Source organism: Bos javanicus, chromosome 12 (assembly GCF_032452875.1).
Source record: "Bos javanicus breed banteng chromosome 12, ARS-OSU_banteng_1.0, whole genome shotgun sequence".
NCBI lineage: Eukaryota > Metazoa > Chordata > Mammalia > Artiodactyla > Bovidae > Bos > Bos javanicus.
The window spans coordinates 17,851,015-17,995,054 of NC_083879.1; the positions used below are offsets into that span (position 1 = coordinate 17,851,015).

Below are 144,040 nucleotides of genomic sequence, written 5' to 3' on the forward strand. Positions count from 1 at the left end.
CCACAGGTAAATAACAGGGAGGGAACACAGCCCCATCCATCAACAGAAACTTGGATTAAAGATTTACTGAGCATGGCCCCTCCCATCAGAACAAGACCCAGTTTCCCCCTCAGTCAGTCTCTCCCATCAGGAAGCTTCTTCCATAAGCCTCTTATCCTTCTCCATCAGAGGGCAGACAGACTGAAAACCAGAATCACAGAAAACTAACCAATCTGATCACATGGACCACAGCCTTGTCTAACTCAATGAAACTATGAGCCATGCCGTGTAGGGCCACCCAAGACGAACGGGTCATGGTGGAGAGTTCTGACAAAACGTGGTCCACTGGAGAAGGGAATGACAAAACCACTTCAGTATTCTTGCCTTGAGAACCCCATGAACAGCATGAAAAGGCAAAAAGTTAGAGGACACTGAAAGAGGAACTCCCCAGGTCAGTAGGTGGCCAATATGCTACTGGAGATCAGTGGAGAAATAACTCCAGAAAGAATGAAGAGATGGAACCAAAACAACAACACCCTGTTTTGGACATGACTGGTGATGGAAGTAAAGTCTGATGCTGTAAAGAGCAATATTGCATAGGAACATGGAATGTTAGGTTAATGAATCAAGGCAAATTGGAAGTGGTCAAACAGGAGATGGCGAGAGTGAACATTGACATTTTAGGAATCAGAGAACTAAAATGGACTGGAATAGGTGAATTTAACTCAGATGACCATTATATCTACTCCTGTGGGCAAGAATCCCTTAGAAGAAATGGAGTAGCCATCATAGTCAACCCTAATTTCAGTACTTGGATGCAATTTCAAAAACAACAGAATGATCTCTGTTCATTTCTAGGGCAAACCATTCAATATCACAGTAATCGAAGTCTATGCCCCAACCAGTAATGCTGAAAAAGCTGAAGTTGAACAGTTCTATGAAGACCTACGAGACCTTCTAGAACTAACACCCAAAAAAGATGTCCTTTTCATTATAGGGGACTGGAATGCAAGAGTAGAAACTCAAGAAATACCTGGAGTAACAGGCAAATTTGGCCTTGGAGTACAGAATGAAGCAGGGCAAAGTCTAATAGAGTTTTGCCAAGAGAACACATTGGTCATAGCAAACACCCTCTTCCAACAACACAAGAGAAGACTCTACACATGGACATCACCAGATGGTCAATACCGAAATAAGATTGATTATATTCTTTGCAGCCAAAGATGGAGAAGCTCTATACAGTCAGCAAACCAAGAACGAGAGCTGACTGTGGCTCAGATCATGAACTCCTTATTGCCAAATTCAGACTCAAATTGAAGAAAATAGGGAAAAGCACTAGACCATTCAGGTATGACCTAAATCAAATCCCTTACAATTATACAGTAAAAGAGAGAAATAGATTCCATGGATTAGATCTGATAGACAGAGTGAAGAAGAACTATGGATGGAGGTTTGTGACACTGTACTGGAGGTTGGGATCAAGACAATCCCCAAGAAAAAGAAATGCAAAAAGGCTAAATGGTTGCCTGAGGAGGCCTTACAAATAGCTGTGAAAACAAGAGAAGAGAAAGGCAAAGGAGAACAGGAAAGATATTCCCATTTGAATGCAGAGTTCCAAAGAATAGCAAGGAGAGATAAGAAAGCCTTCCTCAGAGATCAATGCAAAGAAATAGAAGAAAACAATAGAATGGGAAAGACTAGAGATCACTTCAAGAAAATTAGAGATACCAAGCAAGTATTTCATGTAAAGATGGGCACAATAAAAGACAGAAACAGTACGGACCTAACAGAAGCAGAAGATATTAAGAAGAGGTAGCAAGAATACACAGAAGAACTGTACAAAAAGGATCTTCACGACCCAGATATTCACGATGGTGTGATCACTCACCTAGAGACAGACATCCCAGAATGCGAAGTCAAGCGGGCCTTAGGAAGCATCACTACAAACAAAGCTAGTGGAGGTGATGGAATTCCACTTGAGCTATTTCAAATCCTGAAAGATGATGCTGTGAAAGTGCTGCACTCAATATGCCAGCAAATTTGGAAAACTCAGCAGTGGCCACAGGACTGGAAAGGGTCAGTTTTCATTCCAATCCCAAAGAAAGGCAATGTCAAAGAATGCTCAAACTACTGCACAATTGCACTCATCTCACACGCTAGCAAAGTAATGCTCAAAATTCTCCAAGCCAGGCTTCAACAGTATGTGAACTGTGAACTTCCAGATGTTCAAGCTGGCTTTAGAAAAAGCAGAGGAACCAGAGATCAAATTGCCAACATCCACTGGACAACTGAAAAAGCAAGAGAGTTCCAGAAAAACATCTATTTCTGTTTTACTGACTATGCCAAAGCCTTTGACTGTGTGGATCACAACAAAATGTGGAAAATTCTTCAAGAGGTGGGAATACCAGACCACCTGACCTGCCTCCTGAGAAATCTGTATTCAGGTCAATAAGCAACAGCTAGAAACAGACATGGAACAACAGACCGGTTTCAAATTGGGAAAGGAGTACGCCAAGGCTGTATATTGTCATCCTGCTTATTTAACTTATATGCAGAGTACATCATGAGAAATGCTGGGCTGGATGAAGCACAAGCTAGAATCAAGAATGCCGGGAGAAATATCAATAACCTCAGCTATGCAGATGACACCACCCTTATGGCAGAAAGCAAAGAACTAAAGAGCCTCTTGATGAAAGTGAAAGAGGAGAGTGAAAAAGTTGGCTTAAAACTCAACATTCATAAAACTAAGATCATGGCATCTGGTTCCACCACTTCATGGCAAATAGATGGGGAATCAATGGAAACAGTGAGAGATTTCATTTTGGGGGGCTCCAAAATCACTGCAGATGGTGACTGCAGCCATGAAATTAAAAGACACTTACTCCTCGGAAGGAAAGTTATAACCAACCTAGACAGCATATTAAAAAGCAGAGACATTACTTTGCCAACAAAGCTCTATCTAGTTAAAGCTATGGTTTTTCCAGTAGTCATGTATGGATGTGAGACTTGGATTATAAAGAAAGCTGAAAAAAAAAAAATAATAATAAAGCTGAGTGCCTAAGAATTGATGCTTTTGAACTGTAGTGTTGGAGAAGACTCTTGAGAGTCCCTTGGACTGCAAGGAGATCCAACCAGTTCATCCTAAAGTAAATAAGTCCTGAATATTCATTGGAAGGACTGATGCTGAAGCTGAAATTCCAATACTTTGGCCACTTGTTGCAGAGAATTGACTCATTTGAAAAGACCCTGATGCTGGGAAAAATTGACAGCGGGAGGAGAAGGGGACGACAGAGGATGAGATGGTTGGATGGCATCACTGACTCAATGGAGTTTGAGTAAACTCCGGGAGTTGGTGATAAACAGCGAGGCCTGGTGTGCTACAGTCCATGGGGCTACAAAAAGTCGGACACAACTGAGCAACTGAACTGAACTACTGTGTTAGAGGTACTACTCTAAGTTCTTTATAAGTATTAACTGATTTGATCCTTATGAAAAACTCTGCTGCTGCTGCTACTGCTCATGCTGCTAAAGATGCTGCAGTCATGTCCAACGCTGTGCGACCCCATAGACGGCAGCCCACCAGGCTCCCCCATCCCTGGGATTCTCCAGGCAAGAACACTGGAGTGGGTTGCCATTTCCTTCTCCATTGCATGAAAGTGAAAGTGAAAGTGAAGTCGCTCAGTCGTGTCCAACTCTTCGTGACCCCATGGACTTCAGCCTACCAGGCTCCTCCGTCCATGGGATTTTCCAGGCAAGAGTACTGGAGTGGGGTGTCATTGCCTTCTCCTGAAAAACTCTGAGGTAGGTACTATTACTATTCCCATCTCAGATAAGAGACTCGGACAGACCAAGGTCACAGTCAAGATTGCAACCCAGGTGGTTTGGCCCAGCCACTCCTTAAGGCACTGCAGCATGCTTCTTTCCAGCTCAGCTTCATTTTTTTTTTAACATTTTTTAAAGCAGTTTTTGCTTTTAATTTAAAATGTAAGAATAATAGAAAATAGGTCTACACCACTTGGGGCATATTAGTGGCTGTTTTTAGGCATAAAAACATGTTGCTGTCTGAGTGTTTATGTTTTTAGAACAAAACCCAGAAATGTGAGCTGATTATTTGCCTTTTCAGTGATAGGAATAGTAGAATTTGTTTCAAATTTTGATGCTTACTGAAGTCTAGCTCAAAAGAGCAAGTTGACTTGAAAGAATCTGCTTTTAGAGTCGCACCCATGAGATCCTTAGAGCAAAGCCAGGAGTAGAATTTCTTAGCAAACAAGCTTTCCTCCAATAAGACCCCCACCCCCACTAGCCAGCCAAGAAGCAGATGGGGAGGAAAAGTGAGCAGTAACTGTGTTGGCTATGGATACTCAAGAGTCACGCAAACCTCAGGAATCCCACAGTAATTCCCCTTCCAAGGTGGACACTGAAATTGGTAGAAGTAACTCACACTTTACTCCTCTTGGTGGTTCTGGCATTGACTGCCCAGGGGATTACCACTTGCCAATGTCATTTGCCTGATGACATCACATGTGAAGGTCTGTTAGATGTACTGAGAGATGGGTAAAGAGGCTGTGGATGAAAAAAAGAAAATAGAATTAGCTGGAAAACAAAAAGGAGAGGGGGGCCTCAGTCCAAAGGGTCCCTCAAGATTTGACTAAGGAAGGAAACAACCCCAAGTGAGAGGGCATGAGTGAGGTAAGGCTGGTGGGGAGGGCACCTGAAACTGCCTGGAACTTGGCTGCAAATAGCAAGAACCAGCCCACTGTAGCTAATGGAAGAGGGAGTTGGGGTGGAATGGTAAGGATGGAGAGAAGCCAGTGGCCATTCATAGTCTAGAAAAAGCCAAACTGGAAACTAGAAATCTGAAACCTGGCAAGTCTCCTGGTTGCAGAATTCTTGGACCTGTCAGAGTTTTAGTCGATGGGTAGCCTTCACTCCACATCCATGGCAGACACTGTCTCTATTCGGGCATCTTTCCAGGCTCTTGCCGTGGGTTTCCAAAATCCCCAGAGACAGTTCCAGTATCTACGGCAAGTTGGCGGTGTCCTTGGCTCCCTGGCTGATTTTGCAATCTGCTGCTCACACCTCTCAGCCTCCTTGACAGGAGGAAGGAGAAAGACAGCACTTCCGTTTCTCTGTAAGATGCCAACTTCTTTTCCCTCTCACGTTCATTTTCTTTCTTTCTTTTTCTGTGACATTTCTTTGGCTGGCCAGAAAGTCATTTACAGACTCCCTTATGGCATTTGTTGCCCCAGCCATGAGCCTTTTGTCTGGTACATTTCTGTAATAGTTGAACTGATTGTTTGCAATGGGATTATTTTGCTGTCGGCTTACACAGCAGCAGTGCCCAGGAATCGTGGGCAGTCTAACTGTTCTGCAGAGAGCAAGGGCCAGAGACTTCAGGGTGCTGAGTATGATCACTTTTCACATCAGGAGCTGTCTTCATTTCCACTGAAAACAGAGCCTGAGATGATAACTTGATGCGGATAGTTTATTTGAGAGGTGATTCTAGGAAGTAGGAATGGGTAAGAAGGAATGGGGGTAGGAGGATGAGAGAGAAAGAGAACACTTCAAATTAAGGATATATTCTCATCTCGGCAGGTAACCTGGGATGTATTCTGCTGGGGACCTCTGTCAAGTGCGGTAAATTCTCAGATTCCTCCTAGAATTACCAGCTAAAAGAGTAGGAGCTTGAAATTGGGTCCACAGGTTCTCTCCCCCGCCCCTGTTAAGTTTATCCCCAGGCGTCTGTATGCATCTCCACTTGCTAGTTGCTTCAATTCATTAACCAGGAGGGCCCCCATAATTTTGAAGAAGTCTTTTGAGGCATAAAGAAAAAAACAAGTAAGAGGGAAAAAACACTACAGTTGAGGCCATATGCTGTGGGTAGAAGAACTGAAAGAACTTGCAGGCAAGTGTCTGTGCGATGCAGCCAAATTCAGGAGTGGGTGGAGAGGGTGTGACATAAAGCCCTATCTGGGATATGTCTTTAATTGCTCAAAGTAAGGTGTGCACATGATTTTTTAAAAAATCAAGTAGACAACAGTATATAGTAAAAAGCAGCAATTTCATATTCATTCCTTCCCAGAGTCAACTACTTATAACATTACTGGTTTTTCTGACATTAACTTCTAATTATTACCTCTATTTCTTACTCTTCCTCAAAAGAAATACACTTTAAAATCATTCATTCTTTCTATATCAGTGATTTTTCATGATGCTTTGGGGTTTTCCCTGATCTACTTTTTGCCTATTGAAAGTGTTAGTCGCTCAGTCGTGTCAGACTCTGTAACCTGCCAGGCTCCTCTGTCTATGGAATTCTCCAGGCAAGAATACTAGAGTGGGTAGCCATTCCCTTCTCCAAGAAATCTTCCCAACCCAGGGATCAAACTCAGGTCTCTTGCATTGCAGGCAGATTATTTACCGTCTGAGCCATCAAACTGGTCTCCAAAAAACTTAGATCTTTTCAACAAGTATATGTCTAAATTTCAACCCCAGATTTATCTCACAAACAATAGCTCTTATTTTGTATCTCAGCTTGTATTTAACTTGTATTTGAACACTTTGATGACTTGGTGGTTCAGACAGTAAAGAATCTGCCTGCAATGCAGGAGACCCAGGTTAGATCCCTAGGTCAGGAAGATCCCTGGAGAAGGGAATGGCTACCCACTCCAGTATTCTTGCCTGGAGAATCCCAAGGACAGAGGAGACAGTTGAGCTACAGTCCATGGGGTCCCAAAGAGTCAGACACAGCTGAGTGACTAATACACACACACACAAAAAAAAGAAAATGTTTTCATAAAGATAGGTGAAAGCGAATATTACCCAAACTTTAGCCATATAATTTCGTAACAGTTCTGGAATTACTTGCTTTTGGCATTACAGAGATTCTATATCACCTTGGAAGGCTTAATTATCCCTCAGCTCAATTGAGTCCCCTTAAAACTAAGCCAAACTAACAGGACATATTCTTGAGAACTCATCATATCCTCTGAGGTTTGCACTTGAAAGACCATTGCAGAAACATAATGTATAATTCATACCCCTCAAATATCTGTGAGTATCTTCTGAAACTGTGCTTCATTTCCATAAAATAGTTCTGGAATTCCACAAAGCATGTGATGCTACTGCGCTCAGACAGTTCAGCAAGAGGAAATGAACATAATCTCCAATTACCATCTGTTTAAACCACACGTGAGCCAGTTAGGATGTTTTCAGTAGCTAAGAACAGAAAACTCAACACAGACTGGCTCAGACACTGAATGAGATTTATTGACTCACATAAACCTAAATTCCAGAGCCAGCACAGACCTTAGGCATAATTTCTTTAGGACTCCAGCTCAGTATCTCCACATTTCTCTCAACATTATCATTACGTCTGGGTGAGCTGCTTCACAAAATGACTTCCCAATATGATAGTCATGGCAGCAAGTTCCATCTTTGTATATTCTCCATTATCCAACAGAGGAAAAGAAATACTTTCTGTGTCCCAGAATTCCCAGTAAATTTTCTAAGTATCATATTGATTATGTAACCTCTAAATCAATTCCTGGAACTAAGGGCATGTCATGCACCAAATTACTTAGAACTGGATTATTTGAAGCAATAATTGTACAGACAGAGGAAGCAGGGCAACACCTGAATCATAGCCAATTCCCATAGTTTTAAATACGGTGGAAGCACCATAGCCAGTAAGGTGAGAGAAAGAGAGAGAATTAAAACAACAACAACAACACTAAGAAGAATGCTAGAGATGTTATTAAAGACAAAGAAGGAAGAAATAATTTGAAGGAAATATTTGAAGGCACTGGGGTAGGGCGGGTAGGAGAGGGAATAGTCCCTTTTGTTGATTGTACCTACGAGATAAGTTCATTTGATGAAATGGTTACACATAGAGAGACTGGAATAATAGGCACCACAAATTATAAAGCAATTATCCTTCAATTAAAAATAAATTAAAAAAAATAAGCACCAAGAAATTAACAGTTGTGATTTTTTTGGTGGTAGAATTATGAATAATCTCCTTCATTTTTAAAAAAACATACATATGTATGAATACATGGCATATCATTTTTATAATGGTAAAAAGTAATATGTTCTTAATATTATTTGCCAAAAAAAAGCAAAGCACATCATGGAACAGATGCCAGCACTGAGCATTCCAAATGCAGCATCTTCTTATAATACATAATTATAACTATGTATAATCAATAATCAAACATTCCTTTCATGAAAAGTGATAGAATATTCCTTTAAGTTTAAAGGAATAAATTCTTTAGTAAAGGAAATGACTGCTTTCTACATTATAAATTTTCTTCTACAATCATCACTCAAATATTTATTGATCATCCTCTGTCTACCATGATAGTTTTCACGAATTGCTCCAAAACAATTTTGTTGATGTTCATCTTTGTAATAATATTTCCAAAATTTAATTGGAATAAAAATCATACAAATGAGTGCATGGTTTACAGATTAATCATCTTATTCAGCTATTACTTCGGTGCTTACTTAGAGCTGCAAGTCACAAAAGAGTGGGGAAAAAAATGACGGAGTTGATGGACCAGGAAAATATTAATTATGTAAGGAACTTAAATTATCAAAAACTAAGTAGTTCTTGTGTAAAAAATTACAAGTCTGAGTGGCAGTTGAAATGAAATAAGACAGATTCATCTTTCTTCTTCTGCCCCTCATCCATAAACCTTTCTGTTAATTTCAAAATGGAACATATGAGGAATTTATGAGATTTTTGCTTGAAGCATATCCTTCTAAGCCCATACTATTTAAATTGGAAATTCACCAAAATGGTGTGTGCTTTTTCAGTGATTCTTGAAAAACATTTCAATAGCTTCCAAATAACAGTCTCAACAGGTAATGAAATTATATAAATGTATTTAAGAAACAAGTATCTGAATCTATATTTTTCCCTCTTGAATCTTTTTTTTAAGTTGAAGGGTCCAGATGAAATGTTTTATAAGTCTATTCAAATGTATGCACTTCTTGCATAGCTAGATTAAGATCATATTATTTGTCATATCAGAAAAGCAGCAGTTATAGAACCACTACACTGAAATTCATATGCCACAACACATATGTCCAAAGGATTTATTAATACAGGGGTGTGGCCTTGAGATAGAAGATGATTTCTGTCCCAGGTATATATCTTCCATACTAGATTAGTTACTCCCTGAGGCAAGGGAGAGTTCTTGTGCCATATGCACCTTTGCATATTCAGTTCAGTTCAGTTCAGTCGCTCAATCGTGTCCAATTCTTTGCGACCCCATGAACCGCAGCATGCCAGGCCTCCCTGTCCATCACCAACTCCGGGAGTCCACCCAAACCCATGTCCATCGAGTCAGTGATCCATCCAACCATCTTATCCTCTGTCATCCCCTTCTCCTCCTGACCTCAATCTTTCCCAGCATCAGGATATTTTCCAGTGAGTCAGCCCTTCGCATCAGGTAGCCAAAGTATTGGAGTTTCAGCTTCAATATCAGTCCTTCCAATGAACACCTAGGACTGATCTCCTTTAGGATGGACTGGTTGGATCTCCTTGCAGTCCAAGGGACTCTCAAGAGTCTTCTCCAACACCACAATTCAAAAGCATCAATTCTTTGACACTCAGCTTTCTTTATAGTCCAACTCTCACATCCATACATGACCACTGGAAAACCCACAGCCTTGACTAGATGGACCTTTGTTGACAAAGTATATGCTGTCTAAGTTGGTCATAACTTTCCTTCCAAGGAGTAAGCGTCTTTTAATTTCATGGCTGCAATCACCATCTGCAGTGATTTTGGAGCCCCCAAAAATAAAGTCAGCCACTGTTTCCCCATCTATTTGCTATGAAGTGACGGGACCGGATGCCATGATCTTAGTTTCTGAATGTTGCGCTTTAAGCCAACTTTTTCACTGTCCTCTTTCACTTTCATCAAGAGGCTCTTTAGTTCCTCTTCACTTTCTGACATAAGGGCGGTATCATCTGCATATCTGAGGTTATTCATACTTCTCCCTGCAATCTTAATTCCAGCTTGTGCTTCCTCCAGCCCACCGTTTCTCGTGATGTACTCTGCATATAAGTTAAATAAGCAGGGTGACAATATATAGCCTTGACGTACTTCTTTTCCTATTTGGAACCAGTCTGTTGTTCCATGTTCAGGTCTAACTGTTGCTTCCTGACCTGCATACAGATTTCTCAAGAGGGAGGTCAGGTGGTCTGGTATTCCCATCTCTTTCAGAATTTTCCACAGTTTATTGTGATCCACACAGTCAAAGGCTTTGGCATAGTCAATAAAGCAGAAATAGATGTTTTTCTGGAACTCTCTTGCTTTTTCCATGATCCAGCAGATGTTGGCAATTTGATCTCTGGTTCCTCTGCCTTTTCTAAAACCAGCTTGAACATCTGGAAGTTCACAGTTCACGTATTGCTGAATCCTGGCTTGGAGAATTTTGAGCATTACCTTACTAGTGTGTAAGATGAGTGCGATTGTGCAGTAGTTTGAGCATTCTTTGGCATTGCCTTTCTTTGGGATTGGAATGCAAACTGACCTTTTCCAGTCCTGTGGCCACTGCTGAGTTTTCCAAATTTGCTGGCATATTGAGTGCAGCACTTTCACAGCATCATCTTTCAGGATTTGAAATAGCTCAACTGGAATTCCATAACCTCTACTAGCTTTGTTCGTAGTGATGCTTCCTGAGACCCACTTGACTTCACATTCCAGGATGTCTGGCTCTAGGTCAGTGATCACACCATCATGATTATCTGGGTCATGAAGATCTTTTTTGTACAGTTCTTCTGTGTGTTCTTGCTACCTCTTCTTAATATCTTCTGCTTCTGTTAGGTCCCTACCATTTCTGTCCTTTATTGAGCCCATCTTTGCATGAAATGTTCCCTTGGTATCTCTAATTTTCTTGAAGAGATCTCTAGTCTTTCCCATTCTATTGTTTTCCTCTATTTCTTTGCATTGATCTCTGAGGAAGGCTTTCTTATCTCTCCTTGCTATTCTTTGGAACTCTGCATTCAAATGGGTATATCTTTCCTTTTCTCCTTTGCCTTTCACTTCCCTTTTCACACCTATTTGTAAGGCCTCCTCAGACAGCCATTTTGTTTCTTTGCATTTCTTTTTCTTGGTGATGGTGTTGATCCCTATCTCCTGTACAATGTCACTAACCTCCGTCCATAGTTCATTAGGCACTCTATCTATCAGATCTAGTCCCTTAAATCTATTTCTCACTTCCACTGTATAGTCATAAGGGATTTGATTTAGATCATACCTGAATGGTCTAGGGGTTTTCTCCACTTTCTTCAATTAAAGTCTGAATTTGGCAATAAGGAGTTCATGATCTGAGCCACAGTCAGTTCCCAGTCTTGGTTTTGCTGTCTGTATAGAGCTTCTCCATCTTTGGCTGCAAAAAAAAAAAAAAAAAAACTTTGGCATACAAGTTCATCCATTCTCAAAACCTGAGAGAGAACACCCTGTCAAGGAAGTTATGGCATCTCCACATGATTTACTGGAACCCAATGCCTAATTCAGGCCTTGAGCAGCCCTAATTAAGGCCTGGAGCAGCAAGCGATTAAGATGAATACCAGGGGTCTGATTGGACACTGCATCCTGAGTATGGGTGTCACTTTGTCAGTGAATTCTCAGTACTATGTTCCTCCCCTCCCTGAACTAACATCCTCAAGACCTGCCCTTTACCTGTGTTCCCCCAGTTCCTCCCAGAGCTTTCACAACTCCTATGTGAGAACCATTTCTTCCTGAACAGGACCTCCCCATTTAGACCTGAATCTTGCTCTCAACATGATTGCAATGAGGGATTATGAAAGTTGAGCTTAATGAGGACATGCAAGTTAGTGACTTCACAGGAGGTTTTGCATGGTATCCAGGCAGTGGAGGGTGAGGCAGTAGACAGGGGAATGAATGTTTTACTTCAGAAAGGGTGACGATGTTATGTCGCTGGCTTTTGAAGATAAAGTTGCCACAAGCCACTAGAAGCTTAAAAAGGCAAGGAAACGGATTCTGCTCTGGAGCCTCTGGAAGAATCACAGCCCCATTGACACCTTTATTTTAGCCCAGTGAGACCGAAGTCAGACTTCTAACCTACTGAACTTGAAAATAATAAATTAATACATTTCTGCTGTTTTAGCCCCTAAGATTATGGTAATTAGTCACAACAGCTATAGAAAGCTAATTAGGGATGCCACTGCATGCCAGAGTTATTAACTGTCCATGTGCTGGCAGCAATGGAGTTCCTATGGCTTTCAGACAGCAGGCAATTCAAACTCAAAATCCAGTCCTGAGGGTCTGCTTTCTAGACCCACTCCTGCACCAATTTTCTTCCCTTGAGTTTCTTAAGGGGGAAAAAAAAGGCTCGTGGCAAGATTGACATGCCAAGGCTTTATGGGAAAGTGTAATTCTAGGACAGTAAGAGTAAGACAGAAAGGAGAAAGCATCTGCAGATATAAGGCAGCATACCTTTCATCAAATCATAGCTTCACAAGAAAACACAGCCTGTTGCCTGGCATGGTTTCCAGACAGGCCTTGTGAAACCACTTCACCTCAAAAATTCTGTTGGGGGAAGAAAGGGAGATATATCCTCTGGGGCCCATCTCCCATTTTCCATAGGTTAGAAAATTTCCTTCACACTTCCCAGTGTTTACCCACTAGGGCAGCTACCAGGAAACCCGGATCCCGTGTCCTGTGGTGAGTGCTCCCATGAGGCAAAAGTGGTGGGAAGGCAATGTCCAGGTCACAGAGCCCAGAGACCACAGGCCACAGAGAGCGGGCCCTGTGACATGACCTTGCTGGCTTCAGGAAAGTCCATAAAGTAATGAGTGACAACGAAAGTGTGTTTTTATAGGAGCTATGGAGCTATGCTGTTAAAAGTACTCAAGGACCTAAAGTAGCTTCAGTACTTGATCTTTTAAATAAAATACAGTCAATGGATTTAAATAGATAATAGCCTGTCAGGATTCTTGAAGTAAATGGGGCCTTGGTAGATAAATTATTTTATACGGAAATTACTTCAAAGTCTACTCTAATGCATAGTGTTTTTAAACAATAGAGCAATATTCAATAAAGTTGACTTTAATTGACTGATATCCCATGTTTTCTTAGTGATTCTTAGGTATAGTACACTTCAGGACTGCCTAAGCTACTTGTTCAACATGCCCATTTTAGTTGCCAGCCTCAGAGATTTTGAATCCGTAGGTCTGCATGGGACCTAGATATCTATATTTTTAACAGGTGTCCTCTTCTTTTATATGCTTCTGACACAAGTCATTCCCAAAGAGCTCTTTTAAAATAACCAAGTCTATGACTTGACCCCTACTCTGAAACCTCACCAGTCCTATGACCAGGCAAGGAATACAATGGGGAATTTGGTAGGTTGTAAGCACTGTGGAAAATTCTTCAAGAGATGGGAATACCAGACCACCTGATCTGCCTCTTGAGAAACCTATATGCAAGTCAGGAAGCAACAGTTAGAACTGGACATGGAACAACAGACTGGTTCCAAATAGGAAAAGGAGTATGTCAAGGCTGTATATTGTCACCCTGCTTATTTAACTTCTATGCAGAGTACATCATGAGAAACGCTGGGCTGGAAGAAGCACAAGCTGGAATCAAGATTGCCGGGAGAAATATCAATAACCTCAGATATGCAGATGACACCACCCTTAAGGCAGAAAGTGAAGAGGAACTAAAAAGCCTCTTGATGAAAGTGAAAGAGGAGAGTGAAAAAGTTGGCTTAAAGCTCAACATTCAGAAAATGAAGATCATGGCATCTGGCATTTCCCATCACTTCATGGGAAATAGATGGGGAAACAGTGGAAACAGTGTCAGACTTTATTTTTTGGGGCTCCAAAATCACTGCAGATGGTGACTGCAGCCATGAAATTAAAAGACGCTTACTCCTTGGAAGGAAAGTTATGACCAACCTAGATAGCATATTCAAAAGCAGAGACATTACTTTGCCAACAAAGGTTTGTCTAGTCAAGGCTATGGTTTTTCCTGTGGTCATATATGGATGTGAGAGTTGGACTGTGAAGAAAGCTGAGCGCCAAAGAATTGATGCTTTTGAACTGTGGTGTTGGAGAAGACTCTTGAGAGTCCCTTGGACTGCAAGGAGATCCAACCAGTCCATTCTGAAGGAGATCAGCTCTGGGTGTTCTTTGGAAGAAACGATGCTAAAGCTGAAACTCCAGTACTTTGGCCACCTCATGCGAAGAGTTGACTCCAGTACTTTGGCCACCTCATGCGAAGAAAAGACTCTAATGCTGGGAGGGATTGGTGGCAGGAGGAGAAGGGGACGACAGAGGATGAGATGGCTGGATGGCATCACCGACTGGATGGACGTGAGTTTGAGTGAACTCCAGGAGTTGGTGATGGACAGGGAGGCCTAGAGTGCTGCGACTCATGGGGTCGCAAAGAGTCGGACACGACTGAACAACTGAACTGAACTGAACTGAACTGAAGCACTGTGTATCAGACACCTCTTCCAACACCTCCTACAACCCTCAGATCCTCTCAGGCCTCATCTGTCACCAATACCTTGTCCTAGTAATTGGCGACCTGCTCTGCATGGACTCTGGCCAGCTTCATGGGTTTACAATTCATCAGGACTTCATCTCTATGCCTGTGTCTCCCATTCTTCCCTCCCCCAGGGCTTCATGGTTGAGACATGAGGTATTGTGGGAACCACTGGCACCCACATAAATGTCACCCATAAGTACTTGGGAAATTGAAAAGCAAAACATTAAACCAGAAAAAATGGAAATGACTGACAAATTCTTTATCATCCTCCCCCGCCAAGTGGACAATCAATTATATTACTACAAGAAGTAGTCAATTATATTACCTTCTAGAAGATTGTTCCATGGAGATCAAACAATTATCACATATGATACCTCAGAAACAGCTCTCTCTTGTTCCTGCCTTGTTCCCTGGTCCCTCGCCTGTACTCTGTGGTATAAAATATACTCCTTGATAACATAAGAGAATATAAGCCTTTGCTTCTGGATCCACTTTCTAGAGAACCCAGAATAAGATATATTATAGAATTAAGCTATTTCATTGTAGTTCAGTGAAGAATTATGAATCTGTGGGCTCCTCTGACTTGACACATTCATCCCTCATTGAAGATTGCTGAGGCCGCTGACCTTGGGTAGAACATGCCTATGTGAGACAAAGGAGGTCCTGAGAAGCCACATCCACTTATACCAGCACACATCCCTAGTCTTGTTGTGTATCCTTTGCACTGCTTGCTAAAGAAGCTCAGACAAGCCTCATCTAAATAGTCATTCTCACCAATTCCCAAGTCTGAACTGACCAGTTTTTATAGTCTAGCATGACTCACCTGGGTCACACAAAATTCAATTAGATTAAAAGATTTACCTGTTCAGTGAGAATAAAATTTGGGTTAGAGATTCAGAACTTTATCCCAACAAAGCTGAGTTCCATGTCTCAGATGTATCTTTTTTTAATGACCTATCCTAGGCCATCACATCCACCACATTCTATTAATGAGAAATAAGTCGCCAATTCAGCTCACAATCACATTCACAGAGGGGAGATTAGACTTCAGCTTTTGCACGCAATACTATCAAAGAATCTGCAGACATGAAGAAAACCACCACCCAGTTTTGCCCTGGAAAGGCTTACAGGCATATTCACATTTCAGAGTCCCTAAATGCTCCTTTCTGAGGACACAATTGTGACCACTTCCTAGTGCAAAGCTTGAAGTAGAGTAGACCAAATTGTTGGCTAAGTAAATAAACTCCAAAGAAAAGGATATTATTTTCATGATTCCCTGAACTTTAGTTACTTCAATCATCTTTAAAGCCGGGTATTTACTCACATGAAAGACCTCAACTGACATACCAGGTGGAAAATTAAGGCAGTTAGCTGAATAACTCAAGCAAAAAGCCTTTTCATTTCAATGACGTCAAAAGATGCAGGAATTTTTGCCTGTGATGATATTTTTTTTCTTTCCCCACTAGAGGCAGCCGACTTTCTCCTAAAGAGTTTTCCTCTCTGTCAATTTCTAATTTCTCCCAGATGGCTCTGAGCAACACACAGCTGCAGTGTGTCACACATCCTTCTGCTGCAGGTGTGAGGTGCTACTCCAGCCTAAACGAATCCCAGAGCAGCAGTAAGTTAACGAGCACTAACACCTTCATTAACTTCATACAGACAGTTGTCCCCTGTGACTTCCAAGGGGTGAGAACCACATGGTCTCAAGAATAGAATCAAGAACCCACTTAGGATCTACAACAAAACAAGTATCAAGGGACTTCCCTGGCAGTCCAGTGGTTAACATTCCGTGCTCCCCATGCAGGGCGAAAAGGTTTAATCCCTGGTTGGGGAGCTAAGATCCTGCATGCTGCAAGGCACAGCTAGAAAATTAAAAAACAAGTAAGCATCAAGCCCAAGAAGCCGAAGTATATATGCGTTAAACCCATAGTATCTGAGATCAAAAACAAAGTTGAAAAAGAATAGAGATCCCCCCCCATAGGAAGATACGTATATTCCTAACTATACTTTCTTTAAAAAAGAAACTGCCACCACAATGCTTCCATTTACTCCACTTCCCCAAGATCAACAACAAAAAAAAGTCAATATGTTCTCCAAAAGAAAAGAATGTAGAGCATAATTTATCCAATTGCACTATCTAGTTATATCCAACATTCAAACTGACTTTCAAGCAATAGCAAACCTGTTAGTATTTATGGCAGTGGTCCAAGAATATAAATTCAGGCTTTTCGGAAATACTCTTATTCCCCTTACCATGAACTCATCCCTTACTAAAGAAATAAGCCATTTTAATTACAGAGGCAGTGGCTGTGAAAAGTTAATTTTTGTCTATTTTTGTAAACTGAAACCTCCTAGGACACAAATTGCCAGTGCGGCCCACAAGTGCTGTGCTAACAATAGACCTGGCCGAGCAGCAAGAGAGCGTCACTGAGATGCAAATATAGAGCGAAGATGTTAGTGGTTACTGAGAAACAAAGCCAAAAGCATCTGGCTTTTTTTTTTTTTTTAATCTTACAACTCCCACTACTGTGATAAGAGCTACACACTCATTTATTTTGTTAGCTTTTAAAATGGGTAGGTGACGCATGATTGAATTTACTTGTTAGAATATAGGACGCATCATTATATAAGGTGCCAAGACTTCACTCTAAAGGCAAATGGGTAACCCTGGCTCTTCTGAGCCTTACCTTACATGCTAGGCGTTGAGGCACTAATATAGAGGTGCTCATGCTGGAGGCTGAGGTTAGATACAGATAGAATTCCAAGGCCTAGGAGATAGAGTCGAAGTGGAGCAAGAGGCAGTACAGGAGGAGAGCTGGCTTATAAGTAAAACTTGCTGAGTACAAAAAGGGCCAATGGCCTGGATGAGGCCAGACCCCTTGACTTGATGAGGTGGAAGGAACAGACAATGGGACCAGGAAGCTTATCTGTGAGACCAGATAAATTTGCACTGTTATCATCCTAAGGTGGACAGACTTCTTTTCAGACTTGAGAAGCTGTGTTCTGTGTAGGGGCAGCTGAGAAAACCCATTTTTATAAACTCTAAACTGTCACACATGCTTCAGAGCTCTGCCACTGTGAAGTTTTCTATCCAGGGCTATACAAAATTGCTGTCCCTAGATGTCTTTGAGAATGATAAAAATACCCATCAGTCAAAAAGAAGTGGAAGTGACAAGAAAAATTCTCAGGCCCCTCCAAGTGTCTGCTTTCCAATAGTCTTCAAATGGAATTATCCCCCAAAACATCATATCTGCTCTGTAATCTGAAAGCCTTCTCAACTGCAATAAAGCTGCAGTATCCATTTCTACCCAAGTGAGAAGTAAAGTACAAAGGGTATCAGAGAGATAGATGGAAAGCACAGAATATTAGAACTAGCAGCCTCCAAAATTAAGTCATGAGTATTCAAAGATTCTTAGAAGGTCAATGGGAGATCATGACAGAAGTTCATTCATGCCTTGGGCACCATCCATGTGCCAAAAATCATGTTGAGTATGGAGGAGACAAAGATGAAATTCATCTCCAGGATGAATTCATTTCCAGAATTCATTATGATTCCCAAGAAGGGAAACAGGGTTTGTAAAACACAGCATATTACTTGGTATGCTGAATGCTTAGTCGCTCAGTCGTGTCTGACTCTTTGCGACCCCTACCTAGGACTGTAGCCCACCAGGCTCCTCTGTCTTGCCTAGGATTCTCCATGCAAGAACACTGGAGTGGATTGCCATTTCCTTCTCCAACACTGAGCAAATGCTGAGGTGCATGGAGGAAAGGACAAATAAGTGACTGAAGGATCAGAGGACTTCATGGAGGAGGTGGACACTGAATTACATCTTAACTGTGAAAGAGAAAAGGCGAAATGGACTACCCAGGAAGGACAGCTGATATGTGAGAAATCCATCATGGTGAAAGGCCTCCGACAAAGAAGATCTCCACTCTCTTTACAAAGGGTTGGGAGATGGAGGCCAAGCAAGATGAGTTCCCTTCTTGAACTGCTTTAAAATAAGAAAGAACCTCCAGCCAGGAAATGTTTAAAAAAAAAAAAAGTTTCAGGAGCACAACAAGGGATAAAAGAGATGGTCTCAGCATCTCCAGTCAGTAATGTTAGTGTAATTTGCTTTTCAATTCATTAAAGGCTAAAATTAGTATTTACACATTTGTAAGTGAAAGGCTAATATTCTGTGTTGCTGTAATCATCAGATATGGATAATTGTGTTAATTTAGAATCTTAAAATAAATATGATTAATAATCAACACCAGTAATACTGCTTCACAAAACCACTTCTGAGTGAGTGCTCCCTGCTGAGTTGGGTCTCACAGGAGTGCACTTCCTTGCCAATCTCTAGGAAAGAAAAGCAGTTTCAAGCAGACAACCATCACTTCATCCCCCAGAAAGCTTTTCTCACCACCAAGGTGGGGGTCAAGGAGAACCCTTAGGTCTCAATGCTGGCAGGGCTTCTGATAGGGCCACAAATAAAAAGCAACAGGAAACCCAGAATCTCTGTAGAATGGTTAAGACTCTCTTTTTTGCTATCAGAATTTGCCAGTATGAGAAACAACAGGCATCTGGAATTTGAGTAGAAACTGAACCCCCATCCCATGCCATTTTTTTCCCCTTAAAATCTTATCTGCCATGCAAACCAAATTTAACATGTGATCCTAAGTTGGGTCCTAAACAAGAAAAAAAAATTTTTTTTTTTATATACTAGATTTAGGGACAATTGAAGAAATTTAATCAGGGTATAGACTAATTCTGAATTGATGACAAATTTCTTAATTTTCATTATTGTATTGTGGTTGGGTGAGAGAATATCCTCTTAGTAAATACCCACTGATATATTAAAGGGGAAAGTGACAGGATTTAGGCAACTTATTCTCAAATTGTTCAAAAAAGTAATTATACATAGACAGGAAGAATGAGAGAAAAAGTGAATGTGGTAAAATATTCAGTTCAGTTCAGTTCAGTCGCTCAGTCGCCATCAGTAAATTAGGGTGAAAGGTTTGCTGTTCTTTATACTGTAGTTCCATTTCTCTAAGTTTGGAAATTGAAGGTAAAATTTAAAAGGAGTGTTATCTATACTTCTGAGGAAGTAGAATGCAGAGCACAAAGGAATGTGTCACCTGCTTCCTACCATCACACAGTATTGCTCCCACCGGCCCTCCTGCCACGTGCTTCCGGTTATCACTTGGGGTGCACTTATGCCACAGAGACTGTGCTGAGTACTCGCGGGGAAATAAAGAGCAGTGAGATGCGAGCCCAGTCCAGTGGGGGAGGTTCCAGTGTGGGTGAACATAACTATCCTGGGGACAGAAGCTACTATGTGCAAAGAACAGAAAGAGAGATCAGAAATATTGGGGCCAGTTCAGACTATAGATGGCTTCATGTCAAGGACAATTGAGGTCAGCACAAGGACAGGTAGGAGCCTAACAGCAGAAGGCAGGGGTGCGGGACGAGTGGGTAAACGCAAAGGGTAACTGGAACATCTTGGAGAAGGCGATGGCACCCCACTCCAGTACTCTTGCCTGGAAAATCCCATGGATGGAGGAGCCTGGTGGGCTGCAGTCCATGGGGTCGCTAAGAGTCAGACATGACTGAGCGACTTCACTTTCACTTTTCACTTTCATGCATTGGAGAAGGAAATGGCAACCCACTCCAGTGTTCTTGCCTGGAGAATCCCAGAGATGGGGGAGCCTGGTTGGCTGCCATCTATGGGGTTGCACAGAGTCGGACACGACTGAAGCGACTTAGCAGCAGCAGCAGCAACTGGAACATCTTAATAAGACCCCTGGCACAAGAAGGGAAATGTGGGTTCAATATGAGTGGGTAAATTTGGGAATGTGATGGGCAGGGGTTTGAAATAAGGCTAGGAAGAAAAGACAGGGTGAGATGCTGAGTGGACTTAAATGACAAAAAAAAAAAAAGTATTTTTAATTTTATCTTAGACAATAGGGAATTAAGATTTTTGAGAAAGTGGTTGTTTCCCTCTGAGACTGGGAACCATATCTTGAAGTATCTTTTGTAGAATTTTACTTCACACACAGCTGATGGTCAATAAACAGTGTGATGTTTGTAAAAAATAAACATTTACAACCTAATACAATTTTATACAAACTCAAATCTCAGAGATATACGTCATTAAAATATTACATTTTGAAGGGGGGAAAATTGTTGGGTGCCTTACATATACCTTTTCATACTGTTCATGGGGTTCTCAAGGCAAGAATACTGCAGTGGCTTGCCATTCCATTCTCCAGTGGACCACGTTCTGTCAGACCTCTCCACCATGACCAGTCTGTCTTGGGTGGCCCCATGGGCATGGCTTAGTTTCACTGAGTTAGACAAGGCTGTGGTCCGTGTGATCAGATTGGCTAGTTGTCTGTGATTGTGGTTTCAGTCTGTCTGCCCTCCGATGCCTTCTCTCAGCACCTACCATCTTACTTGGGTTTCTCTTACCTTGGACATGGGTTATCTTTTCACGGCTGCTCCAGCAAGGCACAGCTGCTGCTCCTTACCTTAGACATGAGGTGGCTCCTCTCAGCCACCATCCCTGACCCTGGACGTGGGGTGGCTCCTCTCAGCCACCGCCCCTGATCTTGGACGTGGAGTAGCTCCTCTCAGCCGCTCCTCCCAACAGTTGCCGCGCAGCCGCTGCTCCCTACCAGTCCATCCTAAAGGAGATCAGTCCTGGGTGTTCATTGGAAGGACTGATGTTGAAGCTGAAACTCCAACACTTTGGCCACCTGATACGAAGAGCTGACTCATTTGAAAAAACCCTGATGCTGGGAAAGACTGAGGGCAGGAGGAGAAGGGACAACAGAGGATGAGATGGTTGGATGGCATCACCAACTCAATGGACATGAGTTTGGGTAAACTCCAGGAGTTGGTGATGGACAAGGAGGCCTGGCGTGCTGTGGTTCATTGGGTCGCAAAGAGTCGGACATGACTGAGCGACTAAACTGAACTGAATTACATATACCAAATGTTTCAAATATTCTCTTATTTAACTTTTGCAACACTCACATTTAATTAAGTAGAGCAAAAAGATTAGAAAAACACCCAAAATCAATGTTCATGGGCAAGTTAAAGCAATAAAAATAACATTTTCAACTCAAACAGCAAATAGGAAGTAAATTAAGATTTGAAGGGAAAATTTGGGAACCAGATTCAGAAATTTCAGGGGGGAAAAAGGCAGTAGCTGCTGAGATGAATTCACCTCTGTGGTTTTTAATCTCTTGGTCATTTTACCCAAGATAAAAATTCTAGGCAGACCTCATTCACAGTCATTCCTAGGTACGGAAGGTAATCTGTCTTTCAATATTTTTCGCATCATTCTGTACCCATGAGGCAGTAAAATGTAACTGCACGAGGCTGGTACTGAACCCAAGTTTGGCTGCTTGACACTCAAAAGGCCAATCCTGGAGAGACAAAGGTTGCTGGAAAAGGAAAAGTTGCTTTATTCAGGAAGACTAACTAACGTCCTAGGACTATCTCCAGGTTGCCAGTTAGGAGCCAAAGATTTTAAAGGCAGAGTGAGGCATAGGCTGCAGGATGCATGAGCAGTTTGTGCACACCTCTCGGATTGGTTGGCAACAAGGTGAAGGTTTGAGCATCACTAGCCTTCTGGTTTCAACTAGCCTGGGGTCCACATGCTTGCAGTCAGCCGTTTTCATCTAATGAGTGTCCATGTCCCATAAAAACAACTTAGGAATGTGTGTCAGACTTTCATCTGTATCTTTCAGGGAACTGAGAGTTTGGTGACTGGGCTGGATGGCTAGTTTATAGTTTAAATTGTTACCAGTTTCCCAGCCCAACAAGTATTCTTTGTTTCCACATCTTTACATTTCCCAAGGCTTAACTCCAGCCAGAATTTTGAGACTCAGTGACAGCCTGGGAAACTCAAGCTCTGCTACAAACAAGAGGCAGGTAGGACACTGGGGTCTCTCCCAGGAAGGTCCTCTAGGGTCCTACTTGCTTGCAGCACTCCCTTTTCTTTGATACTACTCAATCATTTTTTAAAGTTTGTTTTGATGTGGACCCTTTTAAAAATTGTTTATGTATTCATGGCTGCCCTGGGGCTTCATTGCTACTCGGGTTTTCTCTGGTTGCAGTAAGCAAGGTAAGCAGTGTGTGGGCTTCTCACGGCAGTGGCTTCTCGTGTTGTGGTGCACAGATTCTAGGCTCTCAGGCTCCAGTAGTTTCTGCATGCAAGTTCAGTAATTGCAGCTCATGGGCACTAGAGCTCAGGCTCAACAGTTGTGGCCCATGGGCTTATTTGCTCCTTGGCATAATGATATGAACCATTTTTAAAGTCTTTATTGAATTTGTTATAATATTGTTTCCATTTTATGTTTTGGAGTTTTGGCTCTGAGGCATGTAGGATCTTAGCTCCCCAACCAGGGTTCAAACCTGCATCCCCTGCATTGGAAGGTGAAGTCTTATCCACTGGACTACCAGGGAAGACCCAATACTCCTCAGTCTTGAGGGAAACAGGTACTGAACGAGAAAGGGAAGAACATTTTGACAGAGAGAGTTACTCACAAACTCAAGAGAGGAAGTCAGTTTCAGGTGGGGAACTCAGTTTGAAAACAGAATGTATTCTCAGAGTCTGTGGTTGCCATGGAAATAATGCTCTCAGATGCCCTGCTATAAGGACATCTAGCCGCCCAGCTGCTGCACTCTGGACCTACCACCATTTTCCCCCAAAGCTGTAACCAAAATCTAAGTCCATGTGCCCAAAGAGCAGTAAGGCCAAAGGATACCAAAACATTGGAGTCTGGAGTAGAGAACGGTTTATTGAGGGCCCCTGCAAAGAGATGGCTGGCTCCTGCCTGAAAAACTCTGAACTCCTAGAAAGCTTTCCGCAAAGCCCTTTTCTAGGAAAGGTGAGAGAGGGGCGTGGGTAGTTGTTGCAAACTTCTTGGGGTCAGATCCTGTGTTCTTGGGATCAGCTCATGATCAGATCACAATATTCCTATAAATCTTCACCAAACAAACGTTATTCTCTGTTCTGACAAGAGAGGGCAAGGTCCCAAGGCACAACTGTCACCCTCCAAGGTCCAGGCCTGGTTGAGAAGGGGGAGGGGAGGGTCCCTGCAGAGGTGGGTTACCTGACCCCAAGCTTTTACCCAACACCCAGTCTGGGTCCTCCCAGCAGTGCCCAGGCCTGGCTGAAGAGGCAGATCTCAGCTGCCGGCTCCCTTAGAGCCAAGGCCCCAGATCCGGTCCAGCTGTCATTGCTGAGGGAGGCAGGCGTCCAAGACCCAGATGGCCCTGAGGCTCCTTAGGCTGTGCTACAGCAGGGACCAGCGCAGACTGTGTCCCTGCAGAGGATCGCTGTCATTAGGTCACAGAGATGGGGATGGGGAGAGGGTCACAGCCGCTTCAAGGCCCAGGCTCGCCCAGTGGAGGTTCTTGGCGAGGGCTGGAGCCCTGCAGGTCACAGCCTCCAGCCTGTTCCCAAGGTTCCCAACTCACCTGCTGGCCCGAGGCTGGCTCCAGGGAGAAGGCCAGGATCCTCCTCTTACCTCACTCTCCTCCTAATGACCACCACTCCGACGACAGTTCACTGAAAAGTCCACTACCGGTCCCTGCTTGACAGTTGGTGTCTTGGGGGAGCAGCTCACTGCAGCACCGACCAATGGCTGAGCACAACGACTAGCCGCTGCTCTAAACATCGTGCACCCCTAGTCTCGCGATAACCCTTCCCGGGTAACGGGCTACGAGGGGTAGGGTGCAAGCTACCCGATCTATTACAAGGCCATAGGTTTCACCACTTCTCCCAGCCAACAACTGAGCACAGGGGGGCTACTGGTTGAAGACTAACTCGGGCTCCTTCCTGCGAGACATGGCACTCCTCCAACAGACACCTGGGCTTGAGGTTCCCCATAAACCTGACCAAACATTTGTATTGACTCTGCAGACTTCCCACACCGCCCTCCTTCCTGATCTCTGTCTCAGGTGTTCAGCTTGCATGCTATATGAAGTCTGCTCTACTCCATGGCCCCTGCTCCCTCCCCCGTTAAATCTCTGTACAGCTATCCAGTCCTGGCTTCAGCTTCTCAACAGAGCAGAATTAAAGCAGGGGAAATGCCAAAAGCCGAACTCCAGTCTATGGCCTCAAATCTGTTTTTTCCCACCCCTCTCACAGGAGTTGCTGTACATAGGCAGAAACAAGTGGTTACCCTAAAATAATTACAGATAATGAGACCCCACTCTCTCTCAGGTGTCAAGATAGAGGACAAGCTTATCCATAACAGAAAAAAAAAAAAAAGCTAGATATGAAATTCATTTATTTATTTTTGGCTGCACCAGGTCTTCATTGCTGTGCACAGGCTTTTCTCTAGTTATGGTGAGGAGGGGCTACTCTAGTTTCAGTACATGGGCTTCTCATTGTGGTGGCATCTCTTGTTGCAGAGCACAGGCTCCAGGGCTCGAGGGCTCAGTAGTTGGGGTGCAAGGGCTTAGTTGCCCTGCAATAAGTGGAATCTTCCTGGACCAGGGATCAAACCAATGTCCCCTGCAATCTGCCCTGCAGGCAGATTCTTAACCACTGGACCACCAGGGAATTCCTGCAATTCATTTTTTAGGGGACCAGTTAAGAGATAATTTTTCTATTTCTCAAATTCTTTGACTCTTGGTGATATTGTTTTAAAGGATTGCTTTCTGCTGGTGTGTCTGAAATAAACAGTGACTTGCTTCTACTCTTCTGGCTTCCTGGTCAGTGGAAACTCTGCTCCTGCACTTGGTAATAGCAGGAGGGAAAGAAGCATCCTGTGATCTCCTTCCCAAGCTCTCCTCCCAAACTAGAAACTGTTGCAATAATCAAGTCCCAGTGTGGACACAGAAAAAAAAAAAAAAAAGGCAGATGTTAGGCATCCTCAGCCCCACTGCCAAAGTGAAAGTGAAAAAAGTGTTAGTCGCTGAGTTGTGTCTGATTCTTTGGGACCCCATGGACTGTAGCTGCCAGGCTCCTCCGTCCATGAAATTCTCCAGGCAAGAATACTGGAGTGGGTTGCCATGCCCTTTTCCAGGGGATCTTCCCAACCTAGCGATAGAACCTGGGTCTCCCACATTGCAGGCAGATTCTTTACCGTCTGAGCCACCAGGGAAGAGGCTCCGCCACTGTCAAGGTGGAGGTTAAAAAGTGTCTTTTAGACAAAGACCATTGGATTGCATCTCCCAACAGTTCAATGTAAGCCTGGTGAGAGCTCAGCTCCAAGAGACTTCAGAGACATAAGCCAGAAAACTCATGACCTTGTCACTTATCTCAGCAGTATGAAAGACCTTAGGATGGAAAAAGAATCTTTTATTGGCCAACTGGCAACTACATTGAAGTGAGACATTTTCACTTGACAGTCCTTTCCGTAACACTCAACCGATAAAAGATATTTCTATATTACTAGGACTGCACGGGAGGCAAACTGAAGGTATTTATAACAAAACATCCATTTTTGAAAAAAAAGAAAAAAAAAACAAAATAAGAATCTAGAAGTCTTAGGAGAAAATCTTGATTGAAATCAAGAAACTTCCATCCATCCATTTTATGTAGCACGTATTTATTGAGTACTTCCTAAGTACGTAGTTGTGTAAATCAAAAACTCTTTTCTTCAAAGAATTTATAACTCAAATAATGTGGGGCATGGTGAATGGAACTAACATTTATTAAATAAATAAGATACGTGTGTCAGACAAGACATATACATGTGAACGTTTCAACAGCAGTACAGCAAGAGAAGTCTCCAATTTTGAGATATTTACAAGCAGTGCAAAACACAAGGTACTGAGATTGAAGTTCCTCGAGTTGTAGTACTAGGCACGGTAGCAGTAGCATAGCTCTTGGAATTTAGAACACAAAATCACCAGCAGCACCCCATATCTCCTCCGTACTCGGAGGGTTAGGGCTCAAAATTCTGTTTTTGCAAACTTCCTGGGTAATTCTGATTCCCAGTAAAGTTTGAAAAACACTGATATAAATAAAAAGAGCTCTGACCCTCCAAGAAGGTGAGGGCAGAAGTGGTCAGAGAATACAACTTAGGATCTAAGTTAGACTTGAGAAATGAATCAGAGAAAAGGACCCCAACTCAAGGTAGAGTCAGAAAGTACACATACTATTGAACCCCCGCCAGTGTTTTCTCCTGGATCTTAGAAAACTTGCTTTATTTTCATAACAAGGCAAATCGTTCATTTTTAGCTGTAAGGGTGGATTTGAGACACTTGAAGTATGGTTTTAAACCTTTTTTTTTTTTTTTTTTTAACTGTGACAGGTCCTAGTTGCTACACACAGGATCTTCACCCGCGTGTAGGATCTTTAGTTGCAAGTATGGTGGGATCTTTCCTTAGCTGAGGCACATGGGATCTAGTTCCCTGACCAGAGATCAAACCAAAGCCCCCTGCATTGGGAGGGCAGAGCATTAGCCACTGGACCCCCAGGGCAATCTCTAAACTGTGGTTTTATTCAGTGGATAACTGTCTAGTCGTGGCCCCTGATACCTGATCCAGTATAATCTCTCAGTGAAAGTAGTTGGAGCACTTCTTAGCATCTTAACAAGATGACATTAATTCCTAACGCTGCAGATGAAAGGCTCTCCCAGCCAGCCCCTTTCAGGCTGGGATTATCTTGATTATCTTCCAAATTCTCTTCAGTCTCTTTTACTCTCCCCAATAGTGATTTTTTTTTAAAGGAAAATACCGTGAAGTACAGAAAACAGAGAGCATGAATTTCAATCTACCATCCCAGGGAGAATTACACATTTCAGAGGATTATTTAAAACTTGGATAGCAACTTGTTCTACAGTTGCAGCTGCAACTTAATAACCAATCACAGCAAGACACTGTATGGGAACTTCCAGCACTTATGCAAATAGTTTTAAGGCTCATCAACCTGCTCCCCCAAAATGCCTCTCTTTTCCCAGCAAAATTTGCATTTCATCTGCCAATGTCCTACCCTCCTCCACACCCATATTTCTTTCTAGTCCTTCTCAAGGTCCCCGGTAGAGTGAGAACAAGTTACAGTTAAAACTATATAGTTAAACTTATACAGTATGACAGGAACATGTTTTCCATTCCAAGTTACCCAGTGAAATGGGACAGAGACCTCCTACATTAAGCAGAGCGCATTATAATTCTGCTTGTTTATTCATTCTATGAACACTTATGAATGCCTCCTGTTGGGAGAGGCTATTCACCCCTAGTCCCAAGCATCCTGTTTGTTCTTGCTGAGTGTGCCAGACCACAGGTCTCTTCCCTCTCCTGACACTGAAGATGATGAAGGGGTAGCCAAGTGTAACTACCATGTAACTACCTATTCCCCCAGGGAAGGGAAGTAGCTTGTTTCTTGCTGCAATGTTCACTGCTTGCTCAAGAAGATGATGAGTCTTTGGCCCTGGGCGCCTCAGTTGTGGTGTGTAGCACCCTTCCTCCTCATCACATGGCACAAGAGCCCTGGAGAACTGGTCCCACCTAGGTAATGCCCCTGCTGTTTCCCCACTATGAGTAATAAACCATATTGCACTGATCCCTGAAGTCTTGTCTACTTTTAGCACCCAGAGAGTGGCAGGAGGTTTCCTCCTTGCCATTCGCTATGAGACTGGGATCCTCTGTGACATCTGCTCTGTGCCAGGACCTGTGATAGTCACTGTTTCTCCACATCCCGGCACAAAAGAACCATGGACCCTGTACTCTCGGCTGCACAAGGCACCGTAAGGGATGTTGGGTGGGACTCAGACTGATGAGAACATCTTCCAGATCTTCTGGCAAGGCCTTATGACAACATGAGTCCAAAAGAAAGAGAATGAGGAGATGCAGTGGGGTCCATCCTTGTGGGAGACATGGAGATGGGTCACCCAGACTCTCCTTCGAGGAAAGAGGGAAGTGCTGTCAGCACAGAGACTCCTGCTGTTTGTTCCTCCAGACCTGCTTTAGCTGCAGAGTCACCACAACCCCATCCCCACCCCCGAGACTATGCCCTCCCCCAGGCAGACCATATCCAGTGACTGAGCAGCACAGGGGTATAAATGACAAGCAATTGTAACCCAGTGTGGGACAATGGTGACGGAGAATTTTTAACATTAGGTTCCTGAAACCTGCTGTTATCCACTCGCCACTTAAACCCTAACATGTCCCCTCGACATGTTCAGTTACCCAATTGCTGCTCATCCTTCATTCATGCCCTTAATTTCTCTTCACCTTTCACCTCAGTTGACCTTAACAGTTCAGTATCCCCATCAAGAATCTACTAGAAAAGAGCCCTTCCAGCTTGACCCAGTTCCCACAAGTCTCTTCAACATATTCACTCGTTCATATATTCATTCAATAGTTAAGCAGTAATGATTAAATGCCAGGCAGTGCAATAGGCATACGGTAGATACAAGAGAAACAGGATTGCTTTCATGTGGTGGGAGGACAGAGAATGAATAAATCAAGAAGCAAAATAACTCTGAAGAATAAAATGAAGAAACTAAGTAAGATACTATGAGAGATTATGATAGAAAATAAAAATAACTGGGACAAGGGACATTCGATCCTTTCTAAAGGATCCTGTGCAGTTCCTGGATGGTGGAAGCAATCCCAGACCTGTTGACTCAGAATCTACATTTCAACAAAAAGCTATCAGAGACCTCCCTTGACCAGCACTCGGACTTACACACCTTTAACTAATATAGAAACAAAGGAGGGCAAGAGGATTTTCAGGTGAAAGCTAGATCATGATCTTCGTTGTGAACAAATATGGAGCCCTGCCTCAGGAGTGGGTAGCCTTTCCCTTCTCCAGGAGATCTTCCCAACCCAGGGATCGAACCCAGGTCTCCCCATTGCAGGCGGATTCTTTACCAGCTAAGCCACAAGGGAAAGCCAAGAATACTGGAGTGGGTAGCCTATCCCTTCTCCAGCAGATCTTCCCAACTCGGGAGCTTCTAAATCTTGGTTGAGAATAGCCCTCCAAAATTGAGATCTATCTTAAATTATCCATGAGTAACTTTTAGTGACTTAAGTCCTTCAGTCATTCAAAACTCTCCGTTATAGTTTTTGTTTTTGTTTTTTAACTCATCAACATAGTATACAAGGGATGATATTTGAAGGAGAAAATCCAAACAATTTATGTGGACCCTTGTACTTCTGGGCTTCTCAAGACCCTTTCTAATGTGGGGATGGGAGACAACACACAAAGGGAAGACAGCTCTGCATCCTCCTCAAAGACAGAGGGATATTCACTCTTTCAGAAACCTGGCCCCAACGGCTCAGCCAATCAGATGCTCCCACCTGAGACCTCCAATCTTAAGGGAGTGACCCAAAGGCTCAGGGTTGACCAAATGTGATGAAGCCAGGGGAACCCTGAGATGGTTTTGGCTGGTTGAAGCCTGAGAACTGGAGAACTATAGTTATCCAATTCTTCATTTTTTTCTTCCCATACATCCCTTAGGCTGGTGGTGCCCCAAGTGTGATGGGGCTACATTTGGTTTTCTGGCTATGATAAAGCTCCAGAAGCAATGTGTATATATATATATATATATATATATATATATAATATTGAAAGTCTTCAGTATTTGAACTTTGTAAGTCTAGGTTTTATTGACATTCAGTTACTCTCTCAGTTGATGTGATGTTTTTCCTGTGATCATTAACAGAGCTCTATTGTTTAAAAAAGGAATTAGCAAACAAAAGTACTGACACAGTTAAAGTTTAACCTGCAAAGTCTTTTTTTAGGGAATCTCTGTGTTACCAAATGAGGCCTGTGATTTTGCAATCACAGGCAAACAGAACTTCCCAACACTACCTATGTCTAAAATGGATTCACACAAGAAGGAACAAAGAGAGAAGGAATAATGGAAGGAAGGAAAGGAGAAAAGGGAGGGAGAGAAAGAGGGAGGGAGGAAGAGAGGGATAGTCAAAGTCAAAATAGTCATTTATAATGCATGAATAACAGCAGCCTTTTTTCAAAAAAAAAAAAAAAAAATATATATATATATCAGAGTCGTAAGGTTCAGCTCCTTTTATTCCTGCCCCCACTAAAGCAATCTCCTCTACTTGCACAAAAAGGTTCTTAAGAGAAAGAAAAGCTTCCCTTTAAGCCAGAAAAGCTCTCTCCTGGGTCCTGGCACCTCTCTGTCAAAAAGGCAGCATCTTCTGATTCTGGAATCTATTCAATTTAAAGGTACCATGTGTTATAATCACAGAGTGACCCTCGGGTATCACCCAGGAGTGAGCAGTGGAATAAGGAGAAAGGGCAATGGTGACATCCAGAACCCAAACAGGGTCTAGCCAGGGGCGCGTGTGTGTGGTGGGGACGGGGAAGTGTCAATTTAAAAGTCTAGAGAAGGCAATGGCACCCCACTCCAGTACTCTTGCCTAGAGAATCCCATGGATGGAGGAGCCTGGTGGGCTACAGTCCATGGAGTTGCTAGGAGTAGAACACAACTGAGCGACTTCACTTTCACTTTTCACTTTCATGCGTTGGAGAAGGAAATGGCAACCCACTCCAGTGTTCTTGCCTGGAGAATCCCAGGGATGGGGGAGCCTGGTGGGCTGCTGTCTATGGGGTCACACAAAGTCGGACACGGCTGAAGCGACTTAGCAGCAGCAGCAGCAGCAGGCTTGTGTTCCATTATAGAACCATACTTCTGGGAATATTTTTAAATTTTAACTTATTTATAAAATTTGTAATCCATGCTCATAATATCAAAATTTAGAAAGCTCTAGTGAAGCTTACTAGAAAGCTCTAGTAAAGGCTTCCCCAGTGGCTAAGCAGTAAAGAATCCACCTGCAATGCAGAAGACTCGCAGGTGACGTGGGTTCAATTCCTGGGTTGGCGAGATCCCCTGGGGAAGGAAATGGCAACGTACTTCAGTATTCTTGCCTGGAGAATCCCAGGGACAGAGGAGCCTGGCAGGCTACAGTCCATGGGTTCACAAAGAATTGGACACAACTGAGCGATTAAACAACAACAAAGTGCAGTCGTGAACAATAGGTCTCCTTCTCATTTCTGACTCCTAGTAATCCCGCTGCTTTCCCAGGAGAGTTTGTAAACTTCGGGGATATTTTATACATCCGCAGGCAAACACGTGTGTGTGTGTTGGGGGTATTATACATGTGGAATATACTCTTAAAGTGGAAACATACTATACAGATTGTTCTGCACGTTGGTATTTTTCTTCCTGTTTTACTGAGATGTAATTGACATACAGCACTGTATAAGTTTGAGGTGTGCAGCATAATGGTTTGACTTACACACATTGTGGAAAGATTTTTATCTTTCCTTAACAAAATATTTTGGAGTTAATTCCATACCAATATATAAAGATATATGCTTCATTTTTTTCTTTTTTTAAACTCTTTATTTGTATTGGAGTATAGCCAATTAACAGTTTCAGGTGGACAGCAAAGGGACTCAGCCATACATATACATGTATCTATTCTCCCCCAAATTTCTGTCCCATCCAGGCTGCCATATAACACTGTGCAGAGTTCCCTGTGCTATGCCGTAGGACCTTGTTGGTTATCCATTTTAAATACAGCAGTGTGTACCTGTCCATCCCAAACTCCTTGATTATCACCTCCCCTCACCCTTCCCCCCTGGCAACCATAAGTTCAATTCTCTGTGAGTCTATTTCTGTTTTGTAAACAAGTTCATTTGCATAATTTCTTTTTAGATTCTGCATAAAATGACATGCTTCATTTTTAATGGCTGCAAAATATACCATTGTGCACATTTGTAATATTTGTTTTAATCCATCCCTTCTTGATAGACATTTAAATGGCTTACGTATTCTCTGAGGCTTCCCTGGTGGCTCAGAAGGTAAAGAATCTGCCTGCAATATGGGAGACCTGGGCTCAATCCCTGGGTTGGGAAGATCTCCTGGAGAAGGGAAAGGCTACCCACTCCAGTATTCTTTCCTGAAGATTACACATTGGTAATATTTGCTTTAATCTATCCCCTCTTGAAAGATATTTAAATGATTTAAATATTCTCTACCATGCTGCAATGAAGGATTGCCTACATCTGTCACTTTATACTTGCATGAGCGTAACTGTAGGATAAAGCTCTAGGAGTGGCATATGCAGGCTGGAAGGCGCATGCATTTGTAATGTATATCCATGTTAGCAAATTGGTATCCAAGGAGTTGTACTCCCACATCAATCTGTAAGAATGCTTATTTCCCACACCCTCTTTAACTGACACTATCAAAACAGTTTTATATTTTCTAATTTAACAGGGGAAAATGGTGTCCCAGAATTCACCTTGCATTTTCTTATTAGGAGTAAAAAGGCATTGGGCATTTGTGTATATGTTTGAACCATTTCTATTGCCTTAAACTGTCAACTTATATTCTTTGACCATTTTACTATGGGCTTGTTGCTCTCTTGTTAAATTATAGGGGCTTTGAATATGTTAGGGAAATCAGTGCTCAGTCTATGATATGAGTTATTCTCATCTGTTTGTCTTTTGATTTTGATTATACAGGACTTTGCCTTGCAGAAATTTTATGCTTTTATATATTTAAGTTTATCAACAATATCTTTTCTGCTTCTGGGTTTTTTGTCACATTTTAAAGTCTTTCCCCACTAGGAAAATTTTTTAAATTCTTCTGTAGTTTTTCTGAGTACCTTTAATGGTCAAGTTTAAATATTTGCTCCACTGTGAACTGATTTATGGTGTAATGGTGTATCTCAACATACTAGTCATTGCATCATCTATCTCCACTGATTAGAACCAAATTATAAAAAACTATAATGTTTTATTAATTTTATAATAAGTATTATCTTCAGTTCAGTTCAGTCTCTCAGTCGTGTCCAACTCTTTGCGACCCCATGAATCGCAGCACGCCAGGCCTCGCTGTCCATCACCAACTCCCAGAATTCACTCAGACTCATGTCCATCGAGTCAGTGATGCCATCCAGCCATCTCATCCTCTGTCGTCTCCTTCTCCTCCTGCCCCCAATCCCTCCCAGCATCAGAGTCTTTTCCAATGAGTTAACTCTTCGCATGAGGTGGCCAAAGTACTGGAGTTACATTCCAAAGTACTTTAGCATCATTCCTTCCAAAGAAATCCCAGGGCTGATCTCCTTCAGAATGGACTGGTTGGATCTCCTTGCAGTCCAAGGGACTCTCAAGAGTCTGCTCCAACACCACACTTCAAAAGCATCAATTCTTCAGCCCTCAGCCTTCTTCACAGTCCAACTCTCACATCCATACATGACCACAGGAAAAACCATAGCCTTGACTAGACAAACCTTTGTTGGCAAAGGAATGTCCCTGCTTTTCAATATGCTATCTAGGTTGGTCATAACTTTCCTTCCAAGGAGTAAGCATCTTTTAATTTCATGGCTGCAGTCACCATATACAGTGAGTTTGGAGCCCAAAAAAATAAAGTCTGACACTGTTTCCACTGTTTCCCCATCTATTTCCCATGAAGTGATGGGACCGGATGCCATGATCTTCGGTTTCTGAATGTTGAGCTTTAAGCCAGTTTTTTCACTCTCCACTTTCACTTTCATCAAGAGGCTTTTTAGTTCCTCTTCACTTTCTGCCATAAGGGTGGTGTTATCTGCATATCTGAGGTTATTGATATTTCTCCCGGCAATCTTGATTCCAGCTTGTGTTTCTTCCAGTCCAGCGTTTCTCATGGTGTACTCTGCATATAAGTTAAATAAGCAGGGTGATAATATACAGCCTTGACGTACTCCTTTTCCTATTTCTTTTCCTATTATCTTAGGACTAAAACAACTATACTTACATGTGTTAAAGTATTTTATTATTAAATGTAAATGTGTGAATTCTACCACAACTTTTAAGATCCTATCTTGGCAAGTCTTCACTTTTAAAGATGTTCTAGCAGGACTTCGGGCTTTCCTTGGGGGTCCTTGGTAAAGAACCTGCCCGTCAATGCAGGAGATGTGTAAGTTTGATCCTGCAGTCAGGAAGATCCCCTGGAGAAAATGGCAACCCACTGCAGTATTCTTGCCTGGGAAATTCCATGGGCAGAGGAGCCTGGCAGTCTATAGTTCATGGGGTCCAAAGAGTCAGACATGACTTAGTGACTCACCACCAACAACAAGCAGGACTTCCCTTGTGATCCAGTAGTTAAGAATCCACCTTGCAACATGGGGGACTTGGGTTTGATCCCTGGTCGGGGAACTAAGATCCCACACGCTGTGGAGAAACTAAACCCAAGAGCCACAGTCTGTGTGCTGCAATGAAAGATCCCATGTGACACAACTACAACCCAACATAGTCAAGTAAATAAATAAAAATAAATAAAGATTCCCTAGGCACCTCAAACGGAGCTGTGCAAGACTTTGCTTCACTGCTGAGGGACCCTGGAAACATAATCAGTTCCCTTGAAGCGCCACCTATAGTAATATCCATTTAGTTCGTCTTCTCTCTTCTTCCACCAGCTCAGAAACGTAGAGGAAGAGTCCAACTGTCTTAGAGAAGAAAGTGTTGCTTCTAGAGACTGTTAAACAAAGATCTAGATATTCATGTCACCAAGGTGACAGCTGTGGTGACTCAGAGCCCATGATGGCAAGAGATGATGACATGCAGAAGATGGGAGGGGCCAACAAAAGCATGTGAACTGCTAACTATTATACCCACCACTAGGTAGTCTTCAGAAGTCACTGACAGCAGAACAGCGAGGAGAAGATTCTGACAAGCAGGAGAGAATTTGACAAGGGAGTCCCTCCCTGGTTCTGGGCTACAACAGTCCCCCAACACAGCACATGCCCCAAATGAGAAAAGTGTGTATATTTGTGAGTACATGTGTGTGTGTGTGTGTGTGTGTTGGGGTTGGAAGGCACCTGTTTTTGTTTGTTTGGAGGTGGTTTGTAGTCTGGGACAGATTTGGGGGTTGGATTTAAGTTTTGCTGTTTGTTCCACACCGTGGGTTCTGCACCTGAATGTCTTTCTTTTCACCCTGACTTGTTTTGACTGCTTCACAAGATGCTTTCCCCAGGGGAAATTTTGGTAAGGAGCTCAGAATAGTTAAATTGGATCTAGTTCTCCTGATTATTAAATGGCAGAGACAGGATAATATAAACTCGCTTTTTACTTTTTGCTCTCTTGAATCTGAAACAAGTTTACTGCCGGAAATGGCTGCAGATAAAAATACATTCAAGTGACTGGGACTTGGAGTTGGCCACAGAAAAGGTTCTCCTATTTAATGTCAGAATGCAAAACAAGCAAGATGTTGGGGTTTTGGAATGAATGTTCAGCAATGATGTCCATTCCCCTTGGAGGCAGGCAGGTAAAGGAGGCAGGTAAATACTCCAGTCCTCACTCCAGGAGAAGTTAACATATAAAAGACTGGTGGACAAAAACAGATAGTGCTCTGACCTCCTCTAGCTTACAGTCCAGAGACTGTTAGGCCAGCAGCAGAGAGAAGAAAAGGCCTTCATTTCTCATAGTACAATAACTAGAGTATCTATTTGGATCCCTCATTTTTACAGACAAGGAAGCTACAACCATCTCCAAATAGTTCATCACCCCTCACCACGCCCTCACCACCATGGAGTAGACTGCAGTTAGGCTCATTTTCAGAAAGATTCAGTCACTAGGTTAACTAATGAATGAATGGATGAAGAATTCTAATGCATTCACTCTGCTGTCATGCGGCTGTCCTATTCTTCCTCCAGGAGCTGTCTCGACAGGTCATCTTTCCCTCATGGAGCCTGATCCTCTTCCGGGTTCCCTGTCTCTGTGAATAGCCCACCAAGGCCCACGGGCACAAGCCAGAAACCTGGGCGTCTCCTTAACCCCTCCCCTCTGACACCCTTGAGAGTCCTTCGCCAAGTCCTGCTAGCCTCCTCTCTCAGAATCTCCTGAATGCAGCCACAGCTGTCTACCTCCACCACCTCACCCTTGTCCAAGCTGCCACCATCTCTCACCTGATGACAGCGGCCACCTCCTAACAGGATTCCCCCCTCCCATGGACTCTGGGCTCCCTTCAGTTGTCCTTCCACATTATAGCAAGGGTGCCCTTTGCAAAAGACAAATGTCTTCATTCTTTTCCTTTTTCTTTACCTTTCTCTCCTGCACAGTTCAGGAGCAAAGCCACTAGGTGGGACATATCAAAGCAGGCATCCCAGCTTGAGATCTAAGAAGCTGCTGAAAATGAGACTCTCAGGAGGCAACCTATGGTAATACAGGTACATAGGACCCAAACAAGCTCCACTCAGCTCTTTAACCCCTAGGACTGGGGATTAAAATCAAGAATTTACATAGTTATGGAATCTGCTGACATACTCTAGTGGGACGAGAGACTGAAGAACCCAGCAACTAAGCAAAGTGCTCAACACCAGCTTCTCAGCCTCTAGGTACTGAAGTCACCCACAGCTCCCCATCTTGTGCTCTCCCGTGTTCCCCTTCTTGCCCTTCCCACTGAGCCCTTCGCCAATAGCTTTGCCATACGTGGGCTTCCCAGGTGGCTCAGTGGTAAAGAATCTGCCTGCCAATGCAGGAGACACAGGGGACGTGGGTTTGATCCCTGGGTTGGGAAGATCCTCTGAAGAAGGAAATGGCAACCCACTCTTGTATTCTCACTTGAAAAATCCGATGGACAGAGGAGCCTGGCAGGCTACAGTCCATGGGGTCACAAAGAGTCAGACATGACTTAGAATGTAGGCACTTGGTTTTAGAGGCTTCCCTCGTGGCTCAGAAGGTAAAGAATCTGCCTGCAGTGTGGGAGACTGGGTTCAATCCCTGGGTTGGGAAGATCCCCTGGAGAAGGGAATAGCTATCCATTCCAATATTCTTGCCATAGAGAATCTCATGTACTGCAGAGCCTGGTGGGCTACAGTCCATGGGATCTCAAAGAGTCAGACATGACTGAGTCGCTAACACTTTGCCATATTCCCTGGTGGCTCAGATGGTAAAGAATCTGCCTGTAATGTAGGAGACCTGGGTTTGATCTCTGGGTCAGGAAGATCCCCTAAGAAGGAAATGGAAATCCATTCCAGTATTCTTGCCTGGGAAATCCCACAGAGGAGCCTGGCAGGCTATAGTTCGTGGGGTTGTAAAGAGTCAGATATGACTGCATGACTAACTCTTTCTTTCTCTGCCATACATGTTAACTCATCAGAAGGCTGTCAAAGCTCATAGTAGTATCAACACCAGACTGCCCCCAAGCACAGATATTAGAAGATTGCTAAGTTAACACTTAATATGGTCTTCCCTGGTGTTCCAGTGGTTAAGAATCTGCCTTCCAATGCAGGGAACACAGGTTCAATCCCTGGTCAGGGAACTAGGATCCCACATGGCGCAGGGCAACAGCCTGCGTGCCTCAAGTATGAGCTGACATGACGCAGCCAAATAAGTATTTAAAAAACAAACAAAAAACACTGAGCAGTACATAGTTTACATTCTCAAGGCCTTCGTGTTAGGTGTGGGCTAGGCAATAATATACTCTCTTTTACATTTAAAAATACTAAAATATTATCTGGAGGGAGGCACAGGAAGCTGGTGACAATGGGTGCCTCAAAGAATAGAACTACTCTGCTGGAAACAGGAACTTGGAATCTGTGTCTGCCATTGTTTGCACTTCAAGCAACAAAAACAACGCTGGCTGATTTAAGTCGGAAGCGAGTCTTTCAGAAGGATATCGGAAGGCTTAGATACTTTCCGGCTCAGGCGTAGGGGACTAAAAAGTCAGAAAGATTTCCCTAAATCAATTCCACCTTTTGTGTGAGAAGCAGGCTTTGCCTCAAAAATAAGAATCCTCCAACGGAGCTGAGTGACTAAGAATCTAAGCAAACAAATCACAACCCAGCAGTTACACTTACAAGTATATAGCTGAAGAATCAAAAGCAGGAGCTCAAACAGATATTTACACCAATGTTCACAGCAGCATTATCACACTAGCTAAAAGGTGGAGACAATGCAAATATCCATCAACAGGAGAATAGGTAAACAAAATGTGGAATATACATACCACGGAATGTAATTTAGCCTTAAAAAGCAATGAAATTTTGATACATGTTAGAACACGGACGAACCTTTAAGGCATGCACAGTGAAACAAGTCAGTCACAGAAAGACAAATAGTGTATGGCTCCACTTCTATGAGGAGTCAAATTCTTGAACACAGAAAGTAGAAGAGTGGTCACCGAGGACTGCAGGGAGGAAGGGGAAATTATTGTTTCATGGGTACAGAGATTTTATTGGGGATATAATGGAAAAGTTGTGGATATTGATTGTGGTGGGGCTTCCCAGGGGGCGCTAGTGGTAAAGAACCCGCCTGCCAATGCAGGAGACATAAGAGATGTGAGTTTGATCCCTGGGTTGGGAAGATCCTCTGGAGGAGGGGAGGGCATGGCAACCCACTCCAGTAATCACGCCTGGAGAATCCCCATGGACAGCCTTACAGTCCATGGGGTCGCAAAGAGTTGGACACGACTGAAGCGACTTAGCACGCATCCAAGCACACGTTGACAATGGTGATGATTATACAACCTTATGAATGTACTTAACCACTGAACTGTATACTTACAAATGGTTAAAATGATAAATATGTATTTTTACCAGAATAATAAAAAGAATTGCAAGTACCCACGACACAATTTTTATTGCATATTCTTCCATACTTTCATATCATAGGCATGCATTACCTATTTAAAGCACATTTTTTAAATCAAGGAATTAACTTTTATATATTTACAGGAGATGCTTTCAACGATGAAAAAGTATAGTTCCACTTTATCTTAGAAATGGAAAATTATTGAGAAAAAAATCCTAAGAACGCAAAGCTACATTTGTGTGTAAATATATTCATCAATGTAAATAAATTCATCCATCGCTACTGTTACCTGCAGGAGCAAAGTACAAACTCTCCCCTCTTTCCTCTCTTCACAGCCCAACCCCAGCTTCCTGTCACACACCTCGAGAATTTCACAACGCTAGCTACCTCTCATCCAAAAAAAGGTCCTTGGCACAAGATTCATCACTCCCCCAAATCACAATGCAAATTACATTTTGGATGCTTAGCATATTAATTTGAGAAGGTGAGCAATAATTGCAGGAGTGTCACACACACAAAAAAAGACTTTCAGTCTTTTTTTTCTAAAATAGAGAACAATGGAGGATGTTGGAGCTGTGACTGGCCAGGAGAGTGCAGGCAACCAAAATGGGTTTCCAGCAGCATTAAATGAACCATGAAGGAATGAGCTAGTCAGCCTCTGTTTCTTCCCTGACACTTTGCACCATGATACTACAGCTTTCATCTAAAATATTGGAAATACGCATGTTGAAATAACTTACCAACGCACCTTTAAGAACCTAATAGATGCCCAGCAAAGTAACTTCAAGTCTTTATCCTACCACATCTATGGTGTCAAATGGAAAAGAGAAAATTTTCCAGCTCTGCCATGTTCTGTGTTGAACTTGACAACAGAACCTGTTTTGTTCACTGTTCAATCCCCGACAACAGGAGGTGCTTGAAATATGTCTGAAATGTTGAATGACTGAAGAAAGGAAGGTCCGGAGCCCTTGCCTCATAGGTCTGCGTGCCAACCATCGGTTGCTTCACCTTCAACACTCAGACCACAGCAAGCAGATCATTAGGTCAAGTCGAGCTGTGACCTTGCTGAGTGGTGGGTAATTAGGGATTTCACTCATCCCAGAAGCACCTACTGAAAGCCTAGTCTGTTCCAGATACTGTACTCAATCCTAAGGGCACAAAGGAAATGAAATGCCCCTGAGCTTTGGATGCTGATAATCTAGGAGCAGAGACCTGAATGGGAGCCTGTAATTTACTGTAAATGCATTATAGTAAATCCCTTACATAAGAATGAGTTCTGTTCTGAGAGCTCGTTTGTTAGTCTGACTTGTTCGTAAGTCCAACAAAGTTAGCCTAAGTACCTAACTAAGACGATTAGCTGTATAGTACTGTACTATAATGGGTTTATAATGCTTTCACATGATAATATTTACTTAAACACAAAAAATATGGAAAACATTTTAAATCTTTCAGTACAGTACCTTGCAAAGTACAGTAGTACAGAACAATAGCTGGCATACAGGGGGCAGGCACACCTATTCACATCTTTGAAAACTTGTGACTTGAAAGCTCAAATGTAGGGGACTTACTGTAAGCTGCAGGATGAGAAATGCCACAGAGCAGGGGAGAGCACAGGGCCCTGGGAGCAACGGGCGTGGACACCCCTGAAGAGTCCCATATTTCAAGCAGGTCCAGCCCACCTGTGGTGGGGCAGGGACTAGCAGGAGGAAAGGGCCCGCAAGCAGCCTGGAGGGGACGTCACAGGAACGGGGAGCTGGGCAGGAGGGAGCTAGCATGAGACCTGCAGGTGCTGAGGAGGGAAACAAATGAATGCCAAGGCTGTGGGTGGGTAGCTAAAGACAAACTTAACTTTCCCTGTGTGTTTCCCGTGGGAGAAGCCTAAAAAGAGGCTGGAAAAGGCCTAAGAGGAGGCTGGGAGGAGTGGCTTGGTGTTGGGGGGAGCACCCCAGCAGTGAGTGACGGCTGAGTTGGGGAGGCCACACCTGGAGTCGAGAGGAGCTCTGTGTTATTAGAAAGGAGCTGGATATCATTGCCCTCCTGTCCGTGGGACACGGTGTCACTCTGAGGAGGTTTCTGACTGACCGGCCTCCATCCTCATGGAAGCAGGTAGGGCCTGTAACTCCAGCCTGGACTGGAGCCAAATGCAGCTGGGGTTGTGGGGAAAAGAAGTTGGGATTCCCTATTGTTTCAATCCAGATTTTTCCAGTTTCCCTTTTTGAATTCAGGCTCCTCATCTGTAAACTGGGTGTTTAAACACCATTCCATACAACATTGTAGAGCAATTTTTCTCCAAGTAAAAATAAATTAAAAAGAAATACTAAAAATATAAAGTCCATTCCAATCCTAATAGGCTCTGACTCTCAGATTTGGTATCCATCACATATATGGTGCCATGGACTAAATTGCATCCTCTCCAAGTACAAATGTTAAACTTATAACTCCTGGTACCTCAGATGGTGACTGCATTTAGAGATGAGCTTTAAAAAGGTAATTAAGGTTAGATGAGTCACATGGATGGTCCCTAATCCAGTCTGATGGTGTTCTTATAAAAGGAAATTTGAACACACAGAGAGACACCAGGGATGCACAGAGAAAAGGCCATTCAAGGACATGGGAGGAAGGCAGCCATCTGCAAGCCAGGGAGAGGCCTCAGGAGAAACCAAACCCGCCAACACCTTGATCTTGGACTTCCGGCCTCCAGGACCATGAGACAGAAAATCCCTCTTGTGTAAGCCACCAGTTTGTGCATTTCGTTCTGGAAGCCTTAGCAAATGAATACATACAGTAACAGAACAGTCGCTAAAAACTTTAAATCGTCCCAGAGAAACTGCCTCAAGCCAAACAGCTTCTGGTTCTTCTGACCTTCAGCCAGTTCACCTGGGGCTCTGTGCTCAAGAGACGCAGCTTGAGACGCAGCTCAAGACGACAAGCATGGACTGAATACCAGTCAGTGAGAGGCGCTGCGACACATCTAATCCTCCAAGGTCCACTGGAGGGGATTGGGCAGGGAGGGACGAAGGACAGGCCCATCAGAAGTCTAACACCAGGCAGCAACATGGATGGGCCTAGAGATCATCATACTAAGTGAAGGGGTCAAACAAAGACAAATATGATGTCACTTCTGTGTGGAATCTAAAATATGATACGGGTGAGTTTATTTACAAAACAGACTTTCAGACATAGAAAACAAACCTGTTTGCTAAAGCGGAAAGGGGGAGGGAATAATTAGGAGATTGGGATCAAAATATACACACTATCATCTATTTAAATATACACACTAGTATATATAAATAGATAACCAAAAGGACCTACTATGTAGCACAGGGACCTATATTCAATATCTTGTAATAACCTATAATGGAAAAGGAATCTAAAAAAGAATACATATATAGGGCTTCCCCGGTGGCTCAGCAGTAAAGAATCTGCCTGCAATGCAGGAGATGCAAGAGACACAGGTTCAATCCCTGGGTCAGGAAGATCCCCTGGAGAAGGAAATGGCAATCCACTCCAGTATTCCTGCCCAGAGAATGCCATGGGCAGAGGAGCCTGGCAGGCTACAGACCAGGGGATTGCAGAGTCGGACATGACTGAGCGACTGAACACACACACATATAGACATATATACACACACTTAACTGAATCACTTTGCTGTACACCTGAAACTAATACAACATTGTAGATCAATGATATTTCAATAAAAATTTTTTAAATGATAAATTTTTCGAAATCTAACACTAGCCAAAACACTCAAATCCCTCCCTCCTTCAATGTGTGACCAGAGTCGCAAACAACTGATGGATTCTCCATGCTCAGGACTAGCCCGGTTTCTCCCAGACGTGCTGATAAGCTACAAGTACGAAAAGGAAGAATGTATAGACATGCATAAACTCGGAATAGCCATCTGGACAAGGGAAGCTGGGGCTGCTCCCCATGAGGGATTCTCCATCTCAAAGTGAGAAGACAATTCAGGAAGGGTAAAGACTTATGACAGCTTCCCAGTGTTTATCATCAGAGGGGCTTATTTCACTAAGGTGGGAATTCACTGACTGGGAAACAATCATTCAGAAAACCCCTAGACCATTTTCTCAAGATATGCCCAGAATGTGATGAAGAAAGAAATTTCACATCAGACCTCTTTCTTTAGATAAAAATATGACGAAACAGAGACAAAGAGGACTGGAAAATGGCAAGAAGGAAAGAAAGATCTGGGATTTGTTCTATTCTTATAATTAATGTCCTGCCAGAGATGAGCATCTTCAGAAGCCATTCTATTATCACAAAATTTTCAGCCATCAACAGTGTTAAGATGAAATCACAGAGGTTAAACATTCTATCTCAATATCCTAAACATCAGAGTCCCACACATGCCCCTGAAAGTCACACCCAGCAGGAACCTGGGCTCCAAGATCTCAAGAAGGTGACCTCTCATCTCTTGCTTTTCAGTGACAAAGATCTAAGCTCAATTCTAGGAGCCTGGTCCTAGCAGAAGAGCATAGAATAAAGATTTTTTTCTAAATGTTCCTCTTGAAACTCACTGTCTTTATTTATATCTTTTCCTAGCAGAGAAAGACAGCTGCGGTCCTTCTGGGGACCTCTCTCATTTTTCTAGGGAAACTGACAGTCACTTCCAAGACCTGGTCTGTACTTCTAGAACATAGCCTCGCCCCACAGTTCAGGCCAGGACCATCAGCCAAATCAGCAATCCCAGGCACTCAGCAACCCCAGGACAAACCAAGGTAGCCACCCACCCATCACTGGCCTGTAGCCTCGAGCATGAAGTCTTCGTTTGCCTGAACCTGGGCAGTAGCAAGTGGGCATGGGAGGCCCTGTGGACAAACCTCTTAGAGAATCAGAAATAGGGTCTGGAATTTGTATAAATGCAAAGGTGGTGGTTGGGCCTGAAAGAAATCAAATTGCTAACGAAATATATAACAGGTAGGAATCCTTTCTTGCAGGATTTACTGCTGAAACTAGGTACTTCCCTGTCTGTTCACCCAGAATCATATCAAGCTTCATCATCCCCTCCCACACTGAGAACGGAATTAAGTCCACTGGAGCTCCTTCCTGGCCTGGCCTGGATGGGGTACATCCCTTCTCTGGACTTTGGTTTTCTCACAGAGTGAGGGGCCCCTGCTTTACCCTGCCTGATAGTTTTTCTTTTTCTTTCTTTCTTCCTTTAGGGAAGAGCCTCTGATGCTTATCCCTTTTATTTTATTTTCTTATTTGGCTGTACTGGTCTTCAGATCAGATCAGATCAGATCAGTCACTCAGTCATGTCCGACTCTTTGCGACCCCATGAATCGCAGCACACCAGGCCTCCCTGTCCATCACCAACTCCTGGAGTTCACCCAGACTCACATCCATCGAGTCAGTGATGCCATCCAGCCATCTCATCCTCTGTCGTCCCCTTCTCCTCTTGCCCCCAATCCCTCCCAGCATCAGAGTCTTTTCCAACGAGTCAACTCTTTGAATGAGGTGGCCAAAGTACTGGAGTTTCAGCTTTAGCATCATTCCTTCCAAAGAAATCCCAGGGCTGATCTCCTTCAGAATGGACTGGTTGGATCTCCTTGCAGTCCAAGGGACTCTCAAGAGTCTTCTCCAACACCACAGTTCAAAAGCATCAATTCTTTGGCACTCAGCCTTCTTCACAGTCCAACTCTCACATCCATACATGACCACAGGAAAAACCATAACCTTGACTAGACGGACCTTTGTTGGCAAAGTAATGTCTCTGCTTTTGAATATGCTATCTAGGTTGGTTATAACTTTCCTTCCAAGGAGTAAGCGTCTTTTAATTTCATGGCTGTAGTCACCATCTGCAGTGATTTTGGAGCCCAGAAAAATAAAGTCTGACACTGTTTCCACTGTTTCCCCATCTACTTGCCAGTAAGTGATGGGACCAGATGCCATGATCTTCGTTTTCTGAATGTTGAGCTTTAAGCCAACTTTTTCACTCTCCTCTTTCACTTTCATCAAGAGGCTTTTTAGTTCCTCTTCACTTTCTGCCATAAGAGTGGTGTCATCTGCATATCTGAGGTTATTGATATTTCTCCTGGCAATCTTGATTCCAGCTTGTGTTTCTTCCAGTCCAGCGTTTCTCATGATGTACTCTGCATAGAAGTTAAATAAGCAGGGTGACAATATACAGCCTTGACGAAGTCCTTTTCCTATTTGGAACCAGTCTGTTGTCCCATGTCCAGTTCTAACTGTTGCTTCCTGACCTGCAAACAGATTTCTCAAGAGGCAGATCAGGTGATCTGGTATTCACATCTCTTTCAGAATTTTCCACAGTTTATTGTGATCCACACAGTCAAAGGCTTTGGCATAGTCAATAAAGCAGAAATAGATGTTTTTCTGGAACTCTCTTGCTTTTTCCATGATCCAGCAGATGTTGGCAATTTGATCTCTGGTTCCTCTGCCTTTTCTAAAACCAGCTTGAACATCAGGAAGTTCACGGTTCACGTATTGCTAAAGCCTGGCTTGGAGAATTTTGAGCATTACTTTACTAGCGTGTGAGATGAGTGCAATTGTGCAGTAGTTTGAGCACTCTTTGGCATTGCCTTTCTTTGGGATTGGAATGAAAACTGACCTTTTCCAGTCCTGTGGCCACTGCTGAGTTTTCCAAATTTGCTGGCATATTGAGTGCAGCACTTTCACGGCATCATCTTTCAGGATTTGGAATAGCTCAACTGGAATGCCATCACCTCCACTAGCTTTGTTCGTAGTGATGCTTTCTAGGGCCCACTTGACTTCACATTCCAGGATGTCTGGCTCTAGGTCAGTGATCACACCATCATGATTATCTGGGTCATGAAGATCTTTTTTGTACAGTTCTTCTGTGTATTCTTGCCGCCTCTTCTTAATATCTTCTGCTTCTGTTAGGTCCATACTATTTCTGTCCTTTATCAAGCCCATCTTTGCATGAAATGTTCCTTTGGTATCTCTGATTTTCTTGAAGAGATCCCTAGGGTTTCCCATTCTGTTGTTTTCCTCTATTTCTTTGCATTGATCGCTGAAGAAGGCTTTCTTATCTCTTCTTGCTATTCTTTGGAACTCTGCATTCAGATGTTTATATCTTTCCTTTTCTCCTTTGCTTTTCGCTTCTCTTCTTTTCACAGCTATTTGTAAGGCCTCCCCAGACAGCCATTTTGCTTTTTGGCATTTCTTTTCCATGGAAATGGTCTTGATCTTAGTTGCAGCAAATGGGATTTTTGTTGCAGTATTCAGGATCTGCAGCATGTGGGATCTAGCTCCCTAACAAGGGATCGAATCCAGGCCCCCTTCATTGGGAGCACAGAGCCTTAACTGCTGAGCCACCAGGGAAGTCCCCACCCTGCCTGACCTTTGAGGCTGAGTTGCTTCTGACACCCTTGCAAGTTCCCACAGACCTTCCAGTTAAGCCACCATTTAACTCTTGGTTACTTCCCTTCCTCATCCCTCCCCAAGCTCTGGGCTGGGATGTATCATGAGGAAGTTGAGAGTTCTCAGGCTCAAGGAGGCAAAGACTCAGAGCCCAAGGTTTTAAAGAGCCTCAGGGAAACTGTCTGAATCTACTGAAGCGAAACAGAAGCTAATTCCATAACCTAGTGATTCTACTTTCCCACATCTGTTCGCTCATCTGCAAAGTGTGGATAATAATACCTAACTCATGTACTGGGGCTTCCCAGGTGGCACAGTGGTAAAGAATCTGCCTGTCAATGCAGGAGACGCAGGAGACCTGGGTTCAATCCCTGGGTCAGGAAGATCCCCTGGAGAAGGAAATGACCACCTGTGCCAGTATTCTTGCCTGGGAAATCCCATGGACAGAGGAGCCTGGCAGCCTGGCAGTTTATAGTCCATGGGGCCACAAAGAGTTGAACGTGACTGAGCACTCATGCATGGTTTATTGAGAAGATGAAGCAAGAAGGAATATGTAAAGTACTTAGTACACCACCTAACATACTCAAGAGCAGAAGAGGTCTAATCTTATTCTGAAATCAAAGCCATCAAAGAGGACTAAGAGTACCTTGCATATACTGAGTTGTTTTGCTGAAGTAGAGGTTTTCGTGTGCTATGCAGCCCGCTAAATTAATGGCATTTCACCGGGGCATCTCAGGCTCTCAAAAATTTGTTTTCAAAAAAAATAACATGTAAGATACTTTAGTGCTTATTGCAAAGAAGTAAGAGGCTAAGAGTGTAATCTGCTGCAGGTACCCAAGCTAACTCCTCCCTACAAAGCAGATAGCAGCAAACTTCATCCTTAGGCTGTTTGGATTTGTTGAATGATAGGTGTGGACAGTTATCAGTGATAAGATATAAGAAAGAAAGTTCTGAAGAGACCAAAAAGCTTCTCAGACTATGTAGAGACTTTGTGGTTGTCAGGAGAGGCAGGTGGGAAATATTCCTTTCTTTTTCTCTCTTTTCATAGAGCAAAGAAAACCATTTCTTACTTTAGAAATCCTGAACAATTTCCTTCTAGGGCTGATTTAACACCTTGAACATTGGCTTCATGTTATCAATATCAAGGTGCTATTTTCAGAAAACAAAGACAGCAAATAATTGACATTGAACACAACATGTCAGGGCTTTGAGAAAGTGTCTGTTAAGAGAAAAGGCCAGTTTCTTAGAGTTTATCAGTTTGACATATCGTGGTTTAGAATTCCCAGCACAATCAATAACTAACTTCTTGCTCACATCAGGATCTGCAATAATCCCCATTCTCTAAGAAGGTCAGAGAAATCATTCCATCTACAGTTGTTCAGTTGCTCAGTTGTGTCCGGCTCTTTGCAACCCCATGGACTGCAGCATGCCAGCTTCCCTGTCCTTCACCATCTCCCAGAGCTTGCTCAAACTCATGTTCATTGAGTCAGTAAAAGGCATAGGAACCAGAGATCAACTTGCCAAAATCTGCTGGATCATCGAAAAAGCAAGAGAGTTCCAGAAAAAACATCTACTTCTGCTTTATTGACTATATCAAAGCCACAACAAACACTGGAAAGTTCTTAAAGAGATGAGGATACCAGACCACCTGACCTGGCTTTTGAGAAATCTGTATGCAGGTCAGGAAGCAACAGTTAGAACTGGACATGGAACAACAGACTGGTTCCAAATAGGAAAAGGAGTACATCAAGGTTGTATATTGTCACCCTGTTTATTTAACTTATATGCAGAGTACATCATGAAAAATGCTGGACAGGATGAAGCACAAGCTGGAATCGAGATTGCTGGGAGAAATATCAATAACCTTAGATATGCAGATGACACCACCCTTATGGCAGAAAGTGAAGAAAAACTAAAGAGCCTCTTGATGAAAGTGAAAGAGGAAAGAGGAAAAGCTGGCTTAAAGCTCAACATTCAGAAAATGAAGATCATGGCATCTGGTCCCATCACTTACTGGCAAGTAGATGGGGAAACAGTGGAAACAGTGACAGACTTTATTTTGGGGGGCTTGAAAATCACTGCACATGGTGATTGCAGCCATGAAATTAAAAGTCACTTGCTCCTTGGAAGGAAAGTTATGACCAACATAGATAGTATATTAAAAAGCAGAGACATTACTTTGCCAACAAAGGTCCGTCTAGTCAAGGCTATGGTTTTTCCAGTGGTCATGTATGGATGTGAGAGTTGGACTGTGAAGAAGGCTGAGTGCCGAAGAATTGATGCTTTTGAACTGTGGTGTTGGAGAAGACTCTTGAGAGTCCCTTGGACTGCAAGGAGATCCAACCAGTCCATTCTGAAGGAGATCAGTCATGGGTGTTCATTGGAAGGACTGATGCTGAAGCTGAAACTCCAATACTTTGGCCACCTGATTTGAAGAGCTGGCTCATTTGACCCTGATGCTGGGAAAGACTGAAGGCAGGAGGAGAAGGAGACAACAGAGGATGAGATGGTTGGATGGCATCACCGACTCAATGGGCATGAGTTTGAGTAAACTCCAGGAGTTGGCAATGGACAGGGAAGCCTGGTGTGCTGCAGTCCATGGGGGTCACAAAGAGTCAGACATGACTGAGTGACTGAACTGACTGAACTGAATGCCATTTGAGGCCATCCGAGGCCACTCCATCTATAGAGTTTGCTGGAAACTGGTACATGTGCATCTATGTTATTTCCATTTAGAGTAGCATTTTCTTTATAAAAGCTTATATACAACCTACACATATTAACATTTTATATTGAATAGTTTTCCCTTGAGTAAACGAGGAATGTATCCACAACCTAAAATTCTAGCCCATATTTTATGATGTGAAAGGACTTAAGTCTTCTCTAAGTTAACGATTTTAAACTGAAAAAGTGAGAATTTCCTCTTTTGTTGTTGTTTAGTTGCTAAGTCATGTCCAACTCTTTGTGACCCTAAGGACTATAGCTCGCCAGGCTCCTATGTCCATGGGATTTTCCAGGCAAGAATACAAGAGCGGGTTGACATTTTCTTCTCCAGGGGGTTCTCCTAATCCAAGGATCAAACCTGCGTCTCCTTCATGGGCCTCATCTCCTGCATTGGCAGACAGATTCTTTACTGCTGAGCCACAAGGGAAGCCCAATATTTCTTCTTTAGCATCATGAAAAACACGGTGTGTTCACATGGACACCCACCCAGCACAGGAAAACCCTTTACAAAAATCCTGCAAATGGTCATCTAGCTTCTCACTTAATGCTTTGAAATGACAGCAAGCTACTCACTAATTTTCAGGTATCCTTACAATTGTTTTCCATATTTATATTTATACCCCTTGACACTTATTATGCTTCTGAGGTCAAAAGAACCATTTCTGATGCTAACCCTCGGATTTAAAAGAGAAATATAGTTCAGTTACCAGCTTACCCAGAGGATTTGTTTCAAGGAAAGACACAGTTACAGAGACTGGTTTTGTAATCAACTTACAGATAATGCAGCTGACATAATCCTGCAAAAGATTTATAGTGAAAAGCATATTCCTGGAACTGGTCTTCAATTTTTGAAAAAAATGACTACCTCTCATAACAAAATACCCTTTCAAATACATGACAGTGGTCATCATGTCCACCCTATCTTTTCTATACCCAGCTAAACTTTTGAAGTACTCTCAGAGATTTTTTCCAGCCCCATGAACATCTGGAACATCTTCTATTTTGTCAGAATCTCTCTCTCTCTTTCTTTCTTTTTTTTTTTTTTTGATAAGTTGGCATATGGGATCTTAGTTCCCTGGTCTAGGATCAAACCCATGCCCCCTGCATTGGGAGTGTAGAGTCTTAACCACTGGATCACCAAGGAAATCCTATGAGCGTCTCTCTTGAATCTTCACATTAGGAACTGAACTGAATAACCCAGAACAAGATACAGAAGAACTTTCTGGTCATGGGATGTGGCCAGTGCCTTCCAAGGCGGTGTGAGCTTTTTTTGGAGATAATACCACACCATTGGCAACTACTTTAAAAATGTCAGAAAATGAACTGCTTTACTTTGAGATGTGAGATTTCACTTACAGTCTCACACATGATCTCCATTTTCTGTAAAGCTACATTTACTGAAGTAGTTATATTATAGGCTACCACTGACCTTGTTGCTGTTTAGTTGCTAAGTCATGTGCGACTCTTTGCAACCCCATGGACTGCAATACAACAGCTTCCATCCTTCACTGTCTCCCAGAGTTTGCTCAAACTCATGTCCATTGAGTCAGTGATGCCATCCAGCCATCTCATTCTCTGTCACTACCTTCTCTTCCTGCCCTCAATCTTTCTCAGCATAAAGGTCTTTTCAAATGAGTCAGCTCTTCCCCTCAGGTAGCCAAAGTATTAGAGTTTCAGCTTCAGCATCAGTCCTTCCAATGAACACCCAGGACTGATCTCCTTTAGGATGGACTGGTTGGATCTCCTTGCAGTCCAAGGGACTCTCAAGAGTCTTCTCCAACACCACAGTTCAAAAGCATCAATTCTTCGGCGCTCAGCTTTCTTTATAGTCCAACTCTCACATCCATACACGACCACTGGAAAAACCATAGCCTTGACTAGACGGACCTTTGTTGGCAAAGTAATGTCTCTGCTTTTGAATATGCTGTCTAGGTTGGTCATAACTTTCCTTCCAAGAAGTAAGCGTCTTTTAATTTCATGGCTGCAATCACCATCTGCAGTGATTTTGGAGCCCCCCAAAAATAAGGTCAGCCACTGTTTCCACTGTTTCCCCATCTATTTGCCATGAAGTGACCGGACCAGATGCCATGATCTTCGTTTTCTGAATGTTGAGCTTCAAGCCAACTTTTTCACTCTCATGATGTACAGAGTACATCATATACATATATGACCGCTGGGAAAACCATAGCTTGAACTATACAGACCTCTGTTGGCAAAGTGATGTCTCTGTTTTGACCTTAAACAAAATCAGTTGTAAGAAGTTAATTGCTAATGCTGGACAGGAAATGGTTCTTTTGTTGGCAAGCAGAAAGGTCACTAGATGTCTTGCATAGAAGTAAACTAAAACTGTCTTTCAAATTGGTCGTTTTCTATGACACAGAGAAAGAATGAGAAATGATGTGTACAGCAACTTCCTAGACTGGAAGAAAAATAATGAGCCATGAAAAGCAGGAAAGTCATATAAAATGACACTCACTTTAATTAAGTGACACACTGTGCAAAGACTGGATAAAATAAAAGAGAAGGAAAAGCAACATACCATTTTTGATGCCAACCCCCTGATTTAAGAGGGACAGCTCAATCACTGGCTACCCCAGAGGATTCGCTTCAGGGGAAGATGCAGTTAGAGACATGGGTTTTTTAAGTCAACTAGTGGACAATGTGCCCGACAATAATCCTGCAAAAGATTTATAGTGAGAAGCATGTTCCTGGGAAGAGGGCTCCAATTTAAAAAAAAAAAAATTTAAAACATTCTAATTTCTCTTTTCTCTCTCTCTTTGAATATATCTCAACTATAGTTGTTAAAACTATAGGTTGAAGCAGGACAATTACTCTTTAAAGAAGGGTAGCTTACAAAACAAGAGCTGCTGCTGCTGCTAAGCCGCTTCAGTTGTGTCCGACTCTGTGCGACCCCATAGATAGCAGCCCACCAGGCTCCCCTGTCCCTGGGATTCTCCAGGCAAGAATACTGGAGTGGGTTGCCATTTCCTCCTCCAATGCATGAAGGTGAAAAGTGAAAGTGAAGTCGCTCAGTCGTGTTGGACTCTGAGCAGCCCCATGGACTGCAGCCTACAGGGCTCCTCCATCCATGGGATTTTCCAGTCAAGAGTACTGGAGTGGGGTGCCATCACCTTCTCCGCAAAACAAGAGCACATGGCATGAAAATGAGAATGATTATTGTTAAGCAAGGGTCAGACGCTATGTACTTTCTGACGAAGATGTTGACTGGATGTTCTATGTGTACTCAGTAGTGTCTGCCTCTTTGGGACCCTATGGACTATATAGCCTGCTAGGCTCCTCTGTTCATGGAATTTCCCAGGCAAGAATACTGGAGTGGATTGCCATTTCCTCCTCCAGAGGATCTTCCCATCTCAGGGGTAGAACCCGAAGTCTTCTGCCTCTCCTGCTTTGGCAGGCGGACTCTTTACCCCTGAATCACCTGTGAAGCCCTGACTGGATGTTTGTGTCCTCTCAAAATTCATATGTTGAAATCCTAACCCTCAAAATGATGGCATTTGGAAGCAGGGCCTTTGGGCGGGGCTTAGGTCATGAGGGTGGAGCCACTATGAATGGGATTAGACACCCTGGAGCGTTTGCTCTGTGTCCTTGGGAAGACACAAAGAACCAAGAAGAAGATACCCTTACCAAGGTCCTCACCAGACAGTGAATCTGCCAGCATCTTGATCCTGGGCTCCCCAGCCTCCAGAACTGTGAGAAAGAAATGTTTGTTATTTAAGTTGCCAGTCTATGTTATTTTTGTCATAGCAGCCTGAGTTAAGGCATGATAACCAAGTGTGCTATGAAAATGTTCCAGAAGAGAACCATGAGTTAAGTACTCTAACCACAGCCACACCCTTCAGAAATAAAGATAAGTTTCTCACATTATCAGAGGAGCTTCCGTTTAGTATAACTTCATGTGAACTCCCTCTCCCCACAGGTACCCAAAACCACTTTTTTTAGCCTCCATGGATTATCTGAGGCTTAAGAAGAACATTTGTACCTGACTGATTTCAATAAGTGTAATTATAAAGCACACTATTTGACGTAGGTATTAAGCATGAAGCGTATGGTCTATATCCACTCTGAGAGTTCTTGGGCCACTCTTCTTTTTCCCATTATTTTCTCTCCCAAATATCACCATTTGATCACTTTCCACTAGCTCAAAATCACCTCCTGTCTGCTATGGGACTAATCTTCTGGTTGTATGCCTGTACCACAGCTTATTACATACTATTTCTGTTCTCTTGTGTACGTTAAGTGTTAAACAAGGATATTCCCAGTTACATCTCTGAAGTGATAGATTTCAGGCCTACCTGCACATTAGAATCACTTGGGAAGCTTTCTTATAATTAAAGTACCAGGGCTTCAACCTCAGAGATTCTAATTTAATGGAAAGCCCTGACACCAGTAATTCTTAAAAGCTTTTTGGGTAATTCTAATGTGAGCCAAGGTTAAGAATTACTGTGCTAAGGCTTTAACTTACCTGCAAGCTGTGATGTAAGCCATCAGTAAAAGGTTCTCATGACTTCAGTTACTTTAGGGCAGAGGGAGGGATATTCCTAGGATAGACAGTTTCCAACAGAGTCCCAGAACACCTTCAGAAATAAACAAAATCAAGAATGAAATGTCTCATAAAAGATGATCCTGAAAGGCACATGGGAAAATAAAGGCTAAGAAAACACTGACAAGGAAGAGTTCTGGGGAGGACTAGCTGATCAGATGTTAAAGCAAACTACAAAGCCTCTATAGTCAAATCAGTGTAGTATTGGTACATGAGTAGAAAACAAATCCAAGAAATGGAATGAAAAGCTCCCACACAGATTCAACTACATATAAAAATCAAGCACATGATAAAGATGGGATCTCAAATCACTAAAGCAAAGATAGTCACTTTTAATAAATGAGATTGGGACAATTGGATGGCCATTTGGGAAAAAATTAGATTCAATGCTTATACTAGATAAAAGAATAAATTTAAAAAGGATCAGAGACCCAAAAAAGTGAAACTACACAAGTAAGGGAAGAAAACATGAGTGAATCCTCTCTAACTTCGGAGCAGAGAAAGGTTTTCTAATTGTGACTCAAAATTCAGAGGCAATAAAAGAAAAGACTGGTAAATTTGACTACATAAAGAAAAGAATAAAAACTTTTGCATGGTCAAAAATACTGTAAACAGTCAAAAGACAAATGATAGATTGGGAATAAATATCTGTAATATATATCAAAGCTAATATCCCCAATTTATCTTTTTAACTTTTTAAATTGAGGGGAAATGTCCAAAAATAAGTAAAATGGGCAAAAGACATGAACAGACAATTCATAAAGGGATTTTAACATAGACTTTGAATAAATGAAAAGATGTTCACTTACAATAAGTGAAATGCAAAACTTTAAAACTTTACTGAGATAGCATTTATCACCTATCAGTTTGAAAAACAAAATAAAAATGTTGCAGTGCCCTCACTGGACAAGACTGTGGGGAAAACGGGCACTCCCACACATTGCTGATGGAAAAGTAAAGTGAAATAGTCCCCAAGGAGGGAAATTTGGAAATATCTTTAAAAAACTACATCAAACCAGTAATCCCATTTGTGGGAATTTATCCTAAAGATACACCCACAATAGTACCAACATATACGTGCACATGATTATTCATGACCGCATTACTTGTACCTGCAAAATATTGGAAACTTCCTAGATGTCCGAAACAAGGGAATTGGTTGCATACATTATTGTATGTACATCCAAGGGAGTACCATGTAAAGAAGAAAGAGCAATCTCCCTATGAACTGAAGCAATTTCCAAGAGACATTAAGTTACAAACATTTTTTGAGGAACTTCCCTGGTGGTCCAGTGGCTAAGACTCTGTGCTCCTGACGCAGAGGGACTGAGTTCAATCCCTGGTCAGAGAAGTAGATTCTGCATGACACAATGAAAACCCAGAGTGGCCAGATAAATAAATAAAAGGAAGTATTAGAAAATTTTTTAAAATATGTTAGCCTTCATAGGTGAAAAGTAGAAGGGACTTTTCATTGTGCTGGCACTCAAGAACTGTTCCTATCCACTAGTTCACTTTCTATATTTATATTTGTGAGTCCAAGTGGTTACCAGTGGGGAGAGGGAAGGGAAGAGGAGCAGACAGGGGTGTGGGATTAAGAGGTACAAACTACTAATGTATAAAATAGATAAGCAACAAAGAAATATTGTACAGCAACAGGGAATATAGCCATTATTTTGTAATAACTTCAATGGACTATAAGAATATTGAATCGCTATGCTGTACACTTGAAACTAATATAATATCTTAAATCAACTATACTTCAATTTAAAAAAAGAGAGACATTAATAAACATCCTTTGAACTCTGGACTTTACAGGTTGCCAGGAAGCTCAGAGAGCCATCAAGAAATTAGTATTAGTCAAATTTGTATTCCCTGTGCCTGCTGAAGAGTCTAGCATTTAACAAATGTTTGTTCAACTCAACTGAATTGCACGTCTTTGGTTATAAGTCACCCAAGTCCTTTTGCGGGATGAAGAGGATAAATAAATGGAAATGTGAAATTTTGTGGGTGAGAAAGAAGTAACTCTACTTCTCAGGAAAAGGAACAGTCCTTCTTAGAAATTCCCTTTTGTAAATCGTAGGTATCACAGTAGTGAGAAAAAGGACAGGGACTTTATCTGATAATGAACTGGCTGGTTTGACTTGTGGAAAATAAACCTCTAGTGCCATCTCTCTGGGTGACTGGGATTTTCATGTGAGAAAAAGCAGCTAATTATTCACTGCTTAATTATAGCACTGTCTTGCCTAGAAATGAGAAAAGTAATATATTGAGCTGTGTTGACCTAAGGCGAGAGCTTATAGGAACATTAAAGTCAATGTAAGGAACAAATCACATTCCCTATAAGTTATATATTGCCCAAACTTGTGTTCTTTGTTTCATTATGGCAGTAATGAGCTACTTGAGTTGTGTTGTTGCTGTTGTTTAGTCACTAAGTCATGTCCAACTCTTTGCAACCCCATGGCCTGTAGCCTGCCAGGCTCTCTGTCCATGGGATTCTCCAGGCAAGAATACTGGAGTGGGTAGCCATTTCCTTCTCTATGGGATCTTCCCGACCCAGGGATTGAACCCTCATCTCCTGTGTCTCCTGCATTGGAAGGCAGATTCTCTACCACTAAGCCAGCCACCTGGAAAGCCCAAGCTATTTGAGTTGTTTTTAGTCAGACACAGAAGAGGTTTCTTATCCTTGAAAATTAAGGAATGAAATGTTCATTTGATTTTGTCACCTCTGAGGAGTTCATCTCTCACTCCTTTTCACGAGGTCTGGTGTTCTTCCTATTCCTATACAGCATTAACAGCTTTTCTGGAATGTGATTATAAAGGCACCACACTCTTATACATTTGGTATCTGTGTTCTTAACTAATGCCCACTCTGCCTTTGCTATAGTTTACCAAGTAGCCTATTTTCCTTTGGGTGAGTGTTTCTCAGTTTCTTAACTTGGAGCATAAAATCCAGTCCAAATATTGATACATTTCAATTTGATGAATTATGGAGTATGTTTATCTTTGCACCCCAGAGTGTGCAGGTTCAGGGGTTCTTAGAGTCTGTCCCCTGCTCCTGCCAATGATAGAATGCTATAGCTGTGAGGTCATCTACCTTTCCAGAATTTCCCTGGTGCCCGCCAATGCAGGAGACTTGAGTTTAAGCCCTGGGTCATGAAGATGCCCTGGAGGAGGAAACAGCAACCCACTCCAGTATTCTTGACTGGGATATCCCACGGACAGAGGAACCTAGCCTGGCCGGCTATAGTCCATGGGGTCACAAAGAGTTGAATATGACTGAGCAACTCAAGAAGAGCAACAACATCAACCATTCCAGTCTGAGAGATTTTAAAGCCTGAGCATCAGCAGAAGGGAAGAGCCAAAAAAAAACAACAGAGAGGAAAGATGGGCAAGCAGAAGGGAAGAGGGGAAAGGAAGAACTGAAACAGCACAAGGCTGGTGAGGGGTAGAGGAGTCCTACCAGGAATGGCCCCTGTATGAATTCTCCTATTCAGAAAGGGAATCTGAATTGACTTCTTCCAGCAACTACTATCAAATGACAGAATATTCTATACCCTAACACCACCTTCACTTTAAAACCAGCAACATATAGAGGAAGTGTGTGGAAATATAGTTTGGAAAAACTTGGAATTTGAAGCCAGAAGGCTGGGTTCAGTTCACATTGACCTGACCACGCAAAGATGCAATAGTAATATCAAGGGTTTGTTGGTGTTGTTCAGTTGCTAAGTAGTGTCTGACTCTTTGTGACCACATGGACTGCAGCACACCAGGCCTCCCTGTCCCTCACTATCTCTTGGAGTTTGCCCAAGTTCATGTCCACTGAGTCAGTGATCCTATCCAACCATCATATCCTCTGCCACCCTCTTCTCCTCTTGACCCCGTGGACCGAAGCCTGCCAGGTTCTCTGTTCATGAGATTTCCCAGGCAAGAACACTGGAGTGGATTTCCATTTCCTCCTCCAGGGGATCTTTCCGACCCAGGGATTGAACCTGCCTCTCCTGCATTGGCAGGTGGATTCTTTACCACTGAGCCACCAAGGAAGAGGGAAAGGAACTATAACAGGCATCGAATGTCAGGAAAGCTGGGTCAGACGAAGGTGTCAGATATGGCTCCTTATGTGATCTTCTTGGAAGAAAAGCATTAGATTAAAAAGATTCAGATTTATGTCTTCCCCCTTCACAAGAATCTTGGCCCACCAGACACAAAGTAACTCATCACTCAAACCAGTATTTCCATTTCTTGTCAGCCCACACAGTCTTATACATTTGGTGTTAAATATTACAGTTCTTTTCCTCTAGTAGAATCTGAATCATCAGAAAGAGGAAAGTTAAAATTTTCACAAATAAACAGTGATGACTTTGACAGTAAATGACTGAAGGGAAATTCCTTTGCCTGTGACATCCTGTGCCATGGTTTCCTACCCCAAATAAAAATTAAATAAAGAGCATGTCTTTAAATGCTAGTTTCATATACACATACATATACATATATTTATGTATATGTGTACATATACATATATGCATGCTAAGTCACTTCAGTCGTGTCCGACTCTGTGCAACCCCATAGACGGCAGCCCACCAGGCTCCCCGTCCCTGGGATTCTCCAGGCAAGAGCACTGGAGTGGGTTGCCATTTCCTTCTCCAGTGCATGAAAGTGAAAAGTGAAAGGGAAGTCGCTCAGTTGTGTCTGACCCTCAGCGACCCCATAGACTACAGCCTTCCAGGTTCCTCCGTCCATGGGATTTTCCAGGCAAGAGTACTGGAGTGGGGTGCCATCGTACATGTACATAATATATACATACATATATACATATATATACACATACATATATGCTGAACGAGGGAGACCTGGGTTCAATCCCTGGATCGGGAAGATCCCCTGGAGAAGGAAGTGGCAACCCACTCCAGTACTCATGCCTGGAAAATTCCATGGATGGAGAAGCCTGGTGGGCTACAGTCCATGGGGTCACAAAGAGTCAGACATGACTGAGCAACTTCACTTCACTTCACATATATACTGAGGCCATCATAGCTCAGTTGGTAAAGAATCAGCCTGCAATGTAGGAGATCCCGGTTCGATTCCTGGGTTGGGAAGATTCACTGGAGAAGGGATAGACTACCCACTCCAGTATTCTTGGGCTTCCCCTTTGTGGCTCAGCCAGTAAAGAATCCACCTGCAATGTGGGAGGCTTGGGTTCAATCCCTGGATTGGGAAGATCCCCTGCCGAAGGGAAAGGCTACCCACTCCAGTGTTCTGGCCTGGAGAATTCCAATGACTATACAGTCCATGGGGTTGCAAAGAGTTGGACACGACTGAGCGACTTTCGCTCACTTCATGTACACACAAGAACACATAGGAAGTTGGTATGTAAGAAAGACAACATTCCAAAATTGGTGAAATGGATGAAATAGTAAACAAACTGTGTTTGCAAAGTTGGCCAACAATTTAGGGGGAGTAAATTTCTGCATTCATAACTCAAGTTCAGACCTTATACCAAAGAAATGAAATTATATTATAAATTAAGTCTTTCAAAATATGTCATGAAAAGCAGAAACCACAAAGACTGTACATTTGAGTATATTAAAAAGTACATATGAGAAAAATACTGTATGATTCCACTTATATGAGGTATCTAAAATAGTCAAACTCACAGGAACAGAGTAGAATTGTGGTTTTCCAGGGGCCGGGGTAGGGGACATGAGCTGCTGTTCAACAGGTGTCAAGTTTCAGTTATACAAGATGAACAAGTTCTAGAGGCTTGCTGAACAACAGGGTACCTACAGTTAAGAATACTATCTATGTACTTAAAATCTTGTTGAAAGGGTAGATTTCCTATTGTGTTCTCACAACAACTTAAAAAAACTACATATGATGAAACATTTGCAGTATATAACAAATGGCTAATCTCAAATATGCAAAAAGTTCTTAAATATCAGTAAGAATGAACAATCACTGGAAAAATAGTCAAGGAGCATGACGTGGAAGTCATATACACAAGCTTCTCCACAAAGGACTAGTAAACAGATGAAAGTCCAGCCAATATTAAACAGGAAGAATCTGGCTTTTGCCCATTTGGAGTTAGGAGCGCACTGTTGTTAAACCTTGGAAAAACCATATGCACTGCAAATGGGAGAGTAACCAGTACAGATTTTCTGCAAAGCAGCTCAGTAACTGCCATGAAAATATTACATAGAGTTATGCTTTGGGCCTTCCTTGGTGGCTCAGTCGGTAAAGAATCTGTCTCCAAGGCAGCAGACCCCAGTTTGATCCCTAGATTGGGAAGATCCCTAGAGAAGGAAATGGCAACCCACTCCAGTATTCTTGCCTGGAGAATCCCATGGACAGAGGAGCCTGGTGGGCTACAGTCCAAAGGGTGGCAAGAGTTGGACCCGACTGAGAGACTAAACCACCACCAGTTATGCTTTTACACATCTATTCCACCTACAGGTTTTTATCTGAATTAACCACGGGATGAACATATGCACCAGAGCATTCACCTCCGTTATTTATAATGTTAAAAATGCAAACACTGGACTTCCCTCGTGGCTCAGTGGTAAAGAATCCGCTTGCCAATGCAGGAAACACAGGTTCCATTCCTGGTATGGGAAGATCCCATGTGCTGTGGAGCAACTAAACCCGTATGCCACAACTACTGAGTCAGAACTCTAGAGCCTGGGAACCACAACTGCTGAAAGCCTGAGCACCCTAGGGTCCACGTTCTGAAAAGAGAAGCTACCGCAAAGAGAAGCCCATGCACCACAGCTAGAGGAAAGCTTGTGCAGCAATGAAGACCCAGCAGGGCCATAAATAAATAAATAAAATTATTTTTTAAATGTAGAAAGTAAATGTCAATAATACAAGACTAGGTTATGTAAAACGGTAGTATGTGTATTCTTTTGTGTGTGTAGCCATTGAAAGTGATGCAGACCTATATCGGACACCAGGGAAAGTGGCCCAAGTGTTTTACTGAAGAAAAGTGAATTATAGAACATTATATATAATTTGATCCCATTTATGTAAAAGTATCGGAGAAGGCAATGGCACCCCACTCCAGTACTCTTGCCTGGAAAATCCCAGGGATGGAGGAGCCTGGTAGGCTGCAGTCTATGGGGTCGGTAAGAGTCGGACACGACTGAGCGACTTCACTTTCCCTTTTCACTTTCATGCATTGGAGAAGGAAATGGCAACCCACTCCAGTGTTCTTGCCTGGAGAATCCCAGGGACGGGGGAGCCTGGTGGGCTGCCATCTATGGGGTCGCACAGAGTTGGACACGACTGACGTGACTTAGCAGCATGTAAAAGTATATGTGTGTGTATGTGTGTGTGTACAAATGTTCATATGTAGAGAAGACCAGAGGTAAGTTTACCAAACTGTTAACAAGTCATCTCTGGGATCTGGCTTTGTCATTAATTTTTTACTTGTCTTATACTTTCTGTATTGTTGGGGGTTTTTGTTTTTACAATGAGTGTGTATCATTTTCACTAAACCAAAGGTCTCTTTTTGTAAGAAAATGCTAGTTTTGAAAGGTTGTTGTTGAATCACGTGAAGACACCGGGATTCTTGGCCCCCGGAGGAGAAGAATTCAATCCGGGGCCAGAGACGAGGCTTGATCGCTCAGAGCTTTTGTGTAATAAAGTTTTATTAAAGTATAAAGGAGATAGAGAAAGCTTCTGACAGAGGCATCAGAAGAGGGTAGAAAGAGTACCCGCTTGCTAGTGTTAACAATGAAGTTATATACTCTCCAGTGAATCCAAAGAATGTCTGGAGGTTGTAAAGACCTCATCAGACCTACTCCCATAATTTACATTTTAAGATAACACTGTCTTCAGGCAAGATACATCCTTGTAAAGACCAGGTCTACTCCCATAATTAACATTTTAAGATAACAGAAGGTTGAATCCAAAGACTGTCCTTAGGCAGGATACATTATTGTTATATAATCCTAAGGAATGTGGAGAAAGAAAAAAGTTTGTCCTTTCTTCCTCCTTGAGAATTCCAGACCCCTCTCTCCTTGGGGACCCCTAGACTTCCTATCAACCTGCCTAGGAAATGACTCTCTCATTCCCCCCTTTTCTTTTAGGAGAATTATGTTGCCTAGGGAAAAGGGGTGTCGTTTTCGTTCCATAACTGTTTCCGAGCTGACAAGGGGCGTTGTCCCTAAATTGGTGAGGCAACATATTCTAATCCTCATATTGAGGATATCTGATCCAGGGGCCCCAAATAGTAGCTGGAGGAAGCTACAGCAGTAGCAGGAGTTTGAGCAACCATTTGTAACCTAAAAGCTTTCATGCAGCTAGAAACAAATCCAGTTATACAATTACAGATGCAGGGAGCAAACAGCAAAAACAAAACAACCAGAATTATTGTAATTAAGATAGTTGTCCACCATGGGGAACTAGTTAATGTCTCCCAAAGTGAGGCAATTGAGGAATCAAAATTAAAAGTCACATTATGTCCATAGTTAGAGTACAAAGTGTTGCACCAGTCCATTTTAGGGTTGGTAGATGTCATCAGATGAAGAAGAGGCATCGCATGTGATTGTTGTCGAAGGTTATTCACAGACTTGGAGAAAGTCTTTTTCTTGAAGTGGGGATGTCCACCACAGGAAGCCTTCCACTGACGAAGAGGGGAGCTCTCTGCAGACCCAGCAGTTAGACCAATTGTGGAATGCAGCATAGGAGTGAGCCCAGGACAGGAATATATTGTCTTGAGGATACAACAGCAGACTCAGGATATTTGGAGTCAGCAGAAGTAGACTCACATAGATTATCAGGCCCATCCGCTGCCCTTTGTCTAACTCTAGAGCTCGGGTCAGAGCCACAAGCTCCACTAACTGAGCACTGGTTCCTTGGGAGAGAGATTTTGCTTCCAAAACCTGTTCAGTAGTCACCACGGCGTAACCTGCTTTACACTTTCCATCCTGAACAAAATAACTGCCATCTGTAAATATTTCCATGTCAGGATTGTCTAATGGGGTATCCTTTAGATCCTCCCGAGCTGCATAGTTTAAAGTTAGGAGTTGAGAACAATCATGATCAGGTGTTTCATTTTCCTTCTCAGGAAGGAAAGTGGCAGGATTTAAATTTACACAAACTTTAAGCTTAGTTACTGGTCCTTCTAACAACAATGACTGATACGTAAGAAGCCTACTGTCTGTCATCCAAATATTAACCTTAGAATTTAAGATTCCACTCACATCATGAGAAGTCAGTACAGTAAGGTTTCGTCCATTAATTATTTTTAAAGCTTCAGATGCTAATAAAGCCGCTGCCCCAATTACTCTTAGGCAGTGGGGCCACCCACGTGAAACTACATCTAATTCTCTGCTTAGATAAGCAATAGGTTGCTGATGAGGCCCTCGGGGTTGTGTCAAAACTCCCAATGCCACACCTTTTCTTTCAGTGACAAACAAATCAAATTCTGACCCTGTGGGCAAGCTCAGAGCTGGAGCTAGCAGGAGAGCAGTCTGAAGAACCTTAAAAGCCTTTTGAGTTTCTGGAGACCAAACCAGTTTGTCGGTTTGGGCCTGCTGAGTTTCAGCTATAAGTTTATATAAAGGCCGGGCAAGTTCCCCGTAACCCGGAATCCAAATGCGACAGTAACCTGTGATTCCCAAAAATCCTCTCAATTGTCTTAAAGTCATAGGTAGGGGGTGATTTAGTATAGGTTTAATTCTCTCAGGGCCTATGGCCCTAGTCCCTTCTGATATGATTAGGCCCAGATATCTAACCGATTGTTGACAAAGCTGAGCCTTTTCTCTTGATGCCTTGTAACCACAGCCTGCCAGAAAGTTTAAGAAATCTTGAGGCTCGCGAACAAGCTTCCTCTGTCTCAGCACAGAGCAAAATATCATCTACATATTGTAACACCACTGCTTCAGAGCTATTAAAATTTTGTAGATCCCGTGAGAAACTGTCCGAATAAGTGAGGACTGTCACGAAATCCCTGGGGCAAAACTGTCCAGGTTAACTGAGAAGCTGGCTGCGTAGGGTCTTCAAAGGCAAATAGGAATTGACTTTCTTCCGCCAAAGGCGCTGAATAGAAGGCATCCTTTAAATCAATTACTGAGAAATATTTGGCCCGTTCAGGAATTTCAGACAATAGAGTATAAGGATTAGGCACCACGGGGTGTAAAGGAACTACAGCCTCATTTATTATTCATAAATCTTGAACTAGTCTCCATTTACCATTCGATTTCTTTATACCCAAAATAGGAGTGTTGCAAGGACTGTTACAGGGAATTAATAGTCCCTGCTCCTTTAAATTTTCGATGATGGGTTTTAACCCTTCTTTAACTTCAGGTTTCAGTGGATACTGCTTCTTATGTGGAAATACGTGTGGGTCTCTGAGCTTAACAACTACAGGAATAGCATTTTGTGCTCGACCCACAGATTTTCCATCAGCCCATACTCTAGGATTTACATTTTGTTCAACTAAAGGGAGAGAAAGGGAGGGCTCCATATTCATGAAAACAGAGGCATGGACCTTGCTCAGTATATCCCTTCCCAAAAGGGGTGAGGGAGATTCTGGCACGATCAGAAACTCGTGTGAAAACAGCACAGAATCCCAGTTGCAAGATAAAGAATAACTGAAATAATACCTTTTGGCTCGTCCAGATAGTCCCATTACGGAAGCGGATCAGGAAGAAAGTGGGCCAGGGGCTTCAGTAAGCACAGAATAAGTTGCCCCAGTATCTAAAAGGAAATCGACGGCTTGGCCCCCCAAAACTATTAATACCCGGGGTTCCTCAGGTGTAATTAGGATGGGAGCTTGTGTGGGGACCCCCGGGCACCTTCAGTCCTGATTGTCTTGAGAGTCCAACCCGGGAGACCTACGCCTGTGGGGGCAGTCTCTCTTCCAGTGTGGTCCTTTGCAGACCAGACATGGAGCCGGGGGCAGCTTAGATGCCTGAGAGCAATCACGCCTGAGGTGCCCCTCCTTTCTACAGTAGTAGCAAGCCCATCCCTTTTCACCTGGGCCCCTCTGGGCATTTTTCTCAGGCTGTTTAAGAATTCCAGACCCCTCTCTCCTTGGGGACCCCTAGACTTCCTATCAACCTGCCTAGGAAATGACTCTCTCAGTTTCATCAAGCACATAATATCAAAAACAGAACGAAAGGATGCTTCCTGCTTTTGGAGTTCATCAGAGAAATAATCATGCAATATTCAAGGTTTGTCTCCAGTTTCCTTCGTATGAAACGTCCACCCCATCAACCTGGAGCATGCTGCCTGCACACGCAAGATCTCAAGTGGTGGTCAAGTAACTCCTACTAAAATGTTGATAATGTCAGGGCTCAGTTAGCATCATGAAACTCAGGGTACTCCTGGCCCTTTCATTGCATTCCCCTCTAATTCGCTAAACAGATAAATTTCTACATAAAAGTCAACTAGATTCTAGGGCATAAAGAAGTCATGTGGCTTTTTTGATGAATTGCAATTGCTTCAGAGATTTACAAAGCTATATCACAATGTTCACTAGAAACTATTCAGTTAAGCCTCTCAACCCTAGATGTTTGCTTACATCCTACTTCCAATTCGTGTGTTTACATTCTCACAAACTGGATGTGACTGAGCTTCTCTCAGTCCTACTGAAATTGTGATCTGTGTGGACTAATGCTGATCCATGAACAGTTCACAAACCTCAAAGGCAGAAGCAGATATTTTAGGGTAAGCATTTAGAAACCCTTATAGCAATTTGAAAGAGCAATTTTATGCTGTTGAGTCAAAAATAAGTAAAAGATTCAGGGCTCATACTTTGCATGCTTTTTAAAATTTTATTTCTTTAGTAATAGTTTTTATTATTAATAGTGTGCTATAAAAGAATCAGTCCGTGATAGATTAAAAAGGTATAAATTTCTAATTTTTAAAAAAAGCTCCTTCACCTCAGTTTAAGGGGTGAAACTCATTTCCAGCAGTCTGAATATATTAGCATATAAATTTCCCATTGCTGCCATAACAAATGACCACCAATTTTAGCAGCTTAAAACAACACAAATTTATTATCTCCCAGTTCTATGGGTCAAAAGTCCCAGTGGGCTTTTCTGGTTTCTCTGCTCAGTCTCACAAAACTGAAATTAAGGTGTCAGCCAGCTACGTACACTTTCATTAGGAATGCATCCAACTGTTAGCAAAATCCAATTCCTTTTGCTGTGGACTGAGCCCTTTCCTCACGGACTGTCAGCTGAGGACCATCTTCAGTTAAAGGTTCCTCTCCAGTCCTTGTGCCCTGAATTCTTCTCATGTCTGGAATTCTCAGCTTCCCCTTTGAATGCATCTCTCTTGCTTCCAGTTGGAGGCCGTTCTCTGCTTTTAAGGGCTTGAGTGACTGGGCCTTGCTACGGATCGAGTATCTGTGCCCCCCAAAATTCATATACTGAAACTTAATGCCCAATGTGATAGTCTTAGGAAGTGCTCCTAGGTCCTTAGGTCTTTAGGAGGTGCTCAGGTCTTCAGTGGAGAGCCCCTAGGAACTAAAGGATTAGTGCTCTTATAAAAGGAACCCCACAGAGCTCCCTCACCCCTTCCAACATGTGAGGACATGGGGAGAAGGTATCAACTAAGAACCAGGAAACAGGCTCTCACCAGACACTGAATCTACTGGTGCCTTGATCTTAGACTTCCCAGCTTCTAGAGCTGTGAGAAACACTTTTCTGTTGTTTATAAGCCACGTAGCCCATGGCATTTTACTATAGAAGCCTAAATGGACTAAAAGAGGCCCACAGGGATAATCCTGGATAATCTTCCTCTTTTAAAAGCCACAGCCTTAATCTCATCTGCAAAGTCCCTTTGTAATGTGACACAGGCACAGTTAGAGGGATTAGGATGTGGGCTTCTACCAGGGGCTATTGTTCTGCTGACCACAGACAGGGCAAGGTGAAGTCCAGGAGACCTCACATATTTGTTCTTGAAGCAGAGAACCAAAAGGCTAAAATGAAAGGAATAAAGTATAATGAAGGAATGACAGACAATGGAGGTGACTGTGGAGGACACATGGAACTCCTCCAGGAACCTGACTGACCGGATCCTGACAAGCTGGACCCTAACAGTCTTGTGTCTCCAAGATGGCTGCTTACTGAGCAGTTTGCTGCCGCTGCACCATCAGTGGAATCGTCAAGTGAAGGAAGGCAAATGGGGGTGTCTCCCCTTGACTACCTGAAGGGGACACAGGACGCAGGAATACAGCAATGTACACACACGATTGAAACAAGTGAAAAATGGAAAGAAGCTGGTTATGCGTGAAGAAACAAAGAGTTGTCCATGATCTTACCTCCTTATGAGGCAAAGCTGTAAGAAAGCCCTTCAAAGTCTTCAGAGCAGAAAAAGATGCTGTCAGAGCCGGCTGTTTGAAAAGGAGAACAAAGACGGCCACAACCTCAATTCCGAGAACATTCAGACAGTAAGGCAAATCCTGGTGCTCAAGGACACTCGGCTTTATCTCGTTCTCTCCTGCATCACTGCAGACAAGCCTTCACTGCCCAGTTCTCTCCTCTCCAGGCTGTCACTTAGATGCCAACTTTTACATCATTATTATTTTATCCCTTCACGTTCACCACTTCGTTTTAAATCAAACATGAAACAAAAATTGATTTCCCAACCTTTCATCTTTCCTCATTTTATATTGCAAACCTCTAAATCTCATTTCAGGTTATCACCACACGATAAATTACATACATCTGAAAATTGATTTTTCCAAAGGTCTTTTCTCACCCTTTACGTTTCAACATGACCAAAGAGCATGATTCTAATTACAGCCCGGCACACCTGACCCATACATAGCCGACTAACATTTACGCCCATGATTTTTAACTTTTCTTTAAATAGAATTCTCAGCCAGGCAAAGGACTCACTAAACAGCTCACTAAAATGTGAATAGCTTCAATGTCCTGCTGGAGTTGTGAGTGTCACTTCTCTCTTTTTGATTTTTGCTTGTTTTCTCCCTTAGCATGTGTGGGTTTTTTAAATCCCATCTGCTACAAAGCACCAGTATCTATCAAGCTTACTGCTCTAGATTCTATAGCTATAAAGTTGATATAATCAAAATTGGCTATATTCTATGGAGAAACTGGAGAAGTTTATATGGTTCAGTTCAGTTCAGTTCAGTCACTCAGTCGTGTCCAACTCTTTGCGACCCCATGAATTGCAGCACACCAGGCCTCCCTCTCCATCAGCATCTCCTGGAGTTCACTCAAACTCACGTCCATCGAGTCGGAGATGCCATCCAGCCATCTCATCCTCTGTCGTCCCCTTCTCCTCCTGCTCCCAATCCCTCCCAGCATCAGAGTCTTCCAATGAGTCAACTCTTCACATGAGGTGGCTAAAGCACTGAAGCTTTAGCATCATTCCTTCGAAAGAACACCCAGGGCTGATCTCCTTGAGAATGGACTGGTTGGATCTCCTTGCAGTCCAAGGGACTCTCAAGAGTCTTCTCCAACACCACAGTTCAAAAGCATCAATTCTTCGGCACTCAGATTTCTTTCTTCACAGTCCAACTCTCACATCCATACATAACCATTGGAAAAACCATAGCCTGGACTAGACGGACCTTTGTCGGCAATGTAATGTCTCTGCTTTTGAATATGCTATCTAGGTTGGTCATAACTTTCCTTCCAAGGAATAAGCGTCTTTTAATTTCATGGCTGCAATCACCATCTGCAGTGACTTTGGAGCCCAAAAAAATAGTCTGACACTGTTTCCACTGTTCCCCCATCTATTTCCCATAAAGTGATGGGACCAGATGCCATGATCCTCGTTTTCTGAATGTTGAGCTTTAAGCCAACTTTTAGATCCATATAATTGTAACTTAAAAGAATTCAAATATTAAGGTAGGTTTTCTTTCCACATGAAGCAAGTAGGGCTGTAGGGAAGGAAGCCTCAAGACTGAGTAGAGAACATTGATGAGTGTCACAGGTGCATCGCACTTAACTATACTTGACTTCATTGTGTTTCACAGAGTCCGTGAGTTTTACAAGTTTAAGGTTTGTGGCACCCGTGCCTATGGGTGCCATTTTTCCAACAGCATTTGCTCCCTGAGCATCTCTGTGTCACATTACGGAATTCTTGCAATATATCAAACTCTTTCATTTTTATTATATCTGTCTTAATGATCTGTGATCAGTGATCTTTGAAGTCACTAATATGACTCATGGAGGGCTCAGATAATGGTCTGTATTTTTTAGCAATAAAAATTTGTTTTTATTAATTTTTTGATGTGGACCCTTTTTAAAGTCTTTATTAAATTTGTTACAATATTGCTTCTGTTTCATGTTTTGGTTTTTTGGCCACGAGGCATGTGGGATCTTAGCTCCCCAGTTCAGTTCAGTCGCTCAGTCGTATCCGACTCTTTACAACCCCATGAACCACAGCACACCAGGCCTCCCTATCCATCACCAACTCCCGGAGTCCACCCAAACCCATGTCCATTGAGTCAGCGATGCCATCCAGCCATCTCATCCTCTGTCCTCCCCTTCTCCTCCTGCCCTCAATCTTTCCCAGCATCAGGGTCTTTTCAAATGAGTCAGCTCTTCGCATCAGGTGGCCAAAGTATTGGAGTTTCAGATCAAACCCACACCCCCTGAAATGGAAGGTGAAGTATTAACCACTGGACCACCAGGGAAGTCCCTGCAGTAAAAGTTTCTTAAATGAAGGTATGTACATTGGTTTTTAGACATAATGCTATTGCACACATAAAACCACAGCATATCTTGGGAAAACAAAAAATCAGTATGACTCCCTTTATTAGATATTGGCTTTATTGCAGTATTCTAGAACCAAACCCACATTATCTCCAAGGTGTGCCTGTATGTGTGCTTGGGGGATGAGGAAGGAGGGTGAATAAGTAGACACCAGTCAGTTATCTCCACTCTCTCTTCTCCACAGAACTGACTTCTTTCCCCACCATTACATTATAATCATTCTTATCAAGATTAGTTATAGCCTGCCGCTTCAATTCCACTAGTTTTTGTCCGGTTACCTGACTTCTCAGCTGTAACTGATACTATCAGTGTCCACCATTCAAGCAGGGTTTGAACATTAGCAGCCAAGGCACTCTTCTCTCAGTGGTCCAAGCCTCAGAACTCTTCCAAGATCCTAGATGCTGGCCGCACTCACCTTCTGTGATGGCCCACACTGTCTGTAGAATGTGCTTCTCTCTGAATAAATCCACTTCTTACCTGTCAAAAAAAAAAAAAAAAAAGAAAGATCCTAGATGCTCATTACATCTCAGTCTGAGCAGCTATGGATCTCTGAACTCAACATCCACGGTTTGCTTTCAGTACCCAGCACACATTGTGATTTAAAATATGTCAACAAACTCCTTGATATTTCCCTCTTCAAGAATGGAGATGAATTCCCTTCTTGTAGACTGAACTTAGTGATTCTTTTTTTCTTAAGGTCTTTTAAAAAATATATATATTTATTTATTTAGCTGTGCTGGGTCTTGGTTGCAGCACCCGGAATCTGTTAATCTTTGTTGCGACATGCGAGCTCTTTAGTTGCGTGTGGCATGAGAACTTAGTTGTGACGTGTGGGATCTAGTTCCCTAACCGGGGATGGAACCTGGAGCCCCTGTGTTGGAAGCTCAGAGTCTTAGCCATTGACCACCAGGGAAATCTCTGGACTTACTGATTCATTTCTAATGGTGTGTCACAGAAGGGACAATGAGATGAGAACACAAATATCTGAGGTTAGAACACAAAAGGCAGGGCAACTTCCTTCTTGTTCCCTTGGATCACACGCTCCGGAGGCGGCCAGCTGCCCTGTCACAAGGACAGTCAAGCAGCCCCGAGGACAGGCCGACACGGGGAGAAATAGAGGCCAACGGCCATGAGCGGGGGCCATCGTGGAAGCAGTCCTCAAACCTGCAAGGAAGTGCATCACCAGGACCACCACCCAGATAAACTACTTCCAAATTTCTGACACATACAAACTGTGAGGTTAAAATTTTGTTATTTGAAAATCACTAGTTTGGGGATAATCTATTATGCAAGAATAGATAAGAAAAAACTAGTATTACCAGGAGCCTGTATTACATCCTCTCTGACATACCAAGCAGTCTTTAATTCCTGACTAGACCCAACCAAAACAAATGTCAGTATTTTCTGAGCTAATCACTGGCTGGCGTTTTTTGGAATGATTTCTTTTTTTAATTAAAAGCTAAAGGCTTTGGACTTTTAATTATAACTATCACAATTCTAAATGGTTCAATGGCTCTGATTTAGTCTTTTAATGTACGGCTGGGAAGACAGACCATATGATATAGGTGGTTTGAACATATGTATATTTCATGTTCTCCCTATATAACTGCCCCCCTTCCTCTCTTTGCCTCTATCTCCCTCTCCCCACTAAGTAATTCTAGCGAGGATGAGAAAGGGGCTAAGGAAATTGAGGTACACTGAAATTTAGAAACTTGACCAGCTTATATAGCTAGTAAGTAGTGGAAGCAAGATTCAAACCAGATAGTCTACTTTCAAATTCTGTGCTCCCTCATTGTGCTATGCTGCCTCTCATGTGTGTGTGATCACATTTCAAGAAATAGGTAGAAGTTCTCAAATTCACCAGTATGTTTACATACAGAGTCTACTCCTTGGCTGATATTTCCTCCCATGGTACTTAACCTGTTAATAGTTAAATTATCAACTGTCCTATGCAATGAAGATGGACATCTACACACACACACACACACACACACACACACATGTATGAACTGGGACACCAAGGACAGCGTAGGCTTTTCTTGAGAAGAGCACCAGATGGCACACACATAAACAGTGGAATTCAAGTGAAGTATCTTTAGACTGCTTTATTATATGCAAGTATCATTCCTAGTACACAATCTACAAGTCAGTTCCTCAGAGGTATTTAGTGCAATGATAAACATACCACTTTTTACTGTGTTTACTTAAAAAGGAAAAAAAAATTAATCCAAATCACATTGGGAGATCTTTATTAATTTAAATTGACATTGTTAATTTTGTCTGCCAAGTCCTTAGTAAATATACCTTTACTTGATACAGACTTCCAGGTTCTCAATAACACAGGATCATCATGAGGACTAGCAGTTATCAAGAGTTTTGTAATGATTAAAACAATGTTCAAATAATTCATAAGTTACTTCACTGAAATACGTAAAAGAATATTCTGGGGAGTGTTTGAAAGATCTGCTTATAAATAGCGACTGATATACTTAGTTAAGTATTTGGTGCTGAAGATAAACACTTCTTATATAAAACATTGTTTTAATACATTGTTCTACTGATGAAACTAGTTTATTAGATAAATACATTTCTAACACTAAAGAATAAAGTTTTATCTTCATATTTATTTTATTCATAAGACTCTTTATCAATGAAGAATGCTGTACCCAACAATAATAAACTGGCATACTGCAATAATAAACTGGCATATTCTGTAAAAGTGAAAAAGAAAGCTGCAACAGAACAAACTAGATAACTGCCTTACACATTCTTTATACAAACAGCCCCTTTTGAATAGAAATAAACGCGGACCAAATGCTTTTAGTTTTTATGCCCAGGTGGTAATTACAAAGCTTCACACGCTGAAGAGAAAAGGAACAATAGTAATACAGAACACAGTATTTTTAACAATTATAACACATTTAACATCCTCAGTTGACCACTGGATTCTCAGATCAGATTGGCAACTGAAATTTCACATCCACCTGGGCTTGCTTGGCTAAGGTCACTATCTCAGAGAGCTTTACAACCTGAAAGGAAAAGAAAACAATCTTTGTCTCTATTTTCACCAAAACATAGAATCAGAACAATTGGTCAATGCGAAATTAACTGCATCTTCAATCCTTTTCATTTAAAACATCTGGGCTATTCTGACATTGGTATAAACCACTTCACAGTCTCAGAAGCATTTGCCACTCTGGCATGCATCCATGCTAGGTTGTTTCAGTCGTGTCCAATGGTTTGCGACCCTATGGACTGCAGCCTGCCAGGCTCCCCTATCTGTGGGATTCTCCAAGCAAGAATACTGGAGTGGGTTGCTGTGCCCTCCTCCAGGGGATCTTCCCAACCCAGGGATCGATCCCACATCTCTTACCTCTCCTGCGCTGACAGGAGGGTTCTTTACCACTAGTGCCACATGGGAAGCCCTTGCCACTCCTAGAAGGACAGTCAAATCTAATACTTCATAACCTGCATATTATAACCCACACTACATTTTATTCACATATATAAAATCAGAAGGTATTAAATGGATACATGTCTGATATATGTATATACCTCTTTTTCATTGCCCTATTTATATCTTTATTTTTTTCCTCTTTTAAAATTGAATTTTAGTTGATTTACAATGTTGTGTTAGTTTCAGGTACACAGCAAAGTGATTCAGTTATTCATATATAGATTCTTTTCCAGATTCTTTTCCCTTATAGATATTGACTATAGTTCCCTGTGCTATACAGTAGGTCCTTGCTGATTATCTATTTTATATATAATAGTGGATATATGTTAATCCCAAACTCTTAATTTATTCCCCTCCCCCTCCCTTTCACCTTCGGTAACCCTACGCTTGTTTCCTATGTCTATGTCAGTTTCTCTTTTGTAAGTTAAGTTCATTCGTGACATATTTTAAACTCCACATGTAAGTGGTATCACATGGTATTTGTCTTTCTCTGACTTACGTCACTTAGTATGATGACCTCTAGGTCCATCCATGTTGCTACAAATGGCATTATTTCATTCTTTTTTATGGCTGAGTAGTATTCAATTGAATGTGTGTGTGTGTGTGTGTGTGTGTGTGTGTGTGTGTATACATACATACATATATATATGCATCGTCTTTACCCATTCGTGTGTTGATGGACATTTAGGTTGCTTCCATGTCTTGGCTATTGTAAATTTGCTCTATGAATACAGAGGTGCATTTATCTTTTCCAATTACAGTTTTCTGCAGATATATCCAAGAGTAGGACTGCTGAATCATATGGTAGTTCTATTTTTAGTTTTTTGAGGAACCTCCATACTGTTTTCCATAGTGATTTCACCAATTTACATTCCCACCAAAAAACGGTAGTACATTTCCCTTCTCTCCACACCTTCTTCATCATTTGTTATTTATAGACATTTTAGTGATGGCCATTCTGACTGGTGTGAGGTAATACCTCATTGTAGTTTTGCATTTCTCTAATAATTAGCGATGTTGAGCATTTTTTCATGTGCATGGTAGCCATCAATCTGTATGTTTTCTTTGGAGAAATGTCTATTTACATCTGCTGCCCTTAACTATCAGAGAAGGCAATGGCACCCCACTCCAGTACTCTTGCCTGGAAAACCCCATGGGCAGAGGAGCCTGGTGGGCTGCAGCCCATGGGGTCACGAAGAGTCAAACACGACTGAGCGACTTCACTTTCACTTTTCACTTTCATGCATTGGAGAAGGAAATGGCACCCCACTCCAGTGTTCTTGCCTGGAGGATCCCAGGGACGGGGGAGCCTGGTGGCTGCCGTCTCTGGGGTCGCACAGAGTCGGAAACGACTGAAGTGACTTAGCAGCAACAGCAGCCCTTAACTATCTTTGACGACAGAAATAGTGACTGTCTTGGCTGGATACTACACAACGCAAAGCACATCTAAATAAAAGTTTGGGGAATTCCCTGGTGGTCCAGTGGTTAGGACTTATAGTTTTCACTGCCAGGGCCCAAGTTCAATCCCTGGTCAGAGAACTAAGATCTTGCAAGCCACATAGCATGGCCATAAATAAATAAATAAGAGCTGATTTTAAAAATATGTATATAATCCTAGAATGTTGGGATAGGGGCTTGAATCTAGAAGTTACTATTTTACTTTCTGTCAGTAAGTTAACAATTATCAACCTGAATTCCAATGTTCTCTCTATAAATCTATCTGAGAATATTCAGCTGGTACCATATAAAATATACAAATTAAACATATCTAAAACCAAACAACAAATTTAGCTTCTCTCCTCTCCAGCAGAATAGTTAACAGAAGGTTTTAAAGTTAGACACCTTGAGTTCAGGTCCCACTCTGATGTTTACAACATGTGATCCTGAATAAGATTAATGTATCGAGCTTTTGTTTCTTCATCTATAAAAGTGGATATTATATCACGAAACTTATATTAAGTCAGGTAATAGTGGAAGGGGAAAAAAAGGCTTAGCATTGCATGCATAATAAATTACAAATGGTAGCAATTGCTAATATTATCACCATATTATTAATACTGTCATGACTTCCATAACCTCTTATTCACTAGAAAAACACTACAGATACAACTTAAATCAACTGTTCACTTTTATCTTTCATGGTCTATTTGATCAAGCTCCTACTGACTCTTATCCTTTCTCTCTATGTCCAAAAAGCTTTTCCTAATTCAGGCTCTCACTGCAAACAAGCATATTTTCAGAGAAAAGTTCTAACCTATTCATTCCCTTCACCTCACCTCACATCTAATTACTGAACTAGCCAGACTCCTACTATCCCTCAAGTCTATAGATTGAATTACCAGTTTACAGGAAGTATAGGAGCAAAGGAACATGTTAACGCATTACTGACCAGGGGATTTTTTGCAGAAACTAACGCCTGTGGCCAGCAATATGTTATGTAAGTTAATACTGAAACATTCCAGTGAATAGTGCTCAGGTAACAATGTATTAACACACCTCTGGTCAATAAATTGTTAAATGACACCCCACAGATAAAATCATTAAAATCCAGACTACAGGAGACACTACTAGCCCATCAGCCTGTTTTGTTTTCAACAAATGAACTTAAAAAGGGGGGTGGGGGATGGGCAAGGGGGAATCTATAAGGAGAAATTTAGTGATATATTAACCAATTGCAAGCATAGATTTATTTTGATCCTAAATCTAACAAAGATTATAGGCAAAATATATTTAAGAAAATCAGAGATGTTTCAACACTGACTCGATTTTTTTTCATAAAATATAAACATAATACCATTATCCCATCTGAAATAACAATAATTCCTTTATATCATCAATACTTTTATCTTTTATAGGTACATGATGGTATGTATGAAATGATATAGTGTCTGGGATTTGCTTCAAAATAATCATGGGCAATGGAAGGAAGTAGGTAAAAATTAGATGAGACAAGGTTGGGCATGAGTTGGTAACTGTTTAGGATGTTGGGATATGGGATATGATAGGTATATGGGATTCAATACTCCTAGTATTTAAGTGAAACACTAATTATTAGCAGTATTAGCTGTTCACTTTAGAATCTAAGTGCCTATAAACTTTCAGACACTGCAAATTTTTCCTTCGATCAACATAACCCGTTTACCATTTTAGCAGCTTCGTCCAAGTCATCACAAGCAAGGATTTTAAGTCCACTGTCCGCTATCAGTGCCTTAGCATCATCAACTCGTGTACCTGGAAATGATTTATGCAAATATAAAGGTGCTTTAAATACATACACAAAATCATTTAAAATGTTTGTCACAATATACCACAAATATAAAATTTCAACCAACTTCTGTCATTTAATACAAATGCTTCTAAACCAAAGAAAATATTGTAAAAACCTGGAGCCATCTTGTAAAATACTTTGCCTTATCACATTAATGGTAATTCAGACAAGTCAGAATTCAAGACAAAACATACCAAATAATGTATCAACTTATACCAAACAAAACTATCAACAATTTTGTCCCAATGTTAAGATTTTTTTTAACTCACATTTAAAAAATTCTCTATTATACACTCTCATTTTAAAAATATAGCTATTTAAAACTAAATTTAAATAAACCCCTTGGAATTATGAACTTTTAATAATGATCTTTTAAAAGTTTAAATAAAAGTCTAATTATGAACTTTTAACTTTTAGAGTTAGTCAAACAATTACAAGATACCTTTTACACTCACCTTGTAACCGTACCACAATAGGTATTTTAATTTCCAAATCCTTTACTGCCATGACTATACCCTGTGCAATAACGTCACACCGCATGATTCCTCCAAAAATGTTGACCAAAATAGATAGTACCTGTCAATAAAATGTTTTGGGAGATTAAAATTTTAAAGGAATGACTCTTTTTTCCTTCCTTCTCAGGAGCACACTCGTATCTGGGCCTTGTGTGTGTGCTCAGTCACTTCACTGGTGTCTGACTCTCTGCAACCCTAGGACGACAGCCCACCAGATCCTCCGTCCGTGGGATTCTCCTAACCGGAATACCGGAGTGGGCAGCCGTGCCCTCCTCCAGGGCATCTTCTCCACCTAGAGACTTAACCTGCGTCTCCTGTGTCTTCTGCATCACAGGCAGATTCTCTACCACTGAGCCACTGGGGAAGCCCTACCTGTGCCTTATAGAAGTTAACCCCACAGAAACATTTTCAGACCAAACAGCCATACTCTGCATGCAGCTCTCACCACTGAAGTCTGGCAGTCCACCACCCACCAAAATTTCCTTCCCCTCGTTGGGTAATTTCAACACCTAGTTCATAGTTTCTTCTCTCCTGTTCCATATTAACAAGGCCTCCCTCCCGATTCCGTTTACTTGCTTCCTATTAAGCAGAGCCATTACCCCAGGCCATGTGGTAAGACAACGTTATATGCAAGATCTCCAGCTTAGTCCTTACTATCGTTTCTTCATTCTTCCCCATCAACTCTACCACTTTCCACAAACACAAGGTCCCCCAAAGCACTCAACAAGTGTGACCACTCCTGAATACATGCCACATCCAAACCTCAGGGCTTATTTGGGTCAGCATTCTCTCATCATCACAGTCAGGCCATGCTGATTCTCCCAGTTTATCAGCCCTGTCTTCTGTTCTTCTATAGCACTACATTCATTAGCCTCAACACACTATAAAAGGCCTTGAAGGAAAAAACCATGTGTTCCAAAATCCAAGCCCAGTGTCCAATACAAAGGGACATATGTATACAGCTACTTCAATGCTATCCACATTGTCACCCCCGGCTCCTGGCCTGCTTCTAACTCCAACGCCCCAGCACAGGAACTTTTCACATGCTTTTCTCCATTCTTGCACACAGGCCTAAAAAGCCATGCTTAGAAATAGAATATGAACTCTAGTTCATATTATTGGGATTCCCTGGTGGCTCAGACAAGTAGTCAACAGTTAGGTAATTAAATAATGCTCTGCTTTTAGAGTTTTTGCCAAAGGAAACTATAGGAATATAGTTCCAATAAAATTTATTTTAAAAAGAATAATTATAAAACAAAAGAAACAAAAGCATATTTTGTATCTCATTTTAGTTTAATGCTTTTTATAAAGTTGAATATGGAAAATAAGTCCACAGACTCAAAGGGAAAGAGCAATAAAATAAAAAATTGTATTAAACAATTCTAGAATCTAACACCAAGAAAAAATACAGAGCACCATCAATAACAAATATTTATTAATGACCTATGTATGCTCAACAAGTAAAACTATGTATTCTACTAATTAATCAAGTTACTTCTTACCATTCAAATCTAAAACATAGGTTCTGCCCTTACCTTTTTATCTGAAGTGATAAGTTTAAACGCTTCTGTTACTTGATGGACTGTGGCACCACCACCAACATCAAGAAAGTTGGCTGGAGTCCCTCCATGGAGTTTTATTATATCCATTGTAGCCATAGCCAAACCAGCACCATTCACTATCAAGAGAGGAAAATGATTTGTGTAAGCGACAAACATAAAGAAAATAAGATTAACCAATCCAACTCTAACACAAGAACACGTGGTACCTAGACAGCCGATATTTCCGTCAAGGCCAATGTAGTTGAGATCTGCCTTAGCTGCATCTTTGTCCCTTTCATCTTCCTGGGTCCAGTCCTGCAGGTCAAAGATTTTCTTCTGACGATAAGCTGAATTAGAATCAAAATTGATCTTTGCATCCATACACAGCACTTTAAAGGAAAAAAAGAAAGCGATTTTAATTTCAAGATAGACCAAAAAAAAAACTATACAATAATCAAATGTTTTTTTTACTTTAGGGGAAAAACACATTTGGTTACTTACTGAAAGTATTTCAACTCATGTTCACAACTGATTCAAACTATCTCCTGAATAAGAATATGTGAGAATTTAAAACTGTCCCATTAAAGTTACTGCTTCTACATCTGTCCTAAGCAACAGATAAAGAAGAAAGAAAAACCTCAGAAGCGCATTTAATGTTCTTTTTAATTACCAAGAAAAAACAGTCCATGCTCTTAGCTAATTCCATTGCTTGGGTTCTGGGTCCCAACTCAAGGGCACTGTCACAGCAATTCTGCTTTTCCAGCACCATAAATTCCACTCCATTTTTCCATGGGCTAAATTAAACTGGCTTGCAAAAAAAGCTATCCTTTCCCCCACCTAATAAAAAGAAAGAAGAAACTCTTTTACCCGCTACCTCCTCGCTTACTCTCCTCTTCCTATACAGCACCATTCCCAGAAAAAGTTATCTGTTTAAACCTGGGGTCAGCAAACTATGGCCCGTGGGCTAACAAAGGGTTTTACATTTTTATGAATAAAAATGTTATCAAGAAGAAAAAAGAAAGGGTAAATGAAGGAGAAAAACAGCAGCAACTGAGACTATACATGGCCCACAAAGCCTGAAATACTTATTATCTGCCAATACCTGCGCTTAACTCACTGTACCAAGTTTCCCTCCTGCCATTCTCTTTTAAATTCACTCTCATCAGGCTTTTACCTGCAGCACTCTACCAAAACGGTCCTTACGAAAGCTAATTCTCTGACTTCATCTTTCAGTATTTTATCCCTTCCTTGCTCCAATCTAACTACAACATTCTCCTTACTCCTAAACAGACAGAGGTGAAAAGAACCAAGCAGTTTCAGCTGCTGCCCAAAACAAGAGACAAAGTTTGGAGTCAGCCAAGTTAACTAACAACAACAAAAGCCAACCATTCTTTCAGAGGAAGACAGAATTCAGCCTCCCAAAATGTCCATATAAAAATTCCTAGATCTCTTAAGAAACAGGAAAATGTAACAAATGGTAAAAAGGAAAAGCAGTCAAAAGAAACAAAACCCAAGATGACTAAAATTTTAAATTATCAGAGAACTGTGAAACAGCTTTTTTAAACATGTTTAAAACGACTTAAAGGAAAATATGTTCGTAATAAAGCACTAGGTAAGAAATATCAGCAGATAATAAAACTATGAAATGAAACATATTGAAAATCTAAACTGAAAAGTACAGTATATGAAATCACTGGTGAATGATAATATATATGTTTCTTAGACTGTAATGCTTCAGATCCCTTGTATTTTCATAATCACTTACAAATTTATAAATTGTGGCATATCTATATATGACAGGATTATAAACATTAAAGTAAATGTTTTAGAAGAATATTTCAGTAAACACAAAAAGTGCTCAAGATACATCCCCCCAAAAATCTGCATATAACTTTATATAGTTAGCCCTCCATATCTGTAGCTTTGCATCCACAGATTCAACCAACTACAGACTGTGTAATACTGTTGTACAGTTACTGGAAAAAAAGAAATCTGCATATAAGTGGACCCTCACAGTTCAAATGCAAGTTTTTCAATGATCAACTGTGTATCTATTTTTTAAAAATGAGGATTACATGGATTACGTTACTAAGGAACCAATCCTTAGTAGGCTTCCGAGGCATACAGACTCAAGATCAAGACAGGTTCACTTAGTTGAGGGTGATTCTCCAATAAAAACAACCTGGGGTGAAATACCTAGGAAGCACATTTCCTAGGCCTGAGCTCTGTAACAGTCAGTAGAACCAGCCACTGACAACTCTGCTAACTAAGCAAGGGTGTGTGTAATATCAGTAAAAAGAGCCCACACTCAATTCATAGTGTTCAAAAGAGGGAAAGCTTTTAAGAGATGTACATATTTGGTTTTTCACCCCTATAAATCACAAATGCCAAATTAATTGCCAAAATGACTGCTAAGTCACTTGAGTCATGTCCAACTCTGTGCGACCCCATAGACGGCAGCCCACCAGGCTCCCCCGTCCCCGGGATTCTCCAGGCAAGAACACTGGAGTGGGTTGCCATTTCCTTCTCCAATGCATGAAAGTGAAAAGTGAAAGTGAAGTCGCTCAGTCGTGTCCGACTCTAGCGACCCCACGGACTTCAGCCCACCAGGCTCCTCCGTCCATGGGACTTTCCAGGCAAGAGTGCTGGAGTGGGGTGCCGTTACTAGGCCAAAATTAATTTGCTGCTCAGAGATTTCTCTCAACTGATTTGAAGTCCACAAGTAAAATAATCACCGGCGTCCTGGTGAGACTAAAATCAATCCACTCTCCTTTATTCAGCTTTCACTGAGTTTCTGCCACGTGCTGTGCTGTGCTTAGTCACTTAGTCATGTCCACTCTGCAACCCCATGGACTGTAGCCCACTGGGTTCCTTTGTCCATGTGGATTTTCCAGGCATGAATACCAGAGTGGGTTGCCATGCCCTCCTTCAGGGAATCTTCCCAACCCAGGGACTGAACCCAGGTCTCTCCACATTACAGGCAGATTCTTTATTGTCTGAGCCACCAAGGAAGCCTGAGTTTCTGCCATGACCCTTCATAAAATGAAGTACATGGTTCTGAGAAATAACTGTGCCTGAGATCACTGTTCCTGGCAGTGGGAATGGCCTGGGTTTGGTGGTGTTGTTTTTTTTCCCCCAAATTTGGTAACAGAGGGTCAAAGCTGTGATAAACTTATATGTATTATTAACCTTTTGTACACCATTAGAATTGAGGCCCATAAGAGATCTGAAATTCAAATAATGCAACTTCTGAGACTACAGAGAATATTCCTACGAAAAAAAAAATCCAAACTGCCCTGGCTGAAAGAATTTAAACTGTATCTAGAATTCACAACCTCTTGTTCAATGAAAATAGTTAAGAAATTACTAAGAACATTAATTTCTTTGAATTTCTAACTCAGATAAAAGAATCTGACTTGGGACTTCAGTTCTCTAGGTCCTTTGGACTTTATCACATTTGTGTCTTTATGTCTCAGGTGTGTCTTTATGCAGTTTACTATTAAAGTATTTCAGAGAATTTTAATGCTATATAATCTAATCTCACCCATGAACTTCTGATACTCCAATAGATGACTGGACATAATCTGGAGTCAGAAACAGAAAAGAGTAAATTTCCAGAATTAAGCCTAACACCTTCTTAAAAGGCTGACACTGGTATACTGTTCTGACCCATTTTGGAAATTTCTGGAGGTAAAAATTCAAACTACCTATCGGTGTGCCCATAACATTCAAAGGAACAACGGCTGGGACTAGAATGACAGCCTCAAAAGCAGAACAAGACTATGCAAACAGATAGCTAATCTCTGTCCCTCAAAACTTCCACATCCACCCTGATAGATCACAGGCTTGATGGCTGAGCTCAGTGGGTAAAGAAAATACTGTGGAATGTTTGGGAGCAGCTGAGCAAATCCCCGACTCTGGATGTTTCCTTTCACATCCAAAGGGCTCACTTAGTGTAACATCTGTGTCCTCACTGTCTCTTTACTTACTTCTTCCCAGAGGAAGGGAAGTAAATTAACCATCTAGTTAATCTAGACATTGTAAAACCAGACATGCATAATTTAGCTCAAACTTTCTTCCTTTTGGGAGTAAGCTTCCCACAGGGAACAAGCATGTCCAACTGCTATTCCCAAGGCATAGCCTATCCCTGAAAGGACTGCCCTGTTAAAGCCTCATATGTGAATAGATTCATTAAGTCTGTCTAATTGTAATTTAGCTGTCAGATCCATTTTAATTAGAACTCAGGCAGGGAAGATGGGTAGTCACTGGAAGATCTCTCAGAAACCCCAACAATGGTATGACAAGCTATTTAAGCAATTCTATTCAAATACATATGTATATTTTAATATTACCCTATGTTTTCAGAGCATTACTAGGAAAGTAAGTGTACAGTCTACAAGCTTGCCTCTTAAAATTATTCAAACAATTAAACCAGTAAAAATTAACAGGTATACTTCAATTCTGTGCAGCAGATATGTTCCAAAAGAACTGTGCACAAAGGAAATAATTCCAAATTTAGTCATTCAAAATGTCCTTAAACTACTATTTTAAGGAATACGATGATAATTTCCCCAAATGTATATACTATCTTGTCATATGGTAACTTAGTACAAAAGGAGATAATATTTCCTATTTTTTAAATATTACTTTCAAAACTCAATATGTACCTCATAAATAAAACATATCAATTTGTAGATGTTTAGAACTACCCAGAGTACACTGATCTGAAGCCTCCATTCAAAATACATAAAAGAAGGTACTATGAGAAATGTAGATGCGTTGACAGAGCCTGAGCTTGAACTCATCTGTAAAATAAACCCTTCTCCTCTCCATTCCCACTGCCTCTATTGCCTTCTGTTTGGACTACTACTAAGCTTCTTAGCCTAAAAGACTGCTGTTGCTGTTTAGTTGAGAGGTCATGCAACCCCATGGATTTTAGCCTGTCAGGCTCCTCTGTCCATGTAATTTCCCAGGCAAGAATACTGGAGTGTATTGCCATTTCCTTCTCCAGGGGACCTTTCTGACCCAGGAATTGAACCTGGCCTCCTGGCTCAATGGTAAAAAATCTGCCTGCCAATGCAGAAGACTCAGGAGATGCGGGTTCAATCCCTTGGTCAAGAAGATCCCCTGGAGAAGGAAATGGCAACTCACTCCAGTATTCTTGCCTGGGAAATCCCATGGACAGGAGAGCCTGATGGGGGGCTACACAGTCCATGGGGTCACAAAGAATTGGACTGAGCACACAGCACACACATCCTCCCACATTGGTAGGCAGATTCTTTACCACTGAGCCACCAGGGAAGTCCCAGACTAAAAGATTACCCTAACAGCTAATCCCTTACTTCTCCAATACTGCTGATAGACTCATCTCTACCCAAAATATCCCCGTCATACAACTGTGTCATATCTAAGAGTACAAGTTCTGCAGTGGACTACCTGGATTCACAATCCAGCTCTACCATTAGCCATGTGTCCCTGGGTAAGTCACTTAAATCTCTTGATAACTCAGTTTCCTACCCTATAAAGTAAGGATAGCAATAGGACCTACCCTCACAGAACTGTAATAAACATCTAATGAACTACAGGGTTTATATTTGAAAAGCTCTTACAACAGTGCCTGGCACAAAGTATTTGCTATGTTTTTGTTTATAGAGGGAAATATTTTAAAAAAAGAAAAAACTTTACTGTAGGAAACCAAAGTATACATAAAATGTCTCTTTTGTACAGTCAAAATTCAAAACTATGTACTATGAAAGAAGAAACTGAAAACAAACCCAAACATGGGAGGGAGACAAGCTGAAACATAGTAGAGATACTTTTCAGACTAAGGAAAACAAATATAATGACAGAATTAAAATCAACAAATAAAGAACAAAATCAAAAGTCTCTGTACAGCAGCAATAAACAGTAAGAAAATACAATGGCAGAAAAAATCCTATTCAAAATAGCAACAAAAAATATATTTCTACAAATATATCTAAAAAGAAATATCTTCCAAAAGATGCCTTATTTTAAAAAATATAAATGGAAAAAAACTGTATTTCTAGTTGGAAAACCTGACTTCTAGAAATATGTCAATTTTCCCCCAACAATTTATAGGGATGATACAATTCCAATAAAATTCCAGCATGACTGGTTTTGAAACATGAAAAAAAGATTCTAAAGGTTGCCTAGCAATAGGAATTAGTAATGTGACATCCAAGTACCAAACGCAGGACTAAAGGCTTTAAGGAAGCTGAGGATTTCTAAACCACATCCAACTTTAGACTTCCACAGTGCATGTGCACACGCACCCATGGCAACTCTGGTGATTCCTTGGTGAGTGTTACTCGCTTTCATACCATTTTCACTGCATTTCTTAAAATTTGTCCTTGACCCACAACAGGTTAAGTAATGTCAATCTAAAAGAATAAATAGGTTAAGAACTGCCTCCCTTAAAAAAAAAAAAAAAGGAAAAAAGAAAGTTTTATACAGATTAATTCTCCTACACAAATTATTAAAATTTCACTTTTAGAATGTGTTTCAGCCCTCACTCTTTAAAAAATTTAATTAATTTTAGTTTTATAAACTACCTCTATAATCACAAGAGAATTTACTCCTTTGTCTTTACACTACCTTATAAATGACCACCTAAAAATTGATTTCTACAATAACAGAACTCATTAGAAGTACAAAAGTGAAAGAGTTCTACAAATGCTTAAGGAGATTAGAAATGCCCAAAGAAATGTGAAACAAAATCTAACAAATCACAGCAAAAGAAGCAATTAATGTGAAATACCAAGAAAAACTTAGGCTACAATAAAGCAGCTTATATTTTTAGAATATCTATACAGGGAAGGGATGATAATTCAAAATCTGACTTACCTTTTAAACACATATAAAAGGAAAGCTGTCAAAGTGATAAGCTAATCTTTTTTCCCTAATATTAAAAGGATTCCAGTATCAAAATGGACGGCGGAGCCTGGTAGGCTTCAGTCCATGGGGTCACTAAGAGTCGGACACGACTGAGCGACTTCACTTTCACTTTTCACTTTCATGCATTGGAGAAGGAAATGGCAACCCACTCCAGTGTTCCTGCCTGGAGAATCCCAGGGACAGGGGAGCCTGGTGGGCTTCCGTCTACGGGGTCGCACAGAGTCGGACACGACTGAAGTGACTTAGCAGCAGCAGCAGCAGTATCAAAATATACTCTTTGTACAAAAACAATCATGTCTCTAAAGTCTGAAACCTGGGGAGATTAAAATGGCTAATTTTCCCAAACTATAACTATCCACTACCGTGCTAAATACTCTAACAAAACACTCCCCAGCAGAACTTTTTCCAAGAATGAAATTGTTCTGTGTGTGTGCTAATGCACTAACCACATGGGGCTACAGAGCACCTGAAATGTAACTAGTGCAACTGAGAAATAGTTTAATCTTATACCATTTCAATTCATTTTAACTGCCACATGTGACTGTTAGCTGCCATACAGTACAGCTTTAATCCCTCTGTGTGTAAATATATAAAGTGTTCGTTTAATGTGTCTCTTTGTTCACATTCACTCTTTTCAAACGTTCACATTCACTCTTTTCATTATAAAACAAGTTTCTACATAGCAATGAGTTCACTTCCTTATGAGTTCAATTCCTCAGTGAAGCATATGATAGGGGCTAAACAGATAATCAATGTCTGATGAAAGAAGATACTTTACCAGCTCCATCTGAATCCTCTACCATTGGATTTATTTCTACCATGGTTGCATCATATTTCAGAAAAAGGTCATAAAGCTTGATCATGTTTTCTGCTGCAGAATCCACAATACTGGCTGGAAATCCCATCTTCTGTGCAAGCTGAAAGCAATATGTCTCTTTGTTACAAGAATGCTGCATAACATCCAATCAACATTACATTGTTGCAAATAAATAACCTTGTAGTTTATCATTTAAATAATAAGCATGAATCATTTATGATCAAATATTAATCATTATTATCAATAAATGGTTAAACAAAACTATGCAAAATCCTCACAAAGCAGGTAATATGCCCATTTTACAAAGAAAGAGATTCCGAGAGGTCAAATAAATTGCCATTCACCTCAATTTCTGTTCTCATGTTTATCCCATACCCTCCATACTGCCACTGAGTCTTATAGCCAACCTAAACTGAAAAAAGAGGCTAATATTTTATTAAAACTACATAGAAAAGGTAGACTACTAATCCCCCTGGTCTAAAAACAATGGCCAAAATACTAACCCTATTTTACCTTTTAGGTAATTTATGAAGAGTGTCTACATTCAGTAAAATGACTAGTAAAATGAGTATCATCCTATTCATTCAAAAATCTACTGCTGCTGCTGCTAAGTTGCGTCAGTCATGTCCGACTCTGTGTGTCCCCACAGACGGCAGCCCACCAGGCCCCCCCGTCCCTGGGATTCTCCAGGCAAGAACACTGAAGTGGGTTGCCATTTCCTTCTCCAATGCATGAAAGTGAAAAGTGAAAGTGAAGTCGCTCAGTCATGTTCAACTCTTCGCAACCCCATGGACTGCAGCCCACCAGGCTCCTCCATCCATGGGATTTTCTAGGCAAGAGTACTGAGCACCTAATAAATGCTAGATTCAAAAGATACCTTAAACTTAAACTTCCCTGGTACGTCGGCTAGTAAAGAATCCACCTGCAATATGGGAGACCTGGGTTCAATCCCTGAATTGGGAAGATCCCCTGGAGAAGGGAAAGATTACCCACTCCAGTATTATGGCCTGGAGAATTCCATGGACTATATATAGTCCATGGGGTCACAAAGAGTCAGACATGACTGAGCGACTTTCACTTTCAAGCTTCCAATCTAGTAGAAGAGTTCACAGTCTTGAGCAAAGATTTCTTGCTAAATATACCTGAAGAGCTTTTTAAAAAATACATACACCAAGGTCTCAACCCAGAGGCTATGGTTCACAAGTTCTATAGGTGATCAAAAATCTACAATTTTTTAAAGTTTTATAAGCAATTTTGAACCTACAGAAGAAGCTACATGTATGGAAGTTACATGTCTCTTTTTTTAATCCTAACTGCCACAGCTGCTCAGGAACCCTCTGGAGGAGTTTTCTCCTGTTTTCCAATTGTTATCTAATACTACAATACATTTAACTTTAACAATAGAAAATATTAAATTCTTTGAAAGTGAATGTGATTTCTGTAAGAATTCAAATGCAAACAATTAAATACAAATAAAGTGGATGATCTAATTGAGAAATGCCATTTGGGGTTAAGACATTTCAAAAAAAAGAATAAGAAGAATTAAAAGTACCATTTCATTTAGAAATTTTTCAGAAGTCACAATCTACTGTTTTAAATTTAAACATCTGAGAATTGCAAAAGAATTCTGATCAGCCCAGTATGACATCAGTTTGTCTCGCATTATACTGAGTAGTATTTCCGTTCATCCATCACTCAAAAAGCTACAGACTTAGTACATTCTTCCTTCAAATATTGTTGTAAATCAAGTGTTTTCTCTCTCATCTAAATTCAAGACTCTAGTTACCACTCTCATATAACTATCTAATGAGTCAAATCTCTGTCCCCTTTAAACATTTATACCACTCACTTGCCTAAATGACTTGCTTCACGCTTTATCAGGGAGGTCTCTGTATCAGTCAAAATTCCTGCTCTACTGTACTTCAATACCATTAGCTTCGTTTGACAGTTTCCTGATAAGAGATGTTAATTTCATTCAAACTTTAATACTCAAACTTCTTTTTAAGATGGGTCACTTATTTTTTATATATAAACAATTTAATAGCAATATTACAAACATTACCAAGCAACTCTCACACACCATAATTAACTTCATACTTAAGTTTTTGTCTTGGAGAGCTCTTTTTGAGGGGGGAATGTAATGAGAGGCAGAGGCACACAAGAAGGATGGTACAGAAAACTAGTGAAATTGCAGGCAAAATGTACTGTGCATGTGAAAACACTGAGATAAAGCCCACAGCTTTAATCAGCATCTTTAAAGCACCCGTAAGACCCCCAAAATAAAATCACTGATCTATCATACGGGTATATGAGACAGTGTCACTACCATTCCATACAGTGTTTAGGAAATAAAGGGGGGACAGGAACACATTAAATGCCACCATGCAGATGTAAAATCCAGAGTATGAAAAACAAAGTATCACTCCAGATTCTTCAACAAATGAAAGAAAATGGATGAAGAAAGTGAAGAAAAGGAAGCCTATAAGCTATTAACAGAAGGAGACCTATGAGACCTATTAACCAACTGCAATGAAGGAACTTATGTGGATCCCAACTCAAACAGATTCTAAAAGAAAAAAAAACATGAGACAACTAGGGAACGGGAATGACTGGGTAAGTGAAGATACTGATTTTACTAGGTATGGCTATGGTACGTATAGTGGCTCTTTTAAAAGAATCCTTATCTTTTAAAAATACATATTAAAATATTTATGGAGGATATGAAGTAAAATGCTGTACATACTTCTAAAAAGTTTCCATTTCAAACAAGATTTAACATACCTGACACTCAAAAAAAATGTTTTCAGAAGTTTTATCAAGCACTTCACTTACATAAAGTTAATTCTCTTTAAGTGTTGCAATAATCCAATTAAAAGCTAGAAATGTTTCAAAACACAACATACCCGGACAGCTTGTTCCTTTTTGATGCCTTCTACGATATCGATAGGCTCTTTAACTATGGCCTCGGGAGTCTCAGCAGCAACATCTTCAATGTTGACACCACCGTGAGAACTTCCTATTAATACAGGACCCTAGCAGGAAGGGAAACAGAAAAAACATCTAGATTTTATTTTGGACCCATCAATAAAATCTTAAAATCTATTCATGCATACTATTAAACTTATACATCTGTCACTTCCCACTATTTTTAAACCCCCTTGAGAATTTGTCCTTGCATCTCCTACAGTGTTCTTCTAAACATTCAACTGAAATAATGGAAAAGGAGGAGGAAGACACTGTCTTACCAGTGAGGGGAAAAGGATTAAAAATATACACAAAATGTATACCAAACAATATAAATATACACGTATATGTGAAATATAACCTCTACATTTCTCACAAGAACTGAAGGTTCATTAAAGTATTGTTTAAAGAACATTTAAAAAAATAATAGAAACAGTTTACTGGTACTTAAAAGGGAAAATCTAATGAACAAATGTTCAGATTTATAATCTCTAGGCTACTGGAGGTCAGTGAAAAAGAAAGCTGCTGCTACTGCTGCTAAGTCACTTCAGTCGTGTCCGACTCTGTGCAACCCCATAGACGGCAGCCCACCAGGCTCTGCCATCCCTGGGATTCTCCAAGCAAGAACACTGGAGTGGGTTGCCATTGCCTTCTCTGAAAAAGAAAGCTATCTACCTTCAAAGAAGAGCTCCAGCTATTATCATGAATATAATGAGACATAAATACTAATCAATTAAGTTAACTTTTAAGTCTCCTAAGCATCACTACGAACAAAGCTAGTGGAGGTGATGGAATTCCAGCTGAGCTATTTCAAATCCTGAAAGATGATGCCGTGAAAGTGCTGCACTCAATATGCCAGCAAATTTGGGAAACTCAGCAGTGGCCACAGGACTGGAAAAGGTCAGTTTTCATTCCATTCCCAAAGAAAAGCAATGCCAAAGAATGTTCAAACTACCGCACAATTGCACTCATCTCACATGCTAGTAAAGTAATGCTCAAAATTCTCCAAGCCAGGATTCAGCAATACGTGAACTGTGAACTTCCTGATGTTCAAGCTGGTTTTAGAAAAGGCAGAGGAACCAGAGATCAAATTGCCAACATCTGCTGGATCATGGAAAAAGCAAGAGAGTTCCAGAAAAAACATCTATTTCTGCTTTATTGACTATGCCAAAGCCTTTGACTGTGTGGATCACAATAAACTGGAAAATTCTGAAAGAGATGGGAATACCAGACCATCTGACCTGCCTCTTGAGAAATCTGTATGCAGGTCAGGAAGCAACAGTTAGAACTGGACATGGAACAACAGACTGGTTCCAAACAGGAAAAGGAGTACGTCAAGGCTGTATATTGTCACCCTGCTTCTTTAATTTATATGCAGAGTACATCATGAGAAACGCTGGACTGGAAGAAGCACAAGCTGGAATCAAGATTGCCAGAAGAAATATCAATAACCTCAGATATGCATATGACACCACCCTTATGGCAGAAACTAAACAGGAACTAAGAAGCCTCTTGATGAAAGTGAAAGTGGAGAGTGAAAAAGTTGGCTTAAAGCTCAACATTCAGAAAGCTAAGATCATGGCATCCGGTCCCATCACTTCATGGGAAATAGATGGGGAAACAGTGGAAACAGTGTCAGACTTTATTTTTTGGGCTCCAAAATCACTGCAGATGGTGACTGCAGCCATGAAATTAAAAGATGCTTACTCCTTGGAAGGAAAGTTATGACCAACCTAGATAGCATATTCAAAAGCAGAGACATTACTTTGCCAACAAAGGTCCGTGTAAGTCAAGGCTATGGTTTTTCCTGTGGTCATGTATGGATGTGAGAGTTGGACTGTGAAGAAGGCTGAGGGCCGAAGAATTGATGCTTTTGAACTGTGGTGTTGGAGAAGACTCTTGAGAGTCCCTTGGACTGCAAGGAGATCCAACCAGTCCATTCTGAAAGAGATCAGCCCTGGGATTTCTTTGGAAGGAATGATGCTAAAGCTGAAACTCCAGTACTTTGGCCACCTCATGTGAAGAGTTGACTCATTGGAAAAGACTCTGATGCTGGGAGGGATTGGGGGCAGGAGGAGAAGTGGACGACAGAGGATGAAATGCTTGGATGGCATCACTGACTGAGTCTGAGTGACTCATGTGACTCTGGGAGTTGGTGATGGACAGGGAGGCCTGGCGTGCTGTGATTCATGGGGTCGCAAAGAGTCGGACACGACTGAGCGACTGAACTGAACTGAAGATCAGTTAAGGAAAAAACCTTGAAGCAAAATTATCTAACAGATTTGCCAATCTATGCACAAAACTGGAAATAATCTTAATATGCAAAAATAGGAAACGGTAAAAACATTCTACTGAAGATTATTTAATGCTTCTGGAACGGAAAATGATTCAGTAGTATAATATGGAGAAAAAAAGGTACAAAACCCTTGATTCTATACTCAAATTTTTTTTAACATAAAGTGTGTTTAAATGTGCACCCTCCCACTATTCACAGACACACAAAAAAGATAAGAAGTGAAACATTAAATAAGACTTCTATTATTTTACTTTGTTGTGTCACTATTTGGCGATGAGCAACAACATTTTCTGAAGAAAAAAAAAAAAGAACTTCTACAGTGAATATACGATTCTTAATTCAGGAAAGAAAAAAAAAAAACCTAAAGACTAATTTCACTCTTCTACCCCAGCATCTAAATGTTTCAGTAACAAATTCATTTCAAGATATAAAGTAAAGAAATAATATTATTGAGTTGGCCAAAATCTTCATCCGGTTTTTTAAGTAAAAATAAAAGCCACATTTTGGAGAAGGCAATGGCACCCCACTGCAGTACTCTTGCCGGAAAATCCCATGGATGGAGGAGCCTGGTGGGCTACAGTCCATGGGGTCGCAAAGAGTCAGACACGACTGAGCGACTTCACTTTCACTTTTCACTTTCTTGCATTGGAGAAGGAAATGGCAACCCACTCCAGTGTTCTTGCCTGGAGAATCCCAGGGACGGGGGAGCCTGGTGGGCTGCCGTCTATGGGGTCACACAGAGTCGGACACAACTGATGCGACTTAGCAGCAGCAGCAGCAAAAGGCATAATTGATCTCTATCAACTTCAACTGGTCTACTCGACCGAGCAGCATTGTCCAATGAAAAACATCCAGCACAAAACTTCACAAACCAATTCTGACAAATTCACTCAGTCACAGCACCTTATGCATACACTGCACAAGTCTTTTTTGTGTATTTCAGTTGCATTTTTACTTTCTTGAAACAATAAAACACAATATGCCAAAAACACTGCTTTTTTCTTCCATCTTCAATATTAAAATGGCTATACAAAAATTCACCAATTGTGATGTCCTGTTTTTTTTAAAGCTCACTGATCTGACAGCTGTCACAACACAAATCTAACAAAAGTGTTTCAAATGAAATTAAAAACAACTAAGCACTACTACAGCTGTCTTAATGGTAAAAACTGAATGAACCTTTTGGCCAAACCAAAACATTCAGTACTGTTTGGAAAACAATACAGTGTTTCAAATCCTCAAAATACAGCAATAGCCAAAGAGATGAGGCTGGGAGTATTTATTTATTTTTTTTTTTAAAGAGAGTTATTATACTTAGGCAAAAAAAGATTTTTAAAAAGTATCAGTCTTCAAGGAAAAAAAACTGTGTGGTAGAGGAATAAGGGTGGGTGGAAGATTTATATTTCCCTGTACATCTTTGTACCTTTTAAATGTAATATTACATGACTAGATTTCAATATTGTTGTTACTGTTCAGTGGCTAAGTTGTGTCCAACTCTTTGCGACCCCATGGACTGTAGCATGCCAGGCTTCCCTGTTTTCACTATCTCCAGGAGGCTGCTCAAGCTCATGTCTACTGAGTTGATGATGCCATCCAACCATCTCATTCCTTGTCATCCCCTTCTCCTCATGCCCTCAATCTTATCCAGCATCAAGGTCTTTTCCAATAAATCGGTTCATTGCATCAGGTGTCCAAAGTACTGGAGCTTCAGCTTCAGCATCAGTCCTTCCAATGAATATCCAGGGTTGATTTCCTTCAGGACTGACTGGTTTGATCTCCTTGCTGTGCAAAGGACTCGCAAGAGTCTTCTCCAACACCACAATTCAAAAGCATCAATTCTTCTGCGCTCAGCCTTCTTTATAGTCCAACTCTCACATCCATACATGAATACTGGAAAAACCACAGCTTTGACTATATGGACCTTTGTCGGAAAAGTGATGTCTCTGCTTTTCAATACACTCTCTAGGTTTGTCATTGCTTTTCTTCCAAGGAGCAAGAGTCTTAATTTCACGGCTGCAGTCACCATCCATAGTGTTTTGCAGCCCAAGAAAATAAAGTCTGTCACTGTTTTCATTTTCCCCCCTTTATTTGCCATGAAGTGATGGGACCAGATCTTAGGTATGATACACATAAAAGCAGTTGAAGACAGTAAATTTCATATTCTATGTTTCTGACCACAACTTTAAAAAATGACAGCTCTAGACCACAAGTTCAGTGAGCTTCTGAGGTTGCACAATACTCTGCATGTTGTCACATATCAGTATGTAAGGAAGGGGACACAACCCTGAAGCAAATGAAAACTTTATGTGTGGGACTCTCCCAGACCGCGCCCTGTGCATTTCCATTTCGCTGGTTCTGGCTTTTATCCTTTGGCTATAATAAAACTGTAATCACAAATACAGTATTTTCCTAAGGTCTGTGAGTCATTCTAGCAAATTATGAACCTGAGGGATACTAGGAATCCCTAAATTTGTTGCCAGTTAGTCAGAAGTGAGGGTGACCTGGGGACGCTAAACTTGCAACTGATATCTGAACTGAGGGCAGTCATGCAGAGGAATGTGCCCTGAACCTGTGAAGTCTGGCTCAACTCTGGGTATCCTGGTGTCAGAACTCACTGCAACACACACACACACACACAATTTAACATAAGAATTCACTGTTGCTTTCTGAAACTAAAGAAGAAAACAGACGCAAGCCCAAGTAAAGGGAAATGTTTGAAATTAAAAGTATAATTTTTACTTTCTCTACTGTCAGGAAGCATTTAACAGGAGGCTTCCTGTGTGCTGTTTTGGATCTGTCAGGAATTCTGTTCCTTATTAATTCCTGAATATTCAGGAATTAAGAGGAGAGGCAAGCCTCTCCCAGGGACTGAGGAATCCAGGCATTTCTTTCCTTAGTTTTTCTATACGGTGATAAGTACCCTCTTCCTTCTTGTGAACCATATGGTAAAAGTGATTATTTACAACTCTCTATTATGGATCGCCTATGTTTTGTAAGTCTGGAATGTTAATCTTTATCTTTGCTGAGAATAACTACAGTATACATGCCCACACCATGTTGATTAAAACCCCTCTGCTCCATCAGAGCTCTGGTCCCCGTGTCTTGCTTTCTCTTTCTCCTTCTCTTTCTCTCTCTCTCTCTCCCTCCCTCTTTCTCTCTCAGGCTATTTCTTTGGAGCACAGAGGCTCTCTGAGTTCACTTTCCTGCCCGGGCTTCTAAGACCCACTCGAGAAGGTGCTCTGTGCCTTCACCCCATCAAGAGGGCGCCTGAGGCCTCCATGAACAGAGCAAGGCTGGTGCCAGGGACTTTACTGGCTTTCTGTGTAAACCAAGGAATATCAGCCTCTTTCTCTCTCCTTTACTTTCTTATCGGTCCACTCTGGACCACCAGGTTCCGGTCCATTAAAGGACCTCAGCAAGTGGCGCCCAGAACAGGGACTTGGTACACGTATGCACATTCGGACGGAGTGACCCCAGGGCCTATTGAGGCCGGTAAGTATTAAGACATGGGTAAAACGGCTGGAAAGCCCCATCACTTTTCTACTTTACTTCATCACTTATTTAAAGTTCAGGGACTTAATGAAAGGTATGCTGATTTTTTAGCTAGATTACAAACTGCTATTTCCCATACTGTAATTAGAGAAGCAGCCAAAAGGCAACTAGAGAAATTACTTGCTTATGAAAATGCAAATCAGGAATGTCAAAAAGCTATAGCTCCAATTCATGAGACAGGGACTATTATTGATTATTTGAAGGCTTGTCGCAATCTAGGATTAGAAATTCAAAAGATGCAAATGGTAGCTGAAACAATAGCTGCTGCCTTAAGAAAGGGAAATAAAGGATGCTTTACATGTGGAAATAAGAACCATTTAAAAAGGGACGGCCCTAAGAAAGCTTAAAAAAAAAGAAAAAAATATGAAAAAATATAAAAATAAAAAACCTCCAAAAATCTGCCCTCACTGCCATAAAGAAATGCATTGGGCCAAAGATTGTAAGTCTAAATTTGACACTGAAAGAAAACCTATTTCAGGGAACTCCAAGCAGAGGACCCCCCAGGTCCCCTTCAACAAAAACCTGGGGCAAATTCCATCTTTTCTCTCAAACCCTCAACATCCGGCAGTGCTGCCCTCGATATACCAGCTTTGTTTTTAGATAATATGAAGTTAATGAGCTCTATTTAAATTCAAATTCACGTGAACTGAAAAATATTAAATATGTTTATTTAAATATAAATATAATATAAATATAATTGTTTGCTAATCTAATTAAGACATGTCTTAAGTCATCAACATTATATAATACTTTTATTATGCCTAGGTTTAAGGTAAACTAAATTTGTCAACAAAAAGGTAACTCTTTATACATATATATATAAATATATAAACGAGATGAAAACTTTTAGATAAACTCTATTAAAAATAATTATATTTTAATAGAATAATCTATTATTATAATCTATATTATAATAATCTCTTTAGTTCAGTTGCTCAGTTGTGTCCAACTCTTTGTGACCCCATGAATCGCAGCATGCCAGGCCTCCCAGTCCATCACCAACTCCTGGAGTTCACTCAAACTTACGTCCATCCAGTCGGTGATGCCATCCAGCTATCTCATCCTCTGTCGTCCCCTTCTCCTCCTGCCCCCAATCCCTCCCAGCATCAGAGTGTTTTCCAATGAGTCAACTCTCCGCATGAGGTGGCCAAAGTACTAGAGTTTCAGCTTTAGTACCATTCCTTCCAAAGAAATCCCAGGGCTGATCTCCTTCAGAATGGACTGGTTGGATCTCCTCGCAGTCCAAGGGACTCTCAAGAGTCTTCTCCAACACCACAGTTCAAAAGCATCAATTCTTCAGTGCTCAACTTTCTTCACAGTCCAACTCTCACATCCATACATGACTACTGGAAAAACCATAGCCTTGACTAGACAGACCTTTGTTGGCAAAGTAATGTCTCTGCTTTTGAATATGCTATCTAGGTTGGTCATAACTTTCCTTCCAAGGACTAAGCATCTTTTAATTTCATGGCTGCAATCACCATCTGCAGTGATTTTGAAGCCCAAAAAAATAATCTCTTAAGACTGGGATAACTTAAATTTCTAGAGTTGTACTAAACTAAATAATAAAAGTTTATTAAATAACTAGGTCATTTCCAAATAAAATAAGATTTTAAAACATTAATTACTGAACATTAACTTCCTCTTACAAAAAGTTTTTCTTACAGAAAAATGAAAGAGATTTTAAACTATTAATAAATATATTATATAATGTATTATATATAAATATATTTTATATACTAAATATATATAATATAATAAATATATTCACCAATCTATAAAATGCTAATATATGACACTTCATAGTTGCTAAGGAAAAGCTAGATATATGCTTTTAATAAAAAGACATAAGATATGGCAAACTCAGATATACATTCCACATTTTTCCTGGGGGCCACTGCTCATTTAACAAACAATATAATTATTAAAATAACTTGGAAGTATGACAAGCCTATTTGGACAGAGCAGTGGCCCTTCATGAAAGAGAAATTACAGGCAGCTAAGGAACTTATAGATACACAACTAGAATTAAAGCATATTGAGGAATCTTGTTCTCCTTGGAACTCTATTTTTGTTATAAAAAAGAAATCTAACAAATGGCGTCTCTTAACAGACCTCTACCCATCACACAAGGTATTAAGCTTTTATTTGGGCCACACCTCTTCGTGGTGAGGCTATACAACATGTTATAACTCACTTATTAGCTTGTTTTGCTGTAATGGGAACTCCTAGTTCTATAAAAATAGACAATGGCCCTCCCTGTATTTCTGGACACTTTAAACAATTTTTACAATCTTCTTCTGTTAAACATATTACAGGTATTGCTTATAATCCACAGGTACAAGGTATAGGCAAACGAGCACATCACACACTAAAACTGCAAATAAAAAAATTTAAAAAGGGGGAATACACAGGAACCATATGGTAAAAGTGATTATTTACAACTCTCTGTCTCTTTATTATGGATCGCCTATGTTTTATAAGTCTGGAATTTTAATCTTTATCTTTGCTGAGAATAACTACAGTATATATGCCCACACCATGTTGATTAAAACACCTCTGCTCCATTAGAGCTTTGGTCCCCGTGTCTGTCTTTCTCTCTCTCTCTCAGGCTATTTCTTTGGAGCGCAGAGGCTCTCTGAGTTCACTTTCCTGCCCAAGCTTCTAAAACCCTCTTGAGAAGGTGCTCTGCACATTCACCCCATTGAGAGGGCGCCTGAGGCCTCTGTAAACAGAGCAAGCCCCATGCCAGGGGCTTTATTGGCTTTCTGCGTAAACCAAATAATATCAGCCTCTTTCTCTCTACTTTCTTTTCGGTCGACTTCGGACCACCAGGTTCCGGTCCATTAAAGGACCTCAACACTCTACAAACTTCAAATGAAAAGGTATTCTTCATTTCCTCCCTAGAAAGGCAATTCATAATTATAAGCTTTTACAGAGATCTAAAGAGAGAGGAAAAAATTCAGATTTAAGAGTCTATCTACTACTGTCCTCCTACTGAAGTATAATATAGATGAATTAATCTACAGATTAATATTATTTTATTCAAAAGAAGAGGTAGAATAAATAAACTTTTAGAGTTTATTTGAACATTTTATTTTAGTTTTACAGTCCTTTTCTTCTCATATCTACTAATAAGAGAAGTGAAGAGCCACATAAAATGCAGCGCTACTGGGGGAAAATAGTTAATATTAAATTCTCACTAAAGTAATGATTAGATCTCTAAGAGTTGGCTATAAGTTAGAGAAAAATCTAAAAAAAATACAGAAGAAATTAAATATAGAAACTGAACTGCTTATAAACTGAACTGAAAGTGAACTGCTCTTTGTACTAATTCCCTGACTAGAAAGAAACCCTCAAATTTGTAGTCAAATGTTCAGAAGAAAGCTTACATAGGAAAATAAGAAAGAGATCTGTTAAAACAATGGCTGTAGTTTTGCATATGGTCATGCCTGTTGAATGAATTGGTAGTTCAAATAATCTGCATTTCAACTCTAAAATTTCAGTGATAAACTTTCAGAACAGTAAGTTTTAGCAAAGAATTATAATTTCAAATAAATTAATAATGCTATTTTCACATTCTTAGCCTAAATTTCTCTTTTCTTGTCAGTCTTACGAAAGGTTTTGCCCTAAAATGGAACTGAATTTAAAATTATATGACAAAGAAGCCACTTCATATATCTCTTTTTAAAGAAATAAAAGTATGGAAAATAAAATTTGGAATTCTTGCAGCACATTTTATATCTAATCCAAGAAAGTAAAAAAAAAAAAACAAAAAAAACTGACAGAGTTAAATGTACCATTCATTTACAGCAGCCTGCAATGTTTTACTAGAAAAATTAAGTAGCAAATATGATTTGTTAAATTAGATTTGTCTCAGCCCAAAAGTACCCAATGGGTACTAGGCAAATGTTAAGAAATTTTAAAGTGCCAAAATACTGAAGAGGAACTTAAAATCAATTTTGGGGGGCACATCAACCCTATGGTACATATCTGCTCAGGCTTCCTTATGTGATACACACTGAAGAAGACCAGTAGAGTTTATGATTCATCTCCTAAAAACAGATAAGCAACCAAATCAATTTTTAAAAAGCTATTAACTCAGAAGCATTTGACTTTAATTCAATCAAAATGTGCTTTTCTTTTTAATTTAAATGGCTGACTTATTTTTTGTTGTTTAATAAGCAACTGTCCACAGGGATTCCCAAAATAGTTCATTGTACCCCCAGAAGTAACACCAACCAACTCCACATTGGTCTAACATGATAGTATCAAACTACATTATAATGTCTTTGGCTGAATGGTTTAACTAGTACTACTGAATTTTCAGCATGAACTACTACAACTATGTATACTTGTACAAATGAAATAAAAACAGTTTTCCTTAATAAGACTCTGAGTTCTCTGAAAATTCAAGTTCTTAAAATGAATTCAAATTTGATCATTTTCTCTATTGCTTTAACATATCTTTAATAAAACATATTCACAGTGTTATAGCTGTATCTTTAAAACACATTCAGTTTGCTACATTTATTCCCATAAAAATGAGCTACTCTGAATGTGCAATATAACAGGACTCATTATTTCAAACTGTTTAGGCACATGTATCCTGTTCCTGGCTATAACAAAAAGTAAAAACATAATAACTAACAGAATGATAGATGTTGATATATAACATCACTGAAAAGGAAAAGAAAATGTAGAAAAACATAAATGAATTTGTAAAAACATAATTTTTATAAATGTTTGTAATATACAAGATTACTGTCATGGGATTTCTAAGGCAACTTACAAAAGCAAATTCTATCACATGAAAAAACCTAGAGGTAAAGACATCACTTCCAAACAAAACAATGCTTTTTATCTTATATCTTGAGCGGGTTTTTACTACCATCTAGTGTTATACCTTAAGAAATACTTTCTTATAAAAATTAAAAGTTACAAAAGACATTTTATAATATCATTCAAAAATTATTGGAAGACTTAATTAAATGTTAAAAAAAAAACACAGTATGGAAAACAGCTATTTTTTAAAAAGACATTTTATATAAGAAAATAGTTTCATGACTCTTAAAATTTATGTCATATTACCAATTATATAATTTAGTGATGTTCTACATCAAATCTTGACCAGGGCTACCAAATATGAACCCAGTCTTCAAAAGACAAGGTAGTTAGCACACAGATTCAGCTCATAAAACTTAACCAATGCACTCAGAAAGCCAGATAATTATACTATAAAATGACTCAACACCTTCTCCAAGCACAGGATCTACGCAAGAAATTTCTCTTCCCATGATGCCTTAAATTCATTGCTAGCATATTAAGTTCCACAAAGAAAGCAAGGCAGAATAAGGTTATGTTTTTTAGAAGCATACTGTTTGCTACTGAATGTCTTCCTTGAACTTATCCAGTAGCAGGTCATCATGAAACAAACCTCAAAGTATAAAAATACCAAAAAGCTGAAAAAGACAAAGATGAAGCCAGGGGTACACATTCTCTTAGTGGATACAGAGACTTTCTCTTTGGTTAGACTATTTTACTGTGCTAGAAGTTATTTTCTCAGTTTATGGAATCTAAAGGTGAATCAGAGATGATTTAAGCTGCTCTTATCAAATTAACAATTTAGAAATTCTGTGGGTTTTATTTCAGCATGGTTTTACCTACAATTTTTATTACAAGATTCTATTAAGTTTTACGGCATTAATCATGTTGTTTTTTTAAACAAAAACATTGTTTTCCTGACATACACAAATAGATTATGGACCATACCTTTTTAATCTTTCCCATACAAATAGAAATAATGATCAACTTTTAAAACTGAATGTAATAAGATCATCCTAAATGTATCATGTCTACAATTACTCACTTGAAATGACCTTTCCATTGTGATTGCAAAGTAGTATTCTCTCCTGGGATATCTTCGTTCACAAACCAATACTTGATTGCATATCCTGCCCTTTTCTCCTGTTTGCTTGGTAAACAACTTTTTCCCAATCATTTGTGAGGAAACAGCTTTTGCTTCTTCTGGACTAAAATAAGAAAAAGAACTCAAACTCTTTTCTCCTCCAAGTGAGATAAATATAAGCACATGACAGCCAAAACCTTATCTCGCCTACTACTTATCAATTCAATAAGGGCATCTTTTATAATATTCATTATTTCTTTAATAGTGATGATTTAAAAAAAAAAAACTTACGAGAAAACTATCTTCACTCCTCCTTTGAGGCCACTTTCAAATGTTCCTTTTCCTCTGCCACCAGCCAAAACTTGCGCCTTTATCACAACATCTTTTGAACCTAGAAGAAAAACACTTCTATTAGATACGAAGCATGGAGCAGCACACAACACACAATACTTTGCTATTAAACATACATATTTAGCAACCTTACTAAACGTAGTAAATTAAAGATCCATTTACCCACAATGTTGAAAAATGAGGCACTCCATGTACATAGATTTTCTAGATTAGGACACTAAAATATTCACCACCTAAAGATTCACAAACTTAAAAAAATCAGCCACTCATTAAACCATTTCTTAAGCATACTGAAAACAAGTTTACCTTCATCTGGTACTTTAAATATTAATTACTCTGCAAGGTACTAAATTTACAAAATTGAGAGTCAAATACCTTCCTAACAGTTTCCTCCCTCCCTGCTGCTACTGCTGCTAAGTAGCTTCAGTCGTGTCCGACTCTGTGAGACCCCCTAGACGGCAGCCCACCAGGCTCCCCCATCCCTGGGATTCTCCAGGCATGAACACTGGAGTGGGTTGCCATTTCCTCCTCCAATGCATGAAAGTGAAAAGTCAAAGTGAAGTCGCTTAGTCGTGTCCGACTCTTAGCGACCCCATGGACTGCAGCCTACCAGGCTCCTCCGCCCATGGGATTTTCCAGGCAAGAGTACTGGAGTGGGGTGCCATTGCCTTCTCCATCCTCCCTCCCTATTGATATGTAACCTTGCTATCCTATGAAACTTTGAGGTATAAATGCTGCTTTGAGTAGAAATGTACCATGACTTTGAGGGCAAGTTCCACTACTGATACCAGCTCACATCATCCGACTGACACTTTCCAGCTGTACTGTTGTGAGGGAGGTGACAGGAATTAAGGCATGTTAACCCAAAGATTCCAGAATGTTATGCTTCCAAGTCTTTAAGACATTTTTTTCAGCAAATAATTGAATTTTTCTTCTTTAACAGGTAAACTGATCTCTTTTCTTTCCTTTTCTAACACGATGAAGAAAATTATCAAACTAGCTATTTAGCTTAGGTACTACTCTTCATGATTCAGAGCAACACTTTTTAGAGGTGCATTCTGTCTCCCAAGACAGGTAGAATTTCAGAGCCTCCTCATTTCACGTCTCAGAGTATTTTGCCCATACTCAGGTGGTGCAGTGTTACCGTCTGAATCTGCAAAATCCACCTGCCAGTGCAGAAGACAAGGGTTTGATCCCTGGGTGGGGAAGAGCCCCTGGAGGTAGAAATGGCAACCACTCCAGTATTCTCGCCTGGAAAAATCCATGGACAGAGGAACCCGGTGGGCTACAGTCCATAGGGTCTCAAAGTCATGACTGAGCACAGATGCACGCTCAGTTACACTGTTAAACTGTTACAGCAGTGTAACATCACTATTACATTACGAAAAACAATTACCCTTTGAGGTCAGGATTAAGGACATTGTTATATTATTTGTTGTATCCTCAGCAGGAAGAGGTCCCTGGGAAGTAACGACCACTCCATAAATGTGTATCTGAATAGGCTAAAGATGGGAATTCTACCACCAGGAAAGGCCATCTCTAACATGCATATACCAAGCCAAATGAGAGGCCACCCTCACCTGATCAAGGAGGTAACAAATACAGATTGTGATCAAATAAGAAATGATCAAAAGTAACTTCCCTGGGAGTTACAGGCAGAGTCCTTACAATGGCCTCAAGGCTCCGTGTAATCCCCTAGAACCCCTGCCCCTTGTATTACATCCCCCTCGCTGTTCACACACCAGCTACTCTAGTCTCTCTGGTCCTGAGCATGTTTCTCTCTTCCTTCAGGATCTGGCTCCCAGCAACCTCTCTCCCTGGAATACTCTGCATACAGGTATCCATTTAGGAGAGGTACCCATTCCTTTTCAGTTTTTCTTTAAGTCTAAATTGTCCATGAGGTTCAGGTTCACCCTGATCACTCTACTTAACACTCTGACTGCCCACCACCAATCCGCCTTACCCTGATCTTTTTTTTTTTTTTATAGAAGCCATTGCCTTCAAACATAATTTCTCATGTTTATTATTTTTGTTTTGTTCCCTCACTAGAATGTAGACTCCAGAAGGGCAGAATCTTGTTCAGTGATATTTACAAGATCCTGGGAGAGTTCCTAGTACACAATATATTCTGAATGATGAATAAAAGAACAGTTACAAATCAAGAGAATTCTTATGAATCCAGATTTTCCACTGTTCTTGAAAACTCTCAATTGGAAATCCTGGGCCCTACACCCAGAAATGACTAAAAGTGTTTTGTTTATATAAGACATTATTTCAATTTGCCACAGTCCCCACCATTCCCAAATGTAACAACTAATTTTAGATAAAGATTAGAGAAAGTTGAGAAATTTCCTTAAAACTGACAATCATTTCCTTATTGAGAAGACAACAGGTAGCCTCAGGGACTACAGCAAATTAGAGTGCATGCCCAAATTATTGATAAAAGCAGCAGCCACTAGTCATTTTACCTGTTTCTGATTACCTGTTGAGTCAGTTTTCCAGTACTTAAATATTCATTTAAATCCAAAGAGGATATCTGTAATCCAAACAGTATAAATGTAATATAAAAATGGACAACAGTTAAACTGGTGCTTTGCTGGGCTAAATTCAAACATTCCTATTCATCAAGCTGGGAACTTAACATACTGATCTATTAAGTAAGAGTAATGAAGTTCTATCTCTTCAAAAACATTTTACAAAACAGAAAGCTCTTCCCCCAAAGTGTCAATTTTTGTTTTCTTAGGAAAATAAACTCCTTAAGGGCACAAAAGATTCTTCAAAAGTTACTTCTAAATAAGTCCTTCACAACAAAAAGAAGAGAGAAAAAAAAAAAACACACACACACACAAGTAATGACATACAATCTCATCATCTAGCAAAACAGGGAGAATAAGAAGATAAATCTGAGGACAAATGATTGAAAGAAGATTTTATTCAATTCCATTAATTCAATCAACAGTTACATCTACATACGAGATAACTGTGCTAGAGTTCTTGATACAACAATGAGCAGAGAGCTCAGTCTTACTGGATTTGGCCCTTTCTCTAGTCAGACAAGAGCAAAATTTGTGTGTCTCAAGATTATTTTTAAAGTATATTCACCATCCCTCCTAGCTTTTGACATTGACATTGACAAGTCGGTCAGTTGTGCCCGAGTCTTTGAGACCCTATGGACTGTAGCCTACCAGGCTCTTCTGTCCATGGGATTTTCCAGGCAAGAGTACTGGAGTGGGTTGCCATTTCCTTCTCCAAGGGATCTTCCTGACCCAAGGATTGAACTCGGGTCTCCCACATTGTAGCCAGACGCTTTACCATCTGAGCCATGAGGGAATCTAATCACTCACAAATGTTGTTAAGCACTCCTCATATACAGTCATCTAGTAAGACATCGGTAAAAGGAAAAGGAGGCAAAGTCCTGTTGCATGCCAAAAGAAATCTGCCTCCAAGCAGACATTCACTAATCGGCACCCTCCGCATGTTTATTTATCCAGAGAGAAATTCTATCTCAACTATACTAGAATCCAAACTATATTTCTACAATCAACAGGGAAATCATAAGAATTCTACCAAATGCCTTAGTGAAATCATGTTTTCTTAAAGCAGTAACTGTAAGGAGGAGATGGGAACCTGCTCTTAGAACTGACCCCAAATGATAACTATTTCTCTGTACTTAACAACCCTTTGATAATCCATTCCAGAAATGCCTCCATTATCTTCCAACTCATCACCCTTCATTGTATGGACTCCTGTGAGTCTTAAAATACTGGAATTAGATTTCTTTCCAACCATTCTCCTATCCCTAACTTCAATTATTCACAATAGGTAAAACTTGTCCCTAGGGCAGTGTTTTCAAACTTTTATCACAATCATGCCAGAAAATGATAGAATTTGTAGGGAATACTGGGGAAAGAGGTCAGAGCTCTTTTGGAAGGAGTTACCAGCTACAGGGCTCAGTGGTCCCAGGCCTCATGCTAACCAGACTTCTCTTGCCACCCACAGGACTGAAGGGAAGCAATACTTTGTCACATCTGTAACACATTTTTGCCCTAAGTTTATCAGTTGGTGAGGTAAGACTTTAAAAAAAAAAAATGGGAATTAACATTTTATGAATTTTGGAGTAACTGAGAAGCAAAAATCAGCCAAAATCAGCACTGAAAATTGCTAGCTAGATGGAAAGAATCAGGTGTATTTCTAGCATACCTCATAACACAATTTGTACAATTACATCCCATAATTGGTATCTTCTGATATTAATGACTCACCACAAAAAACAAAATTGTTTCAACATTCTTCAAACAGCTATGAAATGCATCTTTTAAAATGTAGTGTTTCTGATTCTTTAGATTTAAAGGTCCTATTTGTCACTAATCCCGCTCCATACGACAATCATCATTTGCAGCCTTCTTTGACAAAAGCACACTTTCTAGATAAACATGATGCCTTCTGTTCCAAGGGCCTCAAAATCAGAGCTGCTTATCTGCTCCTTACTACTTCTAAGTCCTGGATCCAGAGAACTTGCCAGAAATTTCACAGCTATAATATATCCTACATATTAACTATTGTTTCTTCCACAGCTAGAAATCATTAAAGATTTTTACAGTGAGTAAATAAATCGAGAGACTGGCATCTGAATAAATCCTGCTTGTTTTATGAAAAAGTCTGTACATAGATTTTTTTTTTTTGACAACATAGTGAAATTTGACTAAGTGAGAAAATATACAGAAAACTAAGAAAACCAATTATAATAATTTGGAAGCAGAAAAAAGAAACACTAGCTTTAACTGACTTCATTAAATCTGGCCCTTTTATCACATAAAGTGTATGGAAAACACTTTATGCCTTCAGCTTTATGAAGAAGGAAAGAACTAGTAAACAAAAAATGAATCACTCAAAAAATTAACAAAATTAAAAGAAGAAAATCAAGTGTCTGAAATTCATCCTTAAGTACAGAAGGGTAGAATAAGAAAAACTTTTGCTTCCTAGTTACCTGGGTTTTCTTTAGAAATTAACATTTAGGTCACATATCTAAGACTGAATCTCAAGAGGGTAGTTATTAAAAAGTGCCTTTGCAAGAAATACTACAGAAATATAATCATGAGTTTTCTTTAAGCCGTGACCCTTAAAACCCCCTAATATACATAATGTTTTAAAGGTTAAAATGAGGTACATCTTTTACCATGGACAAGTTCAAACTTCAGGTTACCATTAATTAACAAAAATTTCCCCCAAATTAGTATGCATTTACATCAGACTTTTACTAATAAAAAGAAGTTTGTTTGTAATCTGAATAAAAAGAACTGTTTTTCTGATTAAGAATAAACTGCAAATTAAAAATCATACTTCCAAGACAAGGAAATCAAGAGTGCCCCATTCAAAAACATATCATATGATATATGACAACCTTCTAGTCTTCTACATGCTTTCACTTTTGAAACAAAAACCCATCCTAGAAACAAGTAAGTATAAATAGAGACAAAAACTTTTACAATTTTCAACAGTTTAAAATGTTCCACATCTTTCCTAAAAAAAATAATAAAAGCAAAGTCTTCACCAAAGCACACTGAAAAGCATATTAATCAAATGTACATACAAGAGAGATTATGATAATTATTAATACATAAAATTGGTGTGATTTTAAATACTACTAAAAGAAAATGCAGTGTATAGCTAGTACATTACTCATTAACATGTTCTCTTATTAGATCCTTAAAAATATAAAGCATACTTTCCAAACTCCAAATTTATTTTTTAACTGAGATTAACATAAATTCAAATTAACCAAAGCTACTAAGGTTTCTATTATCAATAAAAGAATCTAATAAACATGGGGAACTATTTAATTCATTTAAAAATATTAACATTTATATTGATTACCTAAGTGTCAGGCCGTCTTCTAAGAGATTGGGGTCTATCAGTGAATAAAAGACAAAGAAACCCTGCTCTCATAGAGCTTACATTCTAATGCTAAACTTCTTTTTTTCTCCTTCTGATTCTCTATTTTTCATGTCCAAAAAAAAGATGGGGAAACACTGTACCTCTCTTTGTGTTCTCAGTCATTCAGTCATATCTGACTCTTTGTGACCACATGGACTGCAGCCTGCCAGGCTCCTCTGTCTGGGGAATTTTCCAAGAAAGAATACTGGAGCCGGTTGCCATTTCCTACTCCAGGGGATCTTCTCGACCGAGTCTCTTGGGTCTCCTGCACTGGCAGGCAGATTCTTTACCATTGTGCCACCTGGGAAGCCCCAGACTTCTCTTTACAAATACATAAACAGCTAAGATCCTTCACCATTCCCTGAAGAATCGACACAGCCAGAATTTCCTTCCCTAAAGGACTTCAGCTCAAAAAACTAAAAACAGGACTTCAACTTCTTGAAGGTTTGATTCTTAAGTTATGGGCACTATGGGAGCTCAGAAAATCTCAATAATTTTAGCATGTCAACAATTGTCTTCTCTTTTACATTAATAAAACTTATTTTTAAAAATATAAAAGAAAAGCCAAAAGTTGTTATTAAGCCAGAAGTAAAGTTCGTATCTTATCTGAGAACCTATTTCTTAATTTAGTACCTAATTTTTTGGCAATTGCATAAGCTTCATCTGGTGACTTAGCCACATGTCCTTTGGGAATGGAGACGCCAGCTTCCTGCAACAATTCCATACTCAGGTATTCATGCAGCGAGAGATTCCTTTGCTGTTGATGCTGTATTTGGACTCCATGGTTGTTAAACAATCCAGAGCTTCCCAGGACCTAGAGAAATTGGGGACATATTTATATAAAGAGTGATTTAGCAGGAATTCTTGTTAAAAACACTTTAAAATACTTTAGAGTACTTGATTCTTCAAAACTATAACAAAATTGTCATAGTAAAACATCAAAATATCATATTCAGAGTAAATTACAGCACAAAACTAACAACTAAATCTACTAGCTAAATGTCAAAAGTGACCCTTATAGTTTTAACTTTTTCCTCATTATCTCTAGTTTTTAACTTTCATTTGAGCTTTACTACCATATCCCTAATGATCTACAGAGCATTTCTACCTCAAAGCCAAATTCTGCAGATCTAAAACCAATCTCCTATTTCCACCAAATCAAAAATCCTTCCCATCTTTCTTCTCTCCATCATTCCTCCAGGACCTAACAAATTGCCTGACACGAGAGATGAGGCACCTGTATGATGTGGTACCATCAATCTTTCATACATTCAAAATTCAAACCCCGACTTCATCAGCACTGCACATCGTGGTGTGCCGCCCAGATCCCCCCTCAGGACCAAGGCATTCATAGCCCCAGCTGCTGGGAGGGCTGGCAGCCGACAGGCCTCAGCTGAGTCTGCTCATTGGAGCCTTTCTGCCCAAAGTCATACTCCTTTCCCACTGTCAGCCTATAGCCAACGACTGGCCAATGAGAGTTAAGGTAGAGATGTAAAAACCTCGTGTGCGTGTGCATGCTCAGTGGCTCAGTCAGTCGGGTCCGACTCTTTGTGACCCTATGAACTGAGGCCGCCAGGATCCTCTGTCCATGGGACTCTACAGGCAAGAATACTCGAAAAACTGGGTTGCCATGCCCTCTCCAGGGAATCTTCCAGACCCAGGGATCGAATCCACGTCTCTTATGTCTCCTGCATTAGCAGGTGAGTTCTTTACCGCTAAGGCACCAGGGAAGCCCAAATACCTGGCACCTCACCCCAATTTGGGACAATTCAGGATCATCCTATTGCAGACCTCCCACAGGAAGAGCAGAGGTCCCACTGCACTGCACTGGAGTTGTGGTCAATCCTCCTTCCTTCACTTTCCCACAGGTACTGATCCTGAGATCACTTTTAATAAACTTCCTCCATGAAACTCTCCATTGAATACTCGGCAAATTACAATCTGCAATATCATCTTTAACGCATTCCTTCTAAACTACTCCCTTTATAAACCCCTTCAGGTGTACATGCTTCACAAACAGTCAAAGCTTCTAAGAAAGAAATGACCCACCAACCTCCTTTTCAATCTATGTAAAACATTCATTCACTCAAAAACTCACTGAGCACACTGGAAATAGAGAGGTCAACCCAACAAAACCCTTGCATCTAAAGCTTACAGTCTAGTATGTATTTGTATGTCGGGGGTCGGGGGAGGCATAAACAATAAAGAAAGAATATATGCCAAACAGCAGTAAGAGTAAAAAACATAGAAAATTAAAAAATAAGAAGTGCTATTTTATACAGTTGCAGGAGTTTTCTCCACTAAAACATCCCTCGGGGCGGGAGCGGCGGGGGGAGGGGGGGAGGGGACGCTGAGTTAAGAATTATCTTTTCAAAAACAAATAAGTAGGAAACAGAAATAAGATATTCCTCTACAAGCTGAATAAGTCACTGTTGAAAGACAAAGGAGTATGAGAGTTGTCAGCGTCTGGTTGCAGGGCCACAACAATGAGAAGTACTGAAAGAAGGATGCAATCAGAAAGATCTTGAGCATCTATGGGTCCCAAAACTCCCCCTAAGTTCCTAGTCTTAAACCATCAACACCACACAGAAACACTTCTCAACCTTTTTCCAGACTACTCAGTTCTATCAACTTTATATGGCAGAACAAATTAAGTGCTACTGGAATCACACATTTAAATGTTATCCATCCGTACATTTCTATTATCGCCACACAGAATGCTGAAACATTGCTCATATGAAACATAGAATATGTTTAAGAAATGAATTTAAAGGAATCTCACAGAAAATCAGTTCAGTTCAGTCGCTCAGTCATGTCCGACTCTTTGCGACCCCATGAATCGCAGCACGCCAGGCCTCTCTGTCCATCACCAACTTCCGGAGTTCACTCAGACTCACGTCCATAGAGTCAGTGATGCCATCCAGCCATCTCATCCTCTGTCGTCCCCTTCTCCTCTTGCCCCCAATCCCTCCCAGCATCAGCGTCTTTTCCAATGAGTCAACTCTTCGCATGAGGTGGCCAAAGTATTGGAGTTTCAGCTTTAGCATCATTCCTTCCAAAGAAATCCCAGGGCTGATCTCCTTCAGAAGGGACTGGTTGGATCTCCTTGCAGTCCAAGGGACTCTCAAGAGTCTTTTCCAACACCACAGTTCAAAAGCATCAATTCTTCGGCGCTCAGCTTTCTTCACAGTCCAACTCTCACATCCATACATGACTACTGGAAAAACCATAGCCTCATAGAAAATAGTCTGCTTCTTAAAGAGGGTTCATGAACCACCTGCATCAAGATTCCCTAGGAATGCCTCCAAAATGCAGATTCCAAGGCCCTACTCTCATTTATAAAAGCAGAATCTCTGGACTGTGCCTCAAAAAATCTGCATTTGTAAAGTTATTCAGTTGATTCTTAAGCTCTCTACAGTTTGAGAACGAATAGTCTAACAAATCAATCATATAGAATAGCAAGCTATTTCTGATTCATTTGGTAAGCTAAAACCCTGGATAAAATTTCTCTTGGTAGCTCAATCCCGATTTAGTTTCACTTTAGTATTAAAAACTAACAACCTCCTAAACTTCAGTGTACATCTACCTTGTGAAATTCCACTCTTGGGTAAAGCCTCAAGAGAAATGAGTGCTTAGTCTATCAAAAGGCATATATAGCAGGCTTATTCATAATAGACAAAAAAATGGAAACGACCCAACTGCTCATCAGCAGAAGAATGGGTAGGAACTTCCTTGGTGCTCCAGTGGTTAAGAATCCACCCTTCAATGCAAGGAACATGGGTTTAATAATATTTGGTAGGAGAAATAAGATCCTACATGCCTTGGGGCAACTAAGCACCACAGTGAAGACCGAGCACAGCCAAAACAGAAAAACAAATAATTTAAATTGTTTTAAAAATAGAAGAATGGGTACAATGTACTATATCAATAGAAAAATCAAGAGCAAAAAAGGAAAAACGTATTGCTCACACAACAATGGATTCATCTCACAAGTACAATTTTAAGGGAAAGAAGCCAGACACAACAACACAAACTTACATGATTTTTTAAAATATAGTTCAAACTCAGAATTAACATACAGTGATGGAAGTCAAAATAAGTGGTTGGTCACCTTCTGTTGGTGAGTACTGATAAAGAGAGTGCCTTCTGAAGACTAAAAACACTATACACACACACACACCACAATTTGAACGGCAGCTACACAGATGGATCCATACATACAAATTAATCTAGCTACTCACATGGGATCACAAAGAGTAGAATACAACTTAGCAACTGAACAGCAAAAACTGACGTTAGACATAAATTATGTACTTTGCTGTACAGAAATTATACCTCAAAATAATAAAAATAAGGGGGCCAAGGGAGAGTACCTAGCATAAGCTTGGTAAAAATAGTCATACACTGAAACATTTTTTGGATGCCTATATACCAGACACTGTACTCAGTTCAGTTCAGTCGTTCAGTTGTGTCCGACTCTTTGTGACCCCAATCGCAGCACACCAGGCCTCCCTGTCCATCACCAACTCCTGGAGTCCACCCAAACCTATGTCCATCGAGTCAGTGACACCATCCAACCATCTCATCCTCTGTCGTCCCCTTCTCCTCCTGCCTTCAATCTTCCCCAGCATCAGGGTCTTTTCAAATGAGTCAGCTCTTCGAATCAGGTGGCCAAACTACTGGAGTTTCAGCTTCAACATCAGTCCTTCCAATGAACACCCAGGACTGATCTTTAGGATGGACTGGTTGGATCTCCTTGCAGTCCAAGGGACTCTCAAGAGTCTTCTCCAACACCACAGTTCAAAAGCATCAATTCTTCGGCACTCAGCTTTCTTTATAGACCAACTACTAGGAACACTAAAAGAATGAGATCAACTTGGTCCCAACCACAGAGTTCACAGATGTGTAAATAAACAGCTGCAACAAGTCTAAGAGCGAGCATAATCACCAGGTAGTACGTAATTATCTAGACAGACCAGAAAAAAAATACTACAGAGGCTTGATCCCAGTTTAAAAAAAAAAAAAAAACCTAACAGCTAAAAAGGACGTTTTGGGGACAACTGGGGAAATACGAATCTGCCCTATAAATTAGGTATTAGTATTACGGCAATTTTATATTTCTAAAGTATGATAACTATATTGTGGTTATTTGTGTCTCTCATTCTTAAGAGACATACGTTGCAATATCTAAGGATGAAGTGCCATGATAGCTGTAACTTATTCTCAAATACTTCAACAAAAATATATGAATGTAATTTATACATACACGCATATGTACATCGGAGAAGGCAATGGCACCCCACTCCAGTACTCTTGCCTGGAAAATCCATGGACGGAGGAGCCTGGTAGGCTGCAGTCCATGGGGTCACTAAGAGTCGGACACGACTGATCGACTTCACTTTCACTTTTTACTTTCATGCATTGGAGAAGGAAATGGCAACCCACTCCAGTGTTCTTGCCTGGAGAATCCCAGGGACAGGGGAGCCTAACGGGCTGCTGTCTATGGGGTCGCACAGAGTCGGACACGACTGAAGCGACTTAGCAGCAGCAGCATGTGTATATAAGTTATATATATTATATATATAATATTTTTAATTTATATAATATTTTAAATGATATAATTTTGTAAATTATAAATTATATAAATTGAATAACATAAATTTTTAAAGAAAATGTGGCAGAATGTTAAATGAAGGTGAGGGTAGTACAGGTGCTCAATGTATAGTTGAAACATACCTATCAGTTTGAAATTTTTCCAAAAAAGCTTGGTGATAAATCCATGACACAAAACTTTATTTTTATGGTTTCTTTCAAATGTCTAAAAGAATTAGTAGTACTCATAAGGTGTTGCTGACAGCTTTTCAGACCATATTAAGGTTTTTTTTAAATATCAGAAATATTTTGATAATCCTTTCCTTGTGCCACTAGAAGCTATAACTTGAAATACCATCAGCTGGGAATCATGATGGTAATACAAATCCCTACATAATCACAAAGATTCCCCACACTGATGCATTTTTCTTTCCTGATGTATCACTTAGAAGATTCCTCCTGCCAAAAGGCCACCAACTCCTGGCCAAACTCCTCCACCACCACCTCTCCAACCCATACTGAGTGTAAGTAATACTTATTCAAAAGTGGGGAAGTGTAGTTACTAGGGAGTATGATTCACAACGAACGAAGATATCTTAAGTTGTTTAATATGCTAATAACTTGAACTATTTTTATCAAATATACACTAGACAAAAGATACACAGAAACAAGAAGAGGGTCAGAGCACTGAAGAAAATGTTTAAGCAAATTTGCTAAACCCAATGGGTGACCTTGAACAAGATTCCTTAAGCTCTGCACCTCTATGTCCCCATCTACAAAAGCAAGGGGTTAGACCCAATGTTCTTGATAGTATTATTTACAATAGCCAAGATAACGGAAGCAACCTAAATGTCCACTGTCAGAGAACTGGATAAAGAAGATGTGGTACATCTTTACAATAGAATACTACTCAGTCATAAATGAATGAGATAATGCCATTTGCATGAACATGGGTGAATCTCAAGATAATTATACTAAGAAAGATAAATATATGATATCACTTACATGCAGAATAAAAAAAAAAAAGATACAAATGAATTTATTTACAAAACAGAAACAGACTCACAGACTTCAAAAACAGTGTTATCAAAGGGGAAACTTGGGGAGGAAGGATAAATCAGGACAATGGTCTCCAACCTCCAGTATCTAACGCCTGATGATCTGAGGTGGAGCTGATGTAATAATAATAGAAATAAAGTATACAATAAATATAATACACCTGAATAATCCCAAAACCATCCCCGCCCCCAGCCCATGGAAAAACTGTCTTCCACAAAACTGGTCCTTGGTGCCAGAAAGGTTGGGGAACACTTAATTAGGAGTTTGGGATTAACACATACACACTACTATATATAAAATAGATAATCAGTAAGGACCTATTCTATAGCACAAGAAACTCTACTCAATATTCTGTAATAATCTAGATGGGAAAAGAGTCTGAAAAAGAATGAATATATATATGTATACCACATACATATATATCCGTATATAACTGATATATTAAATATAACTGAGTATAATACATATATATATAATTGAATCACTAAGCTGTACCTGAAACACAACATTATAGATCAACTGTACTCCAATACAAATTAAAGATTAAATTAAAAATAAAAGCAAGGGGTTAGACTAAGGTGAATTCAAATTCCAAAGCTGTATTTCTTAATGTGAGGGTGGAAGAGATGTTTAAGACAATATATCAGGCATCTCTATAAGAAGAAATAAAGACTTTTAAAGGAATTTCCAAAAGTATAAAGACAATGATTAGAAGGGAAACAGATCTGTTCACCAAAATCTCATTTTCTAAAAACCAGACAGCACCCTTTAAGACCCAAAAGAAGGAAGTTAAAGGCTAAAAAAAAAAAAAAAAATCACTTCTCCTATTAGGAAGCAAATTCACAGAATTCACTAGATTGAAAGAATGAATAGCTTTAAAAAGAAAAAAAAAATCTAAATTCATTTACAGCATGTCTGAGGTTACTTCAGAACACAACCAAAAGCTCTAGAAATGACTTATGAAGCCAATCATACCCTCCCACAAGTTTATTAGTGTCAACATATATTGGGAAGAATTGTCTAATTCTTATGTTCTAGAAAAAGACTGTAGAGCAGATTCAAACACAGACTTTGGAGCTACATACTTCCAGAATGAAGGCTCAGTTCTGATCTCAACTGCTTGGTGATCTAGACCAAATTACTCCTTCTCTCAGCCAGAGTTTCTCCATCAGTGACATGGAGATTAAGGACTTCCTTACAGTGTTGCTCAAGAGCCTAATGAAAGACTACATGTACAATGCGTGGCACAGTTCCTGGCATACAGCAAATGCTCCAACACACAGGAAACCAAGGCCTCCTACCACCAAATTCCCTTACCGAATTGATGATTAATCTCTTTACCCAAAACTTTATCCCCTTTCTTGTCCCCCCCCCACCTCAATCCTGTGCTATCTGAACACTAATCAACCAGAGTCTGATGACTGAACTGCTGTGTTGATGACATCATTAATGTCCTAAACCGGCTACTGAAGATACTATTAGTAAAGAACAAACTCAGGCTGCTTCTCCAGGGCAAGATGAGCTAATAGGCCCCAAGCCTTGGACCATTTGATCAGAGAATCGTACATCATAGACAACTCAACTCCCTGATACTAGAATCAGAAATGTCACAGAAATTACACAAGCCAATGATTACTCCCAGCTTCTTTGTTCTCCCCCTTTAAAAAACAACTCCTTAAAAAAAAAAAAAAAAACGAACTCCTAACTGAAAGATCAAGTTGCAGTGGATCTGTGAATTGCCTGGCGCCCTGCAAATAAACCCTTATTTTACTGCAAACAACCCGTCAGAATTTGGCTTTCTATGCCATGGACACTCAAGCCCTTGCTCCGTTACTTTTACTTACACACACACAAACTTAAACTGAGGCTATGATGTTATGGTGTATGCAGGAAAAAAAAAGTGATCCACAAGATTATTTTATTTCCCCAATTGATAAGTTGGTGAACATCATCTCATTCTCACTATTAAACAACTACCTGGGGAAGCTTCCCGACCTCATCTCAGGAAAGGCCAGTCAGCAAGCAGTACTGGTTCTGCGAAGCATCCAAGAGACACAAAAGTGTATCTGAAGGGCATGCCCTCCTCCTCAAAGAGCCGCGGAAGCCTCGGCTCACCGCGAGGGAGGCAGGAGCAAGCAGAAGGTGCCCAGCCCCCGCCTCTCCTTTCGGAGCCCACCCCCCGAAAGGGCTCCAAAAAGAGGGCTCCCCGCCGCCGCCGCCGCCGCCCTCTCAGTAACAAGGTGAGCAGCCCTACCCAGACAGCCGGAGCTCCTCGCAGATTTCAGGCTGCAGCAAAAAGGCGCAAACATGAGCCCGTTCGCAGGCCTGGCGGGCAGCACTCCCGGGCAAGACGCCCGCCACTCCGGCGGGGCACCCCCCTGTCACCCAATGTCACCGACTGCGGAGTGACCCGGAGCCGGGCCCCGGGCCCCCTCACACCTCGCCCACAGGAGCCAGCCCTCCACCTCGCCCTTTCTCCTGCCAACCCTCAAAGCGAGAGCGGGCAGGGCCTCAATACCTGGGCGGCGGCCGGCAGCGCCGTTCGGGGTCGGTGGCTCCTCAGGGTGGCGGCAGCCAAGAGCCGGCTGTAGAACACGGAGGCCGCCATTTCTCAGTCCGACCAAGTCCCCTGGGCGCCGCGCGCAGGCGCAGAACCTCGAGACGACCGGAGACGCGGCGGCTCCCTACGCGCGCACCGCCCCTAGCCCCGCCCATGGGGCGGAGCCTCGGAGTAACTCTGCAGCGGTGGCCCTGGGCGAGTGCCGCAGGCGTTACTGTTGATAGGCTCGCGTAGGCGGACAGAGAGCAAACTTTAACCTTGGTAACTGGACACCGCAGCCTGAACATCAGACCTGAGGTCGGCACTCAGAAACCCGGAGCTTTCCTAGTGAAATGTAATGGAGATGATCAACGCCACTACCTGTGTGATCTTAACATCTCTGAGTCTCAGGTGCCTCAGCTGTAAAACGGGGTTCCTTCAGAAAACAAGAACTTGCATTCCTGTTTTTGTGCCAAATACTGCCTTTGGGATACAGCAGTATCCCAAATCCAATATCCAGTACTTTGTCCCAAAATATCCCATACTTTGTCCAGTATCCCAAAGTATCCAATACTTGGGCCACCTGATGCAGGGAACTGACTCTGGAAAAAAGACCCTGATGCTGGGAAAGATCAAAGGCGGGACAAAAGGGGACAACAGAGGATGAGATGGTTGGGTGGCATCACCGAGTGGATGAACATGAGTTTGAGTAAACTCGGAGAGTTGGTGATGGACAGGGAAGCCTGGCCGGGCTGCAGTCCATGGGGTCACAAAGAGTGGAACAGGGCTGAGCGACTAAACTGACTGAATACCTACAACAGAATGATTCTGTCCTCAAAGGGAAGATGATCAAACACTAGTTACTGAGGACCCTAGCCAGGACATAACTTCTCAGATAGCTCTGAGGAACTGCTCCCAAAAGGTAAAGAGGAGCCAGGATGTACAGGACTTTTTTTGCTAGGGGAAAAGAACATGTAGTTAAACATAAAACAGTCACTGCTAATTAAAGAACAGACATCTCAAGTTAATGATTTTAGAGCTTTTCTAGGTATAGGAAGATATAAGGATCTCGGTTTATTGAAATTATTCCTCAGAAATGCATATTAACTATCTGTACATACAGTCCATGGAATTTTCCAGGCCAGAATACTGGAGTGGGTAGCCTTTCCCTTCTCCACAGGGGAATCTTCCGGACCCAGGGATCAAATCCAGGTCTCCCGCATTGCAAGCAGATTCTTTACCAGCTGAGCCACAGGGGAAGCCCAAGAATACTGGAGTGGGTAGCCTATCCCTTCTCCAGGGGATCTTCCCAATCCAGGAACTGAAGGGGGTGTGGGTGGAGGTGGGGAGGTTCTTCTTCATTGAAGGTGGATTCTTTACCAACTGAGCTATCAGGGAAGCCCCTTAACTATCTAGAGCCAGTATCCAGAGCACAGAATGTTTTTTGCCATCCTGATTTCCCCTCAGGGCACACCAAGGAGAGGAGGTGTGTGTGCTTGTGCAAGGCTGCAGTGGTTTAGGATAGCCTGATCCTTTAGAAGTGGAATCAGGGGGTGACATTCCACATTATCAACCCAGAGGGTATACCAGAATCACCTGGAAAGCTTTTTTTTTTTGATGTGGACCATTTTAAAAGTCTTTATTGAATTTGTTACAGTATTCCTTCTGTTTTGGTTTTTTGGCCCCAGGCATGTGAAATCTTAGCTTCTGACCAGGGCTTGAATCTGCACCCCGTGCATTGGAAGGTTAAGTCCTATGGACCACCAAGCAAGTCCCTGGGGACTTTCGTGAAAAACACCTTCACCAGAACCCATCTATGGAGCGGGGTCAGGAAGTGAATCCAAAACAAGGAGACTATCGATTTAGAGAATGGAGAGGAGCTTTTTGCATCCCTCAAAGCTCTTAAGTTCTTAAAGGCAGGAAAGGTCTTAAGGACTTCATTGTTTCACTGACACTCATGGGGGACTGACCTCAAGGCTCAGCATTAACTGATATTCTTTGCAATTAGAAACAGGGAAACGGAAAACAGACATTAGTACTTCAGATGTCTCTTGCTCCTCCTTTCTACTGCCCAATCTAACCAATCAAATAAAATCTGGATAACCAGTCCCCCAAATCGGCATTGAGACCTGCCAGTTTCTGTTAGGAACACGTATCCCATTAGATATGAATATAGCATATTTATTGGGGCTTCCCCGGTGGCTCAGCGGTAAAGAATCCACCTGCAGTGCAGGAGTCACAGGAGACACAGGTTCTATTCCTGGGTCTGGAAGATCCCCTGGAGGAGGGCAGGGCAACCCGCTCAAGTATTCTTGCCTGGAGAATCCCATGGACAGAGGAACCTGGTGGGCTACAGTTCATGCGGTCGCAAAGAGTCGGACACGACTGAAGTGACTTCGCACATTGTCAAACCAGCTTTTTAACTCTTAGTAGACACAGAAGTTGAGCTACCAAGTACCACCCACCATCTGAGCCCAAGGCCAGTTATTTAAAGGGCACCCGGGGAAAACCAGAATAAGACAGCATACTAAAATAAGATGTAATGCTATAGCCCTGTTAGGATCCTGACTGGGTTAACTTTGCTTCACAAGCTTCAAGTCGGTCATAGTTGATTCATTAAAGGAAACATCTCCACTGCCATGTCCTCTGTAATACTGGCTCAAAAGCAAGAACAGCAACAGCATAAGTACCCAATAGGAGCAAGAGTGAGAAAGAGAACATGCAGGTCCCCTGGGGTCCAGCTCTTTTGGAAGCCTACACAAGGCAGGGGGAGGGGGCAGATTCCTCCCACAGCACTTCTTGTCTCTGCTCAGAGCTCTCTACCTCTGGATACGTCTTTAAAGAACTGAGTAGGTAATGCGATGGTGGGCCTACCTAAGTGCTTCATCACCACACAACCAGCCTTAAAAAATGAAATCACTTTATCAAGAAACTACTTTTTGCACAGCAAAAACTTTTGCAGTCCTTATCTGCAAGGATTTTAGAAACTAGTAGGCATGGGTTTGATCCCTGGGTGGTGAAGATCCCCTAGAGGAGGGCATGGCAGTCCACTCCAGTATTCTTGCCTGGAGAATCCCATGGACAGAGGAACCTGGTGGGCTACAGTCCATAGCGTCGCTAAGAGTTGGACACGACTGAAGCGACTTAGCACGCACACAGTGGGCAGTAAAGGATAGCAGAATACGATTAAGTAAAATAGACGCTAAGGGGTTTTGGTTTGCTTTTTTTTAACTTGGGGGAGGTAGGAGGAAGACTATTTGAGGAACTGGGGAAAGAAAGAATTGTTCTTCAGGTACAGTGGTATTCCAATCCTCCACATTTATTTATTTATTTTGTTCGTCAAGGCTGTATATTGTCACCCTGTTTATTTAACTTCTATGCAGAGTACATCATGAGAAACGCTGGACTGGAAGAAGCACAAGCTGGAATCAAGATTGCCAGGAGAAATATCAATAACCTCAGATATGCAGATGACACCACCCTTATGGCAGAAAGTGAAGAGGAACTAAAAAGCCTCTTGATGAAAGTGAAAGAGGAGAGTGAAAAAGTTGGCTTAAACCTCAACATTCAGAAAATGAAGATCATGGCATCCAGTCCCACCACTTCATGGGAAATAGATGGGGAAACAGTGGAAACAGTGTCAGACTTTATTTTTCTGGGCTCCAAAATCACTGCAGATGGTGACTGCAGCCATGGAATTAAAAGACGCTTACTCCTTGGAAGGAAAGTTATGACCAACCTAGATAGCATATTCAAAAGCAGAGACATTACTTTGCCAACAAAGGTCCGTCTAGTCAAGGCTATGGTTTTTCCTGTGGTCATGTATGGATGTGAGAGTTGGACTGTGAAGAAGGCTGAGTGCCAAAGAATTGATGCTTTTGAACTGTGGTGTTGGAGAAGACTCTTGAGAGTCCCTTGGACTGCAAGGAGATCCAACCAGTCCATTCTGAAGGAGATCAGCCCTGGGATTTCTTTGGAAGGAATGATGCTAAAGCTGAAACTCCAGTACTTTGGCCACCTCATGCGAAGAGTTGACTCATTGGAAAAGACTCTGATGCTGGGAGGGATTGGGGGCAGGAGGAGAAGGGGACGACAGAGGATGAGATGGCTGGATGGCATCACTGACTCGATGGACGTGAGTCTGAGTGAACTCCAGGAGTTGGTGATGGACAGGGAGGCCTGGCGTGCTGCAATTCGTGGGGTCGCAAAGAGTCGGACACGACTGAGCGACTGATCTGATCTGATGATTGTATTGGTTTTGCCATACATCAACATGCATCCGCCACAGGTGTACACATGTTTCCCATCCTGAACCCCCCTCCCACCTCCCTCCCCATACCATCCCTCTGGGTCATCCCAGTGCACCAGCCCCAAGCTTCCTGTATCCTGCATCACCTGGACTGACGATTCGTTTCTTATAGGATATTATACATGTTTTAATGCCATTATTCCAAATCATCCCCTCTCCCTCTCCCACGGGATCCAAAAGATTGTTCTATACATATGTGTCTCTTTTGCTGTCTTGCATACAGGGTTGTCGTTACCATCTTTCTAAATTCCCTATATATGCGTTAATATACTGTATTGGTGTTTTTCTTTCTGGCTTACTTCACTGTGTATAATACGATCCAGTTTCATCTACCTCATTAGAACTGATTTCCTCCACGTTTAGTCTCCCACTTTGTCTCTTTTTTCTACTAGGAAATTAATGGTAGGATGGTATGCAGGGGAAAAAAGGGAAAAGAAATTTTCTGAGAGAGAGAGTGTCTTTAATCTTTTAATATTTCTTTAAAAACATTAAAGTTATATACCCTCCACATTTTGATGCCCAGAGCAAAGCCTTGGCTAAACTGTTGTATGTTAACTATAGAAGTAATAGAATTACAAAGTGCCATAGAAACAACTTGCAATATATCTGCTTACCTCAACCCAAACTTCTGAGGGCTGAGATGAATAAAAGCCATCTACTGAACACTTGGCTCAGATGTTAAAGTGTCTGCCTGCAATGCGGAAGACCCAGGTTCGATCCCTAGGTCAGGAAGATCCCTTGGAGAAAGAAATGGCAACCCACTCCAGTACTCTAGCCTGGAAAATCCCTGGTAGGCTACAGTCCATGGGGTCACAAAGAGGAGTCAGACACGACTGAGGGACTTCACTTTCACTGAACACTTAAAGCCAGATCTTTTGTTGTTGTTCCCTGACCAGAGATGGAACCCATGGCCCCTGCAGTGTTAGCCGGAATCTTAACCATGGGATCACCAAGTAAGTCCCTAATGCCAGATTCTTTTACATATTTTCTTTCTCTTTTTTCTCCTATCCTTCATTTTGCCATGAGACATTTCCAGAATTCTCTGGTTTTCATCTTACTCCATTTTACCCGTCCAGCCTCTGCAAGAGAAAGAAACTAACCAGATATATACAGTCTCTTGAACTAAAGTCTGGGGATGAAGGAAGATCAGTAACACAACATGAGACAGTTGGATGTTTACACAAGGTTTCTCTTAGTTCTCTTGAAGTCTCAGAAATGTTAGAAGGAGGAACACTCATCTAGACCACCTTTGAATGGCAGTGCCAACAGAGCAAGATACATATATTTGCACATTCTCACAACAAATCCTGCATTTTGCAGAAGGGAAAATTAAGGCTCAGAAACAATAAGTAACTTGTCCAGTGTCATAGCTTTTACTCAGCTGTTCCAGCACAATATTCAAACCCAATTCTCGGTGGCAGGATGAGTATTTGAGAGAACAACTGAGATTTATACCCTCCTATTTTCTTCAATCCTTTACTACTTACACTATTTAGCTAAAAGTATTCATCATCTAAAGAAAAGGATGATAATGCAGATCAGCAGAGGATAGGTTTTGAACTGCAAGTTCAAGAGCTTTGAAATGCAAGAGACTGAACTTTAACTCAAAGTCCAGTAGGACTCAGGGAAAGTTTATGCCTCAGAAATGGAATTGGAAGGATCCTGCCCCCCAAGAAAATGGAGACGAACGTAGAAGGAAAGAAAGACACTCTCTGGTGGTTCCTTAAGGAAGGTCCCCTTGCTGTGTACTTGCCAAGGCCATCATCTCCAGGCCAAAACTTAATTCTACCCCCACAGAGATTCAGGAATCTAAAACAAGGAGCAGTAGAAGGAGACTGAAAATCCTTGACTCCAGGGATAGCACGAGGGTGGGAACCTCTGGCAGGCTAGTGCCTCCCTGCAGATGCAGCTGAATCATATTCTCAGTATTTGGGAGAGTCTGCCAGGGCTTTCTGAACCCTTTTCCAGCTTCCAGTGGATGCTAGCTCTCCTTAGCCTGTAGCCATGTGACTTCAACCTCTGCCTCCTTCTCTTCAATCCATGTCAAATCTCCTTCTGCTCTTTTTCTTACAAGGATACAGGTACATTGAGAACCAACCATAGTCCAAGATGATCTCATCACAAAACCCTAGTTTAATCAGATTGGCCAAGTACTTTTTGCTGTGTAAGGTTAAAAAAAAAAAAAAAAAGTAAGGCAAAGGTAATTAGGGGCAAACTAAAACAAATATGTGAAAGTTCCTTTAAAATGTTAGACAAATATTGTACAACCTGTAATCATTATTGCCAGTTTCCATGACTTGGCTTTTAAAACCCCCAGGGACGTGTGCTGTGCCCCTGGCAACCTCCCAGCTCCTCTCCTGGGATATCTTCCCTGGAGGTCGAACTAGCATCACCCCACATCTATAGTCTCCTATGGAATTAGAAAGCAAAGTGATCCCATCCTCAGGACACTTCGCTTCTGCCTGTTGGAAAATTAACAAAATACATACTACCATCTCTCAAAGACTTGTAAGAGGAATTAAGCAAATAGTGAATATATTAAAAATCGTGGGATCCAGGTTTTTCTCTATCAAAGAAGGAAGTTAAAATATAGAAGGAAAGAGTTTTCTCTCAATTGGAGTTAATTGTTAGCATAAACTCATGGTTGTCGATATACAGATATATAAATAAGTATAAATATGTGTTAGGAGTATATACTGTTAGGAGTCTCCAGAGAAACAGAACCAATAGGATATGAATAGAGAGAGAGAGATTCATTTTGGTAAATTGAAAGTGTTAGTCACTCAGTCGTGTCGGACTCTCTGAGACCCCATGGACTGTAGCCCACCAGTCTCCTCTGTCCATGGAATTCTCTAGGCAAGAATATTGGAGTGGGTAGCCTTTCCCTTTTCCAGGGCATCTTCCCAACACAGAGATAGAACCCAGGTCTCCCGCATTGCAGGCAGGTTCTTTACCATTTGAGCTAGCTCATTCAATAATGGAGCTAGATTCTGGATTTGACCAGAATCTACAGAGTGAGTCATCAGGCAGGAAACCCTAGGAAGAGCTGATGCAGTGATTCAAGTTCAAAGGCCAGCAGACAGCAGACACATGAAAGAGATGTTTCGTTCAAGTCCAAAGTCCATCAAGTTGGAGAATTTCCGTTTTCTCGGAAGTGGTGAGTCTTTTGTTCTAATCATGCCTTTAGATGATGGGGTAAGGCCCACCCACTCTATGGAGGACAGTCTGCTTTTCTCAAAGTCCACTGAGTTAAATGTATATCTCATACAAAAACACCCTCATAGACACATCTAGAATAGTGGTTGACCAAGTATCTGGGCACCATTGCCCAGGCAAATTGACACATAGGACTGACCATCACAGATATAAATATGTATGTGTGCTCTGTTCACGGAGAAGACCTGGGAGCAGCAACCACCAATACCAGCAAGCACATCTAGTGCCCATGTATAACCACCCTTCTCCAGTGGAAGGAACTCGGAGTTCTTAGAGAAATGGCTGCTTAAGGATTGAGCAGGGAAAGTATATGATGAGCCTGGAATATTTTGTTAGCCCAGAAAGTTAGGGTGTATTCAAAGAATGATGGAAATGCATCAGAAATATACAGAGGCCAGTATGAAGGGTCTCCCAGTGGCCAGTTATGAGACAATTTGAACAACAAAATAAATAACAGTGGGGAATATGGAGTGCAAGTACTTTTCCTATTCTCCCCAATTAGTTCAACTAAAAACTGTAGGCATTATATATAAAACAATCAAAACAAGACTCTGAGAGCAGGAGAGAAGACAAGCCAGCCAGGGATCCCTAGAACCAAGGAACAACATGGCGGTGAGTTCTCTGGATTTTCTTCTCTGTCCTGTATATCCCAAATCAGTGCCAAAGAAGCTAGCAAGCCAGAAATGCCATTGGGTACAGACCAAAATTAAAAAAGTACCCCCACCAAAGTCTGTTCTCTGTAACTAAAAAGCAGTGTACAGCCTAACAAGATAGAAAATTTTCAGACAACAACATTCTGCTCTGGCCAAACACCACAAGAAAAACCGTGGCCCCACATCCACCAATGCCAACAAAGTCTGAGGAGACCCTCAAGAATTCCATCCTTGGGACTTTCCTGGCCATCCAGTGGCTAAGACTCCACCATGCTCCTAATGCAGGGGGCCTGGGTTCGATCCCACATGCTGCAACTAAGACCTGGCCCAGCCAACTAAATAAATAAATATGGCGGGGGGGTGGGGCGGTGGGGTGGGGAGTGGAGGATTCCATCCTTGCAAACTACAGCTAGGGTGGTGTCAGAAAAGAACACTGAGAACCGCACTTTCACTGACACTGAGCCCCCCTCACCCCTCAGTTTCAGTGGAGATCATATGGGGAAGCTGGTTTTCTGCCCCAACCCAAAAGTATTGAGGTTCTTCCCTCCTTCCCCACTGGGGTGGTGTCAGAAGAGACCCGACAGAGAGTCAGTACTTTCATCCTTGTAGAGTGGTAATAAAACTGCCTCCTCCCTGGTGCTGGTGGAAATCAGGACTCCCATTCCCACCCAGCAATAATAAGGAGCTCCCCACCTTGGGGGTCAGTGAAGGCCAAGAGGAGAATCTGGTCTTCTCCCTTTACCTGGCAGTATCTAGGCAGCACCCCCTTTTCCTTGACAGAGCAGTGTCAAAAAAACAAACAGGTGAACAGGTTTTAATAAAATCCCGAATCTCATAACATCATACAAAATGTCCAGATTTCCATCTGAAGGCATCCATTCTATGAAGAACCACACAATCTCAAACTGAATGAATAAAAGACAATTAATACATGCCAACACAGAGTTGATACTGACATTAGATTACCTGACAAAGATTTTAAAGCAGCCATGATAAAAAATGCTTCAGTGAGCAACTACAGACATGCTCGAAACAGACGAAAAAAATCAAAACCCTCAGCAAACCATTGGCGATATAAGGAGGAACCAAATGGAAACTTTAGGAATGAAAAATACAGTAACTGAAATAAGGAAGTTCGGTGGTAGGCTCAACAGCAGAATGGGAGCAGAACAAAGACTCTGTGAACTGGAAGAACTGGCCTCCCCGCTCCATTTTTGTCTGCCTGCACTGTGATGACTCCATGGTAATTTCAGTTTGTCTTCTGAACATGCACCTTCGTCAGTGCATTAATTACACACGTGTGATATAATGAAAAGAATACATCGATACAGTGCATCTATCACGTGGATAAGAGTATGGGATGTAGAGCTAGACTGCCTGGACCCAAATCCTGGCTGTATGATTTGCTTGCTCTATAACTTTGAGAAATTTCTTCAACTGTTCATGCCTCAGTTTCTCTAGTGTTTATTCATTTATTCTGCCCATGTGGCATGGGGAATCCTAGTTTCCTGACCAGGAATTAAACCTGTGAGTCCTGCACGAGAGCATGGAGTCCTAACCACTGGACTGCCAGGGAAGTCCAATTTCCCTGCCTTTGAAATAGATGTACATCAAAACCAGGCCTAAAGTCATCATGCGTACAAAGTGAGTTAAATTGTATAAAAGTGCTTGAAACAGTGGCTGGAATAAGTGCTCGACAAATGTTAGCCCAAATTGTGAAGGAACATAAAGAAAATATGAAGCTAATAGTTCTGGAATCCAGATTTATTTCAATTAGGATGGTTTCCATTGAAAAATGGATTATATTTTAGTTCCTCCCCCGAAACAGAAGACTGGTATGGTACCAGGATACTACAAGATTGAACAATGCTGTGTTTCTCTGTGTTTGGTCATTAAGTGGAGCTGCCTGTCACAAACAACTCTACTCCCATTGTCTTGAGAGCTCTTTGCCCTTCCCTTAGGCAGTACTAAGAGCAATTTAATTTGGGGTTTCCTATAATAGAGAAACCCAAGGAGCCAGGTGACTAGTAAAACCAGAAATGTAAGTTCGTGGTGAAGAACAAACAATACCAAAAATTACCAAGAAGGAAGTAAGCAGGGAATCTAGTCTCCCTCCTCTCCAACCCCTCCCCAACACACACACACACATACATATTCATACAAGGTAAATGGTAGAAGTCACAGCAAGAAGTCCAGGGGTCGGACTCAGATACAGCTTAGCAACTGAACAACAATAGCAGCAAGAAGTCGCTGTCTTTCCTCCATTCCCCACCCTAATATAATGAGGGTGTTTCTTTAGAAAGAGGCTGAAACTAGGAGAGTGCAGTGATGTGTTAGAAGAATTTCCTTGTCAGAGATACACAGTATTTAGAACAGTGCCTGGTACATGGCTCTCAAAATATATTCCTTATTACTGTTGTCATTATTCTCATTTATAGTTCTTCAGTTTCCAAATAAATACCCCACTTAGGAATTATATGATTATACTTAGAATACAGAATATAAGCATAAGAATTTTGTCTTTTTCATTACGCTGGGACCTTTAACAGGGCTTCTCAAGTGGTGCAGTGGTAAAGAAACTGCCTGCCAAGCAGGAGATGCAGGTTCAATCCTTGGGCTGGGAAGATCCCCTGGAGAAGGAAATGGCTACCCACTCCAGTATTCTTGTTTGGGAAATCCCATGGACAGAGAAACTTGGCAGGCTACAGTCCATGGGGTAGCAAAGAGTGGGACACAACTGAGCAACTGAGCACACCTGCTGCACAAAGGACCTTTAACAGTCAATTATGTATTTTAGACACTCAATAAATGTTCACTGAATAAGTCAATGACTTAATTAATGAAATTAATCTAGACAGCAGGTTAGCCAGGTTACATGGGTAATTTTCAGATTGTTGACTTGAACGTAAATATCAATTTTGAGTTTAAGAATTTTATCATGAAACCGGTAATGGAAATTTGTCATTTTAATTTCTTGTCTTTTTATTATCTGATCAAGAATTTTATAAAGCTTATTCTGGTAAGTAGTAGGACATTTCGGCATGGGGATGTTGACCTGATAGCTCAGTTGGTAAAAAATCTGCCTGCAGTGCAGGAGATCCTGGTTCAATTCCCGGGTCAGGAAGATCCACTGGAGAAGGGATAGGCTACCCACTCCAGTATTCTTGGGCTTCCCTTGTGGCTCAGCTGGTAAAGAATCTGCCTGCAATGAGAGAGACCTGGGTTTGATACCTGGGTTGGGAAGATCCCCTGGAGAAGGGAAAGGCTACCCACTCCAGCATTCTGGCCTGGAGAATTCCATGGACTGTATAGTCCATGGGATCAAAGAGTCAGACACGACTGAGCAACTTTCACTTTCAGCATGGAATTACAAAACCTTGGGCAAGTGCATTATAACCAAAGTATTTCAGAGTGTGATCCAAGCATTGTGAAAAACTGTTAAGAAATGGTTTGCAGCCATCCTATACATTGTTCAAGAACTGATCATAGAATTTATGCAACAAATGAAACAGAAGTATCATTTCTATGACAAATCTACACAAGATAGTATACGCCTGAATTAACTGTTACATCTCCTGTGTTACTTTTCTGAGGTTGTATCTAACTTGATAAATGAATTAACTTGTCTCCTGTACAGTTGATATCAGCAGGCATTTGAAAATAAATCCATTCAGACCTTAAATTTAACTTTAATTATTGTAGATTGACCTGTAGAAACATAACACATTTATATTACAAACTATAAAGGTACTTATGTGACAATTAGCAATATTATAGTTAATTAATGCACTAAAAGAAAAAGACAACTCAGTTGAAAAATGGACAAAAGAGGTTTACTTAATTCTCAATGGAGTATAGGATATTAAAATTGTACATATATCCCATTCTAAATGAGCCTTTAAATTAATTCTGTTTAGGAAACTTTATCTAAAATTGCTTCATAAGACAATTCCAAATAGTTTGAAGATTTGAAATCCATCTCTTCAACATGAAGAATGGCTTCCCTTTGACTCCTGGTCATGATCAAGTGCTGTTGTATTCTTCGGTCCACTGCACCCTAGGACGTGAAGGATACAGAAGTAAAGGCAGTCTCTAGTGTCCACTCTGTCGCCTATGAATAGTAACAGAGCCAGCTGGTGTAAGCCCTAACTCTTTGGCTCCGGTCCTGATGAGAACTAAGAATTCCAAAGGAGATAAGTTTACAATCATTATAAGAATCTAGGCTAGCTATGCAAAGCAGACAAAACCAGCAGTTCTCAAACTTTCTGGTCTCAAAATGCTTTTATACCCTGAGACTTGTTGAGGATCCCAAAGAATTTTTGTTTCTGTGGTTTTATCTCTCAATGTTGTGTACCATCTTAATTTGAATTGAGAAAATTTAGATTTATTTAAAAATAACTAAAATAACCTATCACATGTTAACATAAATAGTATGCTTTTATGAAAAATAATTATTTCCAAAATAAAAAGCATTAATGAGAAGAGTGGCAATGTTTTACATTTTTACAAAGCTCTTGTACATGTTAAACAGTAAGATTCTCATATATATTTCTGCATTCAATCTACTGCAACATGTGTTTTGGTTCAAGTGTGTGAAGAAAACATGTACAGATATGTAATTGGGGGAAAAGGGGAGTACTTTGTTATTTTTATTATTTTCAGATAATTATGGATATTTGTCTTTGACACTACCCTGAAACTCAAAGGATGATAGTTTCTTAAAGATGTGCTGCAATGTAGAATCTGCAACTATATCAGTGAATTTCTCAGCCTGTTGTTTTGAAATCCATTGATCTATTGTGAATGTTGAATGAATATTTACCTATGCATGATTTTGTACCGGCATGTATTGATCATTTGAAAAAAAGTACTGGTTCACTGAGTTATGGAGCATTTGCCACATCCAAAACTTAGCTCCTGGGTTCCTTTCCCAAGCCTGCTCCTCCTGAAAGTTAATGTCAAGTATACTTTTCTAGTTGCTCACATCCCACATTTTCTTGCATATCCAATCCATCAGCAAATTCTATAGACTTCCCCTTCGAAATACATCTAGAATCCCACCACTTCTCAATCCTTCCATTAATACCACTGTTGGGCTTCTCTGGTATCAAGTGATAAAGAATCTACCTGCCAATGCAGGAGACACAGGTTCGATCCCCGGTCTGGGAAAATTCCACATGCCATGGGGCAACTAAGCCCATGCGCCACAACTACTGAGCGAACACTCTAGAGCCCAGGGGGCCACAACTACTGAGTCCATAGTGCCACAACTCCTGGAGCCCAAATGCTTTAGAGCGTGTGCTTTGCCACAAAAGAAGCGCCACAATGAGGAGTCTGCACACCGCAACTAGAGAGTATCCCCGCTTGCTGCAACTAGAGAAAAGTCAATGCAGCAACAAAGACCCAGCACAAATAACTAAAATTAAAAAAAGAAATACCACTGTTGTCCAAGTCACCATCATCTCTTACCTGCATTATTGCAACAGCCTCTTGACTAATAACCCAGCTCTACCCTTGCTCCCAGCAGCCAAAGTGGTCCTATGAAAATACAAGTTAGATCGTGCCACTTTGCGCGTCTTAGGGTAAAAGCCAGACTTCTTCGAAATGACCTGCAAAGCCATGGTCCAGACCTACTAACCACTAAGACTGAATCTCCCGTTACTCTCCCTTGTTTTTTCCACTCCAAGCATGCCAGCCTCCATGCTCTTTCTGAAACACATCAGGCATGTTTCTGCCTTGACCTTTAGACAGCTGTCATTCCTTCCTCGGAGAATGTTCTTCACCCATAAGCTGCCTGACTCACCCTCTCACCTTAAAGTGAAACGTAAACAGAGGAGTGAAAAGGTCAACATTTGGGTCAAGAATAGCACTGAAAGTATGTTGACAATAATGATCCCTATTAAGAATGGACCCAAAGCAGATCCCTAAGCCTTTCTGTACGCAACTAGTGAATTATGTAATTTAATTGCAGATACATAAATAGGTCATTGTTCAGGACCTTTACATCTGATATTAAGATCAGGCAAGAGTTTCTTACACAGGGATCACTGTGTAAGGTCACATGGGACATAATGGAAAACATATTTTTTCAGTTCTACTGAGAAATAGATATACATCACCGTATAAGTTAAAGTGTAGAGCATGATGGTTTGATTTATGTATATTGTGAAATGATATCACAAAAGGTCTAGCTAACATCCATCATCTCATATAGATACCATAGAAAGAAAAAACTCTCCCTGTAATGAGAACCCTTAAGATCTACCCTCTTGATGACTTTCCTATATACCATACAGCAGGCTTAACTATACTCATCATATTGTGTATTACAGCCCTAGTACTTATTTAACATTAACTGGAAGTTTGTAGCTTTCAACCACCTTCCTCCAATTCCCCCTACCCCGGCTCTCTACCACTGTTCACCTCTGAAAATTACAAAATTGATCTCTTTTTCTATGAGTTCAGTGTGTATATGTGTGTGAACTGGGGGTTGGTTGTTGTTAGTTTCTGAAAATCATTTTTTACAATATCCTTAGAGTAAGTAAAAAAAAAGCAAAATGGCTATCTGAGGAGGCATTACAAATAGCTGTGAAAAGAAGAGACGTAAAAGGCAAAGGAGAAAAGGAAAGATATACTTATTTGAATGCAGAGTTCCAAAGAATACAAAGGAGAAGTAAGAAAGCCTTCCTCAGCAATCAAAGAAATAAGAGGAAAACAATAGAATGGGAAAGACTAGAGATATCTTCAAGAAAATTACAGATACCAAGGGAACATTTCATACAAAGATGGGCTCAATAAAGGACAGAAATGGTATGGATCCAACAGAAGCAGAAGATATTAAGAAGAGGCGGCAAGAATACACAGAACTATACAAAACAGATTTTCACAACCCAGATAATCATGATGGTGTGATCACTCACCTTGAGCTGGACATCCTGGAATGCGAAGTCAAGTGGGCCTTAGAGGCATCACTACAAACAAAGCTAGTGGAGGTGATGGAATTCCAGCTGAGCTATTTCAAATCCTAAAAGATGATGCTGTGAAAGTGCTACACTCAATATGCCTGCAAATTTGGAGAACTCATCAGTGGCCACAGGACTGGAAAAGGTCAGTTTTCATTCCAATCCCAAAGAAAGGCAATGCCAAAGAATGCTCATACTACCACACAGTTGCACTCATCTCACATGCTAGTAAAGTAATGCTCAAAATTCTCCAAGCCAGGCTTCAACAGTACATGAACCATGAACTTCCAGATGTTCAAGCTGGTTTTAGAAAAGGCAGAGGAACCAGAGATCAAATTGCCAACATCTGCTGGATCATAGAAAAAACAAGAGTTCCAGAAAAACATCCATTTCTGCTTTACTGACTATGCCAAAGCCTTTGACTGTGTGCACCACCATAAACTGTGGAAAATTCTGAAAGAGATGGGAATACCAGACCACCTGACCTGCCTCCTGAGAAATCTGTATGCAGGTCAAGAGGCAACAGTTAGAACTGGACATGGAACAACAGACTGGTTTAAAATAGGGAAAGGAGTACATCAAGGATGTATATTGTCACCCTGCTTATTTAACTTCTATGCAGAGTACATCATGAGAAATGCTGGGCTGGATGAAGCACAAGCTGGAATCAAGATTGCTGGGAGAAATATCAATAACCTCAGATATGCAGATGACACCACCCTTATGGTAGAAAGTGAAGAGGAACTAAAGAGCCTCTTGATGAAAGTGAAAGAGGAGAGTGAAAAAGTTGGCTTAAAGCTCAACATTCAGGAAACTAAGATCAAGGCATCTGGCCCCATCACTTCATGGCAAATAGATGGGGAATCAATGGAAACAGTGACAGACTTTTATTTTGGGGGGCTCCAAAATCACTGCAGATGGTGACTGCAGCCATGAAATTAAAAGACGCTTACTCCTTGGAAGAAAAGTTATGACCAACCTAGACAGCATATTAAAAAGCAGAGATACTACTTTGCCAACAAAGGTCTGTCTAGTCAAGGCTATGGTTTTTCCAGTGGTCACGTATGGATGTGAGAGTTGGACTATAAAGAAACTGAGCACCAAAGAATTGATGCTTTTGAACTGTGGTGTTGGAGAAGACTCTTGAGAGTCCCTCGGACTGCAAGGAGATCCAACCATCCATCCTAAAGGAAATCAGTCCTGAATATTCATTGGAAGGACTGATGCTGAAGCTGAAACTCCAATACTTTGGCCACCTGATGCAAAGAACTGACTCATTTGAAAAGACCCTGATGCTGGGAAAGATTGAAGGCAGGAGGAGAAGGGGACAACAGAGGATGAGATGGTTGGATGGAATCACCAACTCAACGAACATGAATCTGAGTAAACTCCGGTAGTTGGTGATGGACAGGGAGGCCTGGCGTGCTGCAGTCCCTGGGGTCGTAAAGAGTCGGATATGACTGAGCGACTGAACTGAACTAGAGTAAGTGTAGTGTTAATACTCCCTAGAGCTGTTTCATGTAGCCCTCAATTCAAAGGTCAATTTAGCTTAAGAAATCAAAACAGAACAAAAAATAAATAGACATTGGAGAGGTGGGGAGAATAATACACTGATAACCCAAATACCCAGGCTAGTACAGAGATATACTTTGAAGCCTGGATTAGGAGGTGAACTGAATGTAGGTCTTTTTATCTCTTGACCTGGAACATCATTTATTTCTCATTTAAGGTTTTAATACATCTTAAAAGATGGCAAGCTGAAGATTTAACTGTGACCTTGAAAGAAGCTAGTCTGATGTTGCCAGTTAAAGGTCAATTTAGGGCTTCCCTCGTGGTCCAGTGGCTAAGACTTCATGCTCCCAAAGCAGGGGACCCACGTTCCATCCCTGGTCAAGGAATGATTAAGAGATCAAACAGGCCACAACTGAGTTCTCATGTCACAACCAACTAAGAAAGGGCACAGTCACATACATAAATAAATTTGAAAAGAAGAGGAACCCAAAAGGTGTCTCCAGATTCTCCCAGTCACTCTTCAGTCCATCCTCCACAGAGTAATCAATGCAGATGTTGTTGTTGTTGTTTAGTTGCTAAGTCGTGTCTGACTCTTTTTTGACGCCATGGACTGTAGCCCAACAAGCTCCTCTGTCCATGGGATTTCCCAGGCAAGAATACTGAAGCGGGTTGCCATTTCACTCTCCAGGGATCGTCTCAACCCAGGGATTGAACCTGTGTCTCCTGCTTGGCAGGCAGATTCCTTACCACTGAGCCACCTAGGAAGCCCAAATATAGCAAATACAGCATCACAATGAGAGAGTCATTTCAGAGGCAGGTTGATAAGGAGTCTAGGGGTCCCCAAGGAGAGAGGGGTCTGGAATTCTCAAGGAGGAAGAAAGGACAAACTTTTTTTCCTTCTCTATATTCCTTAGGATTATATAATAATAATGTATCCTGCCTGAGGACAGTCTCTGGATTAAGGACAGTCTCTGGATTAAAGCTTCTGGCTGTTATCCTAAAATGTAAATTATGGGAGTAGATCTGGTCTTTACAAGGATTATATAACAATAATGTATCCTGCCTGAGGACAGTCTCTGGATTAAACCTTCTGGTTAATTCTGTTATCTTAAAATGTAAATTATGGGAGTAGGTGTGGTGAGGTTTTTACAACCTCCAGACATTCTTTGGATTCATTGGAGAGTATATAACTTCATTGTTAACACTAGCAAGCGGGTACTCTTTCTGCCCCCTTCTGATGCCTATGTCAGAAGCTTTCTCTATCTCCTTTATACTTTAATAAAACTTTATTACACAAAAGCTCTGAGCGATCAAGCCTCGTCTCTGGCCCCGGATTGAATTCTTCTCCTCCGGGGGCCAAGAATCCCGGTGTCTTCGCGTGATTCAACAACAACCTTTCAACAATAGCTTTAGAGGTGCAGTTGTGCTTCCAAGTATAAAGACCATCAGTGGTTCCTTGGCATTCCAAATCTCTTCACGTCCCAGCTCCTTCCACGTTCTTACACAGTCTTACAGTTAGAGGTCTTTTGCAATTAAAGGTCATGGCCCTGGGGCCAGTGTACATGCTGTTGCCTGTCTTCCTCATCACTCACTGGGCAACTGCCACCTCGTTTGCTCTTAGGACTCAACACAGTAGGTACCTCTTCTTGGAACCCTTTCTCAACTGCCTTTATCTGCCTTTTCTCACTCTCCACTCCCACCCAGGCTGAAGTTGAAGCCTGTGTATGACTTTTCATGGTACATATCACATTATATTGAAATCACTCAAGGGTTTGATCTTTTTTCCTCACTGAACTTGAGTTCTTGGAGGCAAGGCAAATTTTTATCTTTGGTGCTTAATTCAGTGCCTGGAAGCTGGTCAAAAATTAAGTATTGAAAAAAAAATTAAGTATTGAATGGATGAAGGAATTCAACACAAAATATCTATTGATTGAATGTCAACTCTGTTCAAGCAGCTGTGGATCTGGGCACCTGGGAAGACAATGGAAAGCAAAAACTTAACACAGAAATGACCTTTCATATGGCTTATACTCCATTGGAGGAGCAGGCATGAGCTAAATACCCACAGTAATGAATACATAACTGAAACTAAAATGTGTCTTTTAAAGATGAGGAACACAGTTTAATGAGAGCAGTTAAAAAGGACCATGATCTAGACTATTATGTTCTGTTCATATTTGTTTGTATGGTTTTAGATGGAAAAGATGTGAGTATATTTAGATTGGATGGGAACAATTCAGCTGAGTGAAAGAGGTTAAATAATATACAGGAGAGAAGACAATTAAATAACATCACACTTCTGGAGAGGGTATCTTACAACCCTCATGGGAGGACTGGCCTCTTCTGAAGCCATAAGAGGGAGCATTGAGAGAGTGGATATGGAAGTAGCAGGGTGGCAGGTTTTGTACCAGAAAACTGAATAAGGTTTGATCCAAAAGCTTGGATTTTCTGAGGGAGAGGAGTCACAGCTGTCTACTGGAAAAAAAGGCAGAAGGTGAGAAAGTCAGAGATCTGAAGAGACTGGAGAGGCTTTGAAGCTTTCATCATGGACTGTAGGAAAGCAAGTCAAGTGAGAAGCCCCAGGATGGCTGGGCTGTGTTAAGAAGAACCCATTTGAAGGAGGTGATGCTGACTATATACTGACAACAGTCTGCCTATTGTGTCATTTTCTCCAGCAGACACGGAGGCTCAGGGGCAACCACAGAGACAGCACACAGGTGGTTTCACTCCAGGCTGGGTTTTTGCCAGATGAGAAAGTGTGAGTGGGTGAAGGGAGTTTAGTATAATGTTAAGAATGTTATGGAACTAAGAAACCATGGAACCCAAGAGCAGAAGCCTGATGGATTAGAAAGTGGGAGGGTTGTCAGTGGACCAGAGGTCCCAAGGAGGAGGAAGAACAACTACAGAGAGAGCGGCTGAACAGAAGGCAGGAAGGAAGGATGGGCCAGAGCTGGAAGACGGTGGGATGGGGCAGCTACCCTTCATCACATCCTCCAAACACAGAACCTCTTCCACCAAACACAGATACTAAGAGATAATGAAACACTGCTAGAGGAACCAGCATGAAAACGAGGCAGAGGACCAAGCCATTAATAAAGTGGTTAAGAGCTGAACTTACTTAGCTTCGATTTTGCTTCTCTGTCAACCAGAGCATGATAAGCCCCAGACCTCAGCCCACACACTACCCTCTCCCGGGGTTCTTCTCCCCAGTGTTGAACCTGACTAGGCTGCTAAAGAGGGAAGGACACAATTACAGGTCCTTACACATTTTATCAGGGGGCTTCCTGGTGGCTCAGTGGTAAAGAATCTGCTTGCAATGCAGGATTTGCAGAAAACCCAGTTTCAATCCCTGGGTCAGGAAGATCGCCTGGAGGAGGGCATGGCAACCCACTCCAGTATTCTTGCCTGGAGAATCCCATGGACAGAGGAGCCTGGTGTCGGACACGGCTGAAGTGACTTAGCATGCACACATTTATCAGTGCTTAAATTTGTTACTTTGGAAATAGTTTCAAATGATGTAAGATTTGGGGTGTGGCTATAGGAGCTTGTGACAGAAGTGGAGAAAAGGCCACTGAAAATGAAGCGAGTCTTGGAGGGTCATCCGTGGAGGGGGATGACACATGTGATAGATAAGGCTGTGAGTTGAGCATCAAAGTCTTCACTGAATGACAGAGTACAACCACAAGGTGGGCATACGACAGGGACCTGAAGACAGATGGGAGAGCAGATCAAAAGGCCTGAACCTTAGTAAAGGAGAATTTTTTTTGCAGGAGCGTGAGGGAGTAATGGTCTGGAAGAGGCAGTGAACAGAAGGCAGACAGAAACTTAGTCACTCAGTGGGTCCAACTCTTTGCGACCCCATGAACCATAGCCCACCTGGCTCCTCTGTCCACGGGATTCTCCAGGCAAGAATACTGGAGTGGGGTGCCATTTCCTTCTCCAGGGATCGAACCAGGGATCTTATTGAACCAGTGTCTCCTGCATTGGCAGGTGGATTCTTTAGCACTGGGAATGCTGATTCCTGAGGCCAGTGGAGTATAAGGGCATAAACAGCCAACATTTAATCTAGGCAAAGGGACACATAAGAAGAATCATTCCATAAACTGTGACCCAGTGGACTGTATCAGCCCAAAAGGCATGGCGTTCAGGTCTGCCGAATCCAACCTCCAGGTTCATTGTGATCTTGGCTGGGAAAGTGCTAACCTAAGGAAGAGTCAGATTTCAGTTAAGACAAGGAGATGGAAGGGATGGCAGAGAAACGCTGATTAGGGTTTAGCCCAGGGTACAGTCTAATAAATAGTCACTCACTCACTTAAGAGAAAACTTAGAGCTAAGGTTTTATCTCTCGATTGAAACCTGGATGGACAGGCTGCATCTTGTTAACCACAGGGCCCAGCACTATCTCTAGCAGATAGCAAGTTCCTGAAATATGTTTGTTAAAAGTAGGAATGAATTTCCTGTTACTACAGTTGTAGTATGGAAGGGAATGGGGGACTTCCCTGGTGGTCCAGTGGCTAAGACTCCAAGCTCCCAACCCAGGAGGCCCGGGATTTGATCCCTGGTCGGGGAACTAGCTCCCACATGCCACAACTAAGAGTTCACGCGCCACAGCTCAAGATCCCTTGTGCCACAAAGAAGACCCAGCTCAGCCAAACAAACAAATAAAAATTTAAAAAAGGAAGGGAAATGGGTGAGCAAAAGTAGTGACACGCACGTTACACCTCCATCAGTAGAAATAAGGTGTGCATATAGAGCGCAAAGGAAATGCAAAGTCTCTGCCCTCAAGAGAAGCTCCGCCAAGTGCCCTTGTTGCAGGCCAAAGGCATTGTTCCAGAAGTGGGCTGTACCCCGGGATACCTCCACCCAAGATGAGTTTTCAAGTACTACAGTAGAGGCGGGGCAGTAGCTAAAGTGGGGGAGAGGAAGGGAGGGTGAAGAGAAAAGGAGAGAGAGTTGGCTCTATTAGAAGAGGGTGTATTCAAGCCCCAATTGATTTTACCGTTTTATATGAAGGAAGGAGAATAGATAGATAAGATGCTTATTAATTTTCCAGTGGTGTCTTAGGAGAGGAACTGGAGATATACAGCATAAATGCTAACCATCGTCATCTCTGGCTGGTAGATTTGGTTTTCCTCTTTGTACATTTCTTCATGGCTACATTTTCTATATTGAATATACCTGACTGATTTTTTTTTTTTTAGAAAAACTCTAGAAAAATATTATGTCTCTTCTAAATTTCTCACAGGCTCAGACTATCTACTCTTAGGGCAAAATTGGCTGCAAACTAAAGGGATTATAAGACTTCAAAGGAAATAATCTCTAGTCATTTCAGCAGTGGTGCAATTGTGAAGAATCAATAGATACCCATTTAATAAAATGAAATGTGTTAGAAAAGTAAACAACTTGCAAAACACCAGCTGTGTGGCTTAATATTGCTATTGATCTACAGTATAGAAGAAGGAAAATTCAAGGCTACAAGCAAGTTTGCTACTTTAATAGGAGAAAGACACATTTTTAGTTAATCTCAGGCAATGACAAGTTACCCAAGGGAAAATAACTAAACTATTATTATAAATAGTCTGAGTGACACAAGTTTGAAACTAGATGAGAAATTCTGAAATTAAACAGAATTTTTTCTTACTTGAAGTATCTACAAGGATACACCCTTTATTCCAACTAAGAACAAGAAACATGTACTTGATTTCGCTAGATCATGCTGCAGAAACAAACAGCCCCGCAAATCTCAATGGCTTACAACAAGTGTATTTCTCATTCATATTACATGCGAAGGGCTGCAGGTCGGCTATGGCTCTCATCCATTTTGCTTCTCATTCTATGACTGGCGCCGAAGGAATAGTCTTTATCCGGACCTGACATTCTCATGGCAGAGGACAATATTAAGTGAGTTAGTAGAAAACAGCAATGGTTCTTAAAGTTTCTCCTAAGAACTAGCACATTATAATCTCCTTTTGGTTTGGTTTTGGTTTTGGTGGAGTTTTGTTTTGTTGTTAAAGAAAGTGACATGGCTAAGCCTAGTGACAGGGCAGACTTATACTCCTTCCAGGGGATGCAGTGCAGTAGACAGGAGTGTATAATCATTTTACAAGGAAGGGATCTGTGGATATTTGGGAATAACAATACAACCTCTTACAAAACGTAGTCACTTACACATGCCATGAACACGCAAACATTCTTGTATCTTAGGAGCACAAGGCACAGCTACATAAGAGTGCCTGCTGTAGGGCATTTGTTGTTGATGCTTAGTTGCTAAGTCATGTGTGACTCTTTCCAACCCCAAGGGTTGCAGCCCAGCAAGCTCCTCTGTCCATGGGATTTCCCAGGCAAGAATACCGGCGTGGGTTGCCATTTCCTTCTCCAGGGGATCTCTCCAACCCAGGGATTGAACCCGCGTTTCCTGCAATGGCAGGGGGTAATTCTTTACCCCTGAGCTACCAGGGAAGCCCCACTACCACAGCAGACCCTCTACTCACTGTGTCCTATGTAAGTTTTTCAATAACCCTTTCAGCTGTCATAGGCACTCATTATTCTCATTTTACTTTAGAGTAAGCTGGAGTTGGCTAACTCTACCAAGGTCTCTCTGGTAGATTATGAAAATGGCCACAGTCTTCTGGCATCCACACCTCGCAGTGTCAGTTGGCAGACGTTCCCACTGAGGAGCCGAGGCTATTTTCTCCATTCTTAAATCAGGTTGGCCAGCCACGTGGCTGGCTTTGGCACATGAAACGTTAATAAATGTAACGAGCTTGAAAAGTGCTTGTGTGCTGGGACTTGCCTTTTTGCTGCTCTTGAATCACTCACCATGAGAACAAGTCCAGGCTGCCCTTCTGAATGATGAGTGACACGTGACTCACTCCTCCTCTTATCCCAACCACAGCCTGCTAATCACAAGGAAGGGAGGCCACCCCACATCATCTAGTCACCAGACAAACCACCACCTGATGACAGACACACGAAGTGGATACAGAGATTGAGTTGGGAGTGCTGAAGCTTTATTGATGCTTCTTAAGAAACAGTGAGGGAAAAAGATTGAGCAGGGAAGCCATCAAACAATAACCTGACCACAATAACCTGCTAACCCAGTAGGGAGCTCTGGAGCAAAAACGGCCTGTTAGATAAATTCAATGTGGGATAAAAGTGCCTTGTACCTCTGCCTCTAACTGTGATCTCAGTCACTGGCTGAGGAACACCACAAGGTGACCTCAGTCGAAACACTGAGGGTGGGAGGATCTGAAGGAGCTAATAGCTGGACAATGCTGGTTAACCACACAAGGGTTTATATCTTGGTTCTCTGTTCTATTCCTTTGGTCTACGCATGTGTGCTAAGTCGCTTCAGTAGTGTTCGACTCTTTGCAACCCTATGGACCATACCCCGCCGGGCTCCTCTGTCCATGGAATTCTCCAGGCAAGCATACTGGAGTGGGTTGCCATGCCCTTCCTTCTCCAGGGGATCTTTCCGACCCATGGATTGAACCTGGGTCTCCTGCATTGCAGGCAGATTCTTTACCATCTGAGCCACTGGGGAAGATCAGATAACCTTCTGGTAAAAAGCTGACTCAATTATAATAGACAGAAAATGTATGGAAAATAAACAGACTTTCATTAAAATAACGATGTATTGAAGTTGGACAAAATAGTCAGTCTGGGGGATTTCCAGCACCCTCCATGGTGGGTATTCAATATTTTTGCCTGGATGGGTGGGAGGAGAAGTGTGCCCTCCCAGGAAGTCCTGGAACTGGGCATGGGAGTCCCCCGTGCCTGAGAGCCTTACCCTTCAGCTGAGAATCTAGGTAAACTAAGAAAAGACGCAGTGCTAAGATGTGTCAGGTTCTAATGCTGCAGTAACTATTGGTATGCCCTGTTCAATGGGTTGGCAGTCCTGCAGAAAGGAATTGTGCTATGTGGATTGTCTAATTAGAGTAAGCAACATCCATGCGGGCTGATTTACACTTCTCTTGTAGGATCCCTAAACATCAGGTCGGTGCCTTTTCCCTTTTATAACCATTTGTATTGCATGTCAATCAGCATAAAGATTTTGAGAAAAATTTTTTTTCTAGTTTCCTTAAATGATAATGTGGACAATAGCTTTTGTTCAAGTATCCAAGTATATAAATGTGTTAAGTACAGCTCCGAGTACATAGTGCAGTGAGATCAAAGACTGATCAAATGGCTTTGACATTTGATGCTCTCTCAAAGCTCTCCAGCCTGATGCCCTTCTTTTTCCTTTATTCCTTCATAGGAGGGTAAACTCAGGCCCATCCTAACTCTTCAAGGCAAGTTAAGACCAGGCTGTAACGTATAACCAGATTTTATTGAAGGCTTCAGGATAGTAAAACGAAATTACAGCATAGTAAGGGAAAACTTCAGGCTTCCCAGGCAGCACAGTGGTAAAGAATCCGCCTGCCAATGCAGGATACAAAAGAGCCGTTCAATCCCTGGGTCAGGAAGATCCCCTGGAGGAGGAAATGACAACCCACTCCAGCATTCTTGCCTGGACAGTTCCATGGACAGAGAAGCCAGGCAGGCAGGCTATAGTCTATGGGGCTGCAAAGAGCTGGACACAACTGGGCACAGAACAAAGGAAAACTTCAAACTGGCTACTAAATGCGACTTCTTCTGAATCTCCTTATCTACACTCCTATTAGCCCCAGACTTCCTACTGTGTTTTAGGAGTAGGCTACCCTCCTTACCAAGAAGGGCTGTGACCATGAACATCACCCACCAGAGCTCAGGCTCCCTGAATCTTCTAAGGCCCAGTGAGCAGAGGAAACTGCCTCCCCTTATCTCCAGCGTAACGCCAGCTTTCCAGGAGATGTCATCACTTCCACAACTCCACCCACAAGGATGACAACTTCAGGTATTGTTAATAGAGCAGTTTAGCTCTGAAATGTCTCTCTCTTTTTTTTTTTTTGGCTAAGCCGCCAGCATCTGGGATCTTAGTTCCCCGACCAGGGATCAAACCCATGCCCCTTGCATTGGAAGTGCAGAGTTAATCACCAGGGAAGTCCCAAGCTCTGTAAGATCTTGAATCTTACCATTGCTAAACTGCATTTTGACTTTTCCTTTCTTTGACTTCCCTGGTGGCTCAGACCGTAAAGCATCTGTCTACAATGAGGGAGACCCGGGTTTGAGCCCTGGGTTGGGAAGATCACCTGGAGAAGGAAATGGCAATCCACTCCAGTACTATTGCCTGGAAAATCCCATGACAGAGGAACCTGGTAGGCTACAGTCTATAGGGTCGCAAAAAGTCAGACATGACTGAGAGACTTCACTTCACTTTTCCAAGTCCAAAGTGCACTCTGCTTTTTTTTTAAGTCAGATTTAATGAGATTTAATGTACATAAAATAAAATTCACCTATTTTAGTGTATAGTTCTGAGCTTTGACAAACACATAGCCATGTTACCACCACCACAATCAGTTCCAGGACAGTTGCTGCACTCCCCAAAATCCCTCAGGTCCTGTTGTGCTCAAGCTCTTTACACCCTCAGCCTCAGGAAAGAGTGGCCTGTTTTATGTGTCTGTAGCCTTGCCTCTTTCAGAGTGTCATATAAATGGATCCAAACAGCAGGTAGCTTTTTATATATGATTTTTTTCACCTGAGACCCATCCATGTTGGTTGTTCCTTGTATTACTGAGTCATTTTCCATTGTATGAGCATACTATAGTAGATTTATCCATTCACAGTTGAAGAACATTTGAGTTATTTCCAGTTTTTGATGATTATGAATAAAGCTTCTGTAACATTTGCATACAAGTCTTTGAATGAACATAAGTTTTCATTTCTCTTGGGTATACATCAAAGAATGGAAGTTCTGGGTTGTGTGATAAGCATATGCTCAACATTATATGAAATAATAAGTTATCTGCCAAACTGTTCGTACTATTTTGCATTCCTACCAACAATGTATGAGAGGTCTAATTAGTCTGTATGCTTACCAGTACTTGGTAATACCAGGGTTTTTTTGTATTTTTTTTTTAATCTTATTCATTGTAATATGTACAGGTACTTCAGTGTAGTTCAGTTTTTAATGACGAGCATCTTTTCATGTGCTTATGTGCTACCCATATTTCTTTTTGGTGAAATATTTTCAATTCTTTTCAAATATTTCAAATATTTTCAATTCTTTTGACTATTTACTTATTGACTTGTTTGCTTTATTGTTGGGTTTTGAGGATTTCTTACATATTCTTATTCCAGTCCTTTAGTAGAAATATGCTTTGCAAATATTTTCTCCGAAGCCTATATTTTGTCTTCTCGTTTTCTTAAACAATTTGTATTAGCAGATCAACCTCTATAATCAAATATCATAGACTGGGTGGTTTAAACGGCAGACAGTTATTTCTCACAATTCTGGAGCCTGAAAAGTCCAAGATGGGGATGCCAGCAGATTCAGTATCTGGTGAGAGCTCTCTTTCTGGCTTGCAGACTGCCACCTTCTGGTTGTGTCTGCACATGGTGTGGAGAGAGAGCTCAAGCTCTCTGGTGGCCTTGCTGCGGCTGTCTCTTCAGTCGTGTCCGACTCTGTGCTACCCCATAGACGGCAGCCCATTTACATAAAGGTACTAATCCCATCATGAAGATCCCACCTTTATGACCTCATCTAAGCCTCCTAAGTGAGTGAATGATAGTCACTCAGTCATGTACCGACTTTTTTCAACCCCATGGACTTGCAGGCTGCCAGGCTCCTCTGTCCGTGGAATTCTCCAGGCAAGACTACTAGAGTGGGGTGCCATTTCCTCCGCCAGAGGATCTTCCTCACCCAGGGGTTGAATCTAGGTCTCCAGCATTGCAGGCGGATTCTTTACCATCTGAGTTACCAGGGAATCCAAGCCTCCTAAAGCCTCCACAATCAGATAATTGAGGGGGCGAGCCTCCAATATATGTCTGTGGGAAAATACAATTCAGTCCATAGCAATGTCTCGCAGAGTAAATTTTAAAGTTTAATGAAGTCCAAATTAACAATTTTTCTTTTATGGATCATGTCTTTGGTGTCACATCTAAGAAGTTTATGCCTAGCTCAAAATCACAAAAATTTTCTCATATTTTCTTCTAGAAAGTTTATACTTTCAGCTGTTTTTATGTAGGTCTAATCCATTTTGTTATGTGTGCTTAGTCGCTCAGTAGTGTCCAACTCTTTACGACCCCATGAACTGCAGCCCGCCAGGCTCCTCTGTTGATGGGATTCTCCAGGCAAGAATACTGGAGTGGGTGGCCATGGCCTCCTCCAGGGGATCTTCCTGACCCAGGGATCAAACCCAGGTCTCCTGCATTGCAGCAGATTCTTTACAGAATGAGCTACCAGGGAAACCCAAGTAT

At 41.2% G+C, this 144,040-nt stretch overlaps 1 protein-coding gene and 1 long non-coding RNA gene across 2 annotated transcripts; both read right to left on the minus strand.

Annotated features, from left to right (window-relative positions):
* Positions 1 to 71,433: 71,433 nt before the first annotated feature.
* Positions 71,434 to 116,210, minus strand: SUCLA2 (succinate-CoA ligase ADP-forming subunit beta). The gene is made up of 11 exons (XM_061434594.1): positions 116,031 to 116,210; positions 107,495 to 107,675; positions 100,868 to 100,967; positions 100,538 to 100,700; positions 88,760 to 88,888; positions 85,818 to 85,956; positions 78,352 to 78,513; positions 78,119 to 78,261; positions 76,524 to 76,644; positions 75,943 to 76,031; positions 71,434 to 72,372 (listed from the first exon to the last, which is right to left on the minus strand). The coding sequence occupies exons 1-11, from the start codon at positions 116,118 to 116,120 to the stop codon at positions 72,298 to 72,300; spliced, it is 1,392 nt and encodes a 463-aa protein (XP_061290578.1). The 5' UTR covers positions 116,121 to 116,210; the 3' UTR covers positions 71,434 to 72,297.
* An 11,692-nt stretch (positions 116,211 to 127,902) lies between these two features.
* LOC133258222 (uncharacterized) lies at positions 127,903 to 131,408 on the minus strand. Its single transcript, XR_009739867.1, has 2 exons — positions 129,699 to 131,408; positions 127,903 to 128,286 (listed from the first exon to the last, which is right to left on the minus strand). It is a non-coding gene; the product is annotated as an uncharacterized LOC133258222 (long non-coding RNA).
* Between the last annotated feature and the right edge of the window lie 12,632 nt (positions 131,409 to 144,040).

Coding starts and splice junctions, on each gene's coding strand:
- SUCLA2 (XM_061434594.1), bottom strand. CDS start 116,120: ATGGCGGCCTCCGTGTTCTACAGCCGGCTCTTGGCTGCCGCCACCCTG. Junction 100,968..107,494: donor TGCAATTGCCAAAAAATTAG/GTACTAAATTAA, acceptor TTTTTCTTCTAG/GTTCAAAAGATGTTGTGATA. Junction 100,701..100,867: donor GGAGTGAAGATAGTTTTCTC/GTAAGTTTTTTT, acceptor TTCTTATTTTAG/TCCAGAAGAAGCAAAAGCTG.